Source organism: Equus caballus, chromosome 14 (assembly GCF_041296265.1).
Source record: "Equus caballus isolate H_3958 breed thoroughbred chromosome 14, TB-T2T, whole genome shotgun sequence".
NCBI classification, from domain to species: domain Eukaryota; kingdom Metazoa; phylum Chordata; class Mammalia; order Perissodactyla; family Equidae; genus Equus; species Equus caballus.
This window is the reverse complement of record NC_091697.1, coordinates 69,518,185-69,639,570: the sequence shown is the minus strand read 5'-3', so window position 1 is coordinate 69,639,570 and position 121,386 is coordinate 69,518,185. Positions and strand designations below refer to the sequence as shown.

The window sequence follows — 121,386 nt, the reverse complement described above, 5'->3', positions numbered from 1 at the left end:
GGATCTACTTGGCGCACCCTTAAATCTTTCTGAGATTTTAACGAAAGGACTTACAACCACGATCTTTCTATGTCTTTACTCTGAGACAATCTCTAATCTACCACAAAAATGAATAAATTATTTTAAAAAACCCACAAGACCATTGTTATGTAAACGGAGAGAGACAGGCTCCTGTGCACATAGAGAGAGAGAGAGCTCATACTTAGAAGTAACTAGCACACCAACTCTTTACTCTTAAGATTGGTAATGAGAAGGAAAGAAGTGAGGCTATGGGAGGAAAACAGCATGGGAGTCAGAACTCACTAGGTGAGGGTGGTATACTTGGAGTACTCCAGAACTAAGGTGGGAGCCTTGCTTGTTTAAAATCAAGTAAAGCATTGCCAACTTGGGCTAGCATTTCATGGATGTAAGTACACAAGAGAACTCTATCAATGGAGCCAGGAATTTAGGCCATATTTAGAGAAAAAGGCTTTCAGAGTAGAATTGTGCAGCCAAAGACAAGACAAAACAAAACTAGCCTTTGTAGTATTTGGGATAGGCTCAAGTGAGATTTGAGATGGTCAAAAAGGAGAAAATAGTTCAGGTGAGGAATAACCCACATAGACAAAGATTCCAGTGGTGCAATCACAGAAAAATAAGGATTCTAGCTAGGGGCAGCATTATAATTTATATAAAGGAATGGCTTAACGGGTGAACATCTGGACAGAGAACTTGGTGTCATGGGGAGTGTGGCTGATCAAATTGGCTAAGGTTGTGGATGAAGTCACCCTTTGATTCAGGCAATCGTTCTAGCAAGCTTTCTTACAAAGAGGAATGTTTTAGTGACTATCATAGGAGGTAAGTAATTCTAAATAAGAGTAAAAATACTCTGAAGAAGGAATAATCACTAGTGATATGTAATAGCTAGGTGTGGGGGGTTGTGGTCTATGGAAGTAATAGGAAAAGATCATTGATTCCAAAATGTTGATTTTTTTTCTATCCCTGAGCTTTCTGTCCCTTTGCATGATATTGAACAATTCACTTTCTCTACCCAATCTGCACCTTGACTTCTGTTAGGAAAAACATCTATTCTCTACCTTACACATATGGTTACTTTAAGGACAAGATTACGTGTTATGATAATGCTCTGAAAAGAAATAGGACTGGAAAGACTATTGAAGAAGTGGACCATAGCTAATGATTTTGGAGGATGGCCATGTTTTGAATCAGACATGATCATTGATCACTCCCATGAAAATGTAGTTAAAGGACAAACTTAAACCTTTTCTACTTGGTTGGATGCAACCTCTCCTGTGAAATCTTCCCCTTTCCCCCAGGAAATGAGTCACTTCCACTTTCCTCCCAGAGTATTTATGCTTACATTTGTATTGCACACATCACAGTGTCATGTACTTATTTCCTTACACTCAAAAAGAGGAGGCTGGCACTGAGTAAGCAGAGTAAAGGCTTGAAGCAAGAGAAGAATGCAAGAGAAAACTGGGTCAGAAGATTTTAAACTTTACAACTTTGTGTAAAGTTAGTTCCTATACGTTCAGTTAGGCAGAAGCAAAAATAGAAGGTATGCACAGAGGTATTTTTGGCATGCAGCTGGAGTTCGAGCTATCTCTACTTCAGGTGACTTATAGGGTTTTGTTTTTTTCGTTTTTTTGGTCCCAGAGGGTCCATTAATCCAAATATAGCTGCAATTATTTTAAAATATATTTAGCCATTGAATAGTGGACTAGTTATTAGGAGCTCCTTGATTGTAATACATTTTTATGACCCCCTAAATTGGAAATATTCAAGAGCTAGTTTGAAAATGAAATGATCTAAGTATCTATTGACCCAAGTAAGATAGGAAAGTTAATTACCTTAACTTCTGAATATTATCACACTACTAAATAAGGTAGAGTCCTATATCTTTACCAGAGTTAAAGGGAGGGAACACATAGTTCTTTGATAACAGGGAGGTAAGTTTCTGAGATTGTAGAGGTCCCTCTCCCAGCCCCCTAAAAGTAAGCACTGAGGCAGTGGCCACTCGGCATTGTTTCTACTATTAGCGCTTATGGTCTTTCAGGTCTAGATAGCCCTAGAAAAGTGAGTTCTGCTGAGAGAAGGTGGTAGGGTCCATGGAGAATTTTAAATTTTATATTATTCTTTAATTTTAGTATTTTTATGTTTTGCAGGGTAAGTATAGAAATTGAGAGGCTGAGGATAAAAAAGAAGAGATGTTTAATAGAATGCAGCCCCTGTAGATAGAAGAAAGGGCTGAGGGAGCACTAGAGAACTGGTGAATGGGTTTGCTTTGATTCACTGGGATGAGAGGAAAGGAAGTCAAGACAAGTATGGATGCATATGATACTTTCAGTGGCAGGGTACGAAGTCAAGAAAACTGTCTACTGATTTTTTTTTAATTTATTTTTTTATTTTTTGAGGAAGATCAGCCATTAGCTAACATCTGCTGCCAATCCTCCTCTTTTTGCTGAGGGAGTCTGGCCCTGAGCTAACAACCATGCCCATCTTCCTCTACTTTATATGTGAGACGCCTACCACAGCATGGCTTGCCACTTGGTGCCATGTCCGCACCTGCGATCCGAGCCAGCGAACCCTGGGCTGCCACAGCGGAGCATGTGCTCTTAACCGCTGCACCACCAGGCCCTCCCCTGTCTATTGATTATCTGTATATTTTCCATGAAATAGGAGATATGATCATATATCAAGAGCCGGAAGCGTGAGGGTTGGGAAAGCTGTCTTGAGGAAAGGGGCAAAGATTGACCCCCCTTCTTATTTCCATCCATGATGTGGGAGAATATTCAGGCTTCATGAAGACTTAGCTGAAATTAGAGGTCATGAATCTGAGGAGCATCAAGTTTCACATTTTTGGGTTCTTCTTAAGTAACCCATATGAAAAATGTGGATGGTTAGAAAGATTTGCCAGGTGAGTACAAGAAAAGGACTATGGGGTAAAGAAATACAAGGCACTAGCATTGAGTGACTGAAGTGTTGGTTCTTGGGGTTAGCCTGGGTAGAAAAGGAAGCCGACCGGGAGAAATGCAAGTCTACGTGAGGTAGAGGAACAATGTGGGGCCAAGGATGAGAGGTTGAGTGTTGGAGACAAAGATTACAGAATCTTTATAAAGATAAAGGAGAAGGGTCCTCTGGGGATTACTGCCCCAGGGTGCAGCTGGGGACAAGAGAGACTAAAAGGAAGCAATGGTGAAAGTTACCGGGGTTGAGGTTGAAGACACCATGACATCCTGGCTGACTCTCATAGCAGTCATGCAGATGGGGCTCCTCGTTAAGGCTTTGTCCAAAGTAATCCACCATACAAAGGGGAGATCCAGTATTAGAACTCTCAGTTGGTGGTGAGAAATATCACAACCCGTGGGCATTCAAGGATTGTTTCTAATTGTTTGGGAGTGGGAGAGGCTGGGAGGTATACAAACCCTTTTAATCCTAATTTAGTTGCATCACTGTAGACTCAAAAAGTATTTAGAAAGTAATTGCCTTTGTCCCTCTCTGCACTGGGCAGCACCACCAAAGGGTGAGCCTGCTAATCCAGAAACCCTTTAAATTGACCTAGATGACTCTTTTCCTCCCCCATCCCCCACATCCTATCAATCTCCAGGGCCTGTGTAAATCATGAATTCACTTCTTTCTGTCCATGTAGTTTAGGCCCTCAGCATCTGTATTCCATTCCTATTATTGCCACAACAAATTGCCACCGGTGTAGGGATTTAAAACAATACAAATTTATTATTTTACAGTTCTATAGGTCTCACTAGGAGAAAATCAAAGGGTCAGAGAGCTGAATTCCTTTTGGAGGTTCTAAGGGAGGATCCATTTCCTTGCTCATTTGGGTTATTGGCAGAATTCAGTTCCTTGTGGTTGTAGGATGGAGATCGTCATTTTTTGATGGCTGAGGTTCATTCCCAGCTTCTAGAGGCCACCCACATTCCTTGGCTCCTGGCCCAGGTAGAGTCCCTCTCATACTTTTACCCTCTCCCACTTTTTTTCCACTCTGTGGGACTCATATGATTAGGTTAGATCCACCCAAATAATCCAGGATAATCTCCCGGTCTCAATGTGTTTAACCTTAATCTCATCTGTAAAGTCCCTTCTGCTGTGTAAGGTAACTTATTCACAGGTTCCGGGGTTGGGGGGGGGGGGGCGGTGCTTAGGGAGTGGACATGTTTCCTGGAGTCATTCTGCCTACCACAACATCCCAACCTGACATATTTCAATAACTTCATAAGCAAGTTTCCTGGCCCTGGCATTCTCTATGCTGTTTTCAGATTAACTTTTCTAGAACAACATTTGACGTGTTTCCCATGCTTAAAATCCTCTGGCTTTCTACTAACCAAGGGTCAAATTAATATTCTTTAGCTCCTATAGGAAGACAGTATTTGGATTTGGTCCTTTTCTATTGTTTTAGCTTCATTCCAATCACCACTTCTTCCCCAACCCTTCTTAGTGCTTGAAAAATGTTTACTGTGTCTGTTCTCCACCTATAGCTGCTTGTGAAGCTCCCACTCCCTTCTTTTAAACCCAGCTCACACATCATCTTCAGGAAGATCTTCCTGACGCTCCATGCCTTTAGCTATAACCACAGTGTCCTCTTCTAAACATCTCTAAACCTTGTGTATATTCCTGTTTGGGACATTAAACCCAAATGTGTTGTGATTTTTGTCTATTTCACCTATCAAGTGTTTATTTCCCTGTCTCTCAACCATACTTTGCCACTTCCTAAATGTGTAACTTTAATCAGGCTATCTTACCTCACTATACCTCCTTTTCCCTTTATAAAATTAAGGTAGTTATAGGATCTACATTATAGGTTATTTTAAGGATTAGAACAGGACCTACAGATCTTAAGTTTTGCTGTATTATTACTATTTCCAGCCCTCTGCACAGAGTCACCATGTAACAGGTGCTTAGTGGATGTGTATGTTATGGATAGTTTCATAGCATACCCACGAAGGTGCAGCTCTCTTGCCTTTGAGAATGGCTCCGGGTCAGGGCTCCTCGGCAGAACTAAGGCCCAGGTTCTGCCCCATCCCAGTGGAGAGCTAGGCTTTGGCTCCACGGGCAGGGGCAGTCAAAGAGAACTCCGTGGGGTGGCTGACACTGGACTGGCTTCCCCGGAGCCAATGAGACTTTAACTCCGAGAGGAAGCCCTGCATCCTCCGCGAACGGAAACCAGAAATCACGAACGCGTCAGACAACGCCACAAAGACTTGAGGCCAGGAAAGGCTAAAAAGCCAAAAAAAAAAAAAAAAAAAGAGGCGGGATTGAGGGGTTTATACGGATAATAATAATAATAAATCGCAACAGACGCTAACATTCATGTGTACTTGTTATGTGCCAGGCACGGAGCAAACATGCATGAGCTCGTTTAACCGTCTCAACACGCTCATTTGGTATCTCATTTTTACAACTGAAGAAACTTGAGAGATCTGAAGGATAACATCTTTGCGTATCTTCCAAGCCAGTCCTGGCCCCTGGATCCCAGGGGTCTCGCCTCGCAGTCCGGATCCAGCGCTCAGGCCGCCGCTCAGCCCTCCTGTGGGTTTTCCGGAGCACAGGCTGGTCCCGACCCCCTGGGTCAGGCCGGTCCGCCCCATCCCAGCTGCCAGACTCCTCCCTACCGCCCCGCCCCAGGCCTCGTAGATGCTTCTCCTAGCCCGGCCGCTCCTCCTCTCCCGCGCCTCCCCTGCCGCTCCGCTCCTCCTCCCTGGCACGCTCCGCCCCCGACCGGCCGGCTCCCCCTCCTCTGCGGGCTCTGCCTCCAGGCTCCTAGTGCCTCCTCTAGGCCCCGCCCCCGCCTCCCTAGAGCCTCCCCAGCCCCGCCCCTGGCTCCTCCTCCCCCGGCCCGCCTCGGCGGCTCCGCTCCTCCTCCCCGGCCTGCCCCGCCCCCGGCCCCTGGCTCCTTTCCTCCCGCCGGCCCTAGCCCGCGCTCGGCTGACCGGTCCGCGGGAGCCCGCGAGCGTTAGAGCGACTAGGGGACTCCGCGCCGTCCGATCGCCCAGCTCGCCTCTGAGTGTCCCGGCGCCACCGCGCCCCCTCTTCCGAGTAAGTGCCTCCTGGGCTCGCCGGTCCCGTACACACCCTCGCCGGGCTTTCCCGGCCGCTGGGCTGCACGCTGCTCCTGGGGGCGCGCTTTCCACTCACCTAGAGTTTCGGGAGTGAGTGAGTGTGAGTGGGTGTGAGTAGGTGAATGTGAGCGAGTGTGTGTAAGGGTGTGTGCAGGCGCGCACAGCCCCGGAAACTCCCCGGAGTTTTACCCAGTTCCTGCGTTGCAGCAACAATCTGAGACCTCCGGCGAGGGGTCCTTACCGACTCGGATCGATCCCCTATCTTCCATCTCCTGCCCTGAGCGCCACTCGCTGTTCCTTCCTTCGTCAACGCGGCCCCTGCTGTGTGTCACGCCCTCCTGGTAACAGCTCATGCTATCGAAAGGACTGCCCGGGTTATCAGGATGCCCCAGATTGCAGACCGAGATGCTGGTTTGAGATTGTAATCCAACCCGGAATTGTAAAACCGGCAGGGACGAGAGTTTTTGGTGGATATTCTTGGAAGAAGAAAGTTGTGTGTGTGCGTGTGTCCTTGCGCGCGCGTGTGACTCTGGAGCCCTCAGCACCTGATGCAAGAACACCTGATGAACTCCCTCCGACCCAGGAGAGTTCAAGACCACGCTGACCAACCAGGCTTGGGCACCTAAAGGGTGTTTATTGGTTCAGTGACATCGTATTTCTAAAGCCAACTTATTTCCTAAAACACAGCACTAGGTAGAAAGAGCAGTAGTACCCCGAGGGAATCATGGAAGGAGGGAGACACGAGTTGAGTGCCCAGTGTTGAAACAACAAAATCCTTGGGTTACTTAAGACTGATAATTCCATCCCTCCATAAATTACTTTTTGGGGAGTCAATACTATCTTAATGTGGGGCATATTTAAAAAAATATACACCAGCCTGCACTTTTAAAAAGTTGAATCACTGCCGTTAATTGAGAGCAGTACTGTACTTGAGTCCATCCATAAAAGGATTCCCTGGTTGCTGAGATCCCATCCAATTCTAACAGTCTCTGAATTTTTCTGTATCTGTTTATTCTTGCTATGTTCTTGTTGTGTGAATGGAGATCCCCATAAAATCTCCCCACTTCCTTGATAAGACTTCATTTAAGACATGCTGGTAGGGAAATGACAGGTTGAGTAGAAATTATTCACTGAGGTGTAAGGATAACAAAACTATGTGGCTAAAGAAATAACCAGAACAGAGCAGCCTTTAAGTTGCCGTCGGGCATGGGCATATGAAAGTTAGAGCTGATAAATCACTTTAAGTGCTGTTTATCGCAGCAGATATTTTTATCCTGGTTTGAATCCTTTGTTACACAAAAGTGTTTCCACAGTGTTTTAACTAAGGAAACATTATGCTTTGAAATGTAAACATATGACTCCATCTCTCTTTAAGGAAAGAAATAATTATCACACTTAATTAAACACCTGGAACCATTTATTGCCACCTTCTAATTAGATCTGTCAGGGGGAGTTAAGTCAGCAAGTTATTGTTAATATTGTGGCTGGTCACAAAATTAGCTGTTTTGTAGATTTTTGGGATGCCTGTTCTCCTCCATAAGCACTAATTGCCTCCCCCACCCCTTGCCCACCTTTTGACTTTTACCTGTAATTTGAGTAATAAAGTTTAGGGGAGCGGACTATGTCCTACCTCCCAGTAAAATACGAATACCTTAGATACTGAGTGTTTCGTGTGAAGCTCTTTACGTTAACAGACATAGGCCTTATAAGCCATTATATTTGTCTAGATTATCTGATAATTTAAGAATCATTAATAAATTATTGAATATAAGGAAGTTCCCCTGAAAGTATGGTGATCCTGCACAAATGGGTCTTTACAATTTTGTCTTTAGGGGAGACTTTTAATCAATTGTGTCTTTTGTTCTGGTGTGTTTAAATTTAACGAGAAGAGGGGTGTTGTGAGCTGGAAAATCTTCTCATCTTCGTTGTCTGTTAATTTTCTGTTTCTGACTGTATTGCTAGATATAATCTCCTCTGTGTCGTGAGGTGTTATGAGGACAGGCTCTTCTGGGATCCCAAAAGAATGGCAGAAACTGAGCGTGAAAAGGCACGCTGCAAGGGCCAGGAACAGTATTTTCTGAGGCCTGTACTCTGCAGTTCTTCGTTCTGTTGAAATTGGAGGAAAGGGTGTGTGGAGAGAAATGATTGCATCCAACAGTTCTCATTAGGAAATGCCATGTGGGGGGAGGAGCGGATGGCCAGGTGGTTTATGGCTTGGGGAACTTCAGATAGCTTGCTGATCCTTGATGTTGAGTCTGCCACAGTGCCAGGCTCTACAGAGGTGTCATAGTTAGTTGATCCAGTTAGTCCTTTTCTGCTTGGGATAGCCCCTTGGGAGTAACACATTTTCTTCTTGGAGATTTCATTGTACTCAGTCAGAATTGAGCTTTGCTTCCACACCCTGCAGAATAGTCCCGTCCCCACCCCCTCCATTTTTCCCTGGTGCAAATTGTAGAGACTGAAGATGGGATAACCTCCAGGAGGCAGGGGAATGGCAGTGATAACAAATAAGGGCCTCCTGGTTTCTCACGGAGGGGAAACGGAGTGTTAGAACAACCCCAGTACCAGGGGCACTGGCTTGGGCAATGGGGACATGCCCCGGGGCCAACCTGGATGGAAAGTGGACTTTTTGCCCCCATTTGGCATTCACAGAGAATCAGCTCTGATGCAGAAGTTAAGGGAAGGCACTGTGTGAGCAAGTTAACTTTTCTCACCCCACCCCTCCTCATGCCGCCCACATCCTGCATTTAATACCAAATGCACACAAGAACCCAACAAACCCCAAAAGGCAGCTTTTAACGTCCCACCTTATGTTTCCCCGTGGGTAACAGTTTACTTCCCGCTCTCCTGTCACTGGCTTTGATGACTGTGGCACTGAGGTCTGAGCCAACTGCAGTTTCTAGACTTTTGTCCGTCAGTGGTGCTTCCCAGTAGCTGAAAATGGATGATTCATTGAGGGTTAAAATAATTCAGTGAACCTTGTTGCAAAATGTAAATGAGGTCAAATAGTATCCAGTGGATGTCAGTTTGCATGCTATGTTTTAGCCTTAAGGGGAAGACTTGAGCTGAAAGTAGAGGGTAGATAATTCTAGAATGTGAGAGGCAAGAGGCACCTTAGAAACCCTCTGGCACATGAATCTTAGACCATAACATTTGCTGTCATACAAGTTATACAAATTTGTAGGGGCATCCCCTCTGTCCAGCTTGCAAGGTGAACACCATTCATTCATGCAGCAGGTGTTTATTGAGTTCCTACTGTGTGCATGGCACTGCAAAACCCTCTCATGTTCACATGAAGGTTTAGGATCCAAGAGAACTAGTGACTTGCAGAAAAATGTTTATTAATAAGAACAAGTCCCTGAAGATAACTTAACAGTGGCAAAAATGGGTTCAGAATTTTTCTGTGTTTCACAAAAGAAAGTTAAAGGCACTTCTTAGGACAGTAGAAGAACAATTTTTTTTTTTTGAGGAAGATTAGCCCTGAGCTAAGAACAATTTTTAAAGTATTTTTATTTCTCAATAATAAGAAACATTTCTTCTGATGTCTGTTTCAAATAACCGGGGGTATAACTGCAGTAAACCTGATCCACAGAATTTTGTTTTCTTGGCCTTTCATGTCAAGCATAGAAGTCACCTGAGCAACGTGTATGAAAATGTCACAGGCTCGGCAATAATCCAATAACACCCACCTATCCTTTTAGAGAGCAGTTGCTTTTTCTCTAGAAGCAAGTATTTATGCTTCAGAACCAAGGTAGCAGAGGTTCGGAACCAGCTGCAAAGCTGGATGGGCGTCAACAAGTTTGTTTTCCTAGGGTTGTGCTTTTTCAAATAGAACAAGAAGGGTAATAGACCAACATGGTGATATTTCTCTGCAAGTGACTGGAGGCTAGGCACACAGCAATCTTCCCCACCAAAAAGAAAAAAAAAAAGGTGTGAGAGGTCACAGGAATGGGACTCCCCTGGTGTACCCCAAGCTGACTTATAAACAAATCGAGATTTGTTTCTTTCATATCAGAGAAGGGAATTAAGTCCAAAATTCCATTTGTTGTAGTTTCCTTAAACATTGGGAATAAAGATGACTTTTAGTTTAGTCAAGAAGTGGTTGGTTGACATGACTGCTGGAATCAGCTGTTCATGTCTCGGCCACCAATGGCTGTGTGACTTTGGACAATCTACTTAAGCTTTCTGAGCCTGTTTCTTCTCCTAAAAACGGGGGATAGTATTTACATCATAGGATTGTTGTGTGAATTAAACTGGAATGTTCCTCTCCTGTTGTGCAATATGCAGAAGGCACCCAGCAAGTGGTAGACTTTGTTAGATTGGCCAGATCGGTCTCATTTCAAGAGGATGGCGTTTGTACGGGGTCGTAGTAGAGTAGAGAGGGAGAGTGGTAACTTGTACCACATGTGCTTTAGCATGATCTTTTTTTCTTCTAATACTGCCGGAGGAGCCCCCACAGTGGGGTGAATAGAGCACAATTTCAATGACTCCCAGCTGCAGGGTCACGTGATTACAGAGGGACATCTTGCTGCTGCTGCTCGAGAGAAATGAGCCAGAGCAGAGCATCTGGGATTTATGTGTCTGAGCATGAAGATGAGCTGTGGCATCCACTGGGCCTCCCCGTACGTGAGGGGAGCTTTTCAAAGACCTGTTACAGTTAAGTTGTGAGAGAGAGTTGGCCTTTCACCTCTGGAGGCCCTTGTTTAAAACAGATAGTGTGTGAAACCGGATTATCCAAGACAGACAGGAAGCTATGTCTCAGCTGCCCTTGGTGTCGCAAGGGGACTCGGGCTGGCATGTCTTCAGGGGAAGTTGTGAGACTTCCGGGAGGCAGAGGGCAGGGATGCATCTTCAGGCTTGTTCACTGGGGCGAGCTTTTCTGGGAGCACGGCACTCTGCGGGGCACACCGCACACTCATGAATATTTGAAAGGAGCCAAAAAGTAAGAAACAGCCCACCCGGCCAGTCCTTTCCCTAAGCCAGGCTTTTATTCCTTCAAACCAAATTCGTTTCGTTCAAGCCTTCTCCACTCCTAGTATTTTATTTATTTTTGCAAATGAGTTTCTTACAATATCACTCTCAACCAAAGTGAGGGAGACAGAGGCCGTGGTGTGTGCCGTGGAGAGCTCACTGCCCTCATCCTTTCCTGTCTCGGGCTCCTGAGCTGACTGTTCAGTCTCACACACATGCAGGTGCAACAAGGGAATTCCGCAGAAATGCCTCGGTCTTTTGAGAAAACCTGCAGGCACACTGTTGGCAACAGATTGCAAAGTTCAAAACAAGCTTCCATGACTCAAACCTTTAAGAAATAAGTCCAGTACCTGATTTCACAACCCTGTGATCATGAAACGACTCCTTTGTTCTTCCTTCTTCTCTCTTTAAAAAGATCAGGCAGTTTTCTGGGAAATGGCTGGTGTTTGATTAAATACGATCACGGCCCTGGAAGGGCAGAGCAGTCTTGACTTGGGGATGGAATGAATTCCTCTTCCTTGGTGTAGCGATAGGCACCCGGGGACTCATGGAGTCTGCCTGGACCAGGTGAATGAGCTCAGACCTCCCCCAGCCTCTGGCGATGGCCTCTGTGTTGCCATGCTTAGCCATTTTGCTCCTTTGCTTTTATGGCCTGGACTGACTGAGGGTGCCTGAATGGATGGCTGCTAACACCTGCAGGGTCAGAGACCATGTATCCACAGGGCGCCTCCCAAGGAAGTCGGGAGTCCCTGCCCTGTGTGCCGCAGAGGGCATGGTTTGAGACCGTGATCATCTGGGCAGCCACAAAGGTGATATGCCAAATGAAACTTTGAGCTTGTCCAATGTGCTTCTGTATTTTAGGCCTCATCTAGGGCTCTAGGTCCCAACCTGCTGCAAAGCAGAAGCACCTGGGAAGCTTGATACAAAAGGTATAGATTCTCGGGCTCCACCTGCTGCAGCATCACAGAGGCTGAACCTGTGTATTTCTAACAAGGCCCCCCGGTGACTGATACACAGCACCTTGAAAACCCCTAGCCTGGGAGACCAGTTTTAAGTCTGGTTCTGTAAAGAAGATTATTCAGGCAGCAGATATCTGTAGGAGTTCTTTTTGTTTTTTTGTTTTTTTGTTTTTTGGCGGTGGAAAGAGCAAATCTCTTGAAAGTACAGAGTGGCTTTAGAGTTTAAAGAAGATTAAAATGAACACGCACAAAATGAACACCTGTGTACCCATCCTAGGAACTATAACAAAGTGGTTTTTCAAGTAGGCCTTCATTGGGTTGAAAAATGTTGACCAACAACCAGGTCAAGAACAAAAAATAACAACCAAAACCAGTAGTGGTGTGCCACAAAGAGATCCAGGAATTGAAAGCCATAAAGCAGAGACTCTGGGGAATCTGCTCAGTGTTTATTAACTGAGAGTCTAGATTCTGAGTCACTGGCCATGCTGACAGCATCCTCGAGTGTGCTCGCTGACTTGAGGACACCTCACGTGGCTTTGTAGATCACTGACACGGGATGGGCATCCTTTTTTCAGGAGTGGCCCATATTTGGAGGAGCCCCAGGCCCAAGACTGAGTGGCCAAGTGGCCTCTTTTCCCAGCTCTGGGTCTGTTTCCCTGTCTTGGGGTCCTGGCACCTCTGGGAATCTGTCGTGTTCTCAGAATACCCCTCTCATTTCCTTATAGTGGGCAATGGGAAAATGGAGAACAAACTTTTTTCTTTGAAGCCATCTTGCTGTAATTTCCTTCTTTATCTTCTTTTTTTTTTCTTTTCACATTTTGACTTGTGCTAGTACTTGAGATTTTCTTCCCTCTATATGAATTCTGATCAGGTTTCAAGTTATCGTTCTCACAGGGTCCATGGAAATTATAAATAATGGAGGTCTGCTAGTGATGATACATAGTGCTGATTTTAGTAGAACCACTAGTTTTTTCCCTCTAGGTTTAAATATTTGACTAGGGACCAAGAAGTATGAAAATGGACTAATTTGAGTCTTGCCTCAGCCTTCCTCTCTAGACAACCATTCTCCGGGTTTGCTGCCTAGAGTCCAGCACACCAGGGGCCTTCTAGCCTCACAATTTCGGAAAAGTGCAGATGGAGGTCGGGCAGTGACTTGCAGAGACGGACCACAGGGGCAGAGAATTAAGCACCCCAGTCTTCCCCTCAGAGTGCATCCCTGGACTCTCAGTTCCCTACAAGCACCTCCACCCCTAATTTACCCTTTAATCAGTCTTCTGTAAGTTCTCTTCCCTTTTATGGTTGCTCTTAGTGTGTGTATATTGATGACAATAAATAATGTACCATATCACTGTATTCGTCAGCTCGGGCTGTCGTAACAGAATGCCACAGACTGGGTGGCTTAAACTGTAGAAATTTATTTCTCACAGTTCTGGAGGCCGGAAGGCCAAGATCAAGGTGTTGGCAGGCTTGGTTTCTCCCGAGGCCTCTCTCCCTGGCTTGCAGATGGCTGTCTTCTTGCTGTGTCCTCACACTGCCTTTTCTCCGTGAACACACATCCCTTGTGTCTCTCTTTCTTTTTTTATAAGGTCAGTCATATTGGATTAGGGTACCCTTACGACCTCATTTAACCTTAATTACCTCTTTAAAGGCCCTTTCTCCAAATACAGTCACATTGTGGGTTAGGGCCTCAACATAAGAATCTGGGGGAGCAGGTGGGGGCAGAAATCCAGCTATGACAATCACCTTTGTGAAGGGTATTGCAAATAATACCCTTATGTGGTTGTCATATAGTTTGCATCTACTTTGTAGAGTCCTCAGAAATCATGGTTATTATTTATTGTTTACTTTAAACAATTATCTTTTGAAGAAATTGAAACATGAGAGAAAAGTTTTCCGTAATGATTGACGTATTTTCTGTATTTGGGGCTCTTCGTTCTTTCCCGTAGACCCGAGTTTCCATCAGGTTTTTTTTTTTTGGTCTTTCAGCCTGAGGAGCTTCCTTTAATACTTCATGTAGCTCAGTTCTGCTGGAAACAAATTCTCTCAGCTTCTTTTGTATGTGTGCCCTAGTGTCTGTGTGTCCAATTCTCTTCTTATAAGGACACCAGTCAGTTGGATTAGGGCCCACCCTAATGGCTTCATTTTAATTGAATCATGTCTTTAAAGACCATATCTCCAGGGGCTGGCCCCGTGGCCAAGTGGTTAAGTTCGCGCGCTCCGCTGCAGGCGGCCCAGTGTTTCGTTGGTTTGGATCCAAGGCGCGGACATGGCACTGCTCATCAAACCACGCTGAGGTGGTGTCCCACATGCCACTACTAGAAGGACCCACAACGAAGAATATACAACTATGTACCGGGGGGCTTTGGGGAGCAAAAGGAAAAAAATAAAATCTTTAAAAAAAAAAAAAAAGACCCTATCTCCAAATACAGTCCCATTTTGAGATACTGGGGGTTGGGGCTTCAACATATGAGTTTTGTGGGGATACAGTTCAGCCCATAACAATCAGGATGCTTTAGGCTGCAGGTAAGAGAAAGCCTGACTAATAGTGGTTTGAACAGTAAAGTTATTAAGTTATCTTATGTGAAGGGTAGTCTGGGGTTGGTGCCATTCAGGGTTGAATCAGTGGCTCAAACAATATCGTCTGGGACCAGGTTCCTTCCATTCTTCTGCTCTGCCATCCTTAGCATGTTACCTTTTTTTCTGCAGACTTGCTACCTCATGAGCAGAAAATGGTTTCCTTAGCAACGGGTATGGCACACTCCCCTCAACTTCATTCAAAGGCAGGAAGTGCGTGCGGATGTGGAGAGGAGGGGTGGGACACAGAGAGGGCAGCCATAAATCTGTTCTCTTGTTCATCAGGGGATAAAATCTTTCCTGAAGCATCCTCAGGCCTCAGTGGCCAGAACTAAGTCGTGGCTGCAAGGGAAGCTGTGAAAGTGAGTAGTGGGCATAGAGGGAAAAGCTCTACTGTGGGAGGTTGGCTGTGCCAACAGACAGAAGGGAGAGGGGCATGATTATTGGGCAAATAGCATCTGCGCTAACCCCAGGCTCCCATTCCCTAGACGCTGTCTAGCTAAGGCCACCACTATTACTGATAATCATCATCCCAGGTTTCATTGGAATTAAAATTCACCACCCACGATGAATAGTTAGGAGAAAAACAAAGATGTGGAGGGTGTTGAAAACTCACATATACTTAATTACTACTCATAGTGACTTTTTAATGTTAAGTACTGTGGGTTTATAAAAATAGCACTACTTACTGTGGAAGCAGCATCCTGCATTGAAACCCAGAAGATGCCTTCATCAAACAGAGAGTTCTTTAAATTTCTGGAAACATTCACAAAACATGACCAGTAACAGTGGTAGTGACAAACATTTATTGAGTGTCTATGGTGGGCCAGGCGCTAAGTGTTCTATCTGCATTATTTCACTTCATCTTCATAACAGATCTATGAGCAAAGCATTATTATTAGTCCGCATTTACACGTGAGGAGCTGAGGTTTGGGGAGGCAGGATCAGTTTCGGCAGATGCCTGGCTGTGCTGGGCTTCACACCCGGGCAGCTCAGCTGCCTCCCACGCTTGTGCTCTGAACTGCTGCAGTGTACAACTCCCCAATAAAACAGCTAAAACTCCCTCATTTTCTGTGAACTCACAAAGGCTGTTAACTTCTTCAGCCAGTGAGAGTCTACTTCATAGACTGTGTCCTTGTTTTAAATTCTTCACATTTTTTTAATTGAGATATAATTGACATTTTATTGTTTTTAATAGTAGAAAGATGAACCATGAGAGTGTGCCTGGCTGACACTCACTCACTCACCTGGTGACCTTCAACAAGTCATCACAGTCTCCTCTGTGAGACACAGAGTGAGGCCGTCTGCAGGGCCACGTGCCAGCACTTATTCTGTCATTCACAGATCTGTTGCCATCTGCAGATTGTACCCCAAATCCTATGTTTATTACAGATCATTCACATTTCAAAGTAGGGGTGTGGAAGTTCAAAACCAGCGGAGCTGCACTTCCCTATTTCATATTGGGAAGAAGTTGGACAATTTATTTTTTATTTTTCATTTTTTATTTGGTGAGGAAGATTGGCCGTGAGCTAACATCTGTGCCAGTGTTCTTCTATTTTGTATGTGGGACACCGCCACAGCATGGTTTGATGAGCGGTGTATATGTCTGCGCCTGGGATCCAAACCTGTGATTCCTGGGCTGCGAAAGTGGAGCGCGTGAACTTAACCACTATGCCACTGGGCTGGCCCAGAAATGGGACAATTTTAATAACACACAGAAATGCGTCTTTCATTATTGGCTCGTGCAGCAGAGTACCAATCTGAGTGAAGGGCAAATTTGTCTTCAGGTTATCGAGTCTTTGTGTGAGGCAGATTTTGCAGAAGCTGGGACAACTTCTTAATGGTCGTGCAGAAACTGCAGCCTGCAGAATGCTTGGGCAACTGGGAGTTGCCCTTAGTAGATGCAATGCTATGTGTGCTTCTCATCTTGTGACTCTGATGCCAGGATTGCAATGGAGCTGCTGCTCTGAGGTCCAGCCCCAGTAGCTCAGACCAGAGTGGACTTTGGGAGCCTGTGTTTATTCACTTAGTTCCTGAATTCCTGTTGCTAAAGCTGTAACACTTTGGGTGTGGCGTTTCACGTAGACTTTAGGATGCTTAAAGCTTAGGGAAAATTGTTTTGTTTATTTGTTTTTGTTAATCTGCTCTTGCTAATAACTTGCATGAGGAGCTGAGTAGGAGAGGGAGGGGTGTAAATTCCATGTCTGATTCTGGGAACTTGAAGCTGCCATAGATTGGTATGTTGATGCTTCAACTTTGAGTCTGGTGATAAATCTCATGTCTGTGAGAACCCAACACGCAACAGCTTTTTGCAACTCCAGAAGGCCTCCAAGAGGTCATTTTGAACTGAGGTTGCCTTTGAGATGTTTAGGAGCACATCATTTCCCATAAGCTTTAAAAATTGTAAAGTGTTATTAGGCAAATTTTAATTAAAACAGTACAGATGAAATCGTTTACCTTGAACATGAGAAGTTCATGGACACGGAAGTCTTTCCAAAGATGCTAGCTCGCGGCTGATTTCCTGAGGGGCCCCTGTCATTCCTCTGTACCTTGCAGTCTTTTTCATCAGTTGGCTGTTACCGTGCTGACATGCCTAGATCTTCTTAATACTTCCTTTTTTTTTTTTTTACCTTTTTATTGCAAAGTAAAACACAAATACCAAGAAAACCCATACAAAACAAATGCACACTTTAATGAATTATTGTAAGGCAAGCACTCATATAACTACCACTCAGGTCAAGAAATAGAACTTTGGGGCCCAGCCCCATGGCCAAGTGGTTGAAGTTTCACACACTCTGCGTTGGTGGCCCGGGTTCATGGGTTCAGATCATGGGCATGGACCTGCTCCACTCACTAGCCATGCTGTGGCAGTGTCCCATGTGCAAAAGAGAGGAAGATTGGCACAGATCTTAGCTGAGGGCAAATCTTCCTCAAGCAAAAAAACGGGGAGGATTGCAACAGATGTTAGCTCAGGGCAAATTTTTCTCAGCCAAAAAAAAAAGAAAGAATGAGCTAGAACTTTGCCTGCTACCCCAGAAGTGGCTTCTCGTGCCCCCCGCCCCCCAATCACATTGCCCTCAGTTCCTCCAAAAGTTAATGCCATCCTGACTTCTATCATAATCACTTCCTTGCATCTCTTTATGGTTTTATCACCCAAGTGAACAGCCTAACCCACTATAGTTTAGTCTTGCCCATTTCTTAAAAACTTCAAGTGTCTTTTAAATCTCTTTTAATCTACAGATTCCCTTAACATCCTCCCCCGTTTAAAGAATAATTATTTTGTTGAAGGACCTTGGCTGTTTGATCTGTAGTTTCTCACAGTCTTGATATCAAGAAAGATGTGCACTCATGGTGCACGTCAGCTTGTTCCTTTGCCCTCTATTTCCTGTATCTGGGTCCAGAGGCTTAATCAGACTCAGGTTTGATCCCTTTGGCAAGATTACGGGTGCTGCTGTATTCTCTCACGGGAGGCACATGATGTCTGGTTTTTTCACTCCTTTTTGATGTTAGCAGCTGTTGATCCTCACTGTCTGGACCTGTTAATTCACTGGGGTTTGCAGGATGGTGATATTCTAATTCTGTCATTTTGATTTTATTTGTTAGCTGGAATAATTTTATACGGATAGATTCCTCTTCCATCTGTTGTTTGATTACCCAGTGGTACAGTTCACGTAGAAAAAGCAAGATAAATGCTTGATTCTTTACTTTGATTTACCCAGTTTTCAAGAGTTGGTTTCCTATCATTCCTACAAGGTGACCAATTAGAGTTTTTTTTAATTGCTGTGATCATGAAATTAAATATATTTGATGAATTTCAATCCATTGAAATTTTAATTTTTACTAAGACTCAAATGATCTCATCTTTGACCAGTGGGAGCCTCTTCCAATTGGCTCCTGAGTCCTTCTCACATGACCTTAGAAATCTCTGATAGCGTTTATGCTACCTGGAATGTTAAGGTGATCTAGGCTTGTCTTGTGCATTTCCTAGCTAGACCTGGAATCAGCCATTCTTTTAAGAATCCCTGTTTGTTTGCTTTTTAATGAGAACAATATTTCAGGGCCATAATCCAGGCACTAGAGATGCTCACTCACTGGAATGGTCATTGTGTATCGGGCTTTTTACTGGTCAGAACTGGGAAAATACACACAGACACACGCATTTACATACAAACATATATCCACATATAAAGGTAAAATACATTGTGAGTTCATATTCATATTTCCAAGTCAAGTTCAAGACTTTGGGGTTTTTGTTTAACCTCCTCTGTATTACGTTTGTATTTCCTTTCTTCCACACTTAGAATCCTGGTTTTTTAGTCACAGGATAGATAGAATATCTTATAATTACCCTTTGATTGTCCTGTATTATGCATACAGCAGTCTCCTTATTTCTACAGGTAACTGTGTGTGTCCTGCTTATCATCAGTCCTCTTATCAATGTCTCTAGATATCTTAATTGAAGCTAGTAGTTTCCTTAGATAGGGCTCATGGGAACAATTTTCCCTAATTTTTTTATTTCCCCAGTTTGTTGATAACACTTTGTCTTTGACCTTTCTATTAAAGGTCAATTGCTGGATATAACATCCTTGGCCCACATTTTCTTTCCTTGACAATCTTAAAACTATGTTACTCCGTTTTCTTCTGACAAAGTATTGTCAAAAAGTCTGATGATAATAATCTAATCTTCTGTCCCTCTCTGTGACCTACTCTTTGGAGAGCATCAACTATATATCTGTTTCCTTCAATCTACTGTCTACCTAGCACTCCAATACAGTAATCAGTGAGCTGTTATGGTACCAAATCCAAGTTGATGACTTGGCCAACCACCGTGCCAAATAACCTCTCCCTCCTGTTAAGGCAGAATAAGCCACTTGCTCTCAGTAACTGTAGCTTTTTATCTTTGTAACTTCAGCTGTACCTTGTAAAGTGTATAGAGTTGGCAGTAAATATATACTTGTTTATGAAGTAAATGATGTGGAAGGATGTGGGTTTTTTCCTTTTCTTTTTAGCCTGTCAGGAACTGCCTCGCCCCTTTGTCTCTTTCCCTCCAGTCACGCGAGGCTTTGCCTCAGATCTGCTCCCTGCGGCAGGCCCTGCCCTGAGCAGAAGGTGTGTGGGCGCCGCACCCATGGTCCTGGGTTGTCCCTGTACTCACAGCGTCAGGTTGTCAGACCACGTTCTTATGTTAAGGCGTTCTCAGGACCAGCATGCTGGAACCCCTGGCTCACAGAGTATCTGGCTCCACACTGAAGGCTGCCATGGTCCTCATACCTGCTTGCCCTCCTGTTTGTTGGTCCCTTGACCTCTATTTATTGGTTTTACGGCCCAGGCCCCTGGCATGTGGGGCCCAGACCCTGGCCTCTCTGAGGATGCTGGGGCTGCCGCCTGCCCCATCCTTTCTTGGCTGACCTTTTTGCTCTCTACCTCTTGGCCGCCAGAATCCATGGCAGGACATCAGAATGGGAGCTGTCGGCGCAGATGTGATCTCAGATGCATTTTATTCAACATACGCACTGTGTTTAGTTTTTAAAATTTAAATGCTGGTTAGAGGGGCATGCGTGCCAGTTTGTCCAAAGCCTCTGCTGCTTGCTGGTGTATTACCCTGGTCAGTCGCACATTTCATTTATCTGTCTGCCTCCTATAGACAGTTGAGTTTGTGACCTCTGACCTTTGGTATCTCATACTTGTCAGAGCACTTCTCATACAGGCATAATCTTGGGCGGCCTCATTTTATGCCTGGCCTGCACTAGTTCAGCAATGTCCTTTCCCTGGTTCTCCTTGTCAGGTCCTGGCCTGTGGGGCCACGCAGACTGGTTTTTTCCCTTCCTTTTGAGTACCTCAGTGCCATGTAATTAACACAAACAAATAAACAACATATGATACGTTTGCACACAAAAGCAATGATGAGAATAATCAAGAAGTGATGGAAGAGTGGCTCTTCTCTGATGGATGTGAATGTCGAGGTGATCTTTTAGGCTGGAAGAAATAGTGAAACCCTATAGCCTTGACTACACCAGGGAAATCTTGCTGGTAACAGAGAGTTGGTGACATGGAAAAGCCGCCCTTGACATGAGAAATTGCTCTGGTTGCCCCACTTTTCTGTTCTTGGTCGGTCCACAGGCTGTGGCTGTGGCTGGGCCCTTGGGAGGCAGCTCACCAACCTGACCCACCCTAGTGAGTTTTTTCCCAGATTTAGCATTTCAAGTCTTTGTGGAAACAGTCCTGGGAAGGATTCTTTGCTCTTAGGAATTTCCATAGGCAACATGGGCTTGTGTAAAAATGTAACCATTTTCTATTCTGCTTTTATTAATTCAGCAGAAATCATACTGAAGACTTTTTCTTCTTTTCCTGCCTTCAGCTGCCTGTATTTTTGCCTTTTGCCTCTGGTTGGCCCGTGTGTGAGCCACATGGTGGCAGCGGCTCAAAATGTATTACTCTGTGCCAGGTATTGGACTAAGCTCTTTATAAACATTGCCAAATTCTAGGTTCAATCATTATTACCCCCATTCTAAAGATGAGGCAACTGAGACCATGAGAATTTAAGCCCTTCCTCAAGGTTAAAAGCAAAGCTGATATTCAAATTCATTGGTTCTTAACCAGATTGCTGTCCTCGCTCTTGCAGAAACGCCGACTCCACCCAACCAGCTTGCAGGTGCTTGCTGGAGGTCGGTCACAGAGCTGGGCTCCAGGGGTTGCAGAAGGGAGCTGGCTACTCTGTGATGTTCACATCTTGAACAGACTTTTCTCAGAGCTCTTGGAGATCCCTGATTTAGACTCTACAGCATGAGAGGGAGGGGGAGTGGGGAGTAATACAAATGTGGCTCCAGAGTCTCTCGGCCTTGAGTAGCCCCAGGCCTGAAAATCCACTGTCAGGGCTGCAGATGACTTGAGAGCTGTGAGCCTTGCTGATAACAAGTCAGCAGTGTTACCGGCACCTGCTTGTTAATACCTCTGCAAGGGACGGGAGAAGGGAGGTGAAACTTAAATGTGTGAAGTTTGAAACTTGTTAGACATTCTACTAGTAAATTTGGTGGAGAAAGAAGTTAAAATGATCTAAAAATAAAGTCTTTGAATTTCTTACTATCTGTGCTATCTTTACATCTATTCTCAGCGTGGTCTTTTTTTTTTTTTTAAGCATCATTATTTCTACCCAGGGGAATATTATAGACAAATTTTGCTTACATGGTCTTTTTGAAATAATTAAGCAGAGGATGCAGATGTTATTTGGTTTTATGTAGGGGAGAAAGCTCTGGACAGGTGTGAGGAAGTTGGGCTGTGCAGTGGCCTGGCTGTGTGATTTTGCTGAATTAGTCAACCCTCTGGGTCGTCACTGCCACATCTAAGAAATGGAAGGTGTGGACTAGATAATCTCTAATGTCTCCCAGCTCTGTAAGCCTGTGATTCTGATTGTTCTCACCTGCCCTTTTCATGGTCATTTTAAGCATGGAAACCAGAGGAGTCTGAAACCGTGGGTAGAGCCAAAAAGGTAGAACTTTGGGCTCCTCGGAGGGAATGCTGTCCTGCCCCAATGTGGAATGAGGAATTCTGCAAGAGGGGCTCAGGCCCGGAGGCCAGAACTCTGGCCCTGAGTGTTTCCAGGGGGCTCCAGGACAGCAAAATATCCTGAGGCACTCCTGTGAGTAAATTTAGTTTTAGGTTATCTTTGTGTTCCCCTTCCTTGTTAAGATAAGTGACTGTTAACTACATTAACATATGAGGGAATTTGCTAACTTGTGCCTTACACAAAGAGCTCATCTGTGGCTATCCACGAAGCTGATACAAGTGACCACAAGTGAATTCAGTTTGGGACAAAAAGAATTCATTACAGTGTTGTTTTTAAGAACAAATAAAACAAAAAGTCTAAACAACCTAATGTGCATTAACAGCTTATATACAGTACGGTACTTCCTTGAGATGAAACATTATGCAGCTTTAGGACAAGTTTGGTCTCTGTGCTCTGACATGGAAAGATCTCCAAGACAGATTAAATAAAAAAGCAAAATAATGATCTCATTATGTTAAAAAAAAAGCATATTATGTGCTCATGAGTGCATAAGCATTTTTTAGAAGAATGAACAATATACTATTAATGGTGGAACTGTGGATTGCAAGAGGGGAAGGGAGTTTTAACTTTTCGTCTTATACCTTCCACAGTGCTTAAATTTCATGATAAAAATATATTTGGTAAAGGAGAGAATTTAGATTTCACTTGAGTTTTTGAGGCATTCTAATACTTAGAAAAATCTGTATAACAAAGCATGCTGAGCAAAGGAAAATGTTGTGTGTAAACACTTTAGACTCCAAACATTGGGTAACTCCCCCGCTCCACCTCCTCAGTCTTTACTCCTCTCTTCTTAACTCACAGCTCTCCAATTATTGCATCCCTCTAACCCAAAATTGTCAATGGCTCCCAACCTCTATCAGAAGCCAGTCCAGAAGAGCAATATGGTGGAGTGGCAGAGCATGGACCTGTTGGTTTGTCATTCATGAATTTGGGCAGTGTTTATGGAGGACCTGCTGGGCACCAGGTTTGGGGCCGTCTCAGGGATGCACAGGCGAATGATGTGCTTTTCAGAAACCGTATGTGACTGCTCAGAGCCTCAGTCTTATCACTTGTAAAATAAGTTGTCAGGATTAGATACAACAGCAAATGAAGGCTTCTCGCCCAAGCCCCAAAGGACAATGTTTGCTGTCTTGCCCCATCCTTCTCTCTCTGTTCAAGGCGAGGTCTGATCCCCACTACTCTTCTGCATGTTTCCTTGGTTCCAATTCCTAAACTGTGCATGGTTCTAGAACACACTCCACTCTTCCCTGCTTTTGTCTTTGCTGATTATGCCCTTTCTTTCTTTCTTTTCTTTCTTTCTTTCCTTTCTTTCTTTCTTCCTTTCTTTCCTTCTCTCTCTTTCTTTCATCCTTCTTTCTTGTAACGCCCATTGCTTCTCTTTCCTGGACAAAATTAGACTATCCTTCATCTAGTTCAAATGTTTCCTCCTCCACGCAACCTTTACTGGTTTTATGCTTTATCAGGAAAAAAGTCCAAAAGTAATCTCTTCCTCATAAGAATTTGAATAGCTCATTCTGCTTTCCCTACCTTTATGTTGATTATACCACTAATGGCATTCACTTTAGTTTGCAGCTATCAGTGCCTTACTAAGTTACATTCCTGAGGGCAGAAACTAAGTTTTGTTCATTTCTAGAACTCTTATGTCTATACCTGTGTTCTCAGTAAATATGTATTAATGAATGACTTCATTTTTATGATTTGCCCAAATATCTTTTTTTTTTTTTGGTGAAGGAGATTGGTCCTGAGCTAACATCTGTGCCAATCTTTCCTCTATTTTTTACGTGGATTGCTGCCACAGCATGGCTTGATGAGCGGCATGTAGGTCTGCACCTAGGATCCGAAGCCATGAACCAGGCTGCCAAAGCAGGGCACGCTGAACTTAACCACTGTGCCACCAGGCTGGACCCCCAAATATCATTTTTGCTTTCCTTTAAAGGATTATTTTAGTTTGAAGTTAAAAATGAGGACATTTCCTTGAAATCCACCATTATTAGCGGGCTAAACAAGAGTTTTTTCCCCCTTGTAGAGATTAAACTTGGAAATTGTGGAATTGCTCACCCATTCGGAATGTTTAGGAAGAGACAGGCAGGCATCTCTTCAGGGTGCTTGAAGTAGTCACTACCCTTTTCGTCAATGACTGGCTCATAAGTTCTTGTCTGATGAGGTGAGATCTTATCCTGATAATTTTAAAAAGCAAATAAACTACAGCCACTATTAAGACAACTCCCGAAAGAAGTGACGGAAATTTAGAAAGAAAAAACATAGAAAGGTTATAGATATGTGTGAGAAAACAACTTGTTTTATTTTTCATATTCCTTGCCATACTTATCCATAGTTCTTTATTAAAGCTGTGACCATAGCCTATACCTTAATATTCTGCTTTTCTCTGAACATTATTTCCTACCCAGTTTCCCATGTTTTTATCGATGTTTCTCAATGAAACAATTGGAGTTCAGTTGATTGTTGCCTTGAACAAGAAATGGAGACTATAAGACAAAGATGTAGCCTGACGGAATGTATGATACGCATTGTATATTTTTAAAAGACATGATCTTATTCTGATATTGCTGAAATGTACTGGAGCAAAATATTAACAAATGATTTGATTGTAGTTTGCAGCACAATAAATGAGATTAAGATCATGAGCCACTTTAAAACTGTTTTCTTAAATGAAATACACATCTTTAAGAGATTAGACAGAGCCATGGCTCTTTATTTACGAAGGCGTGTTAGGAACAGCTGGAAGGCAGCCTTCTCTTATCAGAAGGCTTGTATAACTAGCCCCAAGTTGTTTGCTAATGAATTTCAGGTCTCCAACACTAATAGGATAGAATAATTTTACATAGACAAATCAATCTCTAGCCTCCTTTTTCAGAAGAAACTGATCTGACTGGTGCCTATAGGCAATGAGGTGTGCTTAACAGATGGAAGTTATTAGGCTAAATACCAGAATCTCTTTGAGGTCTGTAGATATAGTCTCCAAAGAGAGAAAGGGACATTTAAAATTAAACTGCACAGAATTCTAACAAGCGCTATATACTCATTCTTGGAACTAATCTTGCTTTGGCCCTGGGCTAAATTGACTAGATTTGTACCGCCGTTGTTGACTTAAAGCCGCATTCGCTGCTTTTTACAGTGAAAACCAACTGTCTTCTAACATGTTTTTGTAGCTTTCCTATATGGAAGTTCCTAATTATTTTGCTGTTTCTATCTTCAGAGTCATTAATACAAATATCTATGCAAGGTAAATTGACCTTCTGGGCCAGCTCACCTGTTAGGAATTAGTATATTTTATTATCCTCTTGCTTTACTATACTTACTGTGTATAATCTCCTATGATTTAGCACAGGGGTGATAACAGATTTCTTTGTTTTCCAAAGGAGTGACTGCATCTTTGTGTGATGTCTATGGTTTGTTCTGTAAAAGGACCCACAAAAAATTGGTCCTGTTTTTATTTATGGCTTAAAAAGAGGTATTCAGTCTTACTACTCACCCAGACCAGCTACAATGAATTCCAAGAATACCTATGAGAAGGACTCTGTTAGACCACAACTTCCTCCTGAATTCAGGGGAAGACCTGCATTGGGCTGGAACGCTCTTTAAGATACTGGAGGATTCAGAAGAAATCTTCTCAATTAGAAACCTGGGAAATGCCTTCAGTTCCTGGGACTGGGGCCCGAGTCCCTGGAATGGGGATTCTGCCGGGTTCAGGCTGCGTGGATGTGGCTGACCGACTGCAGGCCCTTTAAGTAGTTGCTGTTTATTATTGCCAGTCTCCTCCTCTGTTCTCATCCCTGACTCTTGTCCTGCCTCACTGCCTATGCATCACCTGTGACCCTGTGAAGCTACTCCTGTCCTGGGACAAGTTAGGAATGTCAGCATGGTAGGCAAGTCTTGGGGTAGAGGTGAGGTGAGGTCTGTCTGTATTCCTGGCAGTGTTTCCTAAGAACCAGGGCTGGGATCAGAATCTAGACTACCAGCTGCTCCTATTTCCACACTACCAAGCCCTTAAGTAAAAATATCAAGTCCTTAAAGTAAAAAATAAAAAAGAATTAAAAAATGTTTAAATTACAGAATCATCCAAAACTGATATGAAGTCAACCCAAGGCACAGCTTCACCAATGGTTTCGTTTAGTTTTTCTAGTATTTATAATTCAGTCAATCAACTAATGATTACTAAGTGTCTTACTAAAGCACCCAGAGAATTGAAAAATGACAAAGAATGTCTCAGCCCTCCAGGAAATGTTAATCTAGTTCTAAGAAAAAGGTTAGGATGCAAATAATTGGAATGCAACGCAAACTACATCAGAGAGGTGTATTGGTTATCTATTGCTGCATAACAAATTGCCCTAAAACTTGGCAGCTAAAAGCAACAATAAACGCTGATTCTTACACACAGTTTCTGTAGGTCAGGAATTTGGGAGCAGGTTAGCTGGGTGATTCTGACTTGGGTTCTCTCTTAAGACTAGAGATAGGGAGTCAGCCAGGTCTGCAGACATCTGAAGGTTTTTCTGGTTTTTTTTCTGAGGATCCAGTTTCAAAATGGTTCACTTACATAGCTGGCCAGTTGGTGCTGGCTCTGAGCAGGAAGCCTCAGTTCCTCACTATGCAGCCCCCTCCACAGGTTTGCTGGAGTGTCCTCATGACATGGTGGATGGCTTTCCCCAAAGTGAGTGATCCAAGAGAGCACAAATGGAAGTCTCAAACGTCTTCTGGGATCAAGCCTTGGAGGTCACACACCACCACTTCCACAATATTGTCTTGGTCACACAGGTCGTTCTTATTCAGTGTGGGAAGAGACTACACAAGAGGGTGAATGCCAGGAGGGGAGAACCCTTGGGGAGGCAGCTTGGAGACTGGCTTTCTCAAGAGGCAAGATCTTGTGAAGTAATGAAAAGACAGTGTTGGGGTACCTCCAGGAAGGAGGTGGAATGTAAAACTGATGGGTTTCCAGTAGCTGAGGTTGAGGGTAGGGGTGTTGAGAAGGATAGAGCATCAGCAGCAGAGAGAGTTGGACAGCAGTAGGTATTGTGTGTTCAAGGAACGTTTGGCTGGAGCAAAATCTGGCAAAGTGAAAGGGGTCTGGAAGGCCAAGCTGGGGAGTGTGGACTTTCTTTGATGGTTAGGGATGAGTCATTGAAGGCGTTTGAGCAGGTGAGTGACATAATCTTGGGCATATTTTAGCTTCAGTCTGTGTGGGAGCTTTAGGGTTTGGGTGCCCTTACTTCCCCTTTTTTCTCAGTATCATCCAGGTTGTCAACTCTCTAATTTCTAAAATTCTGTGACACTTCTGCCCACGCCCCTCGGTCACATACTACCTTGTACTGTTTAACTTTTCGTGTTTTGGTCTTATCACAAGTAGCTTACAAGGGCCATAAGGACCATATCTTTATCCATTTCTATTTTCCCTGCTGTGCCTAGCGCCCTGGGTGCCCAATAAATATTTGCAAACTGATTGGCTAAAAGCAGCCAATTACTATATGTGTGTATAGCCACTGTTTCCGGCCTGTGGTGCATAATTACAGTTAAACATTTTTCAAAAGAGAGAGCAATTGCAGTGAATTTGATTTATGTAGGTAGAAAAAGTATTCAGAATCAGTTCTGTGGCCTTGGCTTTTGCCAAAATGTTTCGGGGGAACTTGGAGTAATAAAATAATTTTATTTTTAAAAATCTATGGATTATTTTCAGCTTCAAAGAGAGTTCTTTTTTTGACTAAATTAGGCAAATGGAGTAATTACCAGTCAGAGTGAAATAAGGGCTGCTTGCTTCTTGAAGAGGAAAGGGCAGCCTCTTTCAAGCACATAGAAGACGTTTACAGAATAAAACTCTTGCTGGGCATTTGGGGCAGAGTTTTGTCTCCCCCTCCTTTCCTTAGTTTGAATGAAATGATCATTGTCCTTCTATTTTCATTGACTAAGTAAATATTTCACATAGTCTCATGAAAATTGGAGAGTTCTGATTTCAAGCTAATAAAAACAGTTTTGCTTTCTTCTATTGAAAATCACCCTCAAACAACTAAAAAAAAGTAAAAGACCAGGAGTGCAGACTATATCCTCATATACCTTGGAGACATCTGTAACCCTGAACCGCACAGGACTTGAAGAGAGAAAGCACATGAAGTGATGGCAGATGGGTTTGCAGAGAGAAGGGGTCAAGAATAAAATGCCTGCATTGGGGAGAGGACCAGAAGCAACTGATGTGCTCAGAGAATCCCAGGAAGGCTCAGAAATGAGAGTTCTCAGGTTCCACAGAGGAGAGGCAGGGGGCCTTGGAATGAGAGTGAGGGTGTGCAAGTCAACAAGAAGTGAAGGGGATTCCCAGCAAGACTAAGGAGGGAAGTTCCTTGACAGCAGCTTTGGAACAGAGAGAACAGCCAGTCTAGAATGGAGCAGAGGCAAGAGGGCTCCGGGAGGGATGTTTCTGGGGGCGGGGAGAAGGGGACAATGAAACTGATTAAAAGAGAAGAAAAAACAAAGAAAGAGAAGTTCTGAGTTTGAATCCTGTCTCTGTCACCAATGAACTGTGAATATAAGCAAATCAGTTAATATCTTTGGACTTCAGTTTCCTCATTTGTTAAATAAAAGGTTGGAACATATGATGTTTAAGATCCGTTCAAACTCTGATTTTTTTTGTTCTGTTGGGTAGAAAAGTCGATAAAACCCCAGCAATTCTACTCCAACGTGCCTACCCAAGAGAAACGAAAACGTATGTCCCACACAAATATTTCTATGCAAATATTTGTAGAAGCGTAATACATAAGAGCCCCAAACTGGAAACAGCCCAAATATCCATCAATGGTGAATGAGTAAAAACATGAGATGTATTTATACAATGATATACTATTCAGCAATAAAAAAGAAGAAAGTACTATATCTGCTATAGCATGGACGAACCTCAAGAACATGTTAAGTGAAAGAAACCAGACACAAGAGACTACATATTGTGTGATTCCCTTTATATGCGATGTCCAGAGAAGACAAATGTGTAAAGACGGGGAGTAGATCAGTGGTTGCCTGAAGCTGAGGCGAGAATGGGATTAACTGCAAACAGGCACTTTTGGGATGATGAAATGTTCTAAAACTGGCTTGTGGTGGTGGTTGTACAACTCTCTAAATTTACCAAAAATCATTGCACTGTACAGTTACAGTTGGGGTAAATAATACCCCAATGAAGCTGTAAAAAGGAAAAGGTAACCAGTGAGGGGTAAGGGATGGAGAGGTATAAGTGAAGAAGATTGGCCATATGTTGATTAATGTGAAGTGGGCGATGGATAATGAGGGCTCATTATACTCTTCTTCCTACTTTCGTGTGCGGTTGAAATTTTACATGTTAAAAATGTTTAAAATAGAAGGATAAAGAAAAAAGGCAATAGAACCTGTTATTGTGTGGAGGTCAGATAACCCTTGCAAATTTGTTTTACATTTTAGAGTGAGGAACATTCTGGATACTCTTGGGATATAATTTAACCCCCATTGACACTGAATCCACAGTCTATCAGGTCATTTTTAATGTGTGAGCTCTTCCTGATACCTCTGCAGGCACTTGAGAAAATCACGGTGATCACAGCATCAGAAAGAAGGTTAAATTTATTTATTTTTTTTGCTTGAGGAAGATTCACCCTGGGTTAACATCCGTTACCAATCTTCCTCTTTTTTTTTTTTTTTTTTTGCTTGAGGAAGATTAGCCTTGAGCTAACATCTGTGCCAGTCTTCCTCTGTTTTATATGTGGGACACCGCCACAGCATGGCTAACCAGTGGTATAGGTCAGCACCCAGGATCCAAACCCATGAACCAGGGCTGCCAAAGTGGAGCACACCAAACTTAACCACTATGCCACAGGGCCAGCCCAAGATGGTTAAATTTTGATCAGCATATTCTGTTTAAGTAAGAGGGATACCTTCTAGAAAGAATGAAATTAAAATTAGCCTTTGTGTTTTACAGGGGGACCCTCAATCTTAGAAAAGTAGACCATCTAAAATAATGTCATTTGTAATGGCTCTGAATAGCTGGATTTTATAACACTTGAAACTTAGAAGCAATATTCCATTCCAGGTGGTCTGTTGTCAAAAGTGAGTATAAGAGTGATAGTTACTTTTCTTGCTTGCTGTGTACTTGTGCAAGGATCTGTTTTCAAACCTCATATCAACATTCTGAAGAAGGTAGTTTTTTGTCCCCATTTTACCATGAAGAAAGTTGAGATGCAGAGAGGGCGAGTAACTTGCCTGAGATCAAGCTGCGAGTAAATGTTAGGGCTGGGACTGTCTGTGGCTCTACAGGCTGCACTCTTATCAATTTTACTATCCTGGTTGAATTGGAACATTATTTTCTGTCAAAGGTCTTTCTTCTACCAACCGTGGTCTAACTTACTTGATATGCTCCCTTAATGGAATCCACATGAGCTGGATGGGAGAGAGGAGGTGACATTCTTCTGGGGAGAGAAACTGCAGCCACCTACGCCAGTTAAAGCCGTTGACCATCTCTAAGGCGGGTTTTGGGCTGCCTCGTGCTCAAAACATTACAAATGGGTCCCAAGCTTTGAGTCGAAGGTGATGGAGACAATTGTTTGGAATTCAGGATTCACACTTCTGATCCTCATTTATTGGCAGGATTATTATGTCTTCTAACGGGTCTCCCAGCTTTCAGTCCATTCTTGGACCTGCTGCCCGGTTGTGTTACTTCCGTGTATAATAACCATCAATGGCCCCACACTACCTACAGATTAAAGTCTGAGCTCCTTCATTTGGTGTTCAGAGCTCCTCATATCTTGCTTCCCCATGTCTTTCTATTCTCTCTCCCACCTTTCCTCAGTGGGCCCCCTATGCTTATGCCATCGGAATATCCACAGTTCTTAGCCCTCTGTGGATTGGTTTGTTCCTACTGACTATAATTCCTTACTCCCCCTTCTCTACTGACCAACTCCTGTTCAGCCTTCAAAGCACCATATGAAATGTCATCCCCTATGGGAAACCTTGTCCGATCCTCCCTCAGCAGCACCAGCTACTTGCTTCTCTGGATTTTCACGACACTTCCTACACACCTCAATTATATGTGATTTTTGTCGGTTGTTTCCATGCCTCAGCTCATTTAGGCTGGAGACCTTGTAGTCCCATCTTTGTATCTTATCACCCACTTCTGGGTCTGGCACCTAGTAGGCCCTCAGGGAATGTGGGTAGAATGAGTTTTTCCATGGAACTCTGATTTTTGATTTTTAAAAATGTTTAACAAATCATCTTTCGGTGGAAAATAAATGGGAACTGATCTGGAAGTATTAAGACACACATTCATAGTGTACCAGAAGTGGAGTCCTCTTTCTTAGGGTAAAATATAGTCCAAGTATCAACCAAGATACTAAGGATAGTCCCAGTGTGCCCCCTTGCCTTCTCATGTCTCATCTAACTGTTATGTTGGGGAAGGTGTAGGAAAATTAGAGTCGAGGAACTGAAGAGGGGTGAGATAGATGTTCCTAGGAATTTACCAGTTTATCTTAGGAAAGAAGACACTCCTTAGAGTACATAATTTCTAAGGCCCCATCAAGCCCTGAAATATTTTTGGTTGTTTTAGTCCCCATCTTTTAGCAAATAAGAGAAAGGAAGGGCTGATTATTCACTCACTGGATATTTTGAATAATAGGACTAAATCTGGTGACCTGTTTGGGGTCAGAGTGGCTAGTGCATTGAACTTGAGCTTCCAACCACCTGTTGAATACCAGGTCACTTGGTTCTGAAGTACAACTTTCCTGTAACTGCTTATTGGTATTTTATGGACTAGAAGATTCCTGTGCTTTCAGGGGTGATGATCTCAAAATGCTTACATTCAAGGGAGATAATCCAGAAATATGGGCCTCCTTTTATTAGAGAAAATATTTTCTACAGAACCTTGAAAAAACTTTTTCTCCTCTGCTTCATTTCTTCCTAGTCACTGGGTAAATGTTAAAAATAAAAATTCACCTTCCTTTGGAAGGATGGGCTGAAAATGACTTATGTCTTTCTTGAGAATTTCTTGGGCAGCACTGTCAAATTATTCACCTGTATCGAGTGGGACAGCATCTGTTTTTCCATAGTCTCCCTCCTCCTTTATGCCATAGTCTTTTAATGGACATTTTATGAGCTCATCTGGAGGGTGTCATTCACCTGACCATCTTTTCATCAGCGTTAGCTGGATCAGTGCATTAATTTCCATTCTTAATTAACACTTAACGCGTATGATCTAAGATGGTTCACCTACAAAAACAAATGAAAAGGCAAAACAGCAAAGCAAAGCAACTCCCCTGTCATATGCTGAGGAGAAAAGTGAAAATATTCCTGGACTTTCTCTCTGCCCTCATTTTGTATCAGTGTTGAAGGAGAGCTGCCCCTAACTGGGCTTTCTCTCTTCCGGGTAGAGATTTGATATTGTGAATTGTTATACTTTGAGCCCTCAAAACTATAATTTATGCCTTTATTCATTGGATTTTATTATGCTTTAGAACTTTGCTTGAAAAGACCTGTCTGTCATGTCCGCCATACTCTTGTCTGCTTCTTTTCTCTGAGAAAGACTTCCTGTGTCCGAGAGCCCTGCTGAGCAGAAACCACAAACTAGGAAATTGGGGAACCGAGGCCTTGTTTCCTGGCGGATTCCTTTAGGGGAACAGCTCTGCTGCCAGAATAAACATTCCAATTTGGTTAGAGATAACTTCTTGGTTTTCCATTACCCATGCCAGTGAGGTCATGAAGAATATACTCACTTTAATGAGCATTGTGTTTTGTTTAAAGTGTGTGTTGTCTGGTAGAAAATGCTGAGTTCGGAAGCCAGAGGATTGGGTCCAAGTTAATGTTTTGCTACTGACAACATGTTGTGCAGAAAACACCTCGCCCCTTTCCTCCTCCCTCTGCTCTCCCTTCTCGTGTACAGTGTGGGTAATCCTGTGTGCTCCAGGATGGGCTCAGTCAGGTGTACCTGCGCCTCTTGTGGGTCAGTCCAGCTCTACTTCTTGACTTGAGTCTCAGAGCCCTCAAAGAGAGAACTCAGGGCTTTCCCTTCCGCCCTCTTGTGGGTACAAGTGGGTGAAGTGAGTCAATCCAAGGAGAGACAAGATGGCATAGAAACCAGGAGGGTTGGATGCTTGCTTCAGAGAAATCAAACAGAAAGGACCAACCATTTGAGTTCTTGTAGAGGTTTCACACAGTGTGTGCTGAGGAGAAAGAGTAACCCTGGGCAGCAACAGGAACTGATGGGGAGAAAGGGCTAGCCTCTTCCCAGCAGTGGCGCATACTTTCATGAGACGGCCACCCTTCCCACAAGTTCTCACCAGTTTCATTGTTTAAATGAACCCGATAGTCAAAAGTAAATATAAAACAGCCACATTGAGTTTTAGCACCTTGTGCAATAATTTCCCACCATTGTTAGAGGGTGAAATATTTCACCTCAGTAAATTTAACAGGTAAGTGGTTTCCAAGTGTCAGCATCTCAACTGGTTTGAATGGAAATTTTCTTGACCTTTTTCCCTCTGCCCTCCCCGGGTTTTCCTCCCTAGGGCTCCAGTGATCTTTCTCAGGGACAAATCCCATCCTGTCATTCCCCAGCTTGAAACTCTCAGAAGCGCTCTCCCCCTGTTTTCAGGATCAAGTTCAGACTCCTTCACCTCACATATTAAAGGCCTTGTTACCTGGTTCCAGTCCAGCTTTCCAGCTCATTTCCTTCCCCTCTTCCAAAGGCGCCCTTGGAAGGTAAAATGGCCTTGGGAGGAGGTCTTAAACAGTTGGCACTCAAGAAATGTTTTTGGCTGTCTTAGCTTTTTGGGTCTTTCTTAAGACTGTTTTGCTGGTGCCCTGGCAGGGTGTCTGAGCCAGGGGGCTCCTCGGTGCCCCATAGAGGTTGGCTCATTTTCTTCCCAGTTATCTGTCATATGCCTGGTGCACGTGTGTGATAAAATTGTTCAACTGTTTCTTGTTAACTGTCAACTGGTATTGAAGGGGACAGTTATTTACATTTTCAGTTGCTTTTTGTGAAATAGAAAGATCAAAGATCTTTTCTGCAGTTTCCTCTCCTTCTCAGACCACAACTTCCTTCCTCTGTATTAAACGCCTCTGCAACGTGTGCTAGTATTCGACTTTCTCACCCCCGGTGGCACATAATAACTTTATTGGGCCAAAATGAAATGTGACCACTTCATCTGTGGGGGCCTCTGTATCTCTGAATGGACACCCTTGCAAGACACTTAGAGGGCTAGCTAGAAGCATATTTTGTTTTTATTTCTTAAAGGAAAAAAGACTTTATGGAGGTGCTCCTCACTAAAACCACCCTTTTGTTGGTTATGGACCCTTCTGAGAATCTGATGAAAGTTGAAGCAGGGTGAGGCTTGGTAACCAAGGACAGCTGCCGTGGTTCACTCAAGCACATTCTCCAAAACGATTCCCTTTCCACAGTTGTTTAAATAATATGTTAACAAGATGGCTCTTAAAACTAATGAAAAGATAACAATAGAGGAGTTAGGGTAAGACCAAGCAAGCATGGATGGTTCTACATGCAGTTGAAGCGTCAGCGTTCAGACTGTAGGAGGAGCAAAGGATGGGAGCATGTTAAGTGACCCTCCAACAAAAAGCACAGCAGCCCAGTCTCAGGACATTGTGATACCCCCAAAGCCCACCCAGGGGCTGGTAGGGGTCTGTGGGCCTCAGGATGGAAAGTTCTGCTCTCTGGCTTGATGGGAGTTATGTGTGGGCCCAAGAAGCCCAGGTTGGACCATTACCTGAATTACAGCTCTAATGCTTCACAGGTGTGAGGCCTTGGCCAGTTAAGTTACTTCACTTCTTTCAAGCTGCTTTTTCCCGCTGAAAGTGGGAAGAAATAAAACCAGGTGCACAGGATTGTGGAAGGCTTAATGACCTGAATAAAACCCCTGGCACATAGTAGGATTTCAGCAAGTGTCCTTTTCCCTTCCCCTGTCCATCTTTGATTCCTTTTGTGAGGAGAGGTTTTCTTCCACAAAGAGATGGATTTCAAAGCAACAGAAATTACTAACAGCGCTGAAGCTCACTGTATCTCTCAGAACTCAGATGCCTTTGCAGAGGTTAGGAAATAGATGTCACTCTTCAGTGGCCGCCGCACCCCTCCAACACGCTGGATGCCACTGGGCACGCTGGGGCTGGCACTGTCTCTGGTGGTTATAGCACAAAGACTGGAAAGGCAGGGGGGCCATCCTGGAAGGGTCCTGAGGGGAGGGAGTCCATGTGACCACTCACAGAAATTGAACCTCCCCCCAGGACAGTAACCCCAGCAGGGGACATTCCACTGGGAAAGGCCCAAGGCTGTCAGCCCAGGCAGCCCCGCCCCCTAGAGAACTACAGACAGCTCTCCACAGTGGAGGGAAGGAAGGTCTCAGAAAACCTGGAGAGGGAGGAGTTCCAAACCCGGTCAGGGCCAAGCCTAGTCTTTAAGGCTGATGAAGATGCTCTGAGAGCAGGGGTTTACCTTTCCCTCCCTTCTCCTTTTCCTTCCCCTTCTCTAGTCTCCAAGATCTACTTAAGAGTTTTTGAACAAAAACGTTGTACTCCAAAGGCTTAAATATTCCTAACTGTGTTTGGTGTTCATTTTAAAAGAACAAAAGGAGGAAGTGGCAACATGAGTTTTGAAAGGTAAAATGAACATTAAGAACCTGATGAATGAACCCTTTTATACCAAAGGGATAGGAAAATAAGGGGATTAGCAAAAGCGGAGTAAAATTAGCACAAAGTGCTGACAAAGGGGTCTGTGGGGGTTCACTTGCGAAGGAGGAACAAAGCTCTGGTTTGTCGAGTTTGGGTGTTAGGCAGAGAAATAAATGGACCCACAGACCTGTGGTCCTTTTGAGGTTCAGCAGAATGTTGCTTCTGTTGTTTCTTCAGGGGGGTTGCAAAGTACACAACTGGCCTCCTCGCGGCAAGTGTTTCTTCATCCAGTTTCCACCATAGCCTTAAAGAACCACTCCTCCTCTCTTCGAATTCTCTTTCATCTGCATCCTATTTCATTTTTCCCCCTGGGTTCTTTTTGTTGTTGCAAAATAGATTTAGCGTCATGATATGAAGTATTGAAATAGCACTAGCTGATAACCTTGTAATTATAACTCAGAGTGAGTGTAAATGGAATTCTTATCTAGAACATTTTCAGTGGGAACCCAGGCATTCTGTTTATCAGAGGGAAGATGTCGGGGGAACTACAGAGCAGGTCTAGCTCTGTGTGCTTTGGGATATCATTTTTCACTTATTGGATAGTGAGAGTTTGATAAGGACCCGGGTTGGAGGGAAAGTGGGCAAACAGGGGCGTTCTCCATCTGAAAGGCTCTCACTAAGTTTCTACATTGGCAACTTCCTGGGAAGCAATCTGGCAATATGTCTCAAAATTTAATTGTTCAGATGCAATTAGCATACAATATAGTAGAGGCTACGTAGTGGTTATGAATGGCTGTTTTGTTTTGTTCACCAGTGAATCTCCAGCAAGTGGGACAGGACACCATTCAGTAACAGCTGTGGACTGATTAAGTGCTCATAGAAGTAGTCCATGCACTCTGGGAGCTTACAAACTAGTGGCAAAACCAGCTTTTCCCATCAATTATGTTCTGTAGGATGTTTCTTTCTCCTTCTCTCTCTCATGAACACAAACGGGTTTCTAGCATCATGACAAGTGCTGGGTAAGTCAAGTAAAGCAGCGTTCTGTTCTGCACGACCGCTCATTTTGATTCCTCAAGAGGGTCCCCGGCTCCAGCTCATGGCGTGTGCTGAGCTCACTTGAATGTTAATGTGTAGGGCCTGGCATCTTTGGGAAAAGGTGATTTGCCCATGAAAAGTCTTAGGGAAACCTGGAGAAGGAAGACTTCAGGAGTACAAGGAACTTTATCTCTTGCACTCCTGCACTATCTCTAGCACCTAAAGCAGTGCTTGGCGCTGCTTAAGCGATTTTGAGGGGGAAGGAGAGCATGCCAGATCCAAAGATCAGAGTGCCTTAGTACAGTCGTTTTGCCTTAGACTTAATTTATATATATATATACATATAATGTATGTATAATTTATATATAAACATCATATATACATACGTATATATATATATATATGGCTAAATGAATAAATGAATGCAATAAAGGATCCAAAGTGAAGAAGGTGGGACTTGACTTAGACTGGAGTGTGGGACTCTCAGAGCCAGGTCCCAGAGGCTGGTATGAGCAGAGTGTTTATGGGAAATAGAGGAAATTGGTCTGACTAGAGTTTGGAGGTTTTACACTGGGAAATAGTAAGGAGAACACTGGATGATTAGTATAGGATCTGAGCCAAAGGAGCCTTCAGAGCTGTGCAGATAAGTTGGGGCTGTCAGAACGAGGGAACTGTTACAGATTTTTGGGCAGAAGAGGGACAACTTGCAAGTGGCATTGAAAGAAGACTTGACATCTGTGTGCAAGATGGATTGTAGTTATGTGAGCTGGACTGAGCCAGCTCAGAGGCACTTGCAAATCCAAGAGTGAGAAGTGAGAGAGTCTTAGCAAGGAAAACAGAGCGTTAGGGAGAGACTTGAAAGAAGAATCAGTAAAGCATAGTGAGTGTGAGGAGCCAAAGCTGAACTCCAGGATTAACTTAAGGCAGGTTCCAAGACATACACAGTCCCCTGGGGCCTTGTTGACAGAGTCCAGAACAAAATCTGGACATCATGCATCCTCTCCGTATCCAGGAAATTGTCTCTTAACCCAGCATTTCTAGTCCAAATCAATGAGAACTTGAAACATTCACAATTGGTAGAAGTCAAGTCACTGATTTGGGTTCTTTTTGGAGAACGGGGGGCAGGGAGGGCAGCATTGCATGGTCGTTAAGAACATGGCTTTGGTGCCAGAGAAAAATGGGTCCAAGTCCTGGCTTTGCCTTGGATAAGTTTCTTAAACTGGCTAAGCCTCAATAACCTTGTCTATCAAATGGGGACAGTAATAGCATCTCCTTCACAGTGCTGTCAGGAGTCAGGGAGATATTGCATGTATGGTGCTTAGCAAAGTACTGGACATGTTGTAAGCACTCAATACAAGTCACTGATTATTATTGTTCCTGGGCTGGGAGAAGAATCCCTGTCGTGTGTGTGTGCATGTGTGTGTCTACTTGTTTTTTTTGTAATAAAAGAAACGGCACTGGGGCTGGTCCCGTGGCCGAGTGGTTAAGTTCGCACGCTCCGCTGCAGGCAACCCAGTGTTTCATTGGTTCGAATCCTGGGCTCGGACATGGCACTGCTCATCAAACCACGCTGAGGCAGCGTCCCACATGCCACAACTAGAAGGGCCCAAAACAAAGAATGTACAACTATGTACTGGGGGGCTTTGGGGAGACAAAGGAAAAAAATTTAAAAAAAAAAAAAAAGAAACGGCATTCAATCTGTTAGCACAACCAGTAGGCTGGCACATGGTTGATGGGAAAGCCAGAGCCAGAGACTAGCACTTAGGGGAACAGTGCCCTCGGGTGCGGTGCCATGCCATTCTCTGCAAAAATTGGAACTAGGCCCAGTGTTGTTGAACATACTGACGAGGCTGGCAGGCGACACCGAGGTGTAACGGGGAGGAGGGAAAAATTCAGGCTGTTCATGGCCGGGGAGCTTTTGTACAGAGTCAAGCTTAGCTGTCAACTCCAGGTAGGTCCCTGGTAGTGTCATCTACTGCGAGGATGAACCCCCCAGGAAGGGCTTGATTTTGGTTCCCATGTAAGTTCTGAGTGTTTTCCCAGCTCACGGATTGTTTGTTGTTTTTAATGAACTCAGCATTTCTCTAAGGCTGGTTTAGTGGCGCTCGTTAAAGAGATGGCAACTCCAAAGTTGCCTTCATTATAGAGCTGGCGTTTTCACCCTCTGAGAAGATGGTTCTGTTTTTCCTATCTGTGAAGCTTGGTTTCTAAATCTCCCAAACTGTAGGATGTTTTAAGATGCAGTGTTAAGATTCAGGTAAATCTTTATGCTCTAATTCCTGTCCAACCAAAGAGAAAAGATGTTTGTGGATCAGAACTACAGTTAACATATTTCCATTTCCTCTACTTTTTCCTATTACTGTAGTTGTGTAGATTCTAATGCTAAGATAAGGAATACTCTAATTTGGGGGAATGTAATGCATTTTGTGTTGTGTTAAATTGATTCAGTGACTTACCTGATATCATTGATATACTCTAGGGCAGAGATTCTCACACTTGGCTGCGTCTTAGAATCTACTGACTTTCAGAAATCCAGATGCCCAAGACCTAGCCCAGGTGAATTAAATCAGTGTCTCTGAGGGTGAGACTTCAGTATTTTTCGACACTCCTCAGGTGCTTCGAAAATAGAGCCAAGAATCTCTGTTCTAGAACAATGGCTCTCAACCAGGGGCAATTCTCTCCCCACCCCACTCCCACGGGACCTTTAGCAATATCTGGAACTGTTTTTAGTTGTCACAACTAGGCTCTGGAGGGGTGTGCTACTGGCGTTTAGTGGGTAGAAGCCAGAGATGCTACTAGACAACCTCCAGTGCACAGGACAGCTCCACCATACAAGTAATTATTGGGCTAAAAATGTCAATAGTACTGAAGTTGAGAAACAGTATGTTCTAGAATAATCAGGCTTAAGAAATGAGATATGCCAAAGCAATGCATATGCCCACTGTGGGGAAATTATAGCATGTAAAAGTTTACAGTTTTGGCTTCCCAGCAAGGTGAGGAGAGAGAAGTGGCTTAATTAATACATCTATCCTTCGAGTCTCTTCTGTGTCTGCCATCACGGTGATCCGATGATGTGGTCCTAGCCTGTCCTTATAGCTGGTGCGCCTCCTGGTTCTGATTTTTTGGGCAGGATCTCTTCCTGTGGTTGAACACAAGTTTATCGCACTTGATGAATGGCTTAGAAGAAGACTAAAGTTAGGAAAATTAAATTCATAGAAATTAGTCAAGATAAGTAATTTTTAAAAAAGCCTTTTGAGTTGCTTGCCTTTTTATATAAAGTTTCCTAAAATCAGGGAGTGAACCATTTGAAAGTGATTGTACATGGACTATAAGAAATCTGGTTTTGTGTGCTGTGGAGAGTTCTGTCTCTTTTCCTTTTGATTGGATAAGAGAAAAGGCATTTTTAATTTTAGCATAGTATAATTTTCTTTCATTTTGAGAGATTCAGGAATACTTTTATGGCAGGTTAACTTTAGCCTATATTTGTTATATTGTATAATTAATTGCGTGAACTTTTTCTCCCCCTGTACACACCCAGTTTTCTGGAATGTGACACACATAAAAGATATTTGCTGTAAATAAGTTGTCTTGTGCACACTTGTCAAATTTAAAGTGTTTAATTCAGGTGGTGAATTTTAATGTTAAATATAAATATAACGTATTAAATATACTCAAAATTATTGAAAGCAGGTATTTATAGCTCTTGAAGTTGCTCTCAATTCGTTGATCTTATGCAAGTGATTGATTGCCAATTCTTTTTTTTTTAATTTGTCCCTTTAAATATATTTCAAGTAGTATGTTTAATGCTCTACATCAACATTTTTACTAGAATTAAATTCATGTATATGAATCTGGGGTTATGCTTATAATAGCTTTTCAGTTTTCTCCTTCCTTTTTTTTTTTGCTATTGCATGAACCCTTTGACTCTAATGTAAGGCAGTTTATCCATTTGGTTAATCTTTCAGGGCTTACTATGTGCACTTTGCATTGATGACTATAATGGCTTTAAAAATTGTTTCAGGGGCTGGCCCAGTGGCACAGCAGTTAAGTGCACACATTCCACTTCTCAGCGGCCCGGGGTTCACCTGTTCGGATCCCGGGTGCGGACATGGCACTGCTTGGCAAGCCATGCTGGGGTAAGGCGTCCCACATATAAAGTGGAGGAAGATGGGCACGGATGTTAGCTCAGGGCCAGTCTTCCTCAGAAAAAGAAAAAAAGAGGAGGATTGGCAGCAGTTAGCTCAGGGCTAATCTTCCTTAAAAAAAAAAAAAATGTTTCAGCCTAGTTTAGTGTGATTTGAGGCACTAAGCCAATACTCTTGTGTGCTGGGTCCCTTTTACACCTCATAGTTGGAATGTTTTAAATTAAGACTGGAAGAATAACAGCTCATGTAATATTTGGCATGAATGTTCCACACTTCTGTGTTGGAATAACATACCCTCTTTCTTCGTTGAGCTTTAGCAATGACTCCGTAATCCAAGGGGTACTTTGGTTTTAATCTAAGCCTGGTTTTTGTAGCTGTGTTTCAACTTAATTTATAATTGCATTTTTAAAAAGTTCTCTTCAGATGTTTAAACATTCAGGTTTTTCTTTTGACCTTGGAGTTTTGTTGTATGAAGTTTGCAGAAAATGAATCCAAGTTTACGGTGGAGAGACTCATTCCTAAAAACTTGATTGTCATGAGAACCATGACAAGGTATGCTTAGTAACAGATGTGCTTAATAATAAATGGTCAGATGTTCTCCTGAGAGTCTGAGCAAGTGTGTGGATGTGGTGTGTGAGTGTGTGTGTTGGGAGGGGGTTTGACCTCTGCTGGGCTTGGGGGGCAGGATGGGGATGAAGAGAATTAAATTAGTGCTTAAGGACTGAATGCATCAAGCCCAAACCTTGAAATAGAAATAGCCTGAGACCATTCTGGTTTCTTGGAACAGGGTATTTTGGGTTATTTAAATATATATTGGTGTAACTTTTATTCCAATATGTTTGTCTACATTCTCATCATATGCAAGAACAACTAGGTGAATTGGTAGCCCCTGTGTAGATGTTCCTTAGAATGAGGACCTGTTTGTCCATACATGTAAAAAGAACTGGTTTGGTTTGGGGAGTACAGGATTAACAAGGTGGGGCAAGAGTTAATAGTTTCCAAATGTTTGAAAGCCATGGAAGAAGGATTAGACACGTTCTGTGTATCCTGAAGGTACGGAACCCGAGCCAGAGGATTGAAATACAGGAAAACAGATTCTGGCTCAGTTCAAGGTGTCCAAAGAGATCACGAGCCCTGGGCTGGTGAGGGGTAGGGAGTAGATGGAGTGAAGAGGTGAAGGAGTTCACTCCCAAAGGAGGTTGTCAGGAAGACCACAAATGGGAGGGGACACGAGATGCCAGCAGTGGACTGGGAGTGGATGTTGGACTAGATGATCTTTAAGTTCCATTCTCGTCTAGCCGTTCTGCGATTTTTAGGACATATTACATCCCCTGAAAAATAAAAAAATGAAGACATCTGGCATTTGAAGGGGAATTCCAGATTCATTAGTTCAGGGTCCCTAATGGCTTTTTCTCTCCAGCTTCTTCAAGTCCTCCTTCAATTATACCTCCTCTTCTAAACATCACTTTCTTTCTCCTTTTGGGAATATCCCCATCAGCAACAGAACATGCCTTTTTAGCACCCATCTTAAAAAATGAAAAACAAAATTTCTCAATCCAAAGTAGCCTTCCAGCTCTTGCCCTATTTTTCTGCTCTCTGTTCTGGTAGAACTCCCCAAAACTCCCCACACGAGTTGTCTCTGCCTGTGGTCTCTTCTCCTCCCTTCTTCCTCACCCCTCCATTCCTCCAAAACCATTCCTTTTAAGGTCACCGGAGACCTCTATTTTACCAAATCCCTTGGCCACTTCTCCATCCTCATCTTCCTCAACCTCAGCAGTTTTCCACATCCTTCGTCCCTCCCTCTTAAAACACTTTCTTGCCTTGGCTTCCAGGGCATCACACCCACATTTCCCCCTCCCTTAGTAATTCCTCCTTCCAAGGGCCTTGATGGTACTGAAGTGCCCCAGGGCTCAGGCCCTGCCTCTCGTCTCCTTACCCACAGTCTCTGGGCAGTGGTTCTTACCCTGGCTTGGGCTGCTAAATGAAAAAGGCGGCGGGGGAGAGGAGGGTAGGTCTTATTCAAGTCTACTTAATTTAGAATCTCAGGGAAGACTCATGGGCATCAGTTTTTAAAATTTTGCTTTGTTTGTTTGTTTTTCTTTTTGTTACCTGGGTGTACCAGTGTGCAGTCAGGATGGGGGATCCAGGTGATTTCACCTAGTCCCACAGAGTAAATACCTAATACTAGCTAGCTAATGACTTCCAAACTAATGTATGTAACACATCTTTTCCAAACTCCAGATTTGATTATTCTGTTGTCTGTTTTACACTTCCCCTAGGCATAGGCATCTTGATTCTACCTCCTGCTCCTACAAACCTGCTGCTCCCCCCGGTTTGCCCGTCTCGGTCCACATGTTTGTATACATAGCTCTCAGGCTGAAAGCCTCAGCGGCGTCTTGATTCCTCTCATTCCTTCAGCATTCCACAGCTAATTCAACAGCAAGTCCTGTCCATTTTCCTTCCAAATATGTATATCCCACTTCTCACCACTTCTCCTACTACCACCATTTCTCTTCTCAATGATCACAGTAGCCTTTGAACTCCCTGTGCTCTTGCCTGCCCCCCTCAGCCACTTCTCCTTATGTAGTCAGAGTCCTCTTATAAAACCTTTCAGACCTTGTCGTTACCTTGCTCTATGCCCTCCTATACCTTCCTGTCACAATCAATAAAGTTTGCACTTCTTACCATGAGGTACACTGTGAGCGTTGAGGGGCCCCGGACCAACTCTCCAGCATCATCTCTTCCCACCCGCAGCATCTCCCACTCCTATGAGACCACACTGGCTGCCTTGCTGTTCCTCAAACTTTCCAGGCTTGCTCCTGCCTCAGAGCCTTTGCACCCACCCTTCCCTCAGCCCAGAAGGCCCTTCCCCCCAGCTTGATCTTTGGCTCTCTCCCGTACTCTTCTCAGGTTTCTGCTTGGATGTCACCCCAGGAGAAGGCCCATCCAAAAGGCGCCCCTCTCCCGGTCACTCTATCCTTTCCTTCTGGCTTATTTTTTCCCCCACAGCATTTATCTCTCTTTGACATCCCGTTTTTCTGGCTGTTTCGCTAGAACTGCTGTATCCCCAGCACTAAACAGTGCCCATACATAGTAGATGACCAGTAAATACTTTCGACTTCCCAGAACTTTGCGTTTTGTCTCTTCCGTGGCTCTCGGTCCCTTTTCTGGCCCCTTTTCCAGCCCCTGAGCGGACCATGCTGGCCATGGTCAGGATCTACTGCTAAGTCTATCTCAGAACCTGCTCTCTTCCGCTGCCTCCCAGTTGGCCTCTGCCCGCTCACAGATAACTCCAGAACTGTAGAGGGGTGGGGAAGAAGTGCGGCCCCCTCTGGCATTTCAGTGATAGGTGGATAGACACTCTGCCATTTTCTCCTTGACTGCTCTGTGCACGTCTGTGCTGCTCCTGTGTTCTGCCTGCAGACTTGCCCTTCGTAATCCGTTCTCCCCATTTTCTTCTTTCTTCTCTCTGTTCCTTCTCAGTCTCCTTTCTCTTCTCTGTCCCTCCCTTAAATGTTGATATTTCTTAGGGCTCTGTCTGGGTTCTCTGCTCTTCTTATATCACTCTCTTTCTTGGTGCTTCTCCCCATTCCTAAAGTTTCAGATTCTCCGCATGGTAATGACTTACAAATTTGTGTTTCAAGCCCATCTTCTTGTCGAAGGTCTGGACCTGTATGTCCAGCTGTAAAGTGTCCATCAGTACTTGGATATCTCACAGGCAACTCAAATTCAATGTGTAGTAAGCTGAACTTACCTTCTCTTCCCGTTTTCCCCTGAGTAAATCATGCAGTTGGCTATCTAGAAACCTGGAAGGCTTCTTCCTCTACCTCACCCATACCTGCACTCAATTGCCAATATTATCAGTTCTCCTATTAAAGAGCTGTAGAATCTGTACACTGCTTGTCACAGGATGGCCACCAACTAGAGACTTCAAGGACAGCTCACATGCCACATGCCCCCTCCTCCCGCCCACACACCAGTCTGGCTTCCTGTGCTGCTTTGATCTTTATGAAATGTCCATCTGATTATATCATCCCCAGCTTAAGATGCCTCACTGGAGTTTTGATAAAGTCTAAACTTTTAAAACAGGGCTTATAAGATCCTTTATAACCTGTTCTCAAACTAACTGTACTTGTTGGAGTTTCCTGGAAGTATCTGCCTCCTTCACTCCATACCCCCGGCCCACCTCCCCAGTACGTCACAGACCTCCTCTGGCCCCCCTGTTTATCATTTATCCTAGGGGCTGCCGTGGGGCACAGTGAGCCCTCACTAAATATTTGTTGAATGAATGTGAGAAGGCAGTGGCCCTGGATTGTAATTTTCAGTGTCCTCATTCTGATTTAATTTGCCTTAAAAATTTAAAGTCTTCCAGAGTCAAAAATTTCTGTTTTGGGGCCATCTTAGTAGCATAGTGGTTATGTTCACATGCTCCCCTTTGGCAGCCCGGGATTTGCCAGTTTGGATCCCAGGCGTGGACCTATGTACTCTTATCAAGCCATGCTGTGGCAGCATCCCACATATAAAGTAGAGGAAGGTGGGCACAGATGTTAGCTCAGGGCCAGTCTTCCTCTGCAAAAAGAGGAGGATTGGTGGTGGATGTTAGCTCAGGGCTAATCTTCCTCAAAAAAAAAAAAAAAAGTATTCAGTGAACCCATGTGGACCTGGCATATGAGGCCGGCCCAGTGGCATAGCGTTTAAGTTTGTGCACTGTGCTTTGATGGCCTGAGGTATGCTCGTTTGGATCCTGGGCGCAGACCTATGTACTCCTTGTCAAGCTGTGCTGTGGCAGGTGTCCCACATATAAAATAGAGGAAGATGGGCACAGATGTTAGCTCAGGGCCCATCTTCCTCAGCAAAAAAGAGGAAGATTGGCAGTGATGTTAGCTCAGGGTTAATCTTCCTCGAAAAATTAAAAAATAAAAATAAGTAAAAAATTTAAAAATTTCTGTTTTTGGGCCGGCGCAGTGGCGTAGTGGTTAAGTTTGCATGCTGTGCTTCAGCCGCCCAGGGTTCGCAGATTCGGATCCCAGGCATGGACCTGTGCACCACTTATCAAACCATGCTGTGGTGGCATCCCACATAAAACAGAGGAAGATTGGCACAGATATTAGCTCAGGGCCAGTCTTCCTCAAGCAAAAAGAGGAAGATTGGCAACAGATGTTAACTCAGGGCCAATCTTCCTCACACGCACATACAAAATTTCTGTTCTGTTATAAAGTCCTGTGTATATGTTTCCCTCAGCTCTGTAATTTCCAGGGGATTATTAAAAATGAAACTAAAAGAAATATGTGGGATTCTGCTAGCAAATCACTTTCAATCTGTGCTCCTTGAGGGACTGTTGAGTGCCGAGCTTAGGAGCCTGCCAAACAGGACGTAGGAACCAAACTACCATTGTGACCGAGCGCCGAGCAGGGAGGCAGATTGGCTGAATGGGCCTCTGCAGTGAACTTTTTCAACTTGGGCATGCTTAGCCAGGATCGGAATCCCTGAGACTTGTTGTGACTTGTCTGAACTGTTTATTAAATTTTCAAACCTCTTTGGGAGGAAGGCTTGAACACAAGAGTATATGTAGGTTTTGAGGGGTAAATTTTATTTAAAAGAAGTAGACAAGAATGTACGCATGGTTAACGCGTAATAATATAAGGGGGACTGTTGCTCTCAGTTGTAGTGAATCTAAGGAACAGGGAAAGGTTGTTTCCTTAGAAGATCCGGGTCAGCATTTCACACTTCACCCTCAGGGCTGGGAGCTCCTGGGTGAGGTTTCTAAGTCTCCATCCTCTCAGAATTCCTATCTCGAACTTCTTCAGAACAAGGATCAGAGGGGCCTAACAGTCAGTGCTGAGTCAGAGGGATAAGCAAGAAAGGAATGACACACTTCCTGCCCTAAGTTCTAGGGAGTTTTTATGGTTTGTTTTTTTATTTGGCTTTCAAGATTCCCTAAGAAGACAGAAGATTTCCCTAGCCATCTCTCAATCAGCAGCCTCTGTATATTTTGTGATCTCGTAGGATGTCCACTCTGCTATACCTTCTTGTTACTCACAGGTTTTTAAAAAGCTTTTTTCCTTAATAAAAAAGTATCACATGCTTGTGTAGTGTATTTATCAGCTACAATTTGACCAAAAAAAAAAAAAAACGAAAAATGAAAAAAAAGGTACTCCTTAATTTCACTACCCAGGAAAAAAACATACTGTGAATATCACTCCAAGCTTTTTCTGTATGCCTATAGTTTTTCTCTACAAAAATTATATAGTACTTAATATAATTATTTTCTGTTCTTTTATGTATTGCTTTGTAGTCTTTGTGAAGAGTTCTCATGTTTTTAACTATTCTACGAGATCATTTTTAAAGACTGTGTTTCATGCCATTATATAGTTGCACCCTAATTCACTTAACCGGTCCCCCACTTGGACAGTGGAGCTGTTTGCAGCCGTCACCATTATCATAGCACCCCACAGCTCCCTTGCACTGCAGCTGTCCGCACTTGTCTCTGTTTCATTGGATATATTCCTGGAAGTGTTTCAAAGGGCATGTAGAATTTTAAGGTTTTGATCTTTATTGCCACTTTGCCTCCCAGGCATTTGCCCTGCTTTACATTCCCACCATATAATACAAACTTCTGACCATGTCCTATATAATCCTCCCTATTCTGGCCTTTGCCTGACTCCCCTCTGCTTCCCACACTTTTCTTCCCGTGCTTCCAGCGCTGCAGCCACACTGGCCCCCTTTCCGCTCCTTTCCCTGGAGCGTGCCAGGCTTGTCCTACCTCAGACTGGAGCACCTGCTCTTCCCACTGCCCGGCCTGCTCTTCCTCTGGCTCTGGGCATACACCTGCGATACCACCTCTGCCAGAGTGGTCTCCACCAGGACCCTCTGTCCATTTCCATCCTGGCACCTCTCACAATCTGTCCTTTATGTATGTGTTTACTTGGCTGCCATCTCTTTCTCCCATTTAATGTCGGTTCATGTATTTTATTTTCCACCACGTCCCCAGCACCTATGTCAACACCTAGCATGCAGTAGGTACAGGATAAATGTGGGTTAATTTTGGTGGATGAATGAGGAAATCTCCCTGTCACCTAGGAATGTGTAGTGTAGTGGGGATAACGAGATGTGTATGGTAATGGCTATCTCTTGGAGTGATGTGCTAAATGTTGTAAGAAAGCTTGTGAGTGGCGTAGGGAGACAGAGTAGTGGGAGCTGGTGTGGGCTGCAGGCATCACGACAAGCCTCGTGTGAGCTGAGCCTTGGGAGACTGGCAGTGTTTTGTAGCTGATGATGGTGGAAAGGACTCCAGAGGCCAAGCATAGTGGGGGAGCAGAGGCCCAGAAGTAGGACAGTGCTAAGCACAGTTGGGGCAGGACTGGGGACCCCTTAACTCCGGTGCTGACAGTGTGGACTCTGATCCACGAGCAGCTGGGAAGCATTGCACATTCCTCATCAGAGAGTGACGTGGTAAAGTGAGGATGTGGAAGCACTTTTTAAGTTCCGTTCTAGGCACAGATGGTGATGTTATGGTGACGGAGCTGTGCTTTCAGATGTGCCTTGAGGGCAACTAAGCGAAAGGAACCAGAAGTTCAGGCTAGAGGATGAAGCCCAAAGTAGGATGGGGTGATGGGGCCGGAACGAAGCGGAAGGCAGAAGGGGCATAGCAGAGGTGAGGAAACATGAGAACTTGGTGGCTGGCAGGGCGAGAGCGAAGTTCATAATGATGCTGAGGCTTCTTGTGTGAATTACTGATGAGAAGGTGAAATATGGAGCCCAGAAGAGAAGTGTTTTGGGGTAGGGAAGTGTATGAATTTAGTTTTAGCCCACCCCTTTGCCGTATGAGTGAGCTTTCTAGATTAAACTAGCCCATGTGCTCTCCTTTGTCCTGAAAGTTCTTGAGTGATGAGAAGATAGAGGAGGGGAGATGGAAATACACCACAGGACAGGAGACTCCAGGCTCCCATGGCCCCCTCCTCATGTGTAAGTGTGGGACTGCTTAGTGGGAAGGGAAAGCGGGGCTCTCAGATCTCTACAGGGGATGAGAAGTAGTTTGCTGGCAGTGCCTGCTCCCCAGTCAGCACATGGAAGGGGCTTGTCTGATGTCAGCTTGTTGTTAGGTAAACTTGTTCAGTTGCTAGACTGGGGAGGATGCGGTGGAGGACAGGTGCTGACTGTTGGGTGCCTGAGCATGGGGGCTCTGGGTACTGATGGGATAAGGCCTAGAACTGGGTGACACTTTGTCCTTCCCCTGCAAATGGTCAAAACTGATGTTTGTTTTTCCTGAGGGAAAAAATCAAAGGGAAGCTTTACTCAAGACATGCTGTAATTTCTTTTTTTTTTTTACATTTTTTTTTCTTTTTGAGGAAGATTAGCCCTGAGCTAACATCTGCTGCCAATCCTCCTCTTTTTGCTGAGGAAGACTGGCCCTGAGCTAACATCCGTGCCCATCTTCCTCTACTTTATATGTAGACGCCTACCACAGCATGGCTTGCCAAGCGGTGCCACGTCTGCACCCGGGATCTGAACCGGCGAACCCCGGGCCACTGAAGCCGAACCTGCAAACTTAACCGCTGTGCCACTGGGCCAGCCCCGACATGCTATAATTTCTGATTGCTCTCTAAATTGGAAAGTTTCTGAAAGTTCTTCTTATTATTTTAAATTTAGGTTTGAAAATAGCCACATAAGTAAAACTACAAAATGACAAAGCTCTCTGTCCTCTAGAGGGGGAATGGAGAGTAGGCATTCTCTGGAAAGTTGTCTTTTCAAGAAGCCACTTTCTGCCACCTTTAAAGCAAAGGGTTTCACAGAATCCAAATGGCAATGAGAAGGGAGGAGCACAGATGGAAAGACAGCAGCACTTGGTGAATGAGAGACCATCCAAACCAAGAGGGGAATCAGTGATGATGGGTGACAGGGGGCTGATGGGATCCAGAGAGGTTAAAACAGAGTGAAAAATGACCAGGTTTGGTGATGGAGGGAGGGTTAGGAATTCAGCTTGGGAAATATCATATGTTGTATATTAACAAGAAATTCTAGAAATTTATAGAGAAATTTACTCTGCAATTGGAGAGTTTTTCTTGGCAAGTAGAGAGTTTCATTAGTTTAGTGTTTTATTGCTTGGGATCACGTTCAGTTTTACATGAAGGTTTGCAATGGAAGAATGCTGTAAAACATCAGGACTCGGTTTGTATTCAGTTCAGCAGAAAATAAACCACATCCAAGTGCCAGTGTATTTATTGCAGCAGGCGCACAGCGTTTCTTTGCTTTGTAAATGCTGATTTAGTGTTTTTATTGGTGGTGCAAGTGTGAAGAGAGATTTGAGCCTGCATCTCAGGAAGACGGACATAAAGACTCCTTCTGGAGTCCTCAGAGCCGGCGCTCACCGCAGCTGCCCTGCTAACCAGCTAGCGGTGTGATTTCTGGGCACGCCTTTCCTCCTCCTTGGGCTGCCTCATTTTCCTTGCTTGTGAAATGAGGTTAGATAATATCAGAGGACTTACCGACACCAAAATTAGGTGATTCTAAGAGCGAAGAGAAAGACAGCCTTTTTTTTTTTGCTTCTGAGTAGCATTTTATAAAATTTATACTTAAAACATAGAAACACACATGTGATAGAAAGGTCTGCCTCCCACACTGATTTTTTTGTGCAGCCCTGTGGGGAGGAGGCTGTGCATGGCAGCCGACATGATGACAGACTTGAGAAGTCTCCACCCCAGCCCTATCTCTGATGCCAACACTGGGTCCCAGCAGCTCCTCTTCACGCTGTTTAACTCACCTCTGCCTGGCCTTTAAAGGTGGGTTTCCAGATATTCTTTTTGTTTTCCAGGCAGTCCTCTATTTGTGCTTTCTTTCTGGTGAACCAGGGACTCTTTCATGATAGGATATTAAGAGAAAAAAGCCAACAGATGTAGAGTAACACACCTAGGTTCATATCCTAGCTTTGCTCTAAGCAGGTGTGTTAAATTCATGGAGCTCAGTTCCCTTATGTGTAACCTGGGGATAGTTGTGTCCACCCCCAGGGTTTTGGTGAGGACTAGAAGAATGTAGGGAAATCATCGTGCGTGCTGCCCAGCAGCTAGCGGCTGCTCAGCCAGTGGGATTTCCCCACCCTTGTCTAGACATGAACCACGTACTCCTCTGCAGTGGCAAAGCCTCCTTGGGTGAGAGAGGGTGAGTCTCACCATTTGCCGTCTCTGTGGTAACATCTAGAACATCCTCTGGAGCACCTTGCCATTCTCAGGCGTTGTGTCTCCTGGAGTCATTTCCCCTCAGCCTGCCTGCCTTCCTGCTTCGCCACTGACTCTTTCCTCCTTGAAGGACAGGAGAGGGACAAAAAGAAGCAAGTCAAATCGAGGAGGTGGCTCCGGTTGGGGCCATGGTTTTAGAGAGCCCATTGAAAGAGGAGGGGTGGCTGGGAGAAGGCAGAAGAAGAGGGTCCAGAGAGGACCAGTGGGGAGAGGGGAGGGTTGAACAGGAAGCAAACAGCACTACTCTTGTCAGCGGCGGTATTGTGCACTAGCGACTAGGGAGCGTCTTGGGAATGCCAGAGCATGAAGGTCACGGTGTTCTGTAGACGTTTCCAGTTCTCTCTCTGAAGCTATGGAATCAGATGAGAAAAACCAAATGAAGGTATCTTTTTCATGCAGGCACACATTTCATCATTCTTCTGGTGATTTTGTTGAATATGCTGCTGATAAGGATGTGGGTGGCTGTAAAGGAAATATTTTCTTGGGGTGTGTATTAAGCAGTTGATGAAACTAGGCCAGAGAGTGTATGTTCTGGAGATTGTTCTGGGAGGGTAGAGCTTGGGTCTCGTGCCTTCTCTTCTCAGCCCTGCCTCAGCATGCAGGTCCCTGTTGAATATGCTGCTTAATCTCTTTTGCTATGTCAGTCTCACTGGGAATTGGGATCGCCACCCACTTTCCCTGGGTGTGGGGATAGTGAGATGATTTAAGTGATAGTGCCTTGCTCTGAGACGCCTAGATAATATAGTGTGCCTGTGCTCCCAAGAGGACGATCTGGTTTTCAAGTAGCCACCATCATGTGGTTGTAGATAGATGAAGAGGAAGGTACCAGATAAGATGGGCCCAGACTTCCCTAGCGACGGCTTATTTAGCGTCATGGTGAAGTTCCAGAGTGTCTCTGTCAATGGCAGTGCCAGTTGCACTCCTAAGGGCAGTGGTTTGAGGGTGTTGGGGTGCTGAGGAGCACCCTGCTTCAGTGGTGGAGTTGTGTTCAACAGAAAAAGACAGAGCTACGTGTGATCCTGAGCACATATTGCCTTAACAAAGCTGGATGTGGACAAATTCCTCAGTCACTGGGCCACCAGGCAGAGTGTCTAGGGCTAGACGTCCCGCCTGCCTCCTCTTCCTCCCTACCTCAGGGCATGGGTGATGCCTCTGCAGTGGGCGACTCTCACAGCTGTAGATCCTTCAATCTCCTGAAAGTGTCCTAATTTGCAAGTCCTCGGGAGGTACAGAGAGCTGTATTCATGTCTACAAAAGCAACTGAAGAGAGTTAGATATTTTTTTACATAAGGCTATTCTGTGAGTTCTGACTGCTCCACAAATCTCCCTGATCTCTGTCTATGATTCTTCTTTCTTCCCAAATGAAGTAGGATGAGAAGAATATATAATTACAGCTGCTGGGACTGCTTTAAAAAACAGCAAACTTTGAATAGATCTGAGCCTGTAAGACCTGGGCATTCTGAGCTTAAATAAGAGAAAAGGGAGGAATGTCATAGGGAAATGACCTCTTGCATGACTTTTAGTCTATCCAGATGTGTTGTTTCTTATTCCCCCATTGTTGGAGAGCTCTCTCAAAAATCAGGAATTGGTCCTGCTGTGTGCGGAGGTGCTCAAATGATTCATGAGGCTCTAATGCTTGCAGCCTTCTCTGCCCTGGCCTGGTGTCAGCACCATCTTGATGCCTCCCTGACTGCGGTGCAGCATGTGTGAGGGCTCTGCCACCATGGTGGCCGTTGTTTTCATGTAATGCTGTACGACTCTTCCTCTAGCCTTCCCTTCCCGCAGCTTCACTGTGCTGCTCCATCCTCTCCCAGCGCTAGTGGACGGAGTGGTTCCTGGTAGCCACCCAGCCGTGCAGCTACCACTGAGGCCACATTTTAAGGAAATGTGAGAGACCACTTCCTCTGTTTAGATGTAAGATTCTGCTCTTTACACTTTGTGACTTACCATTGGAATTGCCAATGAGTCAGTGTTTGGGAAGTCCTTGTGGTTTAGAATCCTGCGCTTCCAGGAGGAGTTTTCTCTTAGCATCTTCTTTGACCCTTAGTCCCTGATGAAGTTGTCATAGCATTAAGGGGCCGGTCAGAATTTGGGGAGATAACATGAAGGAAAGCAAAATGACGGTTTCTAAGGTATAAACTTCAAACCATTATGAGTTAACCACGTGATAATGTAGGCTAAAGAAAATAGGAAACCTATGTTTGCAAATTGATGTTGATTTGGTATCTCTTTTAGCCTCCTCCCCAAATTCGTAGTAGGCATTTGATTTTGATTTAGGTCAACGATAATGTTCATTGCTATTTGAGCACTCACTGTGCATCAGGCAATATGTTATTTGCTTCCCATGGTTCTCTTTACATCTTGAAAGCAATTCTATGAGGTAGGTGGTATTACTCTCATTTGACAGAAAATAAAATTGTTCACAGAGGTAGAGTAACTTGCAAGTCTACAAAACCAGAAAGTAGCATAGCTAGAATTTGAACCAAGCCTAGTAGACTCCACAGCACTTGTCCATTGCATTCCACTTGGTATCTTTTTTGCTGAGTACCTGGTAGGCTCAAGGCAGAGTGTTATTGCTACAGAGGATAAAAATCAAATCAAGAAACTTACCAGGTAGTGGAGGATAAGATAGATATGCCACCAAAGATAATATAAGGACAACTGTGATTAGATACCCAGAAAGTGTTAACCAAGAAAGCTCAGATGGGGCTGGCCCAGTGGCGCAGCAGTTAACTGTGCACATTCCGCTTCTTGGCAGCCCAGGTTCACCGATTCGGATTCCGGGTGAGGACATGGCACCACTTGGCAAAAGCCATGCTGTGGTCGGCGTCCCACGTATAAAATAGAGGAAGATCAGCGCGAATGTTAGCTCAAGGCCAGTCTTCCTCAGCAAAAGGAGGAAGATAGGCAGTAGTTAGCTCAGGGCTAATCTTCCTCAAAAAAAAAAAAGCTCAGATGAGGTACTGTGAGGGTTAAAGGAAGAGGCTGAGATCCTACATAGCTCATTGGGATCCTCAGGAAACGACATCATAGAGGTGCTGCTCTTGAAGTGCACCTCGGGGACTGGCAGAATCTTACCCGGTGGGGATGGATAAGGGAAAGATTTGGGGGTGATGATGACTGTCAAATGCCCAGGTAAATACATAGCTTCTAAAGAGACTATTAGATATTATAATGCATATATCTGTGTGTATGTACATGTGTGTATTGTGTGTCCCTGGATACAGTCACATGTACATTCATTGTAAAAACCTTATATTCTCTTCAAAAGCAAAAGGCTAGTCATTTTAAGCAGCAACGTTGCCCCAACTGTATTCTCTAGTTCTCCTGAGAATTGGAACACCTCTAAGCAGTACTGCTATTAATAGGCATTCATGTTTCTACTAGCCAGGTTGGAATGAGATGGGTTTTTTTTAATTTTCTTTTTTCCAGGCATCTATGATTGGAGCTGCTCAGTTTTTTTTTTTTTTAAAGTATCGTGCGTCTTTTCTAGCATGTTGAAACGTTAGACTTCCTGTTTCTGCTTGATTTTGAAAGTGTCTCCTGTACACCTATCACAGGTAATCCCGTGTTTCTGTGTAGCCATAGTTTTCAGGTGGCAAGTGCAGGCAGCAACCAGTCCATCCCCATTGTGGACGTGGAGACCGCTCGGGATTCACAGTTAAAGGCTACATAGTGCATTCCACCACAGGTGACGAAACCCAGCTCCCAGAATAACAAGCAAGACAACTTTTGAGGTGACTGTTGTTGACTAGTGTCTTCTGTGCGTTTGTTTGGTAATCTTCTGGTGGATTTTTCAAAAGGACGACATAAATTCTTTGGAATTATTCTCGGGGAGGACTACTGTTCCTGAAGGCGATACAGATGCCATAGAATACATAGCAACAGGATAGCTGTGTATGTTCCTCCAGTCTGTGCGACTCTACCAAGGTGCTGTGAAGCTGTCCGTCTGATTGACGCAGGGAGGACATGCTGAAACTAGGTGAGTTAAAACTGCCCTCGGACTAAGTTGGATGTAATGTCTTCGTTGGAATCTGGCGGAATATTCAGATGACTAAGTAACATGGTGTTGCCATGTACAAGGGAGTAACATTTGCTTGCGGCTTTAAAGTGGTTGTGTCCAGCAAATCACTGCTTTTCTTTTGCTGTGACTCGGTGTGGAGAATCCGTGTTAAGCTGAGGGAGGTTTGATTATGGTGGGTGGAAAAAATCGCATCTGAAGTTTTTGTGTAGACAGTTTCATTTGTAAACAAATGAAAGGTTGAAATGTTTCAGAAATGGGGCTCTAAGAAGATTAGATAGCTTTTTCCCTTAAACTTTCTCCTTTTTACATTTCCCGTGTGTTTATTAACCCTAAGATGGCTCTGATTCGCAGTGGTCTGCAAGTGGCGGTCACGCTGTGTGGTGACCTGCCAACACAGGGTGTTTATTTTTATTCTCCCATCGTGAAGATATTTGTCAGAATATTGCTGCTCCCATTTCCTCTAACAGCCAATAAACAACTTTATCCCGTATATAAGGCCTTTTGTACTTTTAAAATGTAGCTTAGGCTTGTTTTCAGCCATACTTAATGCTGCTACAAGTAGACTTAATTTTATTTTTAAGGCAAATTGGAAAAGTTTTCAAGGATTGAAATAAAGAGTGTTTGAAATACCCCTTAGAGTTATATTGGTATTTGCACACTTTTGTTCAAGTCTATGCGTAATATTTGTTGAAGTTTATCTAAAATTTTTCTGCTCAAAAGTTTTTCTGGAACTTTAGTTGAATCCTAGGAAGGAACTAGAAATTGGGAGACATAGGTGGGTGTTAGTCTATCTATTTTCTTGGCCCGTTAATTGAACCTTTGGCAGCCATGACTTCTTCTGCTGCATGGAATGTGGTCACCTGCACATCATCTATGTTAAATGTGCATTTGCCTACCAGGTGCCCAGAGCTGTGCATGTGATTGTCTGTCTACTTTCTTTATATATGTAGATAGGCACGTTCTGCCCAATATATAAAAATAGTTATGTGTCTGTGATTGTATATCATGGCATATTTACAGTTGGGATCAGAGCCAGGTTTGGTTGGGAGGGTTTTGTGAAAGAAGTGAGTTTTGGGTAGAGTTCCAAAGGGAGGGCAAGTTACGTACTTTGGCAGAAAGAAGCAGCATACATTTAGCCTCCGAGGCTGGAGAGATTAAATCAGATGCATTCAGTGAGTAAGCATGAGCCATTTGAGAGGACTGTACATTATTGGTTGAAAATAGCCAGGCTAAAAGTGAAGAGGAGGCAAGGGAATAAGTGTAGACAAGAACAGGAGGGGCATGAGGGAGCTTCTAGATTCTGTGTTGCTGGTAAGATTCACCCTTGGAGACCAGCACACCCTGACCATGTTGCCATCTAGTGGAACTGGCTGAAATGCACGTGGGAGCATCACCACCTCTTCTCATTTCCAGTTAAATGAATAGTGGGGTATCTTGAGAGTAGGGACGCTCTCTCCTACTCCTTTCCCCCAGGACTTTAAATGAAAAATTAGAGAAAGGAGATTGATGTAACTGTTCCTCCAAAATCATGTTAATTTTGACTCTAGAAAATGGAGCTGAAGGCCAACTTAATTTCCCATAGACAACATGTGGAGACCGTGGTGTTGCTGAGAGTGCAGCGTGTACATGGCCGTTCAGCTCGGGCCGTGGAACATGCAGGAAGCAGCACTTGAGAAGTTCTGCAGCAGAATGAAAGCGTATCGCATCTGAGCCTGGGTTGGCTTGATGTTTCACGTGGTTGTAGAGTCCACGCTGGTGCAGTGGTGGCAGAGGAAAGCCCTCTGACTGTAGACACCACAGCCCATGGACCTCAGAGCTGGAAGACGCTGTAGAGGGCCGTGCTCCTGCTCTCCCTTCCACCCATGCATGCATGCATGCATGCATTCATTCCACAAAACTTACTGAATTCCTCTCATCTATCAGCACACTCTTCTAGGTACAAGTGAATAAAGCAGATAGAAACCCCTGCCCTTGGAGAGTTGACATTCTAGTAGGGGAGACAGACAATAAACAAAATAAATACGTAAAATATATAGAAGGTAAGATATTATTAAGTGCTAAGGAGGAAAAAAAAGTTTTTATTTTTTTTTGGTGAGGAAGATTGGCTGAGCTAACGTCTGTTGCCAGTCTTCCTCTGTTTTGCTTGAGGAAGATTGTTGCTGAGCTAACAGCCATGCCAGTCTTCCACTATTTTGTATGTGGGATGCTGCTACAGCATGGCTTGATGAGCAGTATGCAGGTGCACACCTGGGATCCAAACCCACAGACCCCAGGTGACTGAAGCAGAGCGCACGAACTTAACCATTATGCCACCGGGCTGGCCCCCCCAAAAATATTTTTAAGTTGAAAAATAGGGATAAGCATTGTTGTATGTATATGAGGGGAAGATTTGCAGTTGTGTGTCCTCAGTGAGAATGTGATATTAGACTCACGTGAAAGACATGAGGAAGCCAGACATGTGACTATCCTAGAGGAGAACATTCCAGGCAGAGGCCAGGCAGATGCAAAGGCCTTGAGGTGGAAATGGGCCTGATGTTCCAGAAACAGCAAAGGGGCTGATGAAAGGAGGGGGGATGAGCCAGAGAGGTGATGAGGGGCCAGATTAGGTGGCGCCTTTTAGACAATTAGAATGAATTTGACTTTTACTGGGCATGAGCGAAGCCATTTGATCTAGTCTAATCTTCTCATTTTACAAATGAAACTTAGGACAAAGAAATTGAGTCAGATGTCTGTGGTTATTCCGAGTCATAGTGCTGGCGCTGGGGTGAGAACCTTCCCCCAACCCCAGTGTTCTTCCTGCCACCCTGCCTGCCCGAGTGGGGATGCACGGCCACTCACAGGCCCAGACTTGCAGGTGCAGTGGTCCGAGAGGAAGCCAAGTGCTTTGGGCTCTTCCTGCAGCTGTGTCTCAACCTGGTTCATCTCCGTCATTCCCCCCGTGTGTCCCCACCTATCTATAACAGCCCCACAGCAAACACAAGACAGGATCGGACCTCTTATCTCCGAGGAGGACTCTGCCAAGTACTGCCTCCCTTTGTTTTGGTATGGAGCTGAATCCTTTGGGTTTTCTCAGTGGTTAACTCCAAGAACCTACAATCTCATAAAGCCATCTAGTACAGTACGTTCTTGACCTTACATTCATTTTTAAGTTACTTGGATATAGTTAATATAATAAAATGCCTGTCGTCCTGAGATGTTGGATCCCAGTTCTCAGTATCACACCCTCACTAGGAGAGTTAGGAAGATTGAATGTTGTGTTATTTATTTATTTATTTATTGAGAAAGATTAGCCCTGAGCTAACCACTGCCAATCCTCCTCTTTTTGCTGAGGAAGACTGGCCCTGAGGTAACATCCATGCCCATCATCCTCTACTTTATATGCGGGGCGCCTACCACAGCATGGCTTTTGCCAAGCGGTGCCATGTCCACACCCAGGATCCGAACCACGAACCCCGAGCTGCCGAGAAGCAGAACATGGGAACTTAACTGCTGCGCCACCCGGCCAGCCCCTTAAGTGTTATTTAAAATGAACTTGAAAGCAAAACAACCAGTTGAGGAGACAGTGACTGGTTGTCACCAAATACAGCTTGACCTGGACAATTTTTGCCCAACATTCTTTGTCTTTCTTGCTTTACCGTGAGCCAGTTCAAGCCATTTTTTTCCTTCCATCTTCTTTAGATCTTATGACTGTTGTCCTCTGGACACAGACCAAATCCTCTAATCTCGCTTTTTGATGACGGTCAGACCAGTGCTAGGTATGGAGGAGAATGACTTTATGCTGTCACCTGCGTCGTCTCCTCTCCTGTAATCATCATGGCCTGCCCTGTAGACAAAGTAACGTGAGTCCTTCGCACAACGTCAGTCCCATCTTGTAGAGGAAACTAACTCATCCCTAGCTTTCCTGCCTCTTCTTTCCCTTCTTTCCAAAGCAAAGCTCCCAATACAGGTAATGTGAGATTTACATCATCATCTTATTTTGCATTTACATTTGTTTGTTTAATACTTCCTTTTTTTTTTTTTTTGCCAACCAAGGTAATTTCTTTTTTTTAATTTTTTAAATTAATTTATTTTTATTTTAACTTTTTATTGAGATTATGATAGTTTACAACCTTGTGAAATTTCAGTTGTACATTATTGTTTGTCAGTCATGTTGTAGGTGCACCACTTCACCCTTTGTGCCCACCACCCCACCCCTCCTTTCCCCTGGTAACCACTAATCTGTTCTCTTTGTCTACATGTTTAACTTCCACATATGAGTGGAATCATACAGAGATTGTCTTTCTCTATCTGGCTTATTTCACTGAACATAATACCCTCAAGGTCCATCCATGTTGTTGTGAATGGGACAATTTTATCCTTTCTTATGGCTGAGTAGTATTCCATTGTTTCTATATACCATATCTTCTTTATCCAATCATCAGTTGATGGGCACTTAGGTTGCTTCCACGTCTTGGCTATTGTAAATAATGCTGCAGTGAACATAGGGCTGCATGGGACTTTTGGAATTGCTGATTTGAAGTTCTTTGGATAGAAACCCAGTAGTGGGATGGCTGGGTCCTCTGGTATTTCTATTTTTAATTTTTTGAGAAATCTCCACACTGTTTTCTTTAGTGGCTGTACCAGTTTGCATTCCTACCAGCAGTGTATGAGAGTTCCTTTTTCTTCAGAGCCTCTCCAACATTTGTTACTTTTTGTTTTCAACCAAGGTAGGTTCATATGTTCATTTGTGTATGTTGTCTATAAATGAGCTCTGAAATCCCACTACCTCAAACCATTAGCGTTAGCATTGATTTGCATCCTTTGGAGTCAATACTCTTCTCAGTAGTTAAATTCTTTGTCTGCCTTTGGAGCCTAACGGCACAGACCCCTGTGGCCCATTGGTTTGTGGTCTTCAGGATAGGGGTGCTCCTGGCAGAGCTCTCTGAGCTGGCTTTGGAGAGAACCTGAGGAGGGCTTACTCAAGAAATTCTATTATCAAAACTCAGGGCTGGTAGGTCAACAGAGCAGATACCGAAGTGCAAATATTTATGTGGGGCTTGCTATGAGCAGAAAGTGGGCCTTAAGAAAACTTGATGTGAAACATTTTTATATTTCTTGCTTATGAACAAGTATTTGCTGCATATGGATAATGGAGAATGAGATGCTCAGTTAAAGATTCCTACAAAGACAGCCTAATTATAATCACACTAAGTGACTTTCCCAGCTTCCAGAAAGTCATTCTGTTGGAATTCAGTGTTTCAGCTATAAGACTGCAGAGTGGAAGCGCAGAAATGCAGTTAGCCATGTGCTGTGTGCCTTGTTAAAAGCAGCCCCAAGTGGACTTTGAGCACATCCTAAGGCAAAAATCTGGCCTGACCTTAATAGATCAGTGCTTTCCATTGCGGGTTTGCCCCTTTTCTGCTAACTACAGTCATGTGTCACTTAACAACAAGGATACATTCTGAGAAATGCATCATTACACGATTTTGCAATTGTGCGAACGTTATAGCATATACTTACACAAGTCTAGGTGGCATAGCCTACTGTACACCTAGGCTGTGTGGTACTAATCTTATGGGACCACCATCATGCATGCAGTACGTTGTTGACCAAAACGTTGTTATGTAGCCCATGACCGTACTTAATAAGTTCCTATTGTTCACCAAATGTGTCCCTGAGTTCCTCACCACACCCTTATCTCCTGGGAGAAATCCCAGGGCTGGCTGACCTGGCTCCTGGCTCCTGGGTCCAGATTGAGTTCTGGAGCTTATACACACACACTTTCCCAGCACCTTGTCCCACCTTACAAGTCTTGCCCTTTCTGCCCCCTGACAGGAAGGTAGCCCCCCCTGTGGCAGAGATGTTCTCGTACAGGGTCCATCAGGAAGCCCCATTAGGGATGGTGGGCAGCACCATGCTGGGAGGAGGAGGGAGCTCAGGGTTCCAGGTCCTACCTTTCAGGCTCTCTACCCTGTCTGTGCCACTGAGGTTTCTCAACATCCTCGCACCCCTACTCCGCCCCAGGTCTCTGTTCTCAACTACCCCTGCCATCAGATAGGTGGTACCCTGCAGGAGAGGGGGCTTCCATGCTGTGGGCTGGCCTTTGTTAGTCAGCAAGATTGAGGAAATCGGGGAGAAAGGATTGGTCAGCTGTGCATCCTCGGGCTCCTTCACCTGCTGTCCTCCGGGGGCTGGGCATGTGGTAAAGCTGGCAGCAAGGCTAGAAGTCCTCAAGCATGTTTCTCATTACCTGCCCAGGATATTATATCAATTATGGCTCTTATTATTCAAGAAAGAGAAACTTCAGTTTAGATTGGCTCATACAAAAGAGGATTTTTTATTAGCTTACATAACTAGAACCAGATTTGATTTAGCAGTTCACTGATGTCAGGAACTCCTTTTCTTTCTGATCGGCTTTCTGTGGTTAAGTTTCATCCTCAGCTACTCCTCTCGTGATGTTTAAATGTCCACTGCAATTCTAGACTTCATGTCCACAACACACTGGCCAGAAGGAGAGAAAGAACTGGCTTCGGGTGGGTCTATCAGAGGAATGAGTGACCTTTTCCAGAAGCCACTGACAAATTTCTGGTGTCTCATTGACCCAAACTGGGCCATGTGCCCAATCTTAAGCCAGGTTATTGGCTATGGAATGTGCTGTGTTGATTGGTTTAGGCTTGGGTTGTATGAACCAGTCACTCTATAGCAAGGGGGATGGGATGACTCTGATGGAGTTGAAATGGTCAGGGCTGAACCTGAGAATGAGGAGTGATGTCAGCTTCTCCTCAAACAGCACAGCTACTACGCAAGGAAGTGATGTCAAGTCGGCCACAATTTCTACTACACAGGCCTCTTTTCACTGTGTTTTTCCCCCCATCGCTTCTTATTTGGAGACTGGCAATGGTATGATACAGTGAATGGGGCCCTGCATATTGGATTCCCAATCCCCCCCTCCCCCTGCCATGACAAATGACACAGATGCTATCAGGGAGAGCCAGGACACAGACTCTGTGACCCACAACAGCACTGCAGATCAAAAAGGGAAAGTCTCAGAGGCTGGTAAAGCATCCCCAGGGTACCATAGACCTGGTCTGGTGAGCATTGAAAAATGAGACTAAGAACTAGAGGAAATAAATTACAGGCAGCTCTTCAACCCATGATAATTATATGTCCCTATAAAATCCTGAAATACAATATAATTTTTCTTTTAAAATAGTGTAATAAGGCCCTATGTTCCTATAAAGAATACGCTTACATTTTATAGATACGAGCTTAATTTGCCATATTTGACTGTTTTATCTATTACTGGGCTCTGGGTAATGGAGAGACTTTGAAGCTGCACACAAATAATGAAATGGGACAATCAGTCATCCAGAGTTTTATTTAGTTTACTCTAGATGAGACCTCCAGGAGAATGGCTATCTAGGGGCAGCATCAGAGGGCTCCTGGGGGAGTGAAAGGCATGGTGGTACAAAGAGGAACACCACTTTTGTGATGAGTAAGTTGGAACAAAACAGGTGCCAGTTTATCTTTGTAGATGGAATCCATGGCTGGGGTATAGGATTCCAAACTCCAGAGCCTTGTTCCCAGGCAGCCAATATTCCCTGCTGCAGCCCTGAGGGAAATGTGCACAGAGGGCCAACCTGGACAGAGGACCCTTTATTATCAGTGGGCTTTGACCGAAACCCTATTGATGACATTGAGTGAGCTGGACCATCCACTTGGGTCCCAGAAAGCAAGTCCAAGAACACTGACTGGGCTGGCCTGCAGAAGCACATGGTGCCTGAGGCATTCTGTGCCCCTGGGGCTGGTCGCAGGGAAGACACCTTCACACTGGAGGTCTTGGAGACCCAAGTTCTAGTTTCTGTTAAAGCACTTGTGTGATGAGCCTTTGGACATCTCGTATCAACTTACTGAGCCTAATTTCTCACTTGTGAACTAGTTTAAGGAATGAAGAGGTTGAATGAGATGACCTCAAAAGCTTCCTTTAAGCACTAGCTTTCTGATTCTTGGGTTCTGTGCAGGGTGTGATAGGAAGTGTCATGTGTAACTGAGATGGTGTTAAGGGTGGGGACTTAATCCTTTGTGCCAGGACAGACAGACAGAGAGGTGATGGCACAGTTTCTGTATTGTGTGCTACAGATGTCTTAGATAGCTACCAAGTAGTTCCACTGGCTGGGTGCTGGGCGTGAATTACCCCATGTTGAGTGTTGTTAGCTGGATACTACAGATACTGCAGTGTAGCCACAGCTCAGTGAATAGAGGGATTGTTTCCTTTGCCAAGACAGGCTTGGATATTGGCTGCCAGGCTTGTGTTCTGTGACTTCCAGATGTCAGGGATCTTGCAGGAGCAGTGTATGTGAGGCGAGATAGATGGCGAGTTATGGCAGATACTTCTGTTAAAAAGTGGTTTCAAAGCCGTGGTCACACGGCTTATCCAGGGACTGGGGAGCCCCACTGGTGTTTTGGCCTCCTGTTTTGTTAAAAGTCTGATTACAAGTGGTATTGCACCGTTGCGCTTTATGGCTTTTTGGTGATCCTCTTGCGTAATAACCCACATTGTGCTCCTCTCTGAAACGGTTAGCCCTGGAGGTCCACCTTAATAGGAGAGAGGTTGTTTGTTTTTAATATCCGTCTGTATAAACCAGTGGTCCCAAACTCAAATGCCTGCAAGAACCAGGCAAGAGATAGGAATGTGTAAATAGTGCTTTGTTTGAACCATTGAAAGTCCTGAGTCCTGTGGCAAACTTGCAGAGAACAGGTCTCATCTAAAGGCATTGACATTCAGATGAAAACTCAAACTTATTTGGCCCGAGAAAACTCCTCCATGAGCTGGATTCAGTTGTAAGGCTACCAGTTTGTGATTCTTGAGCTATAAACTGACTAACTTCAGCTGTCTTTGATAGGTTTGCTCAGCTTCAGAGATGCCAGATTTTATGGATGTGAGCCTTTTGTAATTTCATTTTTGTAATAGATTTTAGCCTTTTACCTTGGATTAGAAGACTATGGCTGGAATAAGTGGGTGACCATAATTTCCACCCCAAAATTGGAAATACTTCAAAAGAAATGATATTGTCATGAAAATCAGTTTTTTGTTTCATGGCCTTGGGAGGCCGAATCAAGTTAGAGAAGCGGAGGTGGAAATCTCTATCAAAACAGTTCTGAGTATTATACATGAGTTGAAAAAGTTGCATTACTAAAGATAAGAAACCCCAAACATCTGAAACTCACACTCCTGCCTTGCAAGTTGTTTGCTGGGTGTATTCACTCCTCTTTGTCTTTTCTTGGTGTTAGACAGGTGTGGGGTTAGTGACCAGAGTGGGATTGGCAGAGAGACTAGCTAGTGTTCACTCTTTTTCCAACCCTCCACCCCTTCCCACACTCTTAATTTTTGCATCCCTGCTTCCCACCTGGGACACCCTATGAAGGAACAAAGAAACCAGTGAATTCATTTACTCTTAGATGTTAGTCATCCACAGGCCTTTCCTCCAAGGGACTCTTGTATTTTAAAAAGAACCTGATGGTAGAGCCGAATATAGGGCAAAGTTTAGCCCAAAGCACCGCCTTTCTAATGAGAGATTTCCTGTAGTGCTAGGAGGGTAATTTGGGGCTTGCGGAGCCTCCCAGGCGCCTCAGAGATAACACCTTGTGTTGCTCTGCTTCAGGTGAGACCTGCCGGACTTGCACAGCCACTGAGCAGGGAGGGGGCTTGGAGTTTATCCTTGTTGATTGACGTTATTCAAACTCACATCAGAGTCCCTGCAAATTCTTGCAAATGTGTTTTTGTAGAGATCTGTGGCACCCGGCTTCCTGTGTCTGGGGTGTTGGCTGGTGGGAGAGTTATGAGAATTTAAATATTCTTTCAGCAAAGCTGCCCAATCAAAGCTGTGCTAAGATTGTGTTCCTTTGATCGATAGGGCTTATTCCTCAGAGTACTCACTCAACTTCATCCTTTCAGTGAGACTTCATAAATGAATAGGCCACCAATCCTCTCTCGACTTCCTTAACACCGGTTTCTTCTGCAGCCCCTTGTAATTTGGCTTCTATCTCTAGTCGTGTTACAGTTTTTCTCAAAGATCCCCACTGGCCATGTGATCATCATAGCCATTGGCCTTTTCTTTAGCCTTTCTTTCTGACTGGTTATTCTTTCACCTATGGACCTTTTCAAGTGCTGTTGACTCTACCTGGAACCATTCTTCCTTCTTTTCTTCCTTACCTCCCCTTCCTTTGATGGCTAATTCCTTGACCCTCAAATCTTAGCTAAGGCATCACTTCTTTCAGGAAGCCACCTTCCTTGATGACACCCTCCCCCAGGTCTGATTTAGGTACTTCTCCTATAAGCTTTCATAACACCTCATACTTTTTTGTTATTGTACTTATCATGCTATATTTTAATTAGTGTCCTTTCCTCTCCCCCACTGTACTGCAGGCTCTGTGAGGGCATGTACAATGGTTGTTTTATCTGTAGCATTTGCCTTGTACGTGTATATGTTAGATGCTCAATAAATATTTGCAGAATGAAGAACTATGTAAACGAAGATGACACCTGAACAGCAGCATCGATAGCTTCCTCTAAAGCAAATGATGAGTCCCTGGTTTCCTCCATCAATCTTTGGTTCCCCCTAGGTCCCTTGAACCTCCAATTAGAAGATGTAGAATGGGTGGTCTGGAAATCCTAAGCAATCACATTCACCCACTTGATGACCAGGCAGTAACTCTCTGCTTTGCTTATGTTGAACAATTGATGGCTACCTGTTGATGAAACCAATGGAAAAGATAAGGGTTCTGACTACCAACAGAATGGGAAACACATCGTTCAGGAGACCAGGCAAGTGGGTAGTAATGATTTTATCATTATCCTGGAGGAAGAACTTGAATATCTGATTGACCAGTGTAGAGAAACATAGAGTCAGTTAGAGGAACTGATAAATGTTGTGTAGATACAAAACCATGTAGACAGTACTGTATTTTCTGGGCCACTTACAGAATTTTCAGGGTAATTTTAACTCTATGCAATTGCAGCTTACTGATATTAGAACCCAGTGTCCCTCCTCTCCCTTCTACTACAGGTAGAACCTATATGACTCTACTATATGAAAGGTGTTATATCTGTCCTGTGGACCTATGTATTGGAACAGGCTTTCTAGAGCAGTTAAGAAGTATGTGAAATTTTGATCACATGCATCTTCTTGTCTCTTGAAATTGGGTAGAAATTATTGACTAGATGTAAAGACAATGAAAAAGGACAGCTTTATTAGGCAGGGTTTAGTGGGGAACAATAGGTTCATGTCTATATTACAGAATAGTGTAATTAACGGCAATAGTCTACCTTGCCAATAAAATAAAAGTATGTTCCGTAGCCTTTGTTTATGAAGAGGAGCTATTCAATGCAATCTGTTCTAAAGGTATTTTCATCAAAAACTATGAGCTTTATAGAAGTAGCAGTACTCCCTGGAAGAGCCCTAGTTGTATGGGAAATTGGTTTGATAGAAGAGGCTGGAGCACATCCCCAGACTGATCGTCTTGCTCAGACCTTAGACTCAGATAAGTGAAGTGGAACTCCTCATCTTCCTCCTTGCCACACCTGTTCCTCCTCCGGACTTCCCCTTTTCTGTTAATGTCTGGCTCCCTCTTCCTCCAAGTCAGCCAGGCCCAGAGCCTCCGAGGCACTTCTGCCCTCTGCCCTCTCTTACTGCTCTGTATCCCTCTTCTTTTGGAACATATGGCATGTTTGCCTCGAAATGTAATTATTTGTGCTCTGCTCAATCAGAGACACCATAGTATAGAGAAAAGTTGCATGGAATGAGGCCAGAGGACCCACATTCTAGTCTCAGTTCACACTTAGTCCTAGCTAGGTGATCTTGGGCCAGCTACTTAATTTCTCTGAGGATCTGTATCCTCATCAGAAGCAAACGGAGCCAATAATACCCAAGATTCCTTCCTTACAGGATGCTTATGAGGATCAGTGGCAATGTATGCAAAAGCACTTCAAGAGCTAGAAAATACCACCTTGCTGAGTTGTAGTAAGAGTAGAGATATGTTCTGTAATGTGCCTAGCATAATGCCTAGCATGTAGTAGATGCTTGATAAATTATACTCATTATTGCTGATGATATCAAGACGTAGCTTAATATAAGCACGTGAATAGTTTGGCTCTAAACTGGGTTGCTAGTTCAGAATTTGGGGCTATGGCCAGGTGGGATACTTTTTCCTTCCTCTGGTCCAGATAACAGGATATTTGGGACAACCGAGGTTCTGCCTTTTTACATTCACAGATTAATCTCATCCATTAAGAAAACGGATGACAAAATTAATTACACGTTGTGCAATGATGGATCCCAAATTGGCTTTTGAAAACAGTGTATTGTAAACGCAAACAGCCTCTGAGGGGAAGCTCACTCCTACGAGACTTGCTTAATAGAATGTTTATCGCCTGAGAGAAGTTCCTGCCTTGAGTAAAGAGGTGTCTGAAATTCCCATCTGGGATTTATTAGTATATATACTCAGGTGGCCCAGTGCCGGATGTTAGTTCTTAACCTAAAAGAAACAAAGCTCCCACTCTGAGCGTGGTGAGGTTGCTGCTCTTTTAAAGTGGGCGGCTGCTGCTGGTACCTTGCTGGCCCTGGAAATTCCATCAACTGAAATGGAATTTTGTTCAATCCATCTTATTAATGGTTCCTAGGACAACTGTGGTAGGTTTGCTAGGTGGCTGGTAAGGTTGCCTCTATAAAGATAAGCACAGTCCATTAGTTGCAGCCTGGACTCCAGTGGCTTCTCTGGGCTGTTTGCATTTGCTCATCAGCACTCTCTGTTTACGAGGGTGTTGAAGGAAGTGCGTCCATTCTGTGCGTGTTGTAAAACAGAAGGTTTGCAGCTGTCAGAATTATTTTCTTCTTGGCTCTTTCTCTGATAGATTTTTTGGTAAACCTGATAGATTTATGGATGGTGGGAGATTACCAGCCTTAGTTCTCCAGATGCAATGCTTATTTTCTTTTCTTGTTTTCTTTCTTTGAAGATAGCAAATATTTATGGAAACAGTTCCTGGTAATGTACTTTTAATGTAAGGGGAAATTAAGTTTATTCTTATATGTTGTCATAATTCAATATTTTGAATAATTAATTGATTATTTTATTAGTTATACAATGCCTTCAAAGTATCCAACATGTGTTCTACTCTCTAAGGAGAAAAAAACCCACAAGGTATAATCTTGTGTTTTAAATAGCTTACAGATCTGCCTCAGAAGACAACTAGCCTCAAGATGATCAACTTTAAGTATTTTAGAAGTATAAGCTCAGCATAGGTTTCAGTAGGCTTTATGAAGGGGAGCTGAGACCTGAGCAAGGCTTTGGGAGGGGTAAAAAAAGGGTGTAACAGCAGAAAAAGTAGACCAGCAGCAGCTGCTTCCACAGTGTGGCTGTACAAGGTCTCCTGATTCATCATAAGGTTTGTTTCAAGTAATTTCCAGTTAGCAAAAACAAGTGTCAAAGTTTCTGAATGATTACTTACTTTTCCAATCATTCATGTCTGCATGTGTGGGAGCGCACATTCATGACATTGCCACTAGTAGCGTCATTCACACTCACTTGCATTGCCATTGCTGTCTTTCGGCGAGAGAGGTTGGTGGTTCAGCTGGCATCCTAGGGGCCTCGCCCACAGTCTACTTATCTCTGTTGCCTTCATGGGTGCCACTAGTGGAGGCAGCCACTAGTTGTGGTAGGTAGAATTATTGTATTTCTAGCCTCAGTGGCCACTGGAATTTTCAACCCATGGTCTCATTTAAGGGAATATGTGTTTGGGAGGGTGTCTGTCTGTGTCTTTAGGGATAAGGATACTCCTAGACAGGGTGAGCCTAATCCAAGCAGCCAAGTCCTAATGGCAGCTGCAAACATGTAGACCGGAGCAAATGTTCTCAAATGCTCTTCACTCGTGGTGCCCGTAGTGTCTCTGTAATTTTTTAATGTCATTTTCTAGGACAAAAGAAATACCTAACAGTTTCATTTATTGAGTACTTAGGTCTAAATAACTTAATAAGTAGTTATGTACTAATAACTTTGCAGCCATGTGAAAAGATAATACACATAAATTGAACGATAAAAAAATAATGTTTTGGGGGCTGGCCCCATGGCTGTGTGGTTAAAGGTTCATGTGGGGTTCGCCAGTTCAGATCCTGGGCACACACCTATGCACTGCTCATCAAGCCATGCTGAGGTGGCATCCCACATAGAGGAACTAGAATGACCTACAACTAGGACATACAACTATGTACTGGGGCTTTGGGGGAAAAAGAGGAAGATTGGCAACAGATGTTAGCTCAGGGTTAATCTCCTCACCAAAAAAAAATTATAATGTTTTTATTTCATTCTTCATCACAGTTACTTACTAATGGAATGTGTGCACCTGTTGGGCCTTGCATGTTTCAGTCAAGATCCAGTCAGGAGGAAAACCACATGATAATTTGAACAGGAAAGTTTAATGCAGTAATCCCTGCTTAACCTGGGGAACATGTTCCAAGACCCCAGTGGATGCCTGAAACCACAGATAGTACTGAACCCTACATACTATGTTTTTTCCCATACCTACGTACATATGATAAAGTTTAATTTATAAACTAGGCACAGTAAGAGATGAACAACAATAACTAATAATAAAATAGAGCAATTATAACAATTCAGTAGTCCCCACGTACTGGGTGGGATGGAGCAGGATGGTGCGAGATTTCATCACGCTACTCAGAATGGCATGCAATTGAAAACTTTGAATTGTTTATTTCCAGGATTTTCCATTTAATATTTTCAGACTGCGGTTGGCTGCAGGTAACTGAAACTGTGGAAAGCAAAACCATGGATAAGGTGGAACGACTGTATAAAGAAATATTAACTAGTAAAACAGTATAGCAGCTCCTCAAAAAATTAAAAATAGAATTACCATATGATCTGGCAATTCTACTTCTGGGTATATATCCAAAAGCACTGAAAGCAGGGACTTGAACAGGTACTTGTACACCCGTGTTTATAGCACTATTTTTCAGAGGAGCCAAAAGGTGGAACCAACCCAAGTGTCCATTGATGAATGAATGGACAAACAAAATGTGTTATGTACATACAAAGGAACATCACTCAGCCTTAAAAAGGAAGGAAATTCTGACACATGGTAAACATGGAGGAACCTTGAGGACATTATGCTAAATGAAATAAGCCAGTCACAAAAAGACAAATACTCTGTAATTTCATTTACATGACGTACCTGCACTTAGTCAAATTCAGAGACAGAAAGTAGAATGGTGGTTGTCAGGGACTAAGGAGAGGGGAGAATGGGGAGTTACTCTTTAATGAGTACAGAGTTTCACTTTGGCAAAATGGAAAGAGTTCTGGAAATGGATGGTGGAGAGGGTTGCACAACAATGTAAATGTACTTGATACTACTGAACTGTACACTTAAAAATGATTAATATGGTAGATTTTATATGATGTGTATATTACCACAATTAAAAATAATAATAAAAAAGAAAAGAAATTGTTAAAAAAAAAGAAATATCAATTGATGAGGACTGACTGTTAGGAAGTAAAGAGAATTCTAGACAATAGAGGAATAGCAAATATAAGGATCAGCCACTTCCCCTAGGTTTGAGATAGAGCACCAAGCATGAGCTTCCTTCTCTTCTACTCCAGACCTTGTTGGAGAGGGGATGGCTGGCCAGGGCCCCTTGCATGGTGGAGAAGGCACTGTGATGTTGTGCTGGTAGAACTTGCTGGAAATCCACTTTCTAGGATGCTGAGGAAATCTGTTCACGGGAGGTTTCTCACTGTAGGGACTGTGCTATAAAACCGCCAGAAAGGGGATGCCAGCAGAAGCTGCTGAAGGCAGGGTGGTGCTGACCACCAGGTCCAGCAGGAGCCAGTTGCTGAAGAATGTGCTGTGCTGCAGGAACTGGGTGAAGGAGGTGCCCACTGTGCTGGCAGCAGTTCGTGGGAAGAGCACGCCAGAACCAGGAAGGAAATCTTCTTCTTCCTGTAATATCTCTACAGCGCACTCTACTGACAAATCTTAGAACTGTACCAGCTGGCAAAAGAAAAACACACTTAAAGTCCCATCTTTATTTTCTCACAGCAGGCAATGAAGGGTGAATTTGGAGCTGTGAGGCAATACGTTGATCCCTGGCCACCTCACAACTTCTCAAACCCTAAAATCAGACTCGATCCCACTACCCTAATTTCCTGGTCCATGTTAGTCTTCATGTAACACTTGCCGTTTTTCACAGCAACCACCAACAGCCTGGCTTTGCAAAGACATGATGTCATCAAAAGAAATATAGCACAATCTAATGTTACGCTGTGAACTAGCTTGAACTAGTAGTTCATGCAGTGTCTGAGAGATGTTGAATAATGCTATGTTTCCCTCAAAAATTTAAAATATCCTGCAGCACTCCTGTGAGTTTGCTGTAGTGCCCTCAGGCCCCACGGCACACATTTTGGGGCGTCTCAGGGCTGAAATCATGAGTCTTTTTCGGCAACTCTGACCTATAAAACTCTAACAAATGAGAATCTAAGGTGCCGCTTTGGTTAAACGTAAAGAAGAGTCCTGTGTAAAGTAAAAATTGTGTGGGGTCAATATTATTTTTGAAAATCTCTTAGGAAGTTACCAGATTGGAGAATAACATACCATCTTCCATTAAACGTAAGACTTAGTGTTTCCTCTAGTGTTGGAACAGAATGCTGTTTCTTTGGGACCAGATGAAATAGTTGGCTTGTCTTTAGAGGGACTTTGATATGAAAAACCTCATAGCCTTAAACACAACATTCACCATCAATGCATGAGATGCTCACAGTGTGAGGTACAATGCAGAGACGAGAGTCAGGGAGGGACTAGCAAATTCTCAGCATCCGTGTCAAGCTTCCTCTGGCAGCATAAAATCATTAAATGGAAGGATGGCTGATGCACCATTTAGATTGTTATGTTTCTCTGTCTTTCTGTTTTGGACTGATTGTACATAGTTAAAATTGAGAAAGCTAAATGGCATATGATAGGACATTGCTGAATTCAGTCATAAAAATTCTGTTGAAATAGATTAAGGAAGTAATGGGTTTTAGCTTTTTGTTTCTACTAGGAAATGTGTCGACTTAAGAAGAACTTTTTTAGGTAGGCAGGCACACTGTCCATATTAGCAGTTTCTCAGAAAATGCATTCATTTTGGTGATGTCTACACTTTGTCAGTCATAACTATGACATATTTCTATAGCACTTCTTTAAGGAGAAGCTGAATAACTTAAGTTTTGGAACCTGACCTTTTCAAATGGAAAAACTTCTGATCCATGCCTTTCGGTGCTACCTGTAAAGCAGCCTCCCCTTTCCCCCTGAAACCCTGTTTGGATAATTTCTGCTTCGGTTCACATTTTCACCACCTGCTGAGTTTGTCTGTTGAGTTTCAGCCTTGGCTGCTGTCACCTGACAAGCCTGTCCAGCCTTGTAGCTTCACCTCCCAGCCTTTCCTGTCTCTGAAACAGTGACTAGTTGGCACAAATATTGTCTTCATAGAGATTCTACCCATGTCAGAAACTCAATGTAAAAATCAAATTATGACAACTTGGAGTGGATTGGACTTTCAAGTGGATCTCACACCTGAAATCTGTGGTGCAAATTGCACATATGAAGCACTGCTTTTGTTTTCTTCTGTCAGATTTTGTTCAGAAATCTGAGTAAAGCTCTTAACAACGCAGACAGGTAGGGCCCATTATCTCACCTGTCTTGGCATCGTTTTCTACCCCCATAGAGTGAGCACACGGAAGGGAAAAGAGATCGTCACTGCTGCCGCCTCAGCCAGAGCCGCTCGCTTCTGAATTCTTCACAGTAATCAATAACAGATGTGTGGCCGGCACTGGAAAGTTGCATAACTGTCTCACATTGCATTCAACTGCAGTGCGCTAGCCAATAAGGGGGTCTCCACTAGGTTATTGAAAAAGAAAATTCAGTGAAAAATCTGTGTTTATCTCGTCACAAAATTATTTCCTTGCTGTAAGGAGTAAAGGCAGTGGTTAGAGTGGAAATAATTTGACAATCACTGCCCTTAAGCTTAAATTTCATTATAAAGAGGAACTTTCTAATGATTAGAGAGGAAATAGGGCTGGCTCTTAAAGGGGTAAGTCTGTGTTCCTAGAGGTAATCCAGGAGATTCTGGATGAATGCTTGTCTAGGGGATTGCTTCACCAGCCAGGTAGAGGATTAGAGTAAATGACCTCTAAAGTTGCTTCCAAGCCTGAGTTTTTGTGACTGTGATCATTGATCACTTATTCCTCCTGTTACCTTTCTCAAGGAAAGCCAGGGATTCGTAAGTCACATGTGACTCTGTGCCTTCTGGGCCCGGTCTCAGCCCTGCCTCTCTCCTTCCTGGTGAATCCCTTCTGTAGCCCCTCTCACCTTGACCCGATTAACCTGGCACAGTAAGGAAGTTCAGCCCTTTCAGTTTCTCTTGCTGTCGCTGGCCCACACATTAAGTTGCCACACTTTCTGGAATATCTGTAGGGCCAGCATTTAGGCTTCCAAATAGTTGCTCCACAACCTAAAACAGTCTGACCTTATTCACAAAAGTGTTTGGAAAAATGATGGAAGGGGACTTCATAATTTTCAGTGCTTTGTCATACTCTTGGCTCATTTAATTATTGTTACTATTAAATAAGTGGCATTATCCCCATTTACAGATGGGCAAATGGAAGCTCAGAGGGGTTAAATGGCTTGCCCATTTTTAGAAGAAAAGTGAGAGAAGAATGAATAGGAAAAAAACCCCCATCAATGGAAAGCAAATGCAGTGTTTGCCAGGCTTATGGTAACAGATCCATATCTCCGAAATTGAGCGCGTGTTCTTCTCCCTGCTCCTGGCAGCCTCACATCCGAGGAGGTTCAGTTAGGGGCCTGACCAAACTTGTAATTAAAAAAAAAAAAAGATTTCTAGTTTCAGGTAGCTGAATAAATAGAAGCTATTATAGTTTCATGTAACTGAATAAATAGAAACTATTAAACTTGTAGCTTATTTAAAGCATTGAATATCAGGAATGGAATAACTTTAATTTGAGGCTGTGATCTAAGCATTCGAACAGAGCGATTCGCACAGTCTATGCTAGAATCATGGCCAGCTCAAGCTCTTTGGGAATCTCTTAGTACAGCAGTCTTTGAGTTATTCTTCTGAAAAATAAAGGACTTGAATTTTACATGAGTAATTTAATGGAGTGAGAAAGTCCAGAAAGGGGCCAGCCCGGTGGTGCAGAGGTTAAGTTTGCACCTTCCACTTCTCGGCGGCCCAGGGTTCGCCGGTTCAGATCCCTGGTGCGGACATGGCACCACTTGCCAAAAAGCCATATTGTGGTAGGTGTCCCACGTATAAAGTAGAGGAAGATGGGCATGGATGTTACGTCAGGGCCAGTCTTCCTCAACAAAAAGAGGAGGATTGGCAGCAGTAGTTAGCTCAGGGCTAATCTTCCTAAAAAAGAAAAAAAGAAAAAAAAAGAAAGTCCGGATATAGGAGACAGGAGGCCTAGAATGCATTTACTGCAGTCTGAAGAATATTATTACTTAGTTTTGTGACCTTGAGCAAATCATATAACCTCCCTTTCTTTAATTACCTGTCTGTAAATGGGTATGATGACCCAAGGGAGCTAATTGGGAAGTCTGAATTAAACCTATATAAATGCAAGGCATCATTGCTAACTATTATAAAAGACCATGGGTCATAAATTCTTCAGATTATATTTTCAGACCTGATTTTGAGTGTGTGTTGTGTGTGTGTGTGTGTGTGTGTGTGTTTAATCATCTGCTAAAAGCTTTTTAGCAAGGAAGACTTCTTAGGACAGAAATAAAAGCCTAGGAAACAAGTGTACCGCCGATGTACCGTTGCCTCCGGGTGTGTGCTCCCCTCAGATGTCAGCACTTCTTCCCATCCCCTCAAAATTACCCACTCACATCCAGAGCTTTAATGAGCATGTAGGATTTCCTGAAGATTCACAGGGGAGACTGAGGAGAGGGCTTACCCATAACAAGCTTCAAGCTCCCAAGCAGGGCCCTGGGAGGCAGCCTTCTCCCTCCTCCGTCTCCACACTCATCCTCAGTGTTCTTCCTCGCCTCACAGCAGTTCTGCCCCATCCTCTATCCCCACACTCCCCAGCCTCATCCCGGTACCCAGCAAGGCGTAAGCATAAGGCTGCTTGAGGTACAGGGTTGGTCTCCTGAGAAGGTGCATAAGTGACCTCCTCTGTCATTTGAGTGGCCCCTTCTCCATGTCTGGTAAATAAAATTTCCTTAAGGCAAGGAGAGCGAGATCACCTGGACCAGGGCGCGGCTGTGGAGAGACATCCATTTCACCCCACCTCTCTTTTGGGGTTAAATGCAAGAGAGTGTCTGAGGAGGATAAGAAGGATGCAAAGCCTGCAGCCCCAACCAGGTGAGACCAAGAACACACATCTTTCCCACATAAGATGAGAGAGATGGAAAACCAACTTTACATGTGGATCATGGAAGTTTCAAAGACTATCGGGTATAGACAAGGAAAGTTGAGCAAAACCTCAAAGTCAAGTAGAAGAAAGCCACTTTTTATATTAAGTGTAAACAACTCTTTTTTTTTTTTTACCTAAAATGTTGTATGTACAAATTCAACCTCTTGTCAGCAAGTTAGAAATAAAAATATTGATGAAATTACCATTTTTGTGACCTGGCGTTCTTATGACCTAGAAGCTGTAGGTATATAAGTAATTGACAGAGATGCTGAGTACTTTTCACTCCAGAGAACTCACAGCAGTCTTGAATGTGAGCAGAGTATGTGATATGTCCTGAATAAGCTGCACCTACTCTCCCCACTTCTGCTGGTCTTCTCATTTGTGTGAGTCTAGAAACATTCTGGTGTTCCTGTTCTTAACAGACATCTGGGCAGCTGTAGGCAAAGGCCCAAAAGGCCAGGTGTTTTTGGTTCTTTTTCTTTAACAGCTTAATTGAAGTATAATTTAAGAGGAGGTTTTTCTGCTGCTCTGTGATAAAGTTCAGTGGAGAGATGGTGTTAATAAACCTACCTTAGAACCAAGGTCATTTGGAAGGTTGAGTTCTTTAGGTCTGTGGTCAAAATTGCCAAAATTAGGGTCTGTCCCCATGGTGTAGAGGTTAAGTTCGCGTGGTCCACTTCAGTAGCCTGGGGTTTGCTGGTTTGGATTCTGGGTGTGGACCTATGCACCCCTTATCAAGCCATGCTGTGGCAGGCATCCCACATATAAAGTAGAGGAAGATGAGCATGGATATTAGCTCAGGGACAATCTTCTTCAGCAAAAAGATGAAGATTGGCAGTGGACGTTAGCTCAGGGCTAATCTTCCTCCAAAAAAAAATATTATCAAAATTATACCAGTAAGTTCCAGATGAGCAGGGCCCAGTTACATGTGACACATGTAAGTATTTGATAATGCTTGAATGAATGAAAAGACCATCAGAATCTTAGCCAGCGTTTTAATTCCCCCATCTTGACACAGAAGGTGGGAGATCCTTTGTTAGACATGGGTAGGAGTTCAACATAGTATTTAAATAGAGTTTGGTAGTAAATGAGAAGTTGCTAACTTAGTTGCTATTATGTATCAGGTGGTCTGTAATAGATTGTTGGTGTGACTTCCAAGCGTATGCCAGACTAAAGGATGTTGGAGTGTTTCTTAAACATCCAGGAGTGAACAGGTTCCACCTATGAGAGATGACATCATCATATCATTATGATATACTGGAGCATTATTCACTGGGGCTAAAAAGTAACTAATCCCCTTTTGAATAAAAGCGAGCAAAATAAAGATGAAGTGACTGACCTAGTGTATATCTGGAAGTGGCAGAAGACCAGGGAATCCCCAGAGAATCAGCTGCCCATTTTGCAGGGTGGGGGCGTGGGGCAGTGGAGTTTGCCCAGGGCAGATGGCTTTGAGGTGATGCAGTGACTGAGGAGCATCCTTATTTAAAATAAACTGAACATTCCTTCCTCTTGAGCTAGATCTGGACATTCTTCCCCAAGGTGACTTCGGGATTGCGTTTAAATACAAAAGAACTTTCCAGGTTTCCTGAGGATCATGGTGAATGTTCAAAGATCAACTGAGCTGCTAAAATAACTCTAAATTGAATTACAAGGCTGACATGGCAGCACTGGAACCGTTCATTCAGTGGTTGTTCTCCTTGGCTGACCTGAGCAGCGCCCAAGGTCTTTTTGTGAAGCCAGTGCAAGCAGGAAATTAAGGACGTATTTTAACACACCTTGTGTGGTTTGTACATAATTTAACTTGCAAAAGAACATTTAATAAGTAATTCTTTTGGGACACTTTCTGAAAGAAGAAGGTGAAAGTGAGTCCTGCCTGTGGAGGATGGGGTATGGAATTGGGGTTGTCTGAATTTGCGTAATGATCACCTTGAAAGGTGTTGTGTCTTAGTCCAATTATAGATAAATGAGAGGTATCTCATCTGTGTAGTGCCCTACCCTGGTGAGAGCCTGCAGGGCGCCTAGTGGACATCTGTGGACATCTGGGCTTCGATGGGGGAGGGCAAGGACAGATGGGCGGGGATCCCAGAATGATTCCTTGGATAGGACAGGAAAGGTGACTTCTGACTGCTGAGGGAGCACCTCTTTGGGTTCAGAATGATCCTCATGTGTCCTCCCTAAGTTTGAGGTTACTGAGTGGAGCTATGCATCTTAGCAGCTCCTGACCCAGGATGTGTGGCAGCGGGGACCCCACATTTAACTGACTTTCGGAAGGGTGAAGCCTGCTACCCTTTTGGTGGTGAGGTCAGTTTCCGGAAGGCTCCACAACACTGATGTTTTCCAGATGTTTCTCATCTTCTCTCCTCTCGACTGTCTATGTCTTCCTCTCATCGTCCTGCCCTTTCAGTGAAACTGAGATAAAATTCTGCTTAGGGTGTTAGGCATGTTAGAATCACTCAGCAGTAGGAAGTCATGTAATAGCTATAGCTTATATTAATATTTATAGTAGCCTTCACTGCTTGTGAATAGAATAAACACTTTTTTCTATTCAAACCCGATATTGAGATAAAAAACCCAAGAGTATCTTTTACAAAAATTTACTTTTAATGGTGCAATAGTTTGTAGTGATCTGTGTAGTAACTTTACGGTTTTTCAAATCACTTTTTGCTTATATTACTTTATTTAATACCAAACATAAACCTGTGAAGTAAATACTATTTTTATTCTCATTTTACAGATGAGGAAAGGAAGGCCCAGAGAGTTTAAATAATTTGCTCAAGGTCATAAAAATGATAAATTTTAGTTTAGACTCTTTAAATCCATATCTTTTGTATATTCTTTCCACTAAATTTACCATGGTGCCTCTACTCTTGTTTTTTGCCCATATGAAAATAGGAAATGAGGAAAAAGAAAGCAACTTGAAAAAAATTTATGAAAAGAATATAACTTTTCTCACAATTTCCTAATCCATCTTTCGGGTATGTTATTTGAGGACCTTTTGCCTTAGACTGATAATAAAACTAGCGCTCTGCAAAATACCTCCATAACACCGGGGATATCCGTGGCAGCTCTTGTCCCCACTTCTCCGAAGGAAAAAACGAGGTTTCACAAAGCTAAGACCTTCCTCTCAGCCAGTTGTAGGAGCCTGTGGACCCGGCCGGGGGTTAGAGTAGAGACGGGTTCTAAAGGCTCTCCAGCCTCTTTATTCTATCAGCGTTTCAAAAGTCGGGATACCACCTCCCTCCTCTCCCCTCCTTGGCCCTTTGATGGAATTTATCCCTGCTTGTTGGTGGCAGGCGGGGAGGGATCGGCGCTCCCGTCTGGGGACGGCCCTTTGGGTGACTGCAGAGCAGTTAGTGTGCCGGCTGGGGTTTGAGTAAGAGTGCTCGCCGGGCTTATACTGCGTGAGTAAGCCGCCTGCTCTGCTTTTCCCTGCAAAGGGAAGGGGTGGAGCCGCCCCAACCTTCATCAAAAGGCCCCCTCTTGGGCTTGTGAAACTGTGCCTTGTGAAGCAGGTCCTTCCAGCCACATGGCCCAATATCCGTGTTACTTTCCTGCAAAAATAACGCACAAAACTGAGCAGCTTTAAAATCCTTAATTTGGGGCGTGTAAGACCCCAAGACAAGGAAAGTTAAATGGGCGTCGAAAAGTGTAACCCAAAGATTCAGAAGCGTTTCTTCCACTGCGTTTGCATGTATTATTTATGTCAAGCTGCAGCGCGCGCTGAGAGGAGCCTTTCTTTCTTTCTTGCACATTTGGCTCACAGGCGTAGCCTCTCTGTTCCGTCCGCCGCCGGCACCCCCTGCCCTGCCTCGCCAGCGTCGGGCTGCGGTCCCGCCTCGCCCCACCTGCGTGCGCCCGGGCCGCCGGCCGCGCCAGGTCGCCTGCCACCGGCTGGGACGCGCGGCCTCAGGGGCGGACTCCTGCCGCCTAGCTGAGACGCGATTCGTCACTCTTGCAGAACTTTCCCCCTGAAAATCCCTGCACCAGAACCAGCCCTCCCGCCCTGGGGAGGTTTTGATTTTAGTGGCTTTCCTTCCTTTTATTTTCCGTCGTCGTGTGCGGGTTTTGGCTGCGGAGCAGACTTGCGACTCGTCCAAGTACATGTCCGCGGTAGTCGCCCCTGCCGCCGGTTACCCTGACACCATGCACGCCGAAGCAGAAGAATCCAAGGAAGGTATGATTTTGATTTCTTTAGGGGGCTGGCCAAGTTCTGCGGAGGAATGTGGGGGAAGGGCGTAGTAGGGGAGCAGATGGAGTTTTAAAGTGAGCCATGGGTACTTTGTCCGCCTTCCCTGCACCTTCGCAGCTCAGTTAGGGCTGAATATGCCGAACTCTGTACCCTTCTAACCCGGCTGCCGTTCAGAGGGGAGGGGAGGAGGAAGAGTCGGACCTAGCTCCGCCAGCCCACTAAAGGCTGCTTTTAAGATTTCCCTGGAAACGAAAGGGTCCCAGTATTGACTCCAAGAATGCAAAATGTACTTGGAAAAGCGCTGCCTGCCAGCATCGGGACAGCCGAAATCCCCAGCCCCTGGAAGAGCCCTGAGAGTCAGGGTCTCTTGAAAAGGGTTTCAGACATTGGAAACGCCGTGTGTTTCCGGCTAAAAGGGGAAGCTGAGTGAGGGGGAGAAGTGAAAGATCTTTTTTGGGAGAATAGGTTGGTTGGGGTTTTTTTCCCCCCTTGCTGGCTTTTCAGCATGAATTCATTTTGTTGGGAGCTTAAGGGGGCTGAGAGAGGTGAGGGGGCCTTGTGCAGCTTGAAACTGAGGAGAGTTTGTCTGTTTCTAACTTTGCCAAAGCAAAGGGTTTCATTTACTCCTAACAGAGAACGGTGACAGGGCTGGAAAAGCTCCAACCAAAACACAATTATACGCTGGTGTTAGTTTGGGGAGTTTATTTGTGTGTGAGTGTTTGTATGCTTTGTTTCCTGAAACTTTATGTATACAAAAGTCCTCTTGTAAGTGGGGGTGGAAGTGGGGCTAGTTGGGGAAAATTAAAGAGTAAAGAAAGGAGACTGTTCAAGATTGTGAAATTCCTTTTCAAGTTGCCTCTTGGGAAACTGGTAGGTTTCAAGTCAATCACAGCAGCTCTGGGAGCCCGGAGGAACAGAGAGGAACCCCATCATTTCTCCATTTGGTACTTATCAGTAGGGAGAGCCCTTGAAACTTGTCCTCTTCTGTCTTTTACTGATTCCCCTGCCCAAAGTAAAGCTCTGTGTTTCATAATATAATCTCCGTGGGCTGACGTTTACCTAATTAGGCTGTGTGAGGAAAGCAGTCAATAAAAAAGAGGCTTGTTTAATAGCAATATGGGGCTGGTGTGAATGAAAAATGACAGCCAAGAGCATTGTTTTTGAGCTTGATGTGGAGCTGGGGGGATTAATTTCCTCACTGTGGCCTCTGTCCTGATGGAGCTATGTGCTGATGGATGCTTTTCTTTTCTGTCTTTTTAACAGCAGTTTACAGTAAGTCAAAAGTAGTTGAAGGCAAATAGGGAACTGGCTGAGAGAATCCAACAGTGCGCTTTTGTATGAATTATGAGTAGTACTTAAATTGCTATTTTCTGCCAGGCATGTTTTTCCTTTCTTTTGAGAAAAAGGGAGTGGGGAGAAGGTGGGAAAGCAGTATCCTGAAGTATATTATACCTTTCTCTAGCAGCATCCACATTCTTCCCTCCTGCCCAGCTCTCTGATTGCAAGCCTGAAAACTGGAGTGTGAAGTGGTCCCTTAATGGTCCCCTTCCGCTTGTTCCTCACCTTACCTCCACTTGACATCATTTACGTTCTACAGACCTGCAGCAAATTATCTGGCCTCTGTGCTTTTTATAGAAAGCCCAGAATGTTTCTTTTAAAATAACGTGAGGTGCTAGAGTTTTAAATTGATGGCTATTAGGGTAGGATATGGAATAACTCTTGAGGGAGATGATCAAATACTTAATTATCAGGCAGAATCATTGTAGCTTCTGCCAGGAAACAAAGGACGAGTGTCTGTGTATATGTGTGTGTGTCATGTGTATGTGTGTCCCAGGTAGTTCTTGCAAGGCTGGTTGTTGGCTGTAATCTAGAACCTTCTGTTTAGCTACCACCGCTCAGATGTCTATGAGAGGAGCTATGCTGTGTAAATAACTTAGTTATTTTACTTCTCTATCCTTACTAATCCCTTTCCTCTCCTTAGCTTATTTTTTCTCCTGATGGACTTATGTATCCTATTTAGTGTGAGGTCACCATGAGCTCTCCACAGTGTCTGTATTGCAAGAAAATTGCCTTCGGATGCTTCATGTGTGATTTGCTGTAATGGGAGATACTTTTAAGTCATTATTCTGAACCGCAGTGAGAGACTAGTATACTTTGTTTGGGGTTGGATCTGAAAAAAATATCAAGTCGGATTCAGAGGTCTTTGGAGGCCAGCATATTTGTGTATGTGAGTGAACATAGAAGCCAATGACTAGGGATATTGTTAAGCCATCTTAGTTTGGAACGTACTTGACTCCGTGCCAGGAGTGCTGACCCTCCACCCTCGGTCTATAGCCACCTCCTAAAGAATTGATTTAGTTTTGCCTACTTAGAAATGAATAGGTGATTGTGCTTGAGTATCAAACTAAGAAAAATAATCCAGGCCTTACTTTATTAGAAGCTGAATGAATTGAAGATATCCAGGCATAAAACAGATAGGAAAGCAAGAGAAATGAAAGAAGAAACTCATGTTATTAAAAAGGGGAAGGCCATTGAAAGGAGGGTATCAACAGTTTCCAGTGGATGGGGGCTTCCTGAGGGGATAGGTTGGTAACCATATTTTTGGCATTCAGTTGCTTCCTGTTGAGTAAATTACTTAATTATGAAGTAGGAAAAGTGAATGGCAGTTAAGATCTCTGAGGACCTTTTGCAGTGCTAAGCATCAGGGGATCCAGGGCTCTTTTGTCCTGGTTTTTGAAGCTTTAGTACCAGAAAGCGAGAAAGCCATTGTTGGAAGGGGTTGCTTTGTGAACTTGGAAGAGAGTAACGATTGAGCTGTGAGTGAGCTCAGCTCCTCCTCCATTGCCCATAATAGCATTTCCCACCACGACCTCGCCTAGTTCTCTATGCCTCACCAGGCCTGCTATTTCACAAAGAAAAACAGTACCCATCAGACAACTCCCTCAACTTCCTGCTCCGGGACTGACAGACTCACCTTTGCCCACACCCACCTTCCCAGTGTCAGTGAAACAGGTGTTGTCCCTGCTGAAGAAGGCCACTCCTTCCACCTTGGGTTCCTCACCTCACCAGTCGGCCCCATGTCTTTCCTGGCTCCTTCCCTTCAGTGGATAGGCGTGCTCGAGCTCCTGCTTTAGAGTGTTGGCACCTTCACTTTCTGGCTAAAATATCTTTCTCCCCACCTGACTCCCTTTTCCTGGTCCGCTCCTTGGAGAGGCTTTTTCTGAACCTCCAACCTCAATTAGGATCCCTTGTTGCCCTCTGTCAGAGCACCTATTCTTTTCCTCGCTGGCACTCACCACATTGTTTAGCATCTTTTCTCTTGACCACAAGCTCTTGAGGGAAAGACTATGTCTTTTATTCTCCGCTGTATCTCTCAGACCTACACAGTAAAAGGTGATCATTAAGTATTTGTGAAATGAATGATCTCCATTCTTTAAAGGTGATTCTCAACAACTTTGTCCAGTTTTAGGTATTTCTCTCTTCTTTAAAATGAACCTTTTTTTAAAAAAAAAAACTTTTGGGGCTGGCCCCATGGCCAAGTGGTTGGGTTCGCACGCTCCGCTGCAGGCGGCCCAGTGTTTCGTTGGTTCACATCCTGGGCACGGACATGGCACTGCTCATCAAGCCACGCTGAGGCAGCATCCCACATGCCACAACTAGAAGGACCCACAATGAAGAATATACGACTATGTACTGGGTGGCTTTGGGGAGAAAAAGGAAAAAAGTAAAATCTTAAAAAAAAAAACTTTTCTGTGTTTCTTCTTTCGCACTCTTTGCCATCCCTCATACCACTGAAGTCCGTCTTTTTCTCCACCACTCCATTGAAGTCACCAAAATCATCAGTGACTTCCCAGGTGCTAAAATCACCAGTGACTCAGCATTCATATTTTCATCCTGATCTTACCTGACGTTTTTGCAGCATTTGATGCCAAGAGGCCAGTGTCCCTAAAATCTTAAAACTCCTTCCTTGGTTCCTGTGACACTCTACTCTCCTAATTTCCCTTCCTTTTTCTAGCTGTTTCTTTCTCATATCCTAGACCTCCAGCCTGGGCTCTTCTGAGAGCTACCTGTCCAGCCAGCTGCCTGGTAAATGCCATGCTTTGAATGTCATATAGGTACCTCAAATTCAACAGAACTAAACTGAGCCCATCATTTCCTACTCTTCATAGATCTGATCCTCCATTTGTATTTTCACTGAATATCATTGCTCTCTCTTTTTTTTACATTTGTTTTTGTTTGCTGAGAAAGATTTGCTCTGAGCCACCATCTGTTGACAATATTCCTTTTTTCCCCCATCCCCAAAGTCCCAGTGCATAGTTGTATGTTCTAGTTGTAAGTCCTTCTAGTTCCTTCACTGTGAGCCACTACCACAGCATGGCTACTGACAGATGAGTGGTGTGGTTCTGTGCCCGGGAACCGAACCTGGGCTGCCGGAGCAGAGTGCACCAAACTAACTGCTAGGCCATCGGGGCTGGCTCTCATTGGTCTCTTTTTGGCTTCCAAACTACAAATCTACAAGTTGTCCTGGACCCTGCCCTTTCCTTTATCTTCAGCTTCCACTTGGCACTTCATCCTCCTCATTATCTGTTTAATGCATCTTCTTCTCTTCACCTTCCCTGTCCCTGCGTTGGTTCAAGCCCTCAGCATTTATATCCTGATGATTTCAATAACTACTTCTGCCATTGGAGTTCTTGGTTGTAAGAAATGGAAATTGATTCTTCCTATCATAAGGAGAAGAATTTATGAAGTGTATTGTGTAGGTCTCACATCCACAGAAAGCCTGGAAAATATATCAGGAAATGCAGCCAAGGTCATACCCAAGAATTGCCAGGTTGGGACCTTGCCACAGCCTTCACCTCCTCTGTACTTTTCAGTTTTGTCACTGCTGGGACTCCTAATGTGGCTGAGTATTTGGTCATCCTCGACATTCAAAGTCCCGGAAAGAAACCCTGTGATTCTTCAGTGCTGGATTGGGTACCTACCGCTTGCTGCCTATGGGCGAGGGAACTTCTATTTCCAACTTTGGTAGTGGGAGACAGAGGTCTGACTCCTTCCACCACTTGTAAAATGAGGACTTCTCCAGAAATAGAAAGGGAGTTCTCACTTGGATCACCAACAAAACAACAAATATCTACTACACCATCAGGCTGGTCTGTCCAACCCTAGTGTTGCCTTCTTATTTACTCCCTTTTTCCCTCAGCAAGTGCTGTTTCCTTTGTTGGCATCACTCTCTTGCCACTCCTCAAGTATCTCTGATCTGAACCAGGTTGGAGTAGATGCTCTTTCAGGCTGTTCCCATAACACCCCATACTTCTCTCAGTTGTACCATGCTTTCATGTATCATGGTTTGATTTTTCTTTTCCTTTGCCTCCACTTCATTATAGCTTTTTGACAGCAAGATTTGTGTGTATTTTTTTTCTGAATCCTCAGTGCCTGACCAAGGGCCTCCCATATAGGATGGCCTAATAAAGTATTATCAAGCTAATTAATAAATTTAAAATGAGATTGCATGACATGATGAAAACTTTTAGAGCACTGCTTAAAAGTTGTCTAGTCTCACTTTATAGGAATAGTGCTTTCCAAATCTAGAGGACAAACCTATTTAAGGTTTCTTAAATTCTCCAATGAGTACTTGTAATGGCAAGCAAAACAAGCATGTGTCTTTGATCACTGGGTCCAGGGCCCACAGTGGCTTGCCAGCATCTCAAATTGCCCTGAAGACTGAAAAAACAATTTTGAAACTGTGCCAGACAGTGCTAAGCATCTGGTTATCTATATTGTCTCATTTAATATTTGTGTGATAACCCTTTGTGTTAATACCACATAACGATTTAGACAACTGAGGTTCAGAGAGGTTAAAAAATGTGCCTAAAACCACAAAGCTAGGAAAGGTGGAATCAGGCTTTGAATGGAAGCTGACTAACTGTAGAGCCTGTGCTTTCAACCCTGATGCGCACCTCCAGGAAGGTGCAAAAGCTGCCCTCCCCCATCCTCAAGGAAGCTTGGGGCTCAGGAGGATGCTCTCTGTGGTCCTGTGTCCACTTGTGCCCCAGTTTGAGAAGCCAGGAGTGGAGAGACCAGGTGTCTTGGAGGAGAAAGAGAAGAGCCCAGGCCCTGGCTCGCTCTTTGCCATTCAGGGGCACAGGTGGGGTTACTCGAGTGCATCTTTCTGCCCCTGATGCGGGAGGTCTAGGAGCCCAACAGGGCTGGGTAGGAGGCATCTGGAGCCCACTGCAGTGAGAGGGACCTGAGTACCTTTGGGACAAGAGGCACCTCACTTGCTGGGGCAGCGGCTAGCTTAAGAATGGAGAGTGTGGACTCCCCTGGTCACTGATGTGAAACAGGGTTCAGTTACATGTGTGTTATGTTATCACAACTTGGTGACTTTGTACATCCACTGAGTTTCAAGTTTCTTTAAAATCTGCAAGGTGTGTGTGTATACACAAGTGAGTGATTCTCAGCACAGTTGTGTTCCACTCAGTTAATTTGTTGTATCTCGGGATAATATATTAATTTGTTGGGAATATGCACAGGCATTTGACTCTCAATTGTAGCCCTCCTCAGTTTAAATATCATGTAACAGGCACCTAACCTGTTGCTCAGTGCTTCTGCAGTAGTTTCTCTGGACTGAGAAGCTGAGCCCATCACATCATAGTCTGCCATAGCTGCGGTCCGCAGTTCCCTAGTGGGTTTTCAAGAAGCCCATTTTGATCAGTCAGCTTGCCAGTCAAGTGACTGAGGTCAGTCAAATGCCAGACAGAGGTATGCCTGAAGGCTGCCCCCCAAGCACATCATGCCAGCAGGCAGCCTGGCAGAGCCTTCCCGAGACCTCATAGTCAGCATTTCCCCACCTCCTAGGGATTACTACTCTTCAGGGAGACAAAAAGATACTTCACTAGAAAGAATGGGACTAATACCTGGAAGAGTATTTGTCATAGAAGAGAAAAGCTCAGTTGTCCCATGGTGCTGATTCACTAATATCCTCTTCTGTAATCAAAAGGCCCAATGGTAGTATGTAAGCTGCCACGCCATGTAGTGTCCTCCCTGTTTTAAGCTCTCGCGGTGTGGCAGCTATATAATAGCATTCATTGCTAAGCATCACTGTACCAGTTTTCTCCCCTCTTGCCTTCTTGCTCAGCCCTTGCTCTGCAGAGGGAATGAATAGAAAAGAGGTGAAGCAATGGTTGGTCTCTAATGAAATGCATGGCACTTGGTGCGGCTGACCTTGATGTCATATATAATGTGAAAGGTGCAGCATATGCTCTAAAATACCAGACTTTGATGTGATTATGTTTCCTTTTATGTAGTCATTAGCCTTGGAGTGTGGTGTGCTGACAAGGACTAAAAGCGGAAGATCCGTTTAGAGATCTGTGCCATACTGTCTCCTCTACAGTGGACATCACGGGTAACCTGGCATTGACTGACACCCCCAGCTCTGCAGCTTAAGTATATTCAGGCCTTTTTCTTCCTCACTTTTGAAATGTTCATCAGACTGAATGTGCGTCACACCTTTCTTGTGTCTGCATTCTGATGCCGTTGAAAAATCAGGATAACATGGATGATTAAATTCTCTGCTCCTGGCTGTTGGTAATCCAGGAAGTAGCCAAAAAAGTCAGCGGGTGAAGGAGAATGCAGTAGGGCCGGAAAATCTCAGGACCCAGTGATTTCATTTCAAAATAATGCAGAGGTGCTGGATTTGCCACAAACCATTTATTTCTCAACATTTCCATCTGTATGAGAAAGACACTACAATGTGGAAAACAATGAGATGAGCATGGTTGTATACCTGTCTTCATTTAGTGGATTGTGCCTAAAATGATAATGTAAGCTGAATTTTAAAAACATCCAATATTATGTGTATCTGCAATATTTAAGGAAGATCTGCACTGAGAAGCCTTTGGTAATTAAAATGATTCCCCTATAAATACAAGTAGAATCACCATGATTTAGAGTTAACAGCAGCTTTGCAGGTCCTTGCCTCTAACCTGTTCATTCTAGAGGTGAGGAAGCAAAGCCCAGAGATGTCCAGGCCCTTTCTACCCACCTTGTGACTGTTTGCTAAACAAGAAGTTTTGAAGACGTGAGTTGCAGCATCCTGGATTTTTGCGTGAGATCTCCTTAGAGCAGGACAGGCCTAATCTGTTTGTATAGGTGTCATTCACTACTTGGGGGAATTTATAAAACCTAAATGGAATGATTGAACATATGGAGATTTCCTATTTCACCTTCTCCTACGTGTGACTTGGGAGAGTGGAAGATGAGGACGCCTTATGAAATAAAATTTAGCACTGGGAATAGATTCTATTAGACCCCTGGTTTTGAAAGTGGTAGACCGAGGGAGAGGCACTTTAACAGCAAGCTCACTTGTTTTCATTCCTTTGAGAACATCACTCAGGAAAATTAGCTGTTGGGGTTCTTGTTGGGCAAGGGCACTCCTTTTTGGGGAGAAGGTGTGCGTGTCTGTGGGTAAGATGGTAGTCAGCATTCAGACACAGATATGACACTGTTGGAGCGGATGGGTGTCTCATTGCCTTGTTTTCCCCAGTGCAATCTGGGGTTCACCACACATTCTATTTCAGGAAGTGGCTGTGGGGCTGCAGCCCAATGCTCCCCCAATCAGTGACTAAGATACCTGAAAGGAGCAGTTGCTTAAATCATGTTCTAAGGGCTTAAGAACCTTGAAGAAGAGTTAGACATAGAGCTGTGGTGTGTCCTGAATGACTAACTGCTGAGTGGGCAGTAAATGGCTGAGGGAGTGCTACTCTGGGAATCTGATTGTGCAATGCCAGTGTTATTAGGCTGGCACCTCATGGTATTTATGGTGTTAAAGACGCATGGGAGTTTGTATTTGTGTGTATACAGTCATGCGACGCTTGAGGATGGGGATACGTTCTGAGAAATGCGTCCTTCGGCGATTTCATTATTGTGTGAACATTGTAGAGTGTACTTACACAAACCTAGATGATACAGCCTACTACCCACCTAAGTATATGGTACTAATCTTATGGGACCACTGTCATACCGGCGGTCCAGTGTTGACTGAAATGTCGTTACGTGGTGCATGACGGTAATATCGTTTGTGAACTTATGTGGGAATATACTCTCCAGCTTTGCAGTGAGAAACAACAATTAATTTTATAAATAACTAGGAGCAAAGTTTTTCCAAGGAAATGAGGAAACAAAGAGGCCACTAAGCAGAATGCCGTGAATGACCACAATAGCTTTGGGCTTCTGAAGCCTTAAGACCTCATTTGTCCAAGTCAGGGTTGACTTTCAAGCAGAGAACAAGGAGTTCATGAACTTGCCTGCCAGTTTGACATGCCATCCATGCTTGGTGCCAGCTCCTCTGGCCTGGGTATGTGTTTTCATGGGCCCTCTCAGCTGGTGTGAGGAGCTGGAGACTAGAGGTGTCCCCAGGAGCACAGGCTGTTCTGCCCGCCATGGACAGTCACGTAGACTCCTGCTTCCAGGATGCAGCCTCTCTTCTTCAATCACTGCTGCCTTCCCTGGGCCTCAGATACTTGTCACAACAAATGTTGACTGAGTCAGTACCTCCTCTGCGGGGCCCGGGGAACCAGCGATGTGTGTATGGAGGGCCCTGCCCTCAAGGAGCTTCTAGTTCAGGGCATCACACACCACACAGGTGCATTCATGGGACAAAATACATGATGAGGAGCTTAGGGTGAGTATAGCTCAGAGGATGAGGCAGCAGACCCTATGAGAGTCTAGACGAGGGAGTGTTCACCAAAAGTCAGCATGGGCAGCAGTGACTTCACAGAAGGGTTAGTTGGGACTTCAGCTAAGCCCTTTAGGAAGAGGAGAGGAGAGTGAAGGAAGGAAGTTTACAGCAGTGTGAAGTGGAGGGTCCATGGAGGGCATTGGTGGGCCATATTGCAGTGGTATATGGGGCCAGACTAGAGGCCAGGCTGCCCAGAGGGACACTATGGGTAACAGACAAGGCACTGAGAATCAGGAGACCAATTGTACTTTTGACTTTGCCCTTGGTTGTCTGTGGAACTTTCAATCACTGATTAGTCTCTCTGAACTAAAGTTTCCTTGTTAGAAAAATGCAGGCATTGGTATTAGACTAAAGCATGCTCAAGAAACCTTCTAGGATGGGAACACAATTGTTGTTAGGACCTGTGGGGGCTTGAGCTGGAAGAGGGCAGATGCACAGTAGTGTTTTAGGAGTACCACGCTGACAAGAGCCATGCATTGGTCTGGAGGACAAGACTGAGCCTGAGTAAAAGGAGCCCGGGCAGAAAAGTGTGTGACTATCTAGTCATAAGGGGAGAGTTGATTCCCCTTATGTGATCTCTGAGGGAAAGATTGGAGAGAGAGAAGAGGGCTGGATTTGGCCTCGGAGAATACCCACTTTTACAAGGGAAAGAGGTAGATGCAACCAGTAAAGGAAACAGAAGTGGAGTAGTTCAAGAGGTAAGAGGAAAGCAAGGAGAGAGCAGGGCTTTAGAAGCCAGGAGGATGAGAGCCCCATGGAGGCAAGGTCAGCCATGGCTACAGAGAGCTTCTGTAGAAGATTGCTTTGCTGCCTTCTCTTTGGACTTCAGCAAAAGCTGGGAGCCTGGGTTTGAAGAGCTCAGCTGCTAAAGGATGAGAACACATCATGAATATTCAATCAATATTTAGTGGGCAACTGAGGGATGAGGGAAGGCGTGTGGGGCCCCAGGGATGACTGCCCAAGCTGTGTGCAAGTGCCCAGTCTCCTGAGGGAGGAAGGCTTTTATCATTCCATTGATGTACACCTTCCAAGTCCTAGCTGCCCGCAGATTCTTTCCTGATCTCGACCCCGTCACCTCCAACCTCTCCTTGTGGTAATCGCACAAAATCAGCACTGGTGCATGAGGGTAACAAGTAAATTTAGGTCGGAAATTTAATCCAGCTCTTCATACTAGGAAAAAGCTTTGGCCAGTCTGAAAGTTAGAAAATGTTTCTCTCCTCCCTTTTGCCTTCATTTCCTCTCCCTCCATGTTTTTTCTTCCTGTGACAGGAGCTTGTCACGGGAAGTGACTGGAAAAACACTGATGCTTCTGCCAGGGATACTCTAGATTTGACATATAATCTGGAACTCTGAGGGTTTTAGTGTTATACATATTAAATTTGATTGCGCCACACTATTAAGTTGATCCATTCTGAGAAATTTTTAATTTTTCCCGAGATGGCAATTGTCACACCAGTGGAAATATGCTAGACGGCTCGTCCCTTGTGAGAACTAATGAGATAATGCTTGTGTCAATGATCAGACAGCCTCACTCAGGAGGTGCTGTATAAATAAGACGTCTAATCACACTCAGAGACAGAACCCACCCATGGCCTGCCTGTGATATTTACCCGATCAAGAAGTACTCATTTCACATTCTTTAAAAAGCAGAGAAGGATGGGCTTGCCCCAAGGAACTCTTCCTTTCTGTAAAGTTGTTTGATAAAAGTAAAATATTAGTGCACTGACTGTTCTCCTTATTGTAAAGCACTTATAAAACCATTTTCACCTTTTGAGGGTTAAAATTAGAACTGAGTCAGTTATGAAATTCCTGGAAGGAAAATGCACCCCTCCCCAATATCATAAGTCTAAATGCAGGATTCAAATTCTTCAGAGAAAGGAAATAATTAAAGAAGGAGTCTCTCAGAAGAGCTTTCAAGTAGGTAGAATTCAGGGGCCAGTAGCACCTACTGAAAGGGAAAGAAGAAAACTTCTGGAAAACCAGAATAGTGAAGGAAGTCGAGGGAGTGGCCATTTGGCAGGTTTTGAAATTTCAGGGGAACAATAAGCAAGAAATAGAGGGTGGGAGCGATGGGGAGTGGGAGGAGGTGGGAGACACAGGGGGGGATCCAGGCCTGATGCAGAGCCTGCCAGGGAAGGGGTAGGCGTGTAGAGAGAGCGGAAGGGAGGAGTAAGGAAATAACTCTAAAATGAAAAAAAAAGGTAACTTGTGCAAAACTAGAGAGGTGAGCAGCAGTCTACCCGGTAAGAGGCCTTTGTGACTGGAATAAGAAATCTTGGTAGTTGGTTTATTTTGTCTGATTTTGCAGTTAACAGGAAGCATGGTGGGATGCTGGTCTCCAAAGTACCAGACAGACTTGGAGCCAATGAAATAGTGGCGCTTGCAGGACACAGAACCACTCCAGTTCTTCTCAGGCTGGATTCATGCAGGGGCCCGTAAACAAGGACGTGACACTGAGGAATGCTGCTGCTTTTCCAACTGCTAAATTGGGGCCAGTGAAAAGCAAGGGCTGTGTTTGTTGGCTTGAATTTCTAGAGACTTTTCTTACTGGGTTATAAAAATGATTTCCTCAAAAAACTTGCAAATGGCAGATGATGAATTAGGAAAGCAGTAATGTCCGCCTGTGGGAGTCATTTCAAAGCTGTCGGCTGTATTGTGCCATCCGTTTGATGGGAGGCCAGTGGAACTTTTGGTGAATGGTTATTGGAGGAGCAGAGAGCCATCACCCCCTCCCAATGAAGCTGGACCTAATTTCTGGGGGGTTCACTCATTAACAAGTCTGATGGTAAGCAGGCTCCCTGAAGAATTTCAGGCTGAGAGTTTTTATAGGCAGAAATGGTTTAAATTATTTGACTCACTCCACTGTAGCTTTGACTTGGTGATCAAGCTGATAACCCTAGAAGTTCAGGAGCCATTACTTGACATTCCTATCATTGCCCTCTATCCCCATATGCTTTGGGGTTGCCCCATTTATGCATGTGGTTAGGGCCCTGGGGGAGGGGAGGTGTGTTCGTTATGTTTCTCAGCAGTGGACGTTTAGCTGGCTTGTTTCAACATGTGTAAGGGTTAATCAGGTAAATTATAATTGCCGTTGGGAGAGGCAGCCTCGGTGAAGTCTGACACAGCCCTCAGGGTTGCTGGGGAAAGGGTCATTCTTAACAATCCTTAATTATTTTCCTCTCTTGCTCAAAGATGAGTTTTTAATCTAACATCATGGTATTAGACCAGTTAATGAAGTTTACATTCCTGATCTATATTTTAGTCCTCTTCAGTCTTGTTTCATTAAAATTCTCAGGCGGCCCCTCCTTTAAAATATAATTAGGCCAAATTAAAAGAAAAAAGGAACAAATTGATTTTGTTGTTGTTGCTTAGTTCCTTGAGACGTTCTACAGTCTTCAGGCATTTTTTTAAATGAAGATGTGAAATGTCACTTGGACTATTTAATCTCGAGGGCGGGAGTGAGGGAACTGTTATATTTGGTTGTGGGGCTAGAATGTCACAGAAAGTACCAGCACATAGTCTCTTAGAGTAATTTTGTCTGTTGTTTTCTTTTTTTTTCCATGGCACCACCTATCCCTTTTCTGTGAAATAGTCAAACCTGTTTTCATTGTATATCTTTTAAAGGTTCAGTAGTCAGATTTTTTCTTTTTAATGTTTGATGCTCTTTTGTATTCCATGAATGACTCAATTGACTACATGTAGGCAGCTACTAAACTTGGCAGTTTGTTGCCATCATCGTGCCCCTGGACAGGAAGTGTTCAGTATAGATATGACTAACCAGTTTCCAGGCTTAAAAATAAAGAGGGGGATTTCTGGACAGAATAGGTCTTTGTCACTCATTCCAGCATGCCTGATAAGTATGAAGCTCAAAGCCAGCTACTTTGCTTCTCATTTTTTCCAAGCCATCACTTCACCTGACATTTTCTATTACACAGATTGAAACTTATTTTATGGTGTTGGTGTTTTGTGTGTTTTTTTTTAATTAAATAAGAGGATATTTGAATAGTCGTGAGAATCAGCTAGAGTCAGTATTCTCTTTGTGTTGCCTCTTTTATTGTTAGCTCCTTTAAAAAAAATCACCCTCCTGGGGTAGGTAATGGGGAACTAATCTTCACCTGCCTATGTAGCAGCTTAAACCAAAGGTCGGGAGCATGTGCCTGGACAGCTGTATGTGCTGTGTGACTTGTCTTCTTGAATCTAAGCCTGCTGGAAGTAGCAATTTTTCCCCCCAAAGTCAATTCCAATCAATCTGGTGTTTCTTGCATTTCTTTTGTCAGGTAGCCCCTTAGAAACCTGGGAAGAATTGTATTATTTTGACAGATCCCAGAAGTTTTTTCTGGCATCTTGTTGCCTATGGCTATTGTTTTAGTGCTTTAAAGATAACTTGATGTTTTATTTTTTCTTGCTGTCTCCCTAAACAATGTAATTTCTCAACCCTTAATAAAAATATTTTTGTCTCTCCTTTTTATTCTAAGGAGCGTTTTTTTTTTTTTTTGGTCTTAGGGATTTAAGAAGTCTTAACACTACATTTTGAGGGAATGCTGACTTAGACACAGCATTTATTAGATGAGAGTGGCTCTAACAACGAAAAAGGTGTTTCTTTTTCTGAATCCGTAACTCTGTGCAAGTGTTAGTCTCTGAGCTTCTATTTGTTTTTCAAATAAGAAACTGTGCTGGAGAATGATGATTTAAAATACAAAATGCATGCAAATATTTTTAGTTTGGGTTAGGGTAAAGTCAGTAATGATTCTTTGGGACAACTAAGCTTCATTTGCCAAATTTAGAAATAAATCATAAATTTATAAAGAATGGGGTCATGGTTACCATACGTGGGTCAAACCCTATACCTATTCTAGTAGGATGCTTTCAGGGGAGAAAGGAGACTGTTTATACAAGCCAAACTTTCTTTGAATGAAATGATTCCCTGATCTAAAATGTTAATTTCCTTGACCTTTGTAGTGATGAAGACTCTTGCAGTGGTGAGACTCTTCTAGTTTTTATGATAATGGGCACATTGTAGGCAGACAGAAAGTGCTTGATAACCAATGAAATGTGAGGGTAGACATGGTCCAGAGGGTAAAAAATTTTGCAGAATTTAAATCTTTGCTGTTTTCATGAGATTCATGGATCATCCAACATTGATGATGATCCAACACCTGGCGTTGATGTCTGGTTTTTAGGTACAGGAGGGCGTTGTAACTCGGTAGGTAGTTGTACCATCCATAGTACCAGCAGTCAGCTAAAACCAAGATGGCTCTTCAGAATGCTGTGCATATGGGGGCATTTAAGAAGGCCTGGTAGGACCTTCTTGCTGGTGCCCTTTGAAGCCATGTGGTTGATATTTAGTGTCCTAGCTGGTGTTTTGAATCACAGGGGTCAGGCCTAAGCTGAGTGCAGAGCCATGGGAGAGCTTTAGCCAGACCAGGTCTGTCCAGGCTGCTGGAGTAGTAACAGGGTAACTTATTACTCTGTTGAAAGGTGATGGAAGCTGGAGAGTTGTCTTTCAAATTTGGGTCAGATGGGCTTTATCGTCAAAAACTCTTCTGGCACATCTTGTGGGCAATGGAAAAGGAAGCTTTTTAGGCAAGCTGTGTGTTTGAAATGCCTGCTTTATTTTTTTTTTCTCTAGCTTTTTTGTTTCTTTTGCCACAAGAGCATCTCTCCGTTTCCGTTCCTTGGAGTTGTACATCTGTGGCATTCTTCCTGGGTTTTAGCCACTGGGACGTGCATCACCTCAGAGACACTTATTACTAGTAAGTCTAGTTTAAAATAAAAAGCAGTGCTCACTTCAGCAGCACATATACTGAAATTGGAATGATACAGAGAAGATTGGCATGGCCCCTCCGCAAGGATGACATGCAAATTCAGGGCCAGCCCCGTGCCTGAGTGGTTAAATGTTCACACTCTGCTTTGGCGGCCTGAGGTTCGCTGGTTTGGATCCTGGGCGCAGACCTACACACCACTCATCAAGCCATGCTGTGGCAGCATTCCACATAGAAGAATTAGAATGACTTACAACTAGGATATACAACCATGTACTGGGGCTTTGGGGGAAAAAAAATAGAAGAAGAACATTGACAACAGATGTTCACTCAGGGCCGGTTTTCCTCACCAAAAAAAAAGAAAGCAAAAGGAAAAAAAACACAATTTTTCCAAGACAGATTAGAGAAGAGAAAGCTGTTACTTGATTAGGAGACAGAGAAACAGTGGGTGAATCTGAATGTAAAACTCTTTGGGCTGAGTAAAAGAGGGCTTTAAATTTGATTTAATGTTTTTAATAACTAAAATCCCAGCTTTCATTTGTTAGTTTATTTGTAGAAGATGAGAGATGGACTTTATCAGACTTTGACAGCAAATTAAAGGCCTCAACCCTGCTTAACCATGAACATATGTGCCCTGAAGTTCTATCAAATGATGGGTGATAAAGGCAAGCTGCTGCTCACAATGATATGAATTGTGCCTGAAAAGAAAATCTTGCCTCTAAGACCAAAAGGGTCCAAAGTGCTGGCCTTTTTAGGCTTGGCCACTATTTTGCATTGAGCCCAGAGACAGAAGAATAGCTGTCACTGAGACCTCAACTGACCCAACACCACCCTCCAGCCAGAGTTGCAGGCATCTTCTCAGCTACCCCTAAGGATTTAAAAATACGTATATTAAAATGTTTCAGATTCTTTACCCTCCATCAGAATGCAGTGAGCCATAAGTCAGCTCAAGAAAAGGTGACCCAACCCCTGACCCCTCGATACTTTATTAGATGCCATTAAAACCTTGGAGAAGTGGGAGATTATTAAGGCTACACTTGGACCTGGAATCTTAATCCAAGAATTCTACATTTTTTTTGGCTGTATCTAAGATTGTTCTGTTTTGTGATAATTCAAATTTAACAGAAGAAAAATATTCATAGATGCTGGACACTTGCTATTCAAGAATTAAACTCCTTTTGATGTTAACTAGAGTCTAAACATTCATTTAAACATGGTTCTTAAGTTTTGGTGGGGGCAGTACGGTATATGGTTTTATTTTGTTCTATAGGATGTAGTAAAAAAAGATTTTATTTTATTCCTCAACCGGGAAAATATGGCAGAATTCATTTTGGGTATTTGCTATAGAATGTGCCCTGCATTGGAATGTGGGTGGAGTTCCGGCATTTGTGTATTTGTATGTTTCCGGGAAATAAAGGTACAGAGAAGCACTTGTTCGTTGCCTATATAAAGACTAACTGTACAGCTGACTGCTTAAAAATACTGTATGAGACAACATTTCACATCCAACAGTAGCATCTGTTTCCTTCATTCCAAGATTAACAAATGGCATTAAAGATAGATGCTGAAAACATTAAGAGAAAAAGCCCTTCTTTTTGGCAAATCCATTAATTCCCCTCACAATCCTTTTCCAGGCAGGAGTAGACCGAATAGCATAAATGGAAAATTAACAGGAGGAAACTGTTTGGTTAAGGTAGATTCAATTTTCAGATTTAGAAATGACTCAAATCACACATTCTAAAGACTTGACTCATCTTTTTCCTAGGCAAGTACTCTTTATAATAGACGTTGTCTCACATCTTGGCGATAAATTTAGTATTATTTGTCTAAGATATCTTCTGCCTTTGAAGCAATGACAATACTAGAAATCACATGAAGAAGAACATTTCAATAACGTAGGTTATCTTTCTCCATAGAACAAATATTTTAATTGGAGCTTCTGTTATTTATCAAGAACTTAATGTAAAATAACTGCTAGATATGATCAGTAATATTTCCCAAGAAGAAAAATTTGACCATAATCCTTGCTAATCATTTGACTCCATAAAATTATATTCCTAGCCTTATAAGACGATCATCAACAGGTGATTTGTGCAGATCTTATAAACCCTCCAGTCTTTTAGAAAATAATCTAGATTCCATAACAGTACAAATTGACCATCATAAATTGTCTCCTAATATATTTTTTAAATGTTGTGTTAGTTAACACTGCTTTTTTTTGCTTATGGAGATCTTTGTCCTATGTCTGTTTACCAAGTTGACCCTGGTAGTGTGAATCAGTTCTTCCTGGGCCTGAATGATTCCTGGAGTCATCATAGAAAGTGCTCAACCCCTTTGTCCACTCCAGAGACAAAGCCTAGACCACACCCCTCCCTTCCCAGACTGCTAGGCACACTTATTTCCCTTTAAAAAAAAAACTGTCCTAAATAGAGGAGCTCTTACTTAGCACACCAAGAATGACTTCCCAGTAGTAATTGTATTTATTGCTTTATAATACTCCAAAATGTAAGAAAGAGCAAAGAAATGCAGAGTTTTATCCCTGTGCCTTTCACCATTGTGAGCACTTTATGTACTAGGATATGTTTAAGTTCATTTAGAAACTGGTTTGGAATTTTTAAAAGTCACTTCAAAACTCTCCTCACCAGGAATATCAAACAGGCATATGCCAGGAATCTGACGAGATGTAAGTTAATGCCAGAAGTCTTCACCAGAGAAAGATAAGCTACGTGGAAGACCTGTCTCTGTCCTGAGCAGTTTTCAGTCTAGAGGAGCTATCAGACATGCACTTAAGGAAGTACATGTGAGGGGAATGCCACCTCTGGGTTGGGTTCAAGAAGGGCTATCTGTGGCTGAGATACTTGAGGCAAAACTGTTGAGGTGGATGGCATTGGCAGGAAGCTTTGGAAGGGAGGGGCGTGTGGTTGTTTCCCAAAGTATGGTATGTGTACCACTGGTGGTGGTACAGGAATGATTTTAGGAGGGCCCAGGCATAGTGTTAAATCATCTTCAGTCACTTTATGAGAAGATTAGTCCCTTTGCAGTTCCCTTGGAGTATTTTGCATCATTCATGGAGAATGTCTGTGTCTGAGGCTGTGTGACCTTTGCCTCCTTACTCACATTGACTCACCTTCTTTTATACCATGCAGGTGGACATGGGGCTCATGGCCTTTGGCAGGCAACAATTTCTGGCTAGAAACAAACAATATTGGAAATTTGTTTCATTGAATTAATCTTTATGGTTTAACATTTTTTTAATAATTGTTATGGTTATGATACTTAGGGGAATAGTACCAGTTTCCATTCACACAGTATATATGGTTTCCTTTTAAAATAAATTAATTTTTTAATAAAAATATACTAAGTAACCATAGGGAAGTAAAACACAGGTAGTAAGTAAAAAACAAAGGCAAGTTGTGACGGTGGTTCTCAGAGGACAGGGGTTTAGGATGTTACTCAGGTAGATACAGGATGGCTTTTTGGGTGAAGAAAAGGATTTCAGCAAGGATCTTAGGGTGGAAAATGTAAAGCATTTTGTGAGAAAAGTGAATAAAGAAGTTGATGGAAACCTAGAGATCTGTTGGCTGGTCAGAGCTGGGAAGCCGTCTCGCCCAGCTTGATTGCCAGCTAGGGGAGTGGAGGGCTGTTAGCCCCATGGAATCCCTGCTGGAGCCCCACCCAGGCTCTCTGAAAAGTGATTCAGAGTGGTTTGAGCCCCTGATCGTTTAAGGCAGAGGTGGCTAACTCATATGCCTTGGGTAATTTCCTGGCCCGTAGGCAGGTGGCCAGGTGTTAAATTGGAGAGGGTGAGTTTCTCCCCCCTCCTCCACCCCCAGGAGTTGCCAGAAGTTCATATTTTTCTTGAGAAGCTGGAAATAAGAATTTTTATGTCACTGCTCCCAACTTTTACTTGTTTTTTTAGTAATTACAAAAAAATTAAAACGTTATGAAGGCCCATTTTTGAGATGATGAAGATGTTCTAGAATAAGATGATGATGATGGTTGCACAACATTATACATATAATGAAAATCACTGAATTGTACACTTTTAAAATGGTTACAATGGTGAATTTTATGTTTTATGAATTTTCTTTAAGAAAAACTTTTAAAGAATTTTGAAAAGAAAAATATATTATGGGGGCCCAACCAAAACGTGTTACCAGCCAAAAGTTTATAAGCTCTGTTTTGAATGGGGGAATTGCTATTTGCTACTTTTGATAACCCCAACATAAAGCACCTTTCCACAGGGGTGCCAGTGACCAGGAGTTACTAGGGGTCGCACTGTGCCCCTGCATTAACCTCAGCCTCTGTTTTCCTGCCTGTGGTCTCCATGGCTTCTTCTATCTCTAAAAATAGGACTGGTGATAGAAATGGTGGGAGGTGGAATGGTGGCCTTAATTCTAGAGCTCTGAGTGAGTGACTGAGAAGACACAGCTACAAAAAGGTAGGGGCTGCCAAAGTATTTTAGAGAAATGATTTATTTTGTTATTTGGCAACTAGTTGTAAAATGATCGGTTATGTTATTTGCCAAAGTTTATTTTACCCAAATGTCTACCATTAGGGAAGTAATCCATCTCCAAGACAGCCAGTTAATATATTTAGGCAAACATTTTTTAGTTCTTACAAGAGAACAACTATAATGGTCTTTTTAGTTATTTTCTCTAACTGAAAAATGAGTTTAATATACCAAGTATGTGTCATCAGCATCAAAGGATTATAATTATTTTAGCAAAACTATTTGTCTTCATGGTTTTGGGGGCTTTATTATTTTTAATTCTAAATATAATTTTAAGTTAGCCAATTTCAATAAGGGCAAAATATAAAATCTAAGATTTTACATTATATCCCAGCTTAATCTTTAACTTTTTCTTTCTTAACAAACTAGCAAAGAAAGGTAGAGTTTATGCCTTTTAAAATTTCCATTTTTTTAGAATTAGTCCTAAAAAATACGCCTTCATTGTTTTTTAGGTTTCTTTTTAAAAAAAATATTTTATTGAGGTCAGATTGGTTTATAATATTGTGTAATTTCAGGTTACGTTATTGTATATCAGTTCCTGTGCAGACTACATTATGCTCACCACCAATAGTCTAGTTTTTATCCATCACATATGTATATGCCCCTTTACCCGTTTTGTCTACCCCCTGCTTCTGCTCTGGTAACCACTAATCTGTTCTCTTTATCCATGTGTTTATCTTCCACATATGAGTGAAATCATATGATGTTTGTCTTTCTCTGTCTGGCTTATTTCGCTTAACATAATACCTAAGGTCCATTCAAGTTATTGCAAATGAATAATTTTGTCTTTTTTATGGCTGAGTAGTATTCCATTGTGTGTGTGTGTGTGTGTGTGTGTGTGTGTGTGTGTGTGTGTATGTATGTATGTACACACCACATTTTCTTTATCCATTTATCAGTTGATGGGCACTTGGGTTGCTTCCACATCTTGGCTATAGTGAATGATGTTGCGATGAACATAGGGGTGCATGTATCTTTTTGAATTATTGATTTCATGTTCTTTGGATAAATACCCAGTAGTGGAATAGCTGGATCATATGGTATTTCTGTTTTTAATTTTTTGAGAAATCTCCATACTGTTTTCCATAGTGGCTGCACCAGTTTGCATTCCCACCAGCAGTGTATGAGTGTTCTCTTTTCTCCATATCCTCTCCAACATTTGTTATTTTTTGTCTTGTTAATTATAGCCATTCTGACAGATGTAAGGTGATATCTCATTGTAGTTTTGATTTATACTTCCCTAATAATTAGTGATGTTGAACATCTTTTCACACGCCTGTTGGCTATCTATATATCTTCTTTGGAAAAATGTCTGTTCATATCCACTGCCCAAAAAATATGCCTTTTTTGTCTTAAAAAAGCAATGTCTATCCTGGGAACAGAATTATTATCTCTGCAGAGTGTGGGTTATTCAGTAATTCTTATCAGTTCCAAATGTTATCAAGAGATGGTTCTTTTGGATGCCTATCTTTAGTTATGAATTGACTCATTTAGAATAAACTTTTTCCAAAGAATTACATTGGACTATTCATTTCTTAGGTAAGAATATTTGAGATATGATACCTAATTAATAGTATAATTTATTTATAGTCTCTTAGTTTGCTTGTGTCTTATAAAAAACAGTCATTCCCTACTCCTCTCCCCTTATTTTCCTGCCCCTCTAAGATGACCTGGGAATATTTTTAATCCAGCAGGTGTATTTAGAGGATTAATTGAGCATTTATTATGGCAAGGAATAAATAATAAATTGAACCAATCCCAAAGATTTTACTTTCAGGGAAAATGGGAGCAAATAAATATGACTTAAGTCAGTTTGCAGTAAAAATTAGAACCAGGATAGAGCATTTCTGCCTGAGTTAGTCAATGAAGGCTTCACAGAAGAGGTGGTATTTGGGAAGAACCAGGGGGGAATGGGTAGGATTTCACCCAAGGCACCCTTGCTTCCTTCACGTTTCTCAAATGTCACCTTTTCAGGAAAGTCTTCCCCAACTCCCCTAGATAAAATAGCAAAGCTTCTTCTCCCCACTAACATCCCCTCTTACTCTTCCCCAACACACACACATACCTTATTTTTCTTCTAACCTCTGTTACTAGTTGACATTTTTATACATGTTTGTTTATGTCTTAGGTCTCCCTCTACGAGAATCTCTGCTTCTTGAGAGCAGGTGCTTTGCCTGGCACACAGTAGGCTCTCAGTAAAAATGTGTTGAGTGAAAGAATGAGTGAGTGAATGAATGCTGGGGGGAAGGCTTTTCTGGTACAAGTCCATTTACTGTGTGGAGCTCCAAACTCGTAGGGAAAAGCCAAGTTCAGCTTTCTCCAGGATCTTTATAAACTTGGCAAATTTACCACCTCTCTGTGACCTAGTTAATATGTTCTGTAGAAACGAGGGGCAGATTTTGGTGCCCAAATGTAGCTTCGTGAAGTCTGTGACTAAATAACAAGTGTTATGAAAACAAATCATTATTGCCCTTAACCTTCCCTCTACTTCCCTCAGCAGCCCCTCCTTAGAATCTCACTGGCTGCACATAATTTATGTTTAAATTATTTCTAAAGTCTGTAGGACTCACACACGTGCTCTGCTTTCTGACGTACAAGTACATTGCTGGGCAGAATTTCTAGTTCCTAATGAGCCAATAGGAGTTCTGTGGGTTGGCTCTGCAGTATAGTCACATTTATTTCTGTCAGGAAGGAGTTGTCCACACAAAGGTCTACAGAGCCTGGGAGATGAATGTAAATGTGTGAAGATGGCCAGGCAGGGCCTGTGGTGAACAGGAAAGGGTGGTGGTCTCCTTCTAAAGAGGGCAGCCACGGTCTAGCTCAAGACTGCTGTTGCTATGTGGGAATGGGGGCCCATTTTGGTCAGATCTTATGATAATTGAAAGAAAATCAGAAACACAGATTTCAAGGTTAAATTTCCTGATTTTCTAACATGGACCACTAATTCTAAGAACAGTACAACACGGTGAAGGCCAGATAATGCGGTGTCCAGGTTACAACCTCTGCAAGACATCCTGATCTAAGTAAAACAGCGGGTGATACCATTGAGCATGAGGAGCAGAGGAGAAAAGCTTAGACGGAGCGGTAGAAACCACTTCACAGAGAACCTGAGTGCCATGCTGGAAGTCCCCGGGGGTAAGCAATGCTGCTTCTGTAAACCTCTGGGTTTTTAGAGTTTTATCCTAGAATTTCAGACTTTCATTGTATCTTGATATTTGGATGAGATAGTTCACTTTAAGGCTCAGCAAATCCTATCTGAGCATTTGCTTCTCTTTAACAGGATCAAGCTTCCAGGACATTGACATGGCTGTAAAATGCTTGACTAGCTTAACATTTTAATACAGTTATTGGGGAAAGGTTTTGACAAGAGTACTGGGAGGTTATGCCAAGATGCATATTTGACAGATGCCCAAGCTGAGGCCAAGAGGTTACTTCTCCTAAAATATTCAAACAGATGAGTATGGGATATTTGCATGGAAGATTCCAGAACATTTGCTGTGGAGATTGAGTTAACTAAATATGGTCACTTTTCCAAACAAAAGTAGCTGGTTGTGCTGTATGTTTTGGCAAAGGACGGGGGAGAAAAGCAGTAAACCAAAAACAACAAAAAAATGCATGTCTTTTATATAGTTTCCTCTCCTTAAAAAAAAAAGTATTTACATCCCACAGGTAGGGCTATGTTTTTGTCCATGGAGTACAAATAAATTCATTTGTTAAGCTCTAGATACATGAAATTGAATCGATTTCCTGACACATCTTCATGAATTGCTGTAAAAGATATTGATGGGGTCCATGGAGGCAGATTGGAGCACTGGAGTTTAGTTCATTTCATGCTAGCCAGAGGGTACATGTTAGACACTGAAGAATGCAGAGATGAATAGACATGGTACCTTAGTTGTCAAGGATGATAATTAAATGAGGTAAGATGGAATTTACTTCCACAAGGCAGAAAAGTATGTTAGAAAAAGGAGAGATTTATTCTGTCCGTTGGACTTGGAGAGATTATTTCACTATTAGATTTGAACAAGCTTTTTTGAAGAGATGGCATTTAAATGAGCCTTAACGGATGAGCAGGACTTTTTCAGGCAGGGAGGGAGAGGATGAGAGTAGATACACAGCTTTTCTTTAGTTTCTGTTCTCTAATGTGTAATACCTGTGCTCCTTTTTTGGTTCAAGCAGTTGCTTTATCTTGGGGAGCAGACAAGCTCTAGGAAGTACAGTTCTGCAGCTGGCTGAAAAACATCATGGTATTTAACACAAAATTCGTAAACAGCAAACACTATCTTAATTTCACTTTTCTTACAGAGCAGCTGTATACTATAGCAGGCAGCAGTGTACTTCAGTTCTGCTACTAATTATATGTCCTTGGACAAGTCACTTGACTTCTGAGACTCAGTTCTCTCATCTGGCTCCCTCAGGATTCAGTAATAAGAGGACCAAACCATATATCGTAAACATATGAAAGTGTTATACTGAAAATGTTTTGCAAACTCTAGAGTACTACACAAATGACAGTTAGAATTTAGTGTCTGGTTGTCTTTGTTACATGTCCAGGAGCATCTTGATGAGACCAGAAAGGGTGTTTGACCACTGATGCCAGTTTTAGGGGTTGGGTCAGTAACTAAACTGCACCCAGTGTGCTGGATTTTAAATCTCTTCCTGGTTTTCTAAGCACTGCGTGAATATAAATATTCATCAGGAGCCAGGGCCTCTGGCAGGATGGGAGAACAGGAGGTGGAAAGTGTAGAGCATCATGGAGCTTGTTTAGAGGATTTTCCTCTGCATTCTGGCGGAAGGTTGGATTATATCAACAGTGGAAAGGCTTCATGTCTCAAGAAAATATGTAAATAAACAGAGCTTAATCGAAAAGTCTTTAAGGAAAACATAACATCTTAATCCAACATAATAAAGAAGGAAGGGTTCATTTAATTTAAAAAGAAAAGGACTATTTCACTGAAGTCAGTTTGGTATAAGTGCTTGTAGGATATTTTTTATTTAATTGTAAACACATATGAGACCTGTTGCTAGGTCTCAATTTTAAAATTTTGGCTGAAGTTTCATCTTAAGGAGACTAACTTTTCTATTCTCTTGGATACATTGTCAAAATTCTTTGAGGCTTTAATATAATAAGCTCTGTTCTGAAAACATTTTCCCCAGATTCTGTGTACAGGCGCACATCTATTTTTTGGTGAAAAAAATCTGAGAGGGAATTAAATCTGTTCATAGGCTACTTTCAACATGCCTTCATGGCCAAAGTATGTCTATTAGAAAATTGTAAACTACAGTTTTCTAGGAGTACACCTCAGAGAAGGGTCCTCCAACTTTATATCAGAACCACCGTAGGGTGCTTCTTACAAATGCAGCTTCTTAGACTGCAGTCCTGGGGATTCTGATGCAGTCGGTCGGGCAATCTGCATTTGTAGGAAGCCTCCAGGCCCTTCTACTGCAGATGGCCCATGCCACTGAGGATGCTGCCCCAGATACCTGCTGTATCTGTCCTCTCCCTGCCAGTATCTTCTCAAAAACTGAGTATCTTTGTAGTGAGTTTCCCTGGGCTTTGACAAGATGTTATGCATAGTTTGCATTTAAGGTTTTTCTAAAATCCATAGGACCCACCTGCATCCTTGGGTTTCTAACATATAGGTACACTGCTGGGCAAATTTTTAATCCCTAACCTGCCAGTAATTCTATAGGTCAGCTCTGGAAGACAGTCACATTTATTTCTGTAAGGCAGAATCTTTTTCTTCAAAGGCAATCTCTTGGGTCAATGTCCTTTTATGAAACCTTCCTCAAACCCAGCTTCCCTCCCTCTCCCCAGCAAAATGATTGTTCCCTCTCTTTGCCGCCATTGCACTTTGCATTCTGCCCAGCTATGTGCTCATCTGCCCCCACTCCCACCCCACGTTAGACTGCGTGCCTGAGAGAGGAGATAGTGTCATTTATCTTTGAAAGCACAGTATCTGATACATCATAAACACTCAGAAGTTCTGTTGAATGTTTTGTCTACGCGTTCATGTTCTCTCTTCTTCCGTCACTCCTATTTCAGAAGACTGTATGATTACAAGGATGTATCATCTCATACCAGGAGAACTTCAACAATATTTACCTTAATAGTAAGGATAAGAATAGTTTATGTTACTTGATCTGATTATTTTATATCTGGCACTATTCTAGGCACTTTATGTAGATTATTCTCATTTAATCCTCATAAAAACCTGAGGTATCTCCATTTGCACTTGAGGAAACTGAGGCATGGAGAGGTTAGGTCCTTTGTCCCGGGGACCCAGGTGCTCAGTGTCAGAGCCAGGCTTCTGATGCAGACAGTGTGACTCTAGAGCTCAGGTTCACAGATGCCACATTGCCTGGCTGTGCCCGACTGCTTGTCTTGTCCTCCCCTGTTTGCATGTGACAATCGGGAATCCATTCCAGAAGGGTGGAAGAACCCAAGTCAATTTGTTAGCCAATAATTTCCACTGACTTTATCCTACCATTATCCTACCTATCCTATCCATTAATTTGTTAATGGATCCTCTGCGAAATTAGTTTGGAGAACTTGGGTAAGTAAAGTTAAGATGTTCCTTTGCTGCACTAATCCTCGAGACCTTTCCCATATGATCAATCATTTTGTGCATCTCAAAGGGGATCTTAGTATATATTGATTCTCAAACTTATTTAACTCGAGAAGTTTTTTCCCCATTACACTCAACTTCTGGAAGAACTAGTTTTTCGTTTTTAGTGTAGTTTGGAAAAAAGCTGGCTAGTGCTTTTGTGGGGTTCCCAAGAAATTTCTCAGGTCCTAAATATTTAATCCTTACTTTTAACCCTTTCTTATTTAGTCTTGAGTGTTTTTAGCACTTACATACTTAAGTAGTCTTTAGTGATTACTTACATTTACCTGGGATAGTCACAGGTCTGTTGTCATGGTGTAATTACTACTGGTGCCCTTTTCAAAGGTATCCTATTTGGACGAGAAACTCTATGACTGCCCTAATCATGACACTTATTTGCTTCCCATTATATAAAGATGTATGTTTCACACTTGCTACCTTCCCACCACTTATTGAAGAATTCTTACTGCGGTTGCATGGATGGGAATAGACAAAGGAAAAGCCATGAGCCTCTGGCATCTCACCATGTGATGTCAGAGTCATGCATGGAATTATGGACACTTACTAAGTTTGTAGGCCCTCATCACTCAAAAGATGCATTTCTTAACAGCTGCAAGCCTTTAAGACTTCTTCACGCTGCCTGGTGTCCAGTCATATGTGTGCTTATCTATGCAGAAAAGATGACAACTGAAAGGACATCAAAAACCTAACAGTCCTTGCCTTTCGGAAGTGGCGGTTGGGGTCGGGACTATGCAGTTGGTGGCAAAGCTGAGAGAGAGACTTTTCACTTTATATATTTACATTCTGGCTTTTGAACAATGTAAATATATTATTTGTTTTTTAAAATTATATTTTAAAATGTTGTAAAACTGCTCAGGGTTTTCCCTGGAAATACAGGCTATTTTAAGCCCGGCTAGGTTGATCTACCTTATGGAATCCATTTCCTCACCCCAAGGAGACGTGGTCTCTTTCTTGTCTTTTCTTTCACTTCACTTAGCTGAGTATTATTAGGTCGTCCCCTACCTTCAAGAGGAACCTCTTTTTTTAAAAGCTCACGTAGAGTAATGTAATTCTTAAGAGAATAGCTTAAGGAGATATCTGGGTTCAAATTCCTCTCTTCTACTTACTTGAGAAAGTAACTTAATCTCCCTGGCCTCAGTTACTTTATCTGTAACATGGGGATAATAATAGCCTCCTTGGGGTTGTTGTGAAGCTTCAATAAGATCATGCAGATTCTGGGCAGTTCTTGGGATAATGTAATAAGAGTTTAAAATATAATGGCTAACCGGTGGGTTCTCATGACTGTAAACCTCTCCCTCTGACTGTGGGTAGCCACAAAATTCATTTCTATTCCTGTATCCTCTGTCCTAATATTTACGAGACTGACATTCCTGGGGGTGCAACCTTACCACTTCTTGTAAATATCATCAAACTTCTTCCGAATCCTGGAATTAGTGAACTAGGGCGGCAGGGATATCTGGTCTGAGTTTCTGCCGTGCAGCAAGCCGTCAAGGCGTCACGTGATTCCTGGAGCAAACTGTCTGAAAAAGAGCAGAGATGTAGTCTTATATGAAGTTAAAGGAATTAAAACTCAGGAAATGACATTTTAATTTCAAAATCATCACAAAAGTAAGCCACGGGAATACAGAACACACAGTTGAACCCAAAATCATGATGAAAAGATTCCAGAATTAAAGCAACAAAAACAGCCCGAGATCACACAGGGAACGTCTTTATAGTGTTTTCTTTAGGACATAATTTCCCCTGTCCACAAATTTGGGAAATAGGAGATATAAGGAGAAATGAGTAGAAAGAACATGGTGTCGACGAAAATAATCCATAACCAATCTATAAATGAAAATTTGGGAGAGTTTATTCTGAGCTGAAATCTGAGGACCATGGCCTGGGCGGGGCCTTTCTTCCTGAAGGAAGAAAGGGCACCGAAGAAGTGGGGTGCACAGAGTGGTTATATACCCCCAAACAGGATGTTTCACATATGATTGAAATGTCCCTTTTACAATAGTCGCAAGACTGCTCTGTCAGCACGGTGATTGATGGAAACAGCAGGTAGGTCTGCTGTCTCGGGGAACACAGCAGGGTGGCAGGTCTGCTGTCTGGAGCTGGGTGGTCACAGGTGAGCTGGGTGGTCAAAGGTGAGTGCAGCAATCACTTCCTAGCCTAAAGGAAAGATGCTTATCCTTAAGGAAATGCCAATGTGGGGGGAACTTGCACGTTTATCTTAAGGCCATTTGTTCTTGCCATAGTAAATGTTTTAAAGCAGATATGCAATGCGTGCTCAATAGCCACAGTCAGGCCCTTTTGGAAAAAACAAAATCAGGCCGAATTAGGTTTATACCAAATGACTTCCTCATATACTCCAATATTTCTTACTGCTTGCCATTTTTATTTGTCAACGGTCTGTTAAAATACTGAATTTGAATCTTTCAGCTGTATTAAATAAGGGGCAAAACTCAGTGTGCCTTTGTGGTCTGTCACAAGTCTAGCACACCGCTGGGTGTTTTCAGACTTGTAACTCATTAAATCTCATTTAAACTATGCCAACTGGAAATGATGCCCCACCTTAGCAAATGAGAAAACTGAGGTTTGAAGAAATTAAATTGCACCCATGTTTACAACCTGAGACTCGACCTTGAGGCTTTTCTTTCCATCCACGCTGTTCCTCCTTGGCTTCCTGCCCTGCCTTCAGGTCTCTGATTCTCTGGGACGCTTTGGAAAATCTGGGTGAGTTGCTGTGACTTTTTGGAGTAATCTTGGTGGCCACTGTGGGTTTTCACTTTGGCGTTATGTTTGGCCCATTTCCATTACATCAACCCTGTGGCACAGCTTCGTGTAGAAGCTGACACTGTTTCTCCTCTTGTCTTTCTGTGGTAGCCTTCGATTCTGTTCTCCAGGGGCCAGTTTTCACTGGACAGAATACCCTTACGCTACCTATCAGAGCCCTTGTAGTACTCAATCTGTTGCTAACAAGAGATTCAACACCTTAAATTTCAAAACACCTTAAAATTCAACCTCTTAAAAAAAAAAGAGAAATTCCCCAGTAAAGTTTTAATATACGTTAGATTTTTTTTAAATGTCATCATGGAAAAGGAAATATAACTCCTTATTAACTGACCTATTTGAGGTCTGTGTTTTCATGAACACAACCATATGGCATTTTGCATTTCTCAGTTCCATGTTGCTTCTGGAAGGAGTTGATTAATTTTGACCAAATGTGATGCAGTACTAAAGAGCATCAGAATGTATTCGAAGTTTAATTTGTTGAGTTCTTTAAACAAGCCTGTGGAGAGAGCTGTTCTGTGCCAGGCATCCTGTGAGACTTTTCTCTGTGGCCCATGTCCATTTATCTTTGGAACAACTCCAAGAGGTGGGGATCATTATTCTCAGAGATGGGGAGACTGATTCTCAGTAATATCCCTGAGCAGTATTGCAGTTCATGGGACCATTATATACAGAATATTTGGACTTTTGTAAGTATAATCTTCTTTTCCAGAACCCTGGAGGAATAAGTTGCCACAGGAAGTGTATACTAGTTCTCACTAAAGGTTTATACTGCAACTTTTTTACTTTAAATGGTTTTGATGAAAAGATTCTAATATGTGTTAAAGGGTATATTTTTAAAGAGGCAAACGAATGATGCTCATAAAAATTCAAAACAGACTTGCCAAAGATTTTACTTACCTCATTAATTAGTGAGGAATCAGTAAGCTCTTATAATCGGTTTCAAGGAGAATCCCAAGTGCAACACAGACAAACAGGAAAATGAGGAATCAATTGCACCTCCACTAGACCGAATTTATTTGTATCTCTGTGGACCAGAGCCATTTTCAGTGCTATAAGATTTACTTAGAGTTGTAAAACAGCTAAGTGAAGAACAATAAAAGGAATCTGGAAGGGGCTGCTTTACAATTCCTAATGCTCCACTGAAAAGCCACCCAGTGATTTTTTTTTCCCCCCTTTTTGGCCCATTTCAATGTCATAATTTTTCTGACATTTGTCTTCTTTATCACATTGCCTTTTAAAATAAGCATGTACTTTTCTGGAGGTGGTGGGAGACAGAGATTGAATGATTTAGCTTGTCACTATGATGATGCTTACCATTGGTTTTTCAGGAAAATGCATACCTATCAAAATTTGGATTCAGTACCATGTGTATTGGTTCTCTCAAGGCTATGTTCTTTTGTGGTAGGGCCTTCATCTGTGTGACCCAAGGCCGACTGTTGGGTTAAGGTTCCTGGCACTTGTTTTTTCTCTCTGGATAAGATTGCCTCCAGCTTGCTGTCATGGTCATTGCTGCTGACGCTTTCAGCGTCAGCCCTTCTCACAGTTCCACAGTTCGGATCTCTGCTGCTTCTGGCTATGGGCCTCTCCCCTCCTCTCACTCTCTTTTTCTTCCTTTCTTTGTGTTTGTTGTTTCTTCTCTATCTTGTTGAATTTCCCTCTCTGGGATTTTTGAGTGTGGAGGCTGGTGTCACAGATATATCTCCAGCCATTCCAACTCTTCTTTGCCTTTCTCTTGGAGCACTACCAAATCCTAAAGTAGGGAGTCAACCCTTAACCTGTTGACTTCTTTTGTGACAATGTTTATGGTTGGTTATAGCCACTTTCTTATCCCCAAAGCTGTATTTGTACTAAGCTCCATTTAGGTTTGGAATTATTCAGATGCAAGAGAGCTAAGATTTTATATATTTGTTTAAAGAATTTTTATTGACAGACCACAACATCCAGACATGCTCTCCAAATTGTTTTCTTTTCCATCCTTCTAATACTGGGCCCACTGGATCAAATTTTAACTAGGCAAGAATTAGCAGTGACATAAATGTGCATTTGTAGTCATCGTTTAGAAGTTCCAAGCGTAACAAATTTGATGGCTGAAGAAATTATGTATTTGCTGGTGAGGTTGTAAAGAAAGTGACTTGAATGCTTCACTGTTTTAGCAATTTCTCAGTAGGAGTAATGTTATGGGGAAATGTTGTTAATTTCTGAAAACTATAGCTTTTTATTAATTAATGCTATGAAAAGTTTTGTTTTATTTTGTTTTTGCTTCTGAGCACTTTTCTTCTTGTATACAGGGGTCAGTATATTTTTACCATGAATTATAAATCTCCAAATTTATAATTGTTGATGCTAAAACCAGGATTCCCTGAATATAGTTTGCTTTACAGCAAACATTGCTGCAATGGACTATTTGATTAAGCCAAGAAAGGAGACATAGAGACATGGGGGTAGCAGTAAGATAAATAGATGTAAAATAACATTTACACCTATTTCTATAAAACAATCTTAAATAGTTTTAGCATAGTGTTAATCCTTTGTATATGTTTGGTATGTAGCATCATTTTTCTTTAGTCAACAACATATATGTATATTTCCAAACACAAGTGAATTCATCTTAATAGGTAAAATATTTAATCAATACTTTCAGCACTTTCTCTTTTCAGAACATCTCCTATTCACATCTTAGTTGCTTCCCAGGACATACCTTTGGTCCATCCTTCTGTTACATGTTTAATCATAGAGTGAGCCAGAGGTAGAGGTGGGCCTATGTTTAATCTTCCACTGTAGCTCAGGTCAGAACCTTGCACCCTGCTTTTATGCCAAATATTTGTATTATTGTCCTCTGATGTTTTCTCCTTGTGTCTAATAAATCCTTCCTTTTTAAATTGATGATTTCCTCTTTTAATTGATGACAGCAAGAGAAACCACACTTTGGAGTACACTTAAAGGGAAGAAAACCACATATTTATCTGCGTAAAACAAATATCTGTTTCTCTATCTTTTAAGATAAACAAACAAAAACACCCACAGATGTATTTAAAACTCATTTTGCAGGCCAGCATGCTTTCATAGAGAAGTATTTAAGTATAGCGAAGAGAGGGGGAAGCTGACTTCTGCTTCTGTCAGAAGCACCATTACCAGGCCCCCTTGTAGGCCCAGGGGATGACACAGTGAACAAGATATGTAGTCTCTGCTCTCAAAGACCTTAGGTTCTAGTAGTGAAAGGCAGACAATAAAAATTTAGGCAAATGATGAGGATTTCAGGAACAAGGAAGTGTGAAGCTTAGCAAAGAATTTAAGAAGAGCATCATTTTTTAATTTACATTTTAAAAAACCATGGCTGCTACGTGGGAAAAGATTGGAAAGGGGCTTGGACGAGGCTGGTGTCCATGGAGGAGGAAGGAAGTGGATAGAATTTAGAGAATTTGGGGAAGGTAGAATGGAAAGAATTTGGTAATGGACTGGGTAAGGGAGAGGATAGTATGGTGGATGCCTCCCAGGTCTCTGACTTGAGCAAATGGATGGAAGGGATCCTTTTAATTAAGATAAAGAACGGAGGAGGAGTACTTTGGGGGCAGGAGGGAATCAAAGATTCAGTTTTGGACAGGGTACTTTTGAGATGCCTGCAAAATAGCCAAGGAAAAGAAAAACCTTGAATGTATTTGTAAAATGAGTCCGGAAAAGAGGTCAGGGCTGAGTTATAACATTGGGAGTCATTGGCACATGGATAGTATCTGAAACCATGGGAGTGGATGAGATCACACAGTGATGAGGGTAGAATGAAGGAGAAAAACTTGGACCTGGACCAGCTCTGAGAGACACCAGGCCTTTCAGGGATCTGGTAAAGGATGTGAAACTGACAAATGAGCTTGAGCAGGAATGGCTAAGGGCAGTTAATTTGCAAGAAAAAAACGTCATATTTCATGATCACAGACCACACAGTTCTGGCCAGCAACTCTCAACCACAACCCCCACTTGGCTCTGAAAAGCCTCCAGTAACGCTAGAAGAGAAATCTACTGTGGAGGGGAGAAAGAGCTTCATCTTCATTTTAAAAGATGATTGCAGCAGATATAATCCAAAGAATACAATTAAAGTCTAAAGCTCCTTTTGTGCTTCTAGAGCAGGGTTCGAAGTTCCTCTGGAACAAATATGAAACCCTCAGAGATCAACTTCTCTGTCCTGGTTCTGACTTGGTTACTGGTAATGATCTTGCTTAGTTGGCAGCAGCCTAGCCATGTATGCTTTCTCTGCAGGAAGTTAAAGTGCTATACCATAGAGTTTTCGTTTTGTTTTTATGTTTGAAATTAAATGGGACATTTAGATTTACTATGAAAAGTAACTTAGAAGAGGTGCAAACTTGCAAGTCCAGCCTTGGAAAAAGGAGCACAGAGGAATCTTTTGAACCCCTCTCTCTCTGCTTTCAGTTATTTCACAAGGTACAGTATTTCCATCTAATAGACATTGCAGTAAATCTGGATGAGATGTTTGTAGACCGTGCCTTGTCTTAATAGATTAAAAATAAAATAACCTTTCAACTTTATATAAAATAAATTCCTGAAATCCTAGTTATTTACTGTGTATCTGAAAATCTGGGGGTATTTCTTCTTATATAAATCAGGTTTATTTATTTGTTGAGGTCCATATCGTAAGTTTGGTGATAGAAGATGGTCCCTGGTCTTAATATGGTAATATTGACTAGTGTGCCGTTTGTTTTGATATAAATTCTTTAGTGTGAATTAACCAGTACACTCTTTTGCAAACAATTGAAGAATAAGAATAGAAATGGACTACTGTTTAAATGATGAAAATGTAGAAAAGCTTGGAAACCTTCCTCATAAAGTTGGCTATTTCTCATGTTTTTCACTTTCCTTTTCTTTCTCAAAATATATTTCAGTTCTTCTTCTGCAGTTTCAGTTCATGTTTCGGAAGTTTAAATATCGACATTTGTGAAGGCACCATTTCTAGTTCAATCAAGATGTTCTTTCGGGGTGAATATCCCTGTATATTTATGAATGATATTCTGGTCATTAGGTATCGCTTTACAGCTACCTTTACTATATACCATGAGCTACTTTGGCCCAAATTTCAAAAGTGACATGGCAGTTCCACATTCATGGAATCACTCTTATATATCCTCCTAGCCTGGATTTGGGAGCAGCTGCCTTTTTATTTTCTAATGTTGCTACTTTGTCCAAACTAGAAATAATTTATATCATTGATGCCCTGACTCATTCCTACATATCTGTATTTTTAAGCCTTTTATCTTTCATTACTCAATGGCTGCTTTCCAACACCCAGGTCTAGGCTTATACAATGGCATATACAGAAAGAACAGCTGCTCCTGGACCCAAAGGTGGAATTGACACCCCTAGATCTCTAGCTCTGAGGACCAAGGAGAAGAGGGAGAAAGCACAGTTTTAGTGGAGCAGCATGCACAGGGTAGGGGAAAATTTTGGAGAAAAACTAAACCTGGTCTGGAGAATGAACATTTATTGAGCATTTTCACTGACTGACTGTCAGCTAGTGGCATCACATAGTGTCTCATTAATATTCAGTACATACAACTCTTATTCTATGGATCTTAAACCTCTGTCAAATTGAGTTTTGATAATTCCAAAAGTAAACTCTAAGCATCAGCTTTTTCAAAGCATGTTGTTCAAGTAGCAGTTTCATTAGCTCATACAGTATGGTTACTTCCTCAAAATGTATAAAAATGTAAAGAGTACAATGGCCGTTCATCAGAAATAGCAAGTGACAATAAGCTCGCCGAGGAATATTTCTGTCCAACACTCAACTTCTGGGAGCTGAAATTCAGGGTGGTTAGGATGGCCAAACTGGTAGGTGCTGGCCAAGGTCTTGGGAAATTTGACTTTTTGCAACTGGATTATAAAGCAGAGCTCTACTTTTGATTTGCATCCATGAATTTGTCATTTTACTCAATATGTATGCTCTGTCATTTATTCCTCTTACATTTAAATGGGTTTCTTTAAAGTATTCTTGATTACTGTTGCCCAGAGGAGAATTGTGGTATTGATTATATATTTTTGATATATTTCTTTTAAAATTAAACTAGGGTAAAATTGCACTGCCTCATGAGACATACTATTTTTATAATCAGAAAAAGTTATTTTTAAAATGGTTGAACTCTTTAACTTCTAAACAAACTATTGACCACATAGCAGAAGGTATAAAATACTTGAAGTGCCAAAGACCTTAAAGATTATGCATAACAACCCATTAATTTCACAAATGAGAACCTCATGCCCAGAAATGTAGGAAAATTTTGTTCTTTTCTGAACAGAAATGAATGTCAGTAGATGGGAGGCAAACTATATAGGGGGAAAATGAGAAGTAAAATACTCCTTAATATATGGTTTTTATTGTGCTTCTCTTGCTGATATTTACTAATCTTTTGTCCTCCCCCACTTTGTTTTTAGTGGCCACAGATGTCTTTAATTCCAAAAACCTGGCCGTTCAGGCACAAAAGAAGATCTTGGGCAAAATGGTGTCCAAATCCATCGCTACCACCTTAATCGATGACACGAGCAGCGAGGTGCTTGATGAGCTCTACAGAGTGACCAAGGAGTATACCCAAAACAAGAAGGAGGCAGAGAAGATCATCAAAAACCTCATCAAAACAGTCATCAAGCTGGCCATTCTTTACAGGAATAATCAGTTTAATCAAGATGAGCTAGCACTGATGGAGAAATTTAAGAAGAAAGTTCATCAACTTGCTATGACCGTGGTCAGTTTCCATCAGGTGGATTACACCTTTGACCGAAATGTGTTATCCAGGCTGTTGAATGAATGCAGAGAGATGCTCCACCAGATCATCCAGCGTCACCTCACCGCAAAGTCACATGGACGGGTTAATAATGTCTTTGATCATTTTTCAGATTGTGATTTTTTGGCGGCCTTGTATAATCCATTTGGAAGTTTTAAACCCCACTTACAAAAACTTTGTGATGGTATCAACAAAATGTTGGATGAAGAGAACATATGAGCATGGGAATTAAGATCGTGACTGCTCATGATTTATTTGAAGATGGAGCACTGCTGATTTATGAAGGAAAAAAGAAGAATTTTTTAAGGATTATACATATTTCAGAAAGATTTTGCCCAATTCAATTGTCAGACATTAACGATCATGTTTTATGAGGCTTGTTTTATTTGAAGAAAAGCATATTGCCAAAAATTCTGGTAAAAAGCTTCCTAACGGTTAACAGATCGTGGGCAAGATGTCTGGCTGTGTAATGCAAATATAGTTATACAAAGAAACATACGTATGGCTTCAAACCTCAAGACATCTTTTTTAGGGCAGTTGTTGTGTTGGCGGCACATTAGATATTTCTAACGTGTACGAAGTTATGTATTTTGATTCACTTTTATTCCTTACTATGTATATGTACCTTTTTAAAAAAGCCAAGAACTTTCTCTTGCTATCATTGCTCCTTTTGAAACAATTCCATTTTCAAGTCTATCTTTGGTTAAAGATTCTTTTGTTAGAGATTTTGTTATTGACCTTCAAGAATTAAGTCTTAATTAAGAATTAAGACATTCAAGAAGTAAGGCAAAGTGAACCCTCAAAAAACTCCGTCTCTGAAATCAATACTGTAGAAACCAACTGTATTTGACATTATGAATAATGTCTAATATAAGAATATGCTTCTGGAATCAGGTCTTGTTTTTTAGTACCAACAGTGATACTTCCCAAAACATGATAATTCCCCAAAATGTAATGGCATGACATTGCCTTGAAATGCTTGCTGAGGGCTTAACTTTCATGTTATCTTGAAAATGGGCTGATGGAATCTCCATTTTTAAAATGCATTTCAAATATAAGAGACAAAAAGAAAAACCTAGATTGTTCTTGCAATTGGGACAATAAAAAGTAAGTAGTATTAAGAAAGATAAAACAATCTTTATTTTAGAGATGAGCCCATCAAAATAATTTAGAGGGATGAGGGGCAAAAGGGAAGAAAGGATATTGCGACAGAATATGAGAATGAAAGTTAATGCATTTCAATGTTTAATAAAGTTTGATAGGTAAATAAAGAATGTTACTTTTTTATTTAACTGATAAGGTTTTTGCTGTTTTGTTATTTGCTGTTTTGATGAGTAAACCAAAGAATATTTACATTCCATGCAGTTCGTGTGTTGTTTCTATATAATTTCATGTGTGTGAATGGTAAAATAAGCATTTGCTTATTTTGCAAAAAAAGAAATGGAAACCTGCTAGCCAACTGTTTCCACTTAGGAAATAACAGACTGAACCACCAGCACTAAATATTTGCATTGTCACTGGGTCTATGATTTACTGTACGCCTTTGCCTTGAATTTGCCTGCCTTCCAGAATATTGACATTAAAATAGTAGCTCACGAAGTAAGATCCTACTACTGAAAATTCCAGAGGTTGAGATCTGCTGGAACCCACTACAGCCTAGAGGAGGTGGTCACTTTCCCTGGGACCCTTACGTCCTTGTCTAAGGCAAGCAACAGAGGCAAAGACTATCTCCCTGTTTGATATGAAATCCTGACACCATGATTTGAACTGAAATTACCATTCTGGCATTCAGAGCCGGTCGGGGATCACTATATGTTATAGCAATAGCGTAGTATCTGCAGAAATGACCCTTCTAATGTCACAGCCTGCTAAATAGCTTATAAATTTAGTTCAGCAGCCTTCCTTGACCAGTTCTGCTTTCCTCACAAGGGAAGGCTATGAGTGTGATCTGTGGGAGCTACTGGTTTGGTGTATTCTGTTCTCTACCAGATCTTCCTGAGCAGAGGTGTGGAAAAGGGAGTGCCCGGGCAACTGGTGGGTGCTTCTTGCTCATCTCCAGCTATGGACAGGACCAACCAGAGAGAGAGGACCTAAGGATAAATTTAGATCAGTGTGGCACATTGGGATCATAGAGTTATGCTTGCAGGCTAGCAATCAAATGTGCATGGGGGAGGAGGAGAGCCACCCTTCACGTCACACAGAAGGATGGCAGTACAGAGTATCCTGAAGGAGGGAATCCTGTTTGTTGCCCTCTCTCAGCAACATCTGGAGGGAACCCATCCGCTTACCAATCCTGTTCCTGGAAGGCATGCCTTAGAAAGAGCAGTTACAAAGTCTTGACCAGCAAATTCCTTTCTGATGCAACAGGGCTCCCTTTGTGCATGAATTTAGTTGTGGGGGAAAGCTGGAAAGAGTCCAGATGTGCTTAGAATAGATAATTCTAAGGCAAGTTAATAGTCATTTTGGGGTCTTATAAACATTTTTTAAAAAATTGAGTCTTTTTACATTTTGGGAAAAATCATGAATTGTGTTATAATTGATTTTTTAAATTTTGTGCCGATGGCTTCTCTGCAAACATGAGTTAATATAATAGGTGAGTGATAATACTAGCGTCAAAGCTGACACTTAATAGAGTGGTTGTTACGTGCCAGGCACATTAACTCATTTAATCCTGGCCACAACCTTCACCATTTTACAGATGAGGAAACTAAGGCAAGAGAAATGAAGGAATTCGTCTGAGGTCACATAGCTATTAAGTGTTAAAACCAGGATATCAATAAAACCTTATTTTCATTTAAAGATGGTATGGATAAAGGCAATTCTAGAAACATCATTGGTTCAGGGAAGAGTGGTCAGTGCACTTCTGAAATGATTTTTCACATAGTGACATCTTAGATTGTGTTTAAATCATACAGGTCTGACCTGTTCTCTAAAGATCTGGGTATGATTTTGTACAAAGACATTTTATGAACTTTACAACATGACTCCTAATTTGGGGGCATCTCCTGGCTCAAGTTCCTGTCCCCTGTGGAACTTCAATTCGAGGTTCTCACAGATAATGATTTTGAACATTGACCCATGAGGTACAGTGTGCCCCTCCCGGCCAGGTGGTCTTTCCATATGATGAAATATTTGTAGTAAAAAGTTGTGGTATTTAATTGCTAGGAAATTAAAATATTCTAATAATACAAACTTAATTAGCATGTTAATAGGATTGATAATATTTTTACATTTTTAGCCAATCTTGCATTTCCCAACTTGCATTAGCTAGATTAGTTGAACTTTGCAGTGTTTGAAAAATCACTGTTGTACTTGACGTATTGCATTGCTGGGCATTAAGCTTCTATGTAATTTGTTAAGCTCAAGGTAGATTTTAGCATTTGCAATGCTGTTTATGATGATAAAGTTTTATCTAGCTCTGAAATAATTTTCTTTGCTGTGATTCAGATAAAGTTTTATAGAAACCCCCTAATGAAAATGATGAGACACTAGCCAGAAAAATGAGTCAACTTTTTGTTTCCACAATGGAACAACAGGAACATCTTTCGGACCTTATAATGACATATCACGACAAACTATTAAAAATCCGTTTTCTCTTTTACTGAGGTATCCTCATGGTTACTTATGTATGCCCAGAGCCAGAAAGACATTTTTATCTCAGAGTATTTCCCAAAATGGAAACATTTTTATGTAATATTGATTCATGTCTGTCTAGGCAAAGATGTGTTTTCCATCTAGCAGTGAACATCAGCCCCAAGTTAGAGGGGACAAGCCACTCCAAAAACATCCCGCTGAGCCCTGAAAAAAGATGCAGATAAGTCAGCCAGTGTTCATAGTTAAGAGAAAAGCATCTGTGCTTTGGAAAATATTCTTCAAGTGTAAAGAATTGTGCTCTGGGCCCACCAAATTTCCATGAGATCTTTAGAATTTTGCCAGCCAATGGATAAGGCCCCCTCTTCTTCCTTCATGGGCGGCTGAGGAAATTCTCTGCCTTCCCCACTCACAGCTGCTTAACTGTATTTCTGCCTCATGGAAATAACATGGCTGATCAGGCATTTGGGGTTTGTTCTTAACACAAAGAAAGAATATTTGATTTTAAAAAGTATGTGTTTTGATTCGCAGAATGATCCAAGACAATATGCTTCTCTGTACTTTGGTTTTTCCATTTAAAAGTGTACAGATGGATTAAGTTATTTAAAACGCCTGATGTGAAGTATAAACACAAGGCATGGAAGTGAAAACTCTGAGTATACATGCCTAGATTATCACCATTATCTGGGATGATTGATGTTTTATAAGAAGGCAAGGTTCCATTTTCTTGAAAATGGACTTTCATCAGCCCAGCAGGAGCCACCCATCCTAAGTGACTTGTCAGCATCTTTTGCTGCCCTCTTCTAAGACCGCTTCTTTTCACCAAAGGATAAATACTTGCCAGGTAAATTATAAAAATGTAAAAGACATTCAATGTCCTGGAGGAGGACTTGCTGATAATTACATAAAAGTGCCAACATTATTGCTGTTCCCTAATCATATGGACTTTGTGTTCTCATGACTGAGGAGTCACGTTTTTAGCTTACTGAAATAGTCGCTGGAGAATGTGCAGTGAAATTCACGAGTAGAAACATTCCATAGTGTTTTCAAACACCATGTGTCAGGAGTCTGGCATCTCTTCCTCCCGGGGACTCACTGGGGGGTGGTGAGGTAGAACCCAGCGGCTACAGAGGGCGTGTGCTGGAGTAGTCAAAACCGGTGTTTCCAGCTCCATGTCTGCCAGGGAGCTCTTGCCTTGTCTCTAAAATTTGGATAAAATCAACTACCTCATAGTCTCATTTTAAGGATAAAATTAAGACATGGAGGGCTTTGAAAGCCCCTGAGGACTGTTCCTGTGTGAGGTGTGGTTTACCTACGCGATGAAAATAAGCCTGGAGCCTAAAATAAATTGAAAAACAGGCTTCTGCAGCCCCAGAGAATTTTATTAAATTCCAGTCTCCTTAAAAAGTTGTATTTTAGGGGCCGGCTCTGTGGCCGAGCCATTAAGTTTGCGCGCTCTGCTTCAGTGGCCCAGGGTTTTGCTGGTTCAGATCCTGGGCACGGACATGGCACCGTTCCTCAGGCCACGCTGAGGCGGTGTCCCACATGCCACGACTAGAAGGACCCACAACTAAAATATACAACCATGTACTGGGGGGACTTGGGGAGAAAAAGCAGGGAAAAAAAATTGTATTTTGCTTTTAATTTAGGAAAATTGTTTTGGGTTGAGTTGTTGAAAGTAACGGTTTCTGGCAGTTACTTGTGTATGATATCCTAGCCAAAGAAATTCTGAGTCTCTTCAATTA

General features: G+C 42.8%; 1 protein-coding gene, 1 long non-coding RNA gene and 1 other non-coding gene across 15 annotated transcripts; 2 read left to right on the top strand and 1 right to left on the bottom strand.

The window, feature by feature from the left end:
• Positions 1–5,312: 5,312 nt before the first annotated feature.
• On the bottom strand, positions 5,313–6,447 carry LOC138917316 (uncharacterized). The gene is made up of 2 exons (XR_011425135.1): positions 6,316–6,447; positions 5,313–5,542 (listed from the first exon to the last, which is right to left on the bottom strand). It is a non-coding gene; the product is annotated as an uncharacterized lncRNA (long non-coding RNA).
• Positions 5,849–117,405, top strand: TNFAIP8 (TNF alpha induced protein 8). Of its 13 annotated transcripts, none has more exons than XM_070233205.1 (3): positions 5,849–6,051; positions 54,984–55,162; positions 115,704–117,405. In XM_070233205.1, the coding sequence occupies exons 2-3, from the start codon at positions 55,150–55,152 to the stop codon at positions 116,267–116,269; spliced, it is 579 nt and encodes a 192-aa protein (XP_070089306.1). In that variant the 5' UTR covers positions 5,849–6,051; positions 54,984–55,149; the 3' UTR covers positions 116,270–117,405. The 13 variants fall into 13 exon arrangements, with proteins under 13 accessions (XP_070089306.1, XP_014586209.1, XP_070089304.1 ...); XM_070233203.1 differs by lacking the exon at positions 54,984–55,162 and adding an exon at positions 102,818–102,996 and having other exon boundaries at positions 5,912–6,051; XM_070233208.1 differs by lacking the exon at positions 54,984–55,162 and adding an exon at positions 87,155–87,252 and having other exon boundaries at positions 5,944–6,051.
• Positions 95,366–95,472, top strand: LOC111767979 (U6 spliceosomal RNA). Its single transcript, XR_002799941.1, has one exon. It is a non-coding gene; the product is annotated as a U6 spliceosomal RNA (small nuclear RNA).
• Positions 117,406–121,386: the final 3,981 nt, after the last annotated feature.

Coding starts and splice junctions, on each gene's coding strand:
- TNFAIP8 (XM_070233203.1), top strand. CDS start 102,912: ATGAGGAGCAGAGGAGAAAAGCTTAGACGGAGCGGTAGAAACCACTTC. Junction 102,997..115,703: donor CATGCTGGAAGTCCCCGGGG/GTAAGCAATGCT, acceptor CTTTGTTTTTAG/TGGCCACAGATGTCTTTAAT.